The sequence below is a fragment of the Opisthocomus hoazin genome, chromosome Z, assembly GCF_030867145.1.
Source record: "Opisthocomus hoazin isolate bOpiHoa1 chromosome Z, bOpiHoa1.hap1, whole genome shotgun sequence".
Taxonomy (NCBI): Eukaryota; Metazoa; Chordata; class Aves; order Opisthocomiformes; family Opisthocomidae; genus Opisthocomus; species Opisthocomus hoazin.
This window is the reverse complement of record NC_134454.1, coordinates 78,013,191-78,118,365: the sequence shown is the minus strand read 5'-3', so window position 1 is coordinate 78,118,365 and position 105,175 is coordinate 78,013,191. Positions and strand designations below refer to the sequence as shown.

At 41.0% G+C, this 105,175-nt stretch overlaps 3 protein-coding genes and 1 non-coding gene across 6 annotated transcripts in view; 1 reads left to right on the top strand and 3 right to left on the bottom strand.

Annotated features, from left to right (window-relative positions):
- Positions 1-1,332: 1,332 nt before the first annotated feature.
- MTMR12 (myotubularin related protein 12) lies at positions 1,333-35,776 on the bottom strand. The gene is made up of 16 exons (XM_075411222.1): positions 35,632-35,776; positions 27,441-27,495; positions 26,107-26,246; positions 24,072-24,144; positions 22,699-22,829; positions 21,940-22,033; positions 19,245-19,368; positions 18,003-18,078; positions 16,104-16,210; positions 13,795-13,919; positions 10,436-10,514; positions 8,680-8,750; positions 7,450-7,622; positions 6,533-6,700; positions 5,428-5,589; positions 1,333-4,426 (listed from the first exon to the last, which is right to left on the bottom strand). The coding sequence occupies exons 1-16, from the start codon at positions 35,689-35,691 to the stop codon at positions 3,851-3,853; spliced, it is 2,214 nt and encodes a 737-aa protein (XP_075267337.1). The 5' UTR covers positions 35,692-35,776; the 3' UTR covers positions 1,333-3,850.
- A 14,420-nt stretch (positions 35,777-50,196) lies between these two features.
- On the bottom strand, positions 50,197-90,261 carry ZFR (zinc finger RNA binding protein). Of its 3 annotated transcripts, none has more exons than XM_075410585.1 (20): positions 90,172-90,261; positions 89,836-89,920; positions 77,277-77,559; positions 75,475-75,619; positions 74,488-74,706; positions 72,974-73,221; positions 71,780-71,971; positions 69,423-69,723; positions 68,285-68,478; positions 66,332-66,451; positions 65,285-65,430; positions 64,245-64,407; positions 62,398-62,603; positions 62,025-62,175; positions 60,428-60,569; positions 55,401-55,498; positions 54,490-54,585; positions 52,341-52,452; positions 52,130-52,227; positions 50,197-51,384 (listed from the first exon to the last, which is right to left on the bottom strand). In XM_075410585.1, the coding sequence occupies exons 1-20, from the start codon at positions 90,206-90,208 to the stop codon at positions 51,205-51,207; spliced, it is 3,216 nt and encodes a 1,071-aa protein (XP_075266700.1). In that variant the 5' UTR covers positions 90,209-90,261; the 3' UTR covers positions 50,197-51,204. The 3 variants fall into 3 exon arrangements, with proteins under 3 accessions (XP_075266700.1, XP_075266701.1, XP_075266702.1); XM_075410586.1 differs by having other exon boundaries at positions 69,435-69,723; XM_075410587.1 differs by lacking the exons at positions 50,197-51,384; positions 52,130-52,227; positions 52,341-52,452; positions 55,401-55,498 and having other exon boundaries at positions 54,495-54,585.
- On the bottom strand, positions 80,076-80,211 carry LOC142358969 (small nucleolar RNA SNORA66). Its single transcript, XR_012762008.1, has one exon. It is a non-coding gene; the product is annotated as a small nucleolar RNA SNORA66 (small nucleolar RNA).
- Positions 90,262-99,672: 9,411 nt separating the features above from the next.
- Positions 99,673-105,175, top strand: part of SUB1 (SUB1 regulator of transcription) — a 14,936-nt gene continuing 9,433 nt past the window's right edge. Inside the window, exons 1-3 of the mRNA XM_075447026.1 lie at positions 99,673-99,775; positions 101,821-101,893; positions 103,526-103,645. Coding sequence (XP_075303141.1) covers positions 101,822-101,893; positions 103,526-103,645 — 192 coding nt within the window. The 5' untranslated portion in view covers positions 99,673-99,775; position 101,821. The remainder of the gene's footprint in view (positions 99,776-101,820; positions 101,894-103,525; positions 103,646-105,175) is intronic.

The following is a 105,175-nucleotide window of genomic DNA, read 5'->3' as shown; positions in this document are numbered from 1 at the left end:
GAAAGTGCTATGGTACGAGCACGGATGGGAAATGCCAGAAGAAAGGACAAAGCTGAGGGAGCTGTGGCATGGCCAGACAAGACGTCGCCATGGGAAATCAGTCTTCATAGTTCTACTGTTCACAAAATAGATGAACAAATGCACTTCCTAGGTAAATGTTATCTGCCTGCTTTAAGCATCCAGGCATAACATTAAGGGAAGTACATTTTACTGGATTGCGGAAGTAAAAAAAGGGAGAAACCAAGTGCTTGCTGAAAATGGAGTAACATGCTGCAACTGAGCAACAGCATTTACTGTTCCACAGGGTCACCACGAGGACAAGGCTTCACAGCAGCCCAAAGCGTGGCCATACCAATCATCCCCTACCCGTACAAACACTTGCCAAGGTGCTAGCAGTCCTCTGTTAACCTCTTCTCAGCCTCCAGAACAAGTTTTAAGCTGATACTCTTCAAAGTCCAACTTACCTCCTGAGCAAGCCTCTCTGGGACTCTGAACTGTTTGTGGTCTCTATCATGTTCTTCTAACACAGCCTGAACAACCCCCACTTCTACTCCCTTTGTATTCAGCGTGGACGCGCCCTCTGCACAAAATTGTTTCTCCAGATCAAACACCAGCTCTCCTTACCTTCTGTGTCCACTGCTTTCCAAGGCAACTCCGCTATTCCACCAGGTAAGAGTTCTGTCATCCTGCAAACGCTGACAGAAAGCATTTGTCACAAGATGACTTTACTATAAACCAAGATAAAGGCTCTGAGACCTCCTGAAGAAGTTACGTTTCCGTGCTTTGGGCATGAATGGAAGAGGTTGTAACTGAAGGAAGAGATCAGGGGGCTAAGTAGGCTGTAAGTACCTTTATAAAGTACATCTTTACATTGCAATATGGTGTACATCAATGGCTGAACATTTTCACTAGTGAATGCAGCCAAGAGGTCAAAGTACACATGCTGATCGTTAGAAGACGTGGGTGAGGCAGAGGCACACTTCATGCTGCAACGTGACCCAGCGCTTCACAGCTGCTGCGTAAGCCATTACTGTATGGGACTTCCAGAACAAGTCTGTCGCCGTCTCCTAACATTCTCTTCAGGAAATGCACAAAGTGGCATGATTTTTGAATGCGTTATTTGCACTAGCATTGTTTTTGTACAGAAGCTAGTAATTTGTAGTCTCTGGGAAAAAACTGACGCTTTTGTACTTCACGGCTCACTGTGACCATCTCCCAGTCCATGCTCAGTACGCATTTGGTTTGAGAAATACCCTGCTGTAGCAATTTCAAGAAGTTGCTTAGTTTAATGTAAGAACAGTGTTCCCCCAAAGGACGAAACAAACACTGTTTAATAAACCCCCAAATACTGCCATTCAGCAGATACTTTCTAGACCACCTTAGTAACTTTCCACAGTCATGCTACTACACTGGACTGAACATTCCTCTTTCCTGAGCTGACAGCACCTCTCCAATAAGTACAACCAGGTCAAAACTGCACAGCTTCCTTCCCATAACAGCCTGTAAAAACCCAGCATGTAACTAGAAAAGTCTTGTCACTTGTCAAGTTTGCTACAGTTTAAAGCATCAATTGCTAAATATGACCTTAAACATACATTCTCATTTCAGGACAAATAGTTAAAAGTGTATTTTATTGACACTGTCCAAACAGCCTGCTAGAGAGAAATGACAGCATTAAAAAAAAAAAAAAAAAACAGGACTGTAAAGCTTCTAGCTTGCATTCAGTGTAAAAACTTCGAGGTATAAACAGAAGCCTGGAGTAAAAATATGAAGTACATTTCCAATCCCACAGTGCAGAAAATCAGTAACAATGGTATTTATTCTACATTAGAAGTGTTCCCAAGTTCAATTCCACATATATGCTTCTCTTCTATATAAACTTCTGATAACTTATGTACAAATAAGATGTCCAACATCTGTTCTTTTATATAAATATGCAATCTTCCTGACTGAAACATTACAACAGTTTGATCAAAAGTATAGAAAAGTCCATTTAATATTTTTTTCTAATGGCATTGTTTAAAAAAAACACCTTGAACCCAAATGATCTTAGAATGATAGGTATTTCTTAGTCATAAAAATCCATTGCTCATTCAACATGCAAAGTATTATTGCATACATGAGTCACGTGAACTACAATAATAAAGTCTGAACGACGTGTGCTGGACAGCCTATTCTAGCTAGCTGTAAGATCATATGTATCACAGAAGAAAGTGTAAGTATTAGTGTATTTTTAAATAAAATGCTACAAACTCAAGTATTGTCCTCGCACTATTAAGACTTAAGGCAACCAAGAGTTAGGAAGCTTTATTTGGCATAGTTGCATAAAGCTCTCCCCCTTTCTCCATTAATACATATATTTTAACATATTAAAACTTACTCTTAGAGGGCTGCTGATAAATTTTTTCTATACATATTAATACAACTCAGTGTGAAGTGATTAATCAGCAACCCAGTTTAATATCCCCGATTACACTGAGCTGATCTAATTTAAGCAACAGTTTCTCCACCAGCTAAGTTTTCCAGAATGGATTTCTAAATTCGTATGAGAATAGAGAAGATACTCAATGTCTACCCTCTCAGTGTAAATAATCTTATGACTTGCATCCATTCGTGTGGTATTCTAGAATTTAAGCTTTCAAAATAATATTCAGCTTTACAAAGGATGATTATTTGCAGTAAAAATACTTTATATATAAGCATACACACAGTAGATCAAAGTTGACAGGGATTTCTTTATGGCTTTTTTCACTGAGGTACTGTTATGACATCCAGCAACAGGACATAAGTGTTTATATGGTATGAACGCCACATTCATAAGCTGTACCACCAACTCATGACAAGTGGCAACAGACTGCAAATCCAGCTTTGCTGCAGGATTACAGAAAAGAGTCTTCCCTTCTATATGGAGGCTCTCAGTGCAAGCTACAGAAAGCCTCAAAGGCAACTGGCATAAATGGGGAAAGTTAAAATGAAAGTCTCACTCTATTAAAAGGAAAAAAAATACTCATGGCAAATTAGAATCTCACAGTCAGGCCATTTCTTACAATTCACAGCAAACACTTGGGACTTAATATTCCAAGGCAGCAAGGGTGTATAGCACAGCAGCCACACAGTAAGACTTGAAATGTGTAGTTAAGCTCTTGCATCTGATCCTTAAGCTAAGTGCATGCACAGGCTGAGAGCAGCCAAGCTGCTATTATAGTACTGCACAAGGTGAAGTGCTGCAAGCCAAAGATGAAGAGAGTCAGGGAAGATGAGGTTGACAAGCACATGACTTCAGCTGATGCCACAGTAGACAAAACCCCTGGTCACCATAAGTTTATTCCTCAGCTGTAAAAAGCTTACTTGTAAATGCACATTTAGTTGCACCCTTCCCTGTTTATTTTACAGGGAAGGCGGGGGATGGGGAATGCAGATGTATTAAGGTCCTAGTCCCAGTACTTCCAGTCCTGCTATTCTTAGCATAAGGGGAAGAAGTTTTACATTAAGATAGCAATTGTTGCTGTATGTGTTTAAAATTCCACCTTTAAATCAGAAAATAATGGAGTTTTGTTGTTTGTTTTTCTTTTTTAAAAAAATGGCCATATCGCTACTCCAGCTTAGACTCCTGTTTTTACTACACCCATGCTAAAAATGTGTTTCTGCGATAGATACTATTAGAGTGATATGGAAGTTCAAAGTACACTCAGTTAATCATGGCAACTGGTTCTTTCCAAGTTGTTTTTTTTAACCCCACAAACCCATTAAACAGGCTGCAGATGGCTGAATGAGTTCCTGATGAGGATACAACACAACATTTAAAACTCAGAGCTTAGCCACGTACAATTCACACTAACTTATGTACACTTTATGATATATCACCACTTAGATCAACAAATTCATCATCCCTCTTGACCAAGTCATCTTCATCTTCCAAGTCTTTCCAGGTGCTAGTGGGTAAAGCTGGTTTGATAGACTGTCTGTGAAGTAAAGCAAATGGAAACAAGGATGACAAACGGGCAGAATTTCTCAGCAGTGGACCAGAATGTACATCTCCAGAAAAAGCTTGACTGTGTTCTTCATCCATTTTCACCTGCAAGCTTTGCACTTCCTCCATCAAGTCCAAAATCTTGGCAGCTGTGGCTATTGTACCACCACCATGAAGCTGGGCTTCAGGAATCCATCGTAAATACCGTTGTGCCCAGACTTTGATTTCAGGGCCATCGATGCGAGGTAACAGAAGACCATGATAGTCAACAGGTTTACTATGCCAGCTATCATAAAATTCCCTGAAGCTATTAGGAGGTTCATCTGAAGAATTTATGAACTTGCCAATTCTTTTACCCAGAATGTTTTTGATTAAATGATCTGTTTCCTCCCTGAAAAATCCTCTCTTCGTGGAAGATTTTGTTTGTGTCAATGGCAAAGAAAGTTGCCGCTGATGCTTTAAGAGTAAAGAAAAGAAAAATGTACTAAGTATTGACGGGACTTTAGAACATCTTAAGAGGAAGAAAAACATAACTTGTATTCAGAAAATACGTACAAGCAAAGTCATGCTTTTCTAAAAATGTTACTCTTCAATGGCTAATACACCAAATACTTCATACAGCATACTTAGCATTCCCAGATACCCTCCCTGCACTTCATAGCAATGTAGTAACACAGAATAAAGCATTTTTCTTTGAAAAAGGAGAATTCTTTGCATACATCCAAGTATTACAGACTTCCATGGTTAGTTTAAGCTAGCCACACAAATCAAAGAGCACTTCATTTAGAAGTTTTTAATCCAGTGGTTCCTCATTGCATCCCACTGCATAAGAGTTCCCTGATTAATGCTGTAGATCATACTGACAGTCTCACCTGAAAATGCTTTATATAGACCAGAATTAAATCAACAGGGATGTTTCAATAAAAAGAGGCTACCCCAAACAAATTTTTCTTACTGAATTTGTGCTACTGTCCAGTAATGAGGTCACCAGCCCATAATCCTCCATACCCTAGGCAGTTTTTCGTGGTGGTGGTCATTCTTCCCCCCTCTGCAAGTGCATGCACACACTCCAATTACACTCAGACACAATTAGGGAGGCAATTAAAGACCTGCTGTGTATTTCAGTTAGCTACTCTGTGGAACACCAAGATAAACTCACTTCAGACACGTCAGTGCAACTCACCTGGATGTGAAGTCCCACAAGTTATCACTGCACTTGCACAAAAGTATGAAGAAAAAACCCTAAGCTCACAGCTATGCACAGTAACTGTAATACAGTGACTTATAAATGAGGTGGGTGCAAACTGCATTCTTGAGACTCAGGCAAGTCTGAGGTCTACATGTATTTTGTCAATTAAAAACTGCAACCATACTTCCACTGTAAGCACATTTGAAGTACAAGTTGTGCAAAATATTTTTATAATTTAAAAAAAAAAAGTAGTTAGCACATATCTTACCTTGAATCGTGCAGTTTTCCGTTGACTTTTATCTGGTTTTGGCTTCTCTGCATAAAGAGGGTTGTTCAGGAAAGCCTGAGCCTTGCGGTCAAACTGCACAGACCAGTCCCACACAGTAAGAAATCTGAAAGGACCGCTTTGTGTCTTGAGGCTTTCACCACTCTGCCAAAACAAACAGGTCACAATTAATACTGCTAGAAAGGAATTCTGACCAAGTCAAGGTGAAATTAAGAAACTGACTTTTCACAGAAGAGGCCACAGAGTTGCAATAACACTCTCGGTTTCTATGTATTCAATAGCTGAACAACATTATTAGACCCAAGTGAATACAGACACAAAGGCTATCTATACATTATCCTCTAGCTCCAGACAGTATTTCATTTTAACAGTGCAATTAGACAGCAGCAAGAATGCCTTTCCCAGTTGAAAATAAGATTGGATTATCTGAAGAAAACATAAGGTTTTGAAAATTGGGCAGGAGATAGACACTTGAATTCTTTCAACGCAGGGGGCCTATGTTAGGACTGTAGGATAAACCTCTCCAAAGTCCAAAAGTTAACTGCAGTTATGCAGTGCTACTGTTTAAATGTCATGATCAACACTTTACTTTTATGCAAGACAGTGATCTTTACTTTTTTTTTTAGTCTCCGCATAGCCTTCAAGAAGATACTCCCGTTGCTTCCAGCTTCTTAGGCTAGAGAAAAGCATGAATCAAATGTAAATCAACATTCAGGAAATGTTGATTTTGGAATAAAACAGATAACACTATACAAGAGTTTTGTGGGTAACTTATTCTACAGGACAGCAGGATATTTCTCTTGGGTCAAGCGAGCTCCATTTTCATTGAAGAGCAATAAACACAAACCCATAGCCACACATTAGAAGTAGCCTATTCCCGAGTTATTTTCCTTTCGTCTTCACAAACTTCTAAGTCCTGAACTTGACTCCTTTCACCCAAAGCTGCACTCATTCACCCTTCAAGGCACCACCCTTCAAATAAGTATGGAAAAACAAGCTGCTAGGGAATTGCTTTTTTGAGTGTTCCTCTCTTGTTAGTCAAACCTGTTCTCCAACACATTGCATCCACAAAATAACAAACCCTTACCATATTAATGTCTTTTTGATGTTGCGAGTTGAAGAAGAAAGTGCTAAAAATAGGCACATAGAGGCTGTCTGACAAGACAGTTAAGTAAGTTTCTGTGAACTCAAATGCTGGAGGATACTGTTGTACCAACTGCCAAACACAATTTAGCAGGAGCAGAAAAACAGGAGCCTAAGTAAAGAAAATACTGCATCAGTTACAGAAAAAAAAATAGGTTCCATCATGCAGACTAATTTATAGTATTTAGTGTCTCCAAATACAAATCTTAAAAAAAGCAATCTGTCTAATTACAGAACTGCTGTGTATAACTTCAGCTGAACACTGAAGAAGTATCATCTGAGCTACCCTTGGCCAATTGTTGTCAGAAGAGATGAACGCTTTCTAACCTGAATTTGCACACATTAACTTATGAAAGTTGCTGCTACGTAGCCTTTTAAAATTGGCAAAGCAAAAACAGTTTATAGCTATTCTTGACCAGAACTAGTCAGTTCACACTTATGATTTCCATTCTGTATAGCAATCTGATCTATTCCCAAAATATAAACAAAAATGGAGAGGCGAGACTGTAACACTTAGCAAGACAGTATAAAGTTACACTCTAGATGTGACAAGAATAGGCAATTCTCTTGGGTTATTTCTATGGACACTACCACCATTTAACACAGCTTAAAAGGACATGAGACACCTGTCTTTCAAAAGACTCCAAGAGTGAACGGGAAGCTTTACATTTGTTCTCTTTAGTTATAAAAAAATTGCTGAAGTCTAAACAGCAAAAATAGAGACTCTGTACAAAACCAAGCCATAAACAAAACACAAAATTAGAGATCCTCAGAGTAATTAGAACTTCTGGACTGACATCTAAATCCCTCCTTAAGCCAAGTAAACTTTTAAACAGTAAGAAAAGTAACAAAAAATCATACCTCTTCTTTGTCACTTTTATGTAAGTGGTTGCAACGATCCAAAAAGCCATGTCCTCCAATTACCCACTCCTTCTGAATAAGGCTCTGAAACCCCGACTTTGTTCTGCTGTATGAATCCATCATCACTTGAACCAGACTAGAGATTACACAGCACAGATCAGTAGCGCTCTCTTCTACAGGAAAGAACAGAAACCACATTGTCTCCTAAGACATTCCTAAAACTCTGGGTAAGAAAGCAAAGTATTGCTAGCCTCGCATAAACAAAATCGTGTTTCAAGATCAGAGAAGCACACAATTTGTTGTAAGCGTTATAGCATAAGAGAGAAGTGAATCCATGTTTCCAGTACTTCCCTTTGTAAAAACCTAAAGTTTCTTGTACATTTATACTAGGATAATACTTTGACAATAAAACCCGCAAAAACCAAGCTTTTACTACTGTAACTTTGATGCTTATGCCTTTCAGTCTCCCACAATGCAAAGTCCTTCCTGCCCTATGCTACTGGGCCAGCTATCTGCCACTACCCTTCCGACCCTGCATGCATCTTTTTGCAAGGTGTGAAATTGCCTCCTCATGCAACATGCATTCTTCTACCCTTCAGGTGCCTTCTAGAAACATCTCTTCCCTATGCTAGGTTTCTCAAATTGCAGTGTGTGAGAAAAAAATGAACTAAGTTACTAATCCAAAAATAGCTTAATGGTTAACATAGAGTTTGGTTTTCCATGTGGTTACTTTACTCAATCTAGGAAAATAAACTGCTCAAGGTGTGTACAATAAGTGTATTCTTTCCTGTATTTTTACTACAAAGACTACACAGTATTCAGTATGTATCTAGAACATAACATCCTTGTAGAAAGTTTGCATGCGCTGTGTTCTTTGTGTAGGTGTGTCCCCCCACCACCTTAAAGTATAGCAAAAGATCTAGGAGACCTTCAATAAAGTAAGTTACAACACAGAAAGTACGAACATGAGGTAGCATGAATCTCCTGCCAACGTATTAGCAGTTTTCTCATTCACAACATACTTCTCTTAGCCTGGAACTATGTTTACCATGTTTTTTAACTCCACGCAGCATTTCCAGGAGGGTGAGAGACTTAGGTGTCTAGTACTTTAAGCACTCTATGAATTTTACCAACTTCTACCATAATTGTTGCTTAAGCCATAAATTTATATCTAAAGAAATTCAAAAGATATTTTAAAAATTACATAGGATAATCTCACTAGATTCTTACCTATAAGGAGAACATTTGTATGCTGTCTTTCCAGACACTCCGCAACTTCTATTGCTTTCCTCAAGACTCGCCTGTTGTGACACAGGAAAAGATAAGTGAACATTTTCATAGCATTATTACAGTTAAGTTTCTTCGTCTACCCTAAAAGCAGTTAGAATATCATAATACTGAAACCTGGCTAGTCTTTAAAACAACAAAAACCATGCCTAACTTGTGTATATGGAGAACTGTTTAGCCTCAACAGCAAACTTTCAAGAGGTATCTTTATTTGGCCATTGGTCATGCATTTCTGATTGTTATCTTTGTACATCTGTAATACAATACTTTATTCTGGATCATTCTGGATCAACAGCAGCCATCACACGCACACTCTAAAGTATTATAATTGCTAAGAGCCAGATCTTTAGCCTAGAAAGAGTCAATATCACCACACTGTGTTCTAATCTACTACATAAAAACAGATTATGGGAGAAATGCAGTAAGAGGCAGGAGGGAAGGACCAGCAATCACATCTTGTAAACATGGAGACAAAGTTTATTCCAAGATTATCATTACACAATGAAGACTGAGTGGAATTAAAGATCACATAAAACCAGATATAATGCTGTTGGTTTCCAGACCTAACTCTTCATAAAGTTGGATATTTTCAGCAAAAGTCTGCACACAGATTAGGAATCTGGCAACTGCTTAGCTCACTAATAGAAGCTGACAGTTTATTTCGTTAAGTGTGGAGTTGTCAGATTCTTTGTTCTACTATCTAGCATAGCTGAGAAGGCATTCATATTAACTGCAAGAGCCAAGAACAGGGAGATCCAGGAAGCAACTGGATCCAAGTATGGAAATGACCAGTCTGAAAACAATGTAAGGACAGGAACTTGGGCTGGCATTTACTTTAAACTAGTTGTAATCTTGGTTATGTCAATGCATTTTTTGATGTACAATCTTTACTAGAACCTCTCATTCAACATACATTTAAATTCTGGATTAAGGAATTAATAACTATCAATATTTACTGATGTTATTAAGACTAGAAAGAACAAAAGCTGACTGCATAAGACTGCAGAAACACCACATGGTAACAAGCTGATCACAGAATAAATTGGCAGACAATATAGCTAGCACAAAGTAACACTGAAAACAAACAAAAACTCTCAACATTCCACTATAACAAGCCTTAAGTTAGCCAACACCATTCCAACACTTACTCACTGTGGACTGCTGAGAGAAGAAAAAAGAACTTGAGGAACAATCACGAGAGGAAGGGGACAAAACTGAGAACAACTGTCATTTTATAAATCTTTGGTGGGCTAACATCTTGAACACTGCAGTTCATCCCGTCCTAAAGGATATTACAGAAGTAGAGAGTACAGAGAAGAACGGCAAGGCTAGTCAGAGACACGGAATAGGTTTCATGCAAGAAACAAATAGGATTCTTCAGTTTGGAAAGAAGGTGACTAAGTGCAGGAGGGAAATTACTGGATCTATAGTTTCAACAGATTTGCTGGAGGAGTTGTAATTGGAATGATCTGCTGGTTCTCACATCCTTTAATGTGGGAGGCTCAACACTAGCCTGCACTGCAAAAATACAGTCTGAAGTTGTAGAAATAAGATATATAAATGACCCCATAAGTCTGTCCTAATTTTCTTTCCTACTGGAGGTGAAAACGTTGTCATATTTCAAGAAACTAGGTAGAAAGCCTGCTACAAATGCATTTAACAACAATTTGAAACCCAGAAAGTTACAAATATAGCAAACCTGATTATCTCTAGCCAGTTAGTGCTCTCTAGTAACGAAAACCATTTCACATCAGTTGCCCAGAAGTCTGTACTGTTATCTGCAAAAAAACAAAATCAGAAATTGGTTTGTTCATATATACATGTAGTGCTAATTAACGGCCACACATTTTATTACTCTTCAATTACAAACTGTTACAAAACAACAAATACTAAGCAGTCAGTAAGTCCTAGTCAGTGTTAAAGTCAACACCGTAGAACTAAATGAGGAAGCAAAGTAGTCCTACAGTAAAGTTTTATAGCACCACAGGCTTTTACAAGTATGCTAGAGGTTCATAGCAATCAAAGCAAGTAAATAAATCTGATGACAAAATGCAAAAGGAGAAAAAAAACCAAGAAGTTTAATCAGAGGAGATAGTTCTTCCAAGTTCCAGCTGGCTTGAATCTAAAGCATGATTTATATAAAGCTTAACATAAACAGGCTGGATTTTGAAAGTCATTACCATTAGAGTCAGAAACATGAATGGGTCTTAGAATGGAGCTACACTAATTTATGGGACATAAAGCTACCTGAAAAAGGTTTTCAATTGCAGTGAAAACTGTTTAAGAGTCATTAAAACACATAAAAAAGGGAATAGCTAAGATAAACCAGGAGGCTAAGTACAATACCACACAGTCACGACGCCCTTACAAATTTCACGAAGATTTTTGTAGTTGGTTAAATACAACCTAAATCTCTATTGCTCTTAGTTCTATCAGCAACAGTATTCAGAAACTGGAAAGCTCCTGCAAGCTGATACAGTCAATTAAACCCAGAATAGTTTACCTTTCCTGCGTAACACACCAACCTTGAAGCCCAAGGTCTATGACAGTTCTGCTATTGAGAAACAACTGAGATACACCACACATCCCCTATTCCCTAGTCTCCCACCAATAGCTTAATTTCTGCCTATTTCTGTATAATTTCTTTTCACCTCCCAAAGTCTCTCCATACACTTCCAGAGTTTACTTCCAAAACATGCTCACTTCTGTCTTGTTTTCTGCAGCTTGCATCTATGATCCTCAACTGCACATGCATTTGTTCCTGTAGCTGTTCTGCCTCTATGCCTGCTCATGCCCCTCATTCTGTTCATTAGACTTTTTAAAACAAACAAACAAAATCTTTCTTTTCCTTATTCATTTCACTCTGGCCATAGAAACTAGTTCTCCATAAAACAAGCACCAGAATGCCTCTTCAAAGCTCTCTAGTCAGTTCTGTTCAAATTAGATGCAGTTTTCTCAATTTTTTTTTTCCAATTAACATCTTCAAATTCACATCCAGTCTTTAAGTATGACACCCTTTAAAGTATGTAGATTACAGTCCTCGAAGAAAGATAGCCTTTACTTCACAGTTCACCCCATTTTCCATCCAAATTTTAGAATATTCCCTTGCACCCAAATCTCATGTTCCATTTAGCTGGCCATCACTATTTGAAAAACATCTGTCCATTCTCAATCAAGGAAAAAATATACCATAAATTTCCAGTCCTTTAAAACCACCTAAAAACCATGATACCAAGGAAATGGGATTTCTGTGTTTTTTCCTGTAGAAAGAACAAGCTTTCATCCCTAAAGATAACATCCACAGTCCATAGTGAAATTTTCTTTAGGTGTATTATGTCCATAATTTAAGCGAAGAGTTTTACTCCTGAAAGTTGAAGTAGCCACGTTAAGTGCAGCTGGCTGTTTGTTTTGTTCACCCGTACTCAACCACAATTAGACTCACCCACTTGTATATGCAAGCCTCTACAAAGAACTGCTTGGTCTGGCATTCCTTCCCCAGCCAAAGCCATCTCCAAATCAAAACAGGAACTTCTTTTTAATTGGACAACTAAATACTTGAAGTTTGTTTTACCCACTAATCAACGTATTTTGCTTAATAACACCACAATAGAGAGCAAACTTTCCCTCCCACCCTATCTTCTAGGACAATTAAGAAATACTCCACTAAGATTTGAGAACTAAAGTGTTCAAAGTCTCATATAACATGTGTAGGGAAACGGCATACAGTGAGACTTGCGAGCAGTCGAGCAAAACCACCATCTGCCTTTGCAACATTTCAAATAAGAGGAACAATTTAAGAGGATCTAAGCTGTAAGACAAAAACACTTACTGGAATGCTGTTTGAACATAGTCCCTTTTGCTTCAAGTAACGTAAGACAATGATACAATTACACCATTGAAATACGCCACATTTCCCAAGAGACATTAAATGACTTAAATTCGAGCTTTGGTCTTTTTCCTATAGGAGGTTAAGTTACCAGAAACAGCAGGAAAATATAGGTAATTGTTTTTAGTTCCTAAGATTCACTGTGGATTTGACAGCATATTCCAGACAAAATCCTCAATGTGAAACTCTGCCAAATACCTCATGTATCTTAGACTTCTCTTCAGACTGTCACTGAAATCTTTACTACATATTTACCAGAAACCATTCGTACTAAATTGCAATCAGTACCAACTTACCAGATAAATTCCACACGTAAAACCAACATGACTTGTATACTGACTATAGGCTACACTGCAAATACACAGTTCCTCAATGATGATCAGTTCAGTTACATCCAACAACAACAGCAATATGTGAACTGCCCCAGCGTTCAGCAAACCAGACGTGGTTGCAACATTTACCCTCATTATCCTGTAGAAGACAGACTGTCCAAAATGGCCCAATGGCACATTGCACAGTTGCAAGGTGGTGTGGAGCTTTTTCATGCCAAGGAGTGAAGTCAAACTACTGTTTCATAACAGCAAAACAGTTACGGAGTCCCAAAAAAACCAGTCAGAAAGCCTAGATTATACCTTCACATGGCTTCCAAGTTCACTCCTTTCAAGTGGACTTACTGTTCATGGTACTCATGTTTAGCCCTCCATCCAGAGTGGCAGAATTTTAAGCAAGCTCAGGCTTCATATATATTGAGATGTGACTAGTTTGTAACAAGCTAAGGCAAAAATTAATTAGCATTTAGTCTCAACTCTGGACATAGCAAAAATGCTTAAAAGGTTGACATTTAACATTCAGTTTCAATGCACCCCAGAAGACTGAAAAATCTTTCTGATAAATTTCAATCCAACTAACATTTAAACTCCATAGTCATTCTCTTTAAAAGTCATTTTCAGATTTTGTGACTGCTTAGCAAGAGGTAGTAAGTCTAAGAACTATAAATCTCCTTTAACACAGTCATAAGAACAGTCTTCAGCCAGATATTTAAAAGTCTGCTTCTAACCACTGTCAAAAGCAAGACACCCATCAAGACAAGGACTGCATTCATGAGACATAAAAGCATTGTTATGCTTTCTATCTCAGTCACTTTAGAGACAAAAGACTAAAGTTTGACTTACCTATCAAAAACAGCTGTTTGAACCTTGTGTATGCAGTCTGGATATCTTGCAGAGATGGAAGGCTGCTTGACAAGTCATCCATCTTCAGGAGTTCATAGGGAGGTTTGCTAATTGTCTTATAGATTCTAAATCAAATCATCAAGAGATTAAAGACTTCTGCTTCACAAGTCAAATAATGCACCAACTATTATCACTGAAGACAAAGTTAAAAGGCATGGTTTGGGAAACAGCTGTAAGATGAAAAGATACATACCCTAGAAAGCTAATGGCCTCCATGCGTTTTTAAATAGTGGCTGGAAGCTCGCCTACAAGCTCATGACAAGTTTTGCTGCTCTTAACTGTTAAACCAATAAAATTATATTCATGCATATTTGTGCAGTTATTCATATTATAACCATTCTTTGGTTTTTACTACTGCTTCTTTAGCATTATGTTCACTAGACACACCAAAACTACTTTATAGCGGGCTATTTAGAGCTGAACGCAGAAAGCAGAGATGGATATAAACACTCAAACCTCCCAGCTGACACAATTCTTCTTGACTTTTACCAACAAAATTACATTCTTATACCTAGCTGCCAGGTCTGCTAATGAAACACACGAGTAAAAGAGATTAAACAATTTGATCTCAAACAAGACAGTATACCTGCCGCCTTCTGCTTCCCCATGTATCTGCTAATTTTTCCCTAGGAAGAGAGGAAAAAATACCAGGCCAGATGAAGCTTTGGTTTGGACCCAGAACATCCCCTCTCATTCAAGCTCCAGAGCTCAGATGAACATCAGCTTAGTAATTACCTCTGGTGTCATGCTGGCTTTTTATTGTCAAGATTTGCAGAAAGCTGCTCTAGCTTAACCTTCATAAGTGCAGCCTTGCGGGCTCTTGACCAGGCAGGACAGAGCACTTTGTTTCCTGTATGTAGAAGCACAGAAGCCTGCTCTAAGTGAGAACTACACCAGCCCACATCAGAAATGCAGGTTACTAGACCTATCAGCAGACAAATCAGAGAAATGAGGGAAAGCAATAATTTGTCAATAATGAAATACTTCTTTTGAATTGAAGTAAACTATTAGTGTTAGAAGACCTGGCTCTAAACAACTTTTTCCATAAAAGAAGCTGTTAATTGTAAACATCTGCTGTGTGCTTGAGTTCAGACTACTATTACAATGGCAAGTTAACACGCCCTTATGGACAATTTGTAGATATATTTTTTACATGGTAGTGCTTAACCACCAGTATTTCATAGCAAAGAAAATCAGCAATACTGCGCCAAGTCCAGATGGCCACAGACAAGAGATCAAAATATCATTTAATACCTTGTTACAGCTTACTGCTAGTTTTACTTACTTTCACACTGTGAAACAGCATTATAAAGAGCTGTGTCACGTAAACTTCCCCATTTCAGGGGATAAACATTAGAGGATCTAAAGAAAAATCAAAAGCCTTTCCCATGCAAGTATAATTAATTTTAAAAACAAAAGAGTTTTTTAAAGTCTTATCAAACTATTTTCTGTTAGTTCTGTGTGATTAACAGGTTCTCCATCTATGAGGAGAAGGCACCTAGTGGTGAAGCAGTACAAACAGTGCATACTAGCCTGATCTAATAGCCTGCTGTTAAGAGAGAAGTTCTCTACAGGACACTCAGCAGGTTAAAAAAACCCAGAAAAAAAAAAGAGCAACAAGTCACTGCCGTAACTCTCAGCCATGCAGCTGTGCTCTTCCGTTTATGATAACTTTGGCATTTTTCAGACTGCTGAGCTAATTCAGCTCACTAACTCAGCTGAAGCAAAGGGCTGCCTGCCATTGCATATGAAAGTAGCAGTAGTGAACTGCCTGATTGTCTCAGTCACTTTACCTAAAGTTATTTCGGAACACAGATCTAGTTCTGAGAAGACCACAGAGTTCAGAGAGATTTAAAACTCAGCTTGCAAATTCATGTTTAGAGATGGAGTCTGGACTTCACTTACTTGCAAACAAAACTGAGCCCCACAGCTAATGATATGTTAACTGTTCTTAAGACCTACAGGCTTTGGTGCTGCTTTACCTAATAACAAGCCACAGTTTGTACATAGAGTCATCTGATACATCTATATCTATTTCTGCAAATAAGCCTTCTGTGATGTCACAGGCCTGCACAATTGAGCGATGCTGTTAGTCCAAGGGCTTAAAACCCATTCCACTACAGAAAACTACTTCTAGATCTAGAGCTTGTTTCCTGATGCGTGCAAGCTTAAAGATACAGCATATATGGAAAACGAGAAGCAAGGTCCATACCAAGCAAAGTGTTCTGGACAGAATAGCTATTACTGACCCATCCAAGAAGGCTTTTTGCGTTTGTGAAGTGCTGTCATCCTGTTCTTTGGGAAATGCAGACATTTTGAGAAGAGCAGCACCATTATGGCAAGACCAACACCAAATCTGCAGAAAGACATTTACCAGGTGATAAAAATTGGTAAACTGTCCTGTACAAAGTATTGACTTAGGTGACTGATTACAAGAAATCTCTCTATGCTGTGCTTTATTAAATTTTTAGTGTATTCAAACCCGTCAGCAGAAGCAAACTTTACATCTGCACCAAAACTACATGCCTCAGTACACTGTGTTATCACCTGCAAGCTGTAAGTTAAGCTTTATACATGCACAGGGAAATATAAAATCTCAGATTAAATCAGAACACTACTTTCTCAACCGTGTTCATAGGTGAAAAAAAATGATCAAAATATCCATGGCCAGATTATGTTGGAAGATATGCCACAGCAAGATGGTTCTTGTAACTAACTGCTATATTAGCCATCTGTTTCTCCACACCAACATAGTAGTGTGTTTCTTATAGTATTTCAGCCTCAAGATAACTCACAATAGATACACAGCCATGCCTTTCCATGTGAGCTACACATAAAGGGTCATCAAGGCATATGAAGTAAGATATTAAACGAACTCCACAACTGAATCGGATTGCACAGTTGAAGGTATTTCTTGCAGCAAGTCTGTCCTTAAAGCTTCTTACCTTTACATGTAATTTCTTGACTCACACCTACTGCTTGATTCTCTCAGGTTGATCTTTAAACTCTCTTTGAAACTGGGAGTCAGAAACATTTTCATCAGGAATACTACACAAGTCAAATCAGGAAGTTAGAGTTCTGCTACCAATTTACAGTAGCCACAAGGTGCAACCTCAGAAGGACGCAGAAAACCTCACAACCATCAAGAGTGGAAAAAGTGACTATACTGGCCTTTCACTGCTGTCTCAAACTGATTTAATATGCTCAAGCTGTTTTGACAGTAGGTCCCCAAAAAGGACTTGGAAATAATTGGAAGAGTTCTACAAGGTCTCTGAACAATGCAAGATGCAATAAAAAAAAAAAAAAATCACTTCTGTTTTTGTGTAACAGCCACTGTAATTTGTCTGGTTGACTATCACAGAAAAAGTGAACCTAAGTATTTTGAACTTTGCTATCTGAAAGGACAAATAGGATAGGACAGTACAGCATTGTCTTCTCCATGGACTGATTAATTAGAGAGGATGAAGTGAATATTGTTTTCTGTGGCAAACTTGATGAACCTGTGGCAACTAAGGTAAGACCTCATAAGTGAGGTTATTTTGCTCCGTTCTTTCTATCTACTGGTTCTTAAACTCTGATAAGAGTTAGTAAGCCAAATCCAGTTTGCTACAGGGCGCAAACCAGTATATTTAACTTCATTTTCTGTTGAGACTGGTAGAACTAGTTTTTCAGCTAGGCTACCCAGCTTTGTAAAAACGCTGCATCATCATAGCCATAGTACTTACCAGCACCCAAGCTACACAACTGAAGGTATTCAACTATGTCTGCACATTCATGGTGTTCACTTCAACATCCAAATAGGATTTCAAGCCCTACATGCTGCCCCAGCTAGATGCCAGTCAGTACTCAGTCTCATGAAAAACAGGCTGGTGGATAGACAGACTAATAGTGTGGTAAGACTATAGGACATTAGACATCTGATAAATGAGAGGGCTGTGAATCTCCACTTTCCTTTACACTGTTTAAGGAGAATACAGAATATTTTGAACATCTCTCCTTCCAGCATCTATTTCCCCTTCTATAGATGACTAGGTGTCTGAGCTGTAAAAAACAAGTTCTAAAAATAATATGCGTAACATCTGAAATGCTTGTTGAAGTTATGTCTTCTCAGTACGATTTCTTATTCTCAGTCATGCATATATACTTACAGGAATGCCTCTGCCTTCATACTTCAAGATACTCTCTTCAGAAATGCATATGGGAACAACAAAATACAAAGGCAGCCTAAGATGAAATAAAAAAAGAGTTTCTTGCACTTAAACTGAACAAAGAACAAGCCCCTTTTAACAATGGTGAGAGTTGCAGCCCACATGCTAATTATATATTACTCTTACAGCTACAATCATCCTTCCTACTAGATAATTATGTTCTCAACATCCTACACTTAGTTTCAGCTGGATAAGGTATTTTCTTCCAATCTTGAGCTGCTAATTACTTTCACTACAACATCCCCCTGCCTTTCCAAGCCTAAAATTAAGTCCTACATTTTATTATAACATCTAAGACTGTTAAGACTGCCTTGGTTCTCTCATTCTTCATTGTTTCAGAAGAATAGATAACTAGTTCTTTTTCCATGCCTTGTAAGCAGTTTGCATCACAATTTAAGGATGTCATTCAATACATCATGAATTTCCAGTATCAGCCACAACTATGTTCAAGGCCCACAGAAGCAACAAAGATAAGTACTTAACCTCATCTTAGGTCTCTCAAGACAGTTCTAGAGTAGTTAAGACTTCTTTGAAAATTGGTGTTTGTTTTCAAGGTCTGTAAAACCTTTCAAGACTTGATCATTAAACAACAGTAGTACACAAAACCTTCTATACATCCTAATGGGTTCAATGACAGATATTACTTCGCTAAAATGGTAGAAGTATACCATCCACTACACTAGAGGTAATGCAACCTAACTTCCATCAGCACATTTGCAGATGTACTATAAACCAGTTACTCTTTCCCCACCCAGCCCCCCACCTAAAACAACAGAAAATTTGAAGTGCATGTAACTTGAAATTTTACCAGAGTAAGGGTACAGAACTGAGAAAATGTGGTCCCAAAAAGTAAGTATGACAAAAGTGTATGTACCAGACCTACATATTTTCTGTTCCATTTTAAGGTAGTATTCTCTACCCCTGGAGCTAGTCAAAGGTTGATGGACCAAGGTCTTGAGCAGCCTGACCTAATGTTGAAGTTAACCCTGCTTGAGCCGGCATTGGGTAAGATGACCTACTCGAGTGACAAATCAAAGTACCCCATGAATCAAAATGGAAACCAGATCCTTAAAAAAATATCCTGAACAACTGTGTAATGCTCAGCATCAAAGGTAGCACCGACTTTTACAAGTGTTAATAGTGAACTTTGGATATACATCTCATTAACCAGAGCAAGCTTACTTTTCAGAGACTCTGTAACCTTCATTGGTAGTCACTGCTTTGTATTTCACATTCCCTTTGGTCCGCTCCAACTCACCACGCCAGTCCTCAAGAGTATCAAACATCACAGTTTGGTTTCTTCGATCTGTCAGAAATCAATAATTTTAACTTTGAAGACTATCGGTATTTCTAACATGAAAGCATTCCTAAATCAAGTAGTTTTCATTAAGGTAAGCAAGCAAAACCTCTTGTGTACGGAAAGCCTCAAGCCAAAGATAAAATGCCTTTGTGCAACACACTGCTTCTGTCTGATCTTTAACAAATCTTCTGTCAAATACTGCTTTAACTAATAACTTCAGGAATAGTTTTTCCTTCAGAAACTGATCAGTTCTTACGGAACTTCCACACAGTTGAGGCTGTCCTCACATCCAGCCTAAAATGCAGGATGCTGTGTCAAATAACACTGTGTACTAGCGCAGCTGACTGGCACCTAATACAGACTTAATTCTACACTTAACAGCCACATCAAAAGCCTTTCTGCAATTCAGATACTGCATTGAATTTGAAGTTCATTCTTTCTTCACGGATAGCAGTTTTGCACTGAATAAAACATTCCAGGCACTTGATAAGAGCAGAAATTTTATTACAGCAATTCAGATTCAGTCTTAATCATTTCAGCTGAGAACTTTTGCTGTAGTTCTATTTAGCCACCTCAGCAACAGTTACAACAGCAGGTTGATTTAGCCTCAGACCCTGTATAATACCAATATAATTTATGGAGTAACGCCAATTGTTTTAGATACCTGTCACAATTAAGTATCCTGCAACATCAGCTAACACTGGAACAGCAAACAGAGCGAGAATTTCCACAGAAGATACAATGGCAAGCTGAAACTCTCCACTGTAAGATAAGGTAGATGAAGTATTTACAGCTGGAAACAGAACATTATTAGTGAGGTCTAAGGGACCAGTTAAGATTTTAAGACTATCAGACCACAAGAGGCATAAAATCCAATTTCTATGATCTACTTGGTTTGTCCTGTTAACAACGTTGTAAAGAATGAGACCTAGGCATTTATTATTGAAGACTGCTCTTAAAATATGAAGATATTCTGGCACATCACTTCAAAGTTGCTATAAAGACTAGGTTTCTCCCACATTTGCTTAGTCTCTACCTGGAAAAGCTTACTGTTTTTCTGATGTTTTCAGTTCAAACTGAACACCAATTACAGATGAAGCCTGCAGAGACGACCTGAGCCAGCAACATGCCATTGCAGTAAAGACAAACTCTTGGGCTGCATTAGGAGAACCACTGCCTACAGGACGAATGAGGTGATCACTGTTCTCACATCAGCACTGGTAAAGCCATGCCTGTAGCACTGTGTCCAGCACTGGGCTCCCCAGGACACAAGACAGGCATAGGCACGCTGGATGAAGTCCAGTAAAAGCCCATTAAGATCATTAAAGGGCCTGAAGCACCTGCTATGAGGAGAGACTGAGAGCTGAGATCATTCAGCCCGGAGAAGAGAAGGCTCAGCACAGACGCACACAGGGGCAAGCTATCTTTCCAGTGTGTATAAACACCTGACCGGGGGCAGAAGCAGGGAAGCAGAGTAAAGAAGATGGATCTAGACTCAGTGGTATCCAGTGACACGACAACAGGCAGTGCGCACATGCTGACCTACAGCAAACCCCATTCAAATGTAATAATAAACTTTGTCACTATCTGACTGTAGATAATGAAACAGGCTGTCCAGAAATGTTGTGGCGTCTCAGTTCTTGGAAGATATTCAGAACTCACCTGCACATGACCCTGGTAAGCTTGCTGTACTTAACCCTACTCTAAACAGGGGCAGCTGGACAGGAGCATGACTACATGGTCTCCAGAGGTTTCTCCTAACCTCAGTGATTCTGTAACTCCTTGACATCTTTTGTTAAGTGTCCAGTTAATATCTTGGGTACATCAAAGCCTCCCTCTGTGAAAGGAATAGGCACTCCTTGTGCACTAAGACTCAGGTTCCTAATTCAAAACAGCACTATTGCCTCAGCTGAAGTCTGAACCATGAAGCGCAAAAAAGTGTGCTGACAAATTTTTATCTTGAATTCTGCAGCTTACTGCAAAATTAATTCAGCCAAGTTTGATCAAGTGGGAAGATCAGGTAATAAGTTAGCTATAAGAGCAAGTCAGATGTTTACTGGAATCTTGCTATGCAAACCTATGCTTTTTCTGCAGTTGCCCAGGAGAAGCAGACTGTTTGCAAATAAGAGCAAAAATGGAAATACTTTGTCAGATGCCACTGAAAATGTAATAATTTAAGAATTAAGAGTAGGAAGTTTGGTTCACTAAACCAATACAGAAAAAACACATTGATAAAATAAGCAAAATATTTTCTAGATGAGAGCATCTAGTCAGAAGCACATGAAAAGTATTTGCACATATTGACCATAGTAAGTGTTTAATCCAGTAATGCTATTCTTGCTTGGAAAATTTCTGCATTACTACATTGAAGGACACAGAAACCAACAGCTGACAATTAAGAGATTTTTTTAGCAGTAGGTCTAACAATGTATAACAAGAGAAAAACGAATCTGCTGAGGCTACCTGCCAGCAGGGCAGAGTCATAAGCTGAGGACAAACTCGGTTACTAAGCATCCCAGACTGCTTAAGGAACTACCAGTATGCAACAAATAAAATCAAAAATAGAAAAACATTTACCTGTGTTGTTTGGGGCAGCTGATGCATAAGAGAACAGAAACAAGCGTTTAAGCAGCTTAGGAGTCTGGCTATGATGAAGTATACCACTGACAATCTACGAAAGGACCAAAAATTAACACCCAAACACAGACTACCGACCATCAGTGTAAAAAAACATGATTTTTTTTTTACCCCCCTCTCAAAGGTTTTAAACAAAACTGTGCAATGTGTTCTATCCTCACCAGCTGAAAACTGAAAACTTTTTAAAAAGCTTCCTCTGCTGCCTGCAAAACACTTTACCTACTTGGCTTAATGAGAAGTATTCAACTTCCAGAATTATTCTTATTATTTAAATAGATGTAGTAGACTCCTAGTTTGGAGTTCAGATTAACCTGTCAAAAGAACTCAAGTTGTCAGGAAAATAACTGCTTTCATATGAAAAATGCTGAAGTCTAAAATGTATAAAATTATATACCACAAACAGAAGAGCTTTACAAGTTTGCCTGAGCTGAAGCTAATTTCCTGTAGTACTCTAAAGCTCCAGTTTTCTTCAAAGAGCCAGTGCATCTGATCTTTTTAACTGCTACACATAATGATGTTCAATGAGTAACATCAGCTAGAAATCAGTGTCTTTTATCTTCTTTCTGAATTGGGAATCATCAGAAAACACTCCAGGTGTGAGGGATCTCTCAGGATTAATTTCATCCTTCACTCATCTCTACATCTAAACACCCAACACTAAGCTTAAAACAGCAAACCAAATTAAATTACTATACTTACTCTTTTCACTTCCTCTTCTTTTGTGTATCTCAGGCAGAAATGAAATACTCTTAGGTCTTTACAGTAGATAATTAGCTTCTCTGGGTATTTTCTCAGTTGTCCAGTTAGAAGTTTCTTTTTCTCATCATAAACTGCAAAATTAAAAGTCTAAGTAAATACTAAAAATAACTTTGCCATCAGTTGATAAAGCTATTCCTGTTTGACTTTTCAAAATGCTGAAGAAACTAATCCAATCTCAAGTTTTAGCAAGTCAAAACAAGCATCCTACAACAGACTGGTAAGCTCTTGTGCTAATGCACTCAACTTTTTTTTTGAAACCCACTCAAACTACTTCTTGCAAGGCAGAAACCAAGCTTGCAGCAAGCCAGCTGCTCAGTGATTATTTCTGTTCACATTCTCACTGCATAGTAAGTTCAAAGTTCTGAAATGCATAAAGAACATAATTTAGTTGTTTTGCTAGAGGGGAAAGTCCCCAAAAACCTGAGATCATTCTAAGTTCCTAAAAAAATTATTTATTTTTAATGACCTCAAAGTCCCCATGAGAGCCGTCTGTTCACTTCTGTTTGAGGATGTATCATTTCACAACTTCGTGTGCTGCCAGCTAGGCCACTGCATATGAAACTAAACAGCGTCTCACAACTAGCTTCCACTAGTCTCCCCCTAGTCTACTCCTTCAGGAAACCAGATCACCATTCATAAACACTCTGAATACTGTAACACTAGTCCAGAGTCAGGCTTCTCAACAAAGCCTTCCTCCTTACTTACAAATTACCAGCCCCACTCATTTACCTTTTTTAGCGACGCAGGCTTACCTGTAAGCCCTGCTGCACAACACTCTTAGATTTACTTGTAAATTAAACCCTCATTTTCTATCTCCTTTGATATATGGAAGACATCATGAATCTCGTAAAACAAAGCTCCCTTAGACAAATTAAAGATATTGTTTGTGAACTTGCTACCTGTACTGCTCTGCTGTGTGATTGCTCAAATGAAGTGAATACCTCCATATTTGTAGAAATAGTTGATATCCTGGAAGATCCTTGTGAACCAATCTTCATCAGAGATTTTTCACAGTACACTGCTTCGAATCATCGCATTCTAAAGAAATTGTTTTGCCTGTCCCAGCAAGATAATTAAAATGTAGCTTTGACAAGCTTGAGGGATAAGACTGGATTATGCCAGATCTCTTATCTGTCATTTCATCATTAAATGTAATTGCAGCTGTTTTTTCCAGACTACCCAATCCTAGTTTCCAAAGTGACAACTCTGTCGGTTTTCTAAAAAGGATGTGTACATGTACAGACAAAGAGCACCAGCACTGCAAGACACTCAGAAGTGAGGCATGTTAAAAGAAGAGGAGAAAGCTGACCTACCTCCATAGATCTGATCTACGCATTGCAGGGTTATGTCATTTTCTCCTACGATCTTATTCTTAAACTGCTGCTCCTAAAACAGGAAAAAAATTCTCAGATAGCTCACACTACTAAGCAGTAGCACCTTCTCACAAGTAAAGGATGTAATCAGTATTTAATTTAGTATCAGCATTACTTCTTATCCTTATAACCTGTGTAAAGTAGAATACTGAAGAACAGTTATTAAAATACAGACAGATGCAAGTTACATAGGCATAGTTTCTAAACTGCAGATCCAGTTTTATTTAAGTCTCAGCCATGCTTGAAATGTAGATAGAGTTCTTACTTTTCAAACAGCTTTAAATCATGCATTTCTCTATTGAGAGTTACTTTTCAAACTAGAATCATTGCAGTAAACAGGAAATACAGTAACTTCCATGACAAGTTTCCTTGCTACAGGAACCTAGCAGGAAATAAAAGGTCTCTTAAAAGAATAAGTATCCCAAGAATATTCCAACATAACAGCCAGATTTATCACTGGGTAAAATGAAGACACACACAACCCAATTCTCTTATCTACTGTTTTGGCAAACTTCAAGCGATTTGGAGCTCTCTTCACTTTTCTCATTCCATGAGCTCAGAGTTAAAAGCTACATTTGAGTGATGCCACAATTAAACATTGTTACGTTAAATCTTATTACCACAAGGCTGATGTATACTACATCAGCAAATTACATTTTGCATGAAGACAGCTGTGAACAGAGTTAACCCCATTCAAGTTATTTCCGAGTCTGTATTACACAGAATCACAGAATGTTAGGGATTGGAAGGGACCTCTGTGGGTCATCTGGTCCAACCTCCCTGCTGAAGCAGGGTCACCTACAGCAGGCTGCACAGGACCTTGTCCAGGCGGGTCTTCAATATCTGCAGAGAAGGAGACTCCACAGCCTCCCTGGGCAACCTGTTCCAGTGCTCCCTAACACTGAACTTTTGTTAAGAGAAATATAGTTGACTTGGCATGTTATAAACCCAAGACTTCAAGTTAGTGATGGAACAGAAATTAGCACGGTCACTATCAACTCTAGCATAAATCTCACGTGATCTGTGGAAAGGGCTCTGCAGCTTTGTCCCAATTAATTCTAGGAGGTCCAAAAATCCGTATTTGAATGCAGAAGCCTTAGTTTAACATTTAAACTCCCTGAAATTTTACCCCAAGAAACTTACAACTACAGTTAACATGTGCCAAACCATATGCTTCTAATTCTTCTTCACTGTCAAGATCACCTTGCACTCAAGAGCCATATACCACGCTCTCCTCCACTTTCATCACCTAAACAGACCAGACTGTTTCAGATGCTTAAGCACACATTACCATTCCCCTTTGACAGTTCAATTTGAGCAACTAAAACAAAGAAAACAAGATTCAACTAATTTAAGATTTGGGGACTTTTTAGCTTTTTAATGTTTGCCAACTCAGTAGTACCAGGTTTTTAAATCTTGGCAGTCAACACCTGATTCTGAATGGAATAATTCAGAGCTTTATAGAGCCACACAAACAATTATCTAGAGCATTTCCACTGAATATCAACTTACTCAAGTCTTATGCAGCCCTGAAAGGGTTCTGTAGATGTAGCCCAAAGTCAAATCAGACATACGCTATACAACTTGAGAAACATGTTTGACATTCATGCTTTTGCAATTGCTACTAGATAAGCGGTCAGAAATCTGGTTTGAACAAACTGTTAATTTAATTTTCAAAACAATTCTTGTAACTTAAGCTTCACTAAATTACCAACTCACAAAGTATAAAGGTATAAACTATGTCTAATGTAAGGCTTGCACTATGTTTACTCAAATAGTCATTAGAGCCTGAGGAAGGATCTGCACAGATCAAGCACATGCAGACTGGCTAAAACTAGTCTGCAGCTATTAAAACTTTCTATAAATCTGTATTTATTCTGTATCCATACATAAGGGAAAGATACAATTATTTAGTCAGAGACACTATATGTCTTCAGAGCCTGTTTGGTCATAATTAGAAGACTTGTCTTCCTACATTATCATCTGAAGCAGAATCATCATCAAGGAAAGCAATCTTGAAGTTTGTGCATACAAGTTTCCCACAGGTGCCACGATTTGACCCATCTTCTTGTATGTACTTGTATACTGTGCTTGCCTCACAAAGCAGCAGTTCACCTGTATAAAGAAACATTGACTTGCAACAGAACTGACATTTATAATTTAATTATTTCAACTGTTACCTTAAACTCAGCATTAACTTTCAGCTTCTCGTTAACTATACGCCCAAAGGTATTTCATCACTGTTGTACAAAGAGACTAAGATGCAACTCCTGCAATCAGTACATTAAGAGCCTTCCAGATCATTAACATTACTCAAGATGGACTGAACAACTGCACACACCGAGGAGTTCTTTAAGCAGCGGTACCTGTATCACGGCCTACTCTAAGTGGTAGGAGAACAGTGCGTGGAGTTGCAGAGAGCAACCATACAAGTGTGTACTTGGAAAAAAAAAAGCCCACTAAAGAGTAGTTAATATAGTCAATAAACAAGTTGAAAACTGTTCCAATTTTCCTTATTGCTGGACTCTAAGATTGCTGAAACATTTGGTTGATTATTACCAGTTCATCATAGTTAATTATTCACAGCTTTGACTGGAGGTGTTGCTTATTTTACAGGCCCGTGGGCTATTTTAAAGTTCTCAAACACAAGTTTGCATACATAACGGTCAATTAAGTTCCAATATTAAAATTAGCAGAAACTGAACTTCAAGTTTAAGACCGTAAAAACAGGTTATCATAGGTATAACCAGCCAGAAGTCTTGGTGTTTCCTATAAAGTGCAGAAAACCCAACAGAACAATACTAGTTCATTCTAAGCTTTTATTTGTATTTTATCTTGGCAACATAACCTTGCCTGATCTTGGAAAACTTTTTTAAAAAGAATTGTAAATTAAAAAAAAAAAATCTTAGTGAATGAGGCATCAAAAGGTGTAAGTAACTCACAGTAGAAACAAAGCAACTAGAAAGTAAGTTTCCACTAGTTCCTGGTCTTCAGTTGCAAAACAAACAAAACACCCACCCAACTGTCTTTTAAGAAAGTGAGCAAACTGCAGTATAGACAGTTCTCCACATGCAGCTTACCTGAAGATATTGTGCTCTATAAAAACGTCGATTTTTATCATTTTTACAGCAACCCATGCAGATACAGCTATTTAAAACATTTCAATGGGTTGTTACCAAGGCCTCAATTTTACTACTTGGCACACTAACGTCCTATGACTGCTTGCTGCAGACACAGGAATATTTAAATATTGCTTACATTATTATTTTTTTATTATTTATTTCCAAAAATACAATATATAACAGTTACCTGGTAATAGGCGAGGATTTACTTCCTTTTCTATAGGTTCCTTTATGTGCACTTCCTAAAGAAAGAAAGAGTAATTATTACTTTGCAAAGATCATACCTTCAACACATGTTGTAAAGAACAGCACCCTCCCTCTTAAATTCCTCACATTCTAGCAAATAGGCAAATCAAAATTAAGGAAAAAACTTCCTAAATTAAGGAAAATAAGTTTGCAATGTACTCCTTCCACTAAAGGTCTCTCGTCTACTAGCTGAACAATTAAGTCAGTGGCTTGACACCCACGGTGTCAGTTACACGCAGCTGCGAACACAAAAAAGGAAATACTTTGTTTGTACAAGTAACAGACAGAAATGAAGCATTACCAATACTTCCGAAGTTCTCTCAGCATAGGTAAATGGATAGGCATAAACTTAGTATTACAGCACCATCTCCCAGAGTTCATTCATAAGTTTTTCCACATATGACTTCATATTTGTTTCTAATGTACCCTTGACACTTTTTCAAGTTTCATCCTTCACTATGTGTTTCTGATTTTCTTACATGTATTATTGCAATCAAAGTACGAAAGCTATCTGAACAGTCCTATGAAGCCTAGAGGGAAAAGGATTTCAGAATCTCAAAGCCAAGAGGTAAAACCAGTCACAGGATATCCCTTAGTTTGGACCCAAACTGCATAAACCAAACCTATTAAATTCTCAGTATCACTTATTCTAGCTTTGAGGCACTGATGGCTGGGCCGAAAGACTATTAAACTAGAGGACATGCTACATACTTCCTGCTCAGCCAGTTCAGAACTTCCTCCTCTGAGTTCGAATCACTTCACATGCATTGGAGTCTTTCTGGAAAACTACTAGTTAACTGGAAACCCCCCTGGGCACACTGCAGTAAGTAAGCTAATTTTAGTTTGTCATCAGCATCCAGGGTCAGATATTGCACATCAAGGCAAGCAATCAAAAGGAGACATAAGCCATAACAGTTTTGCTGGATTAAATGCAGAGAAACAAAAGCCCCTGAGAGCATAAAAATAATCCCCCTTTGCCATTCATATAAACACTTGCTCTCAACACTCAGAAGACCCAAACAGAAGCTTGAAGGCTGCTCTGAAACATTAAAACCACCAGGAAACTATGTCATGAGAACAGCAGAGACGCTGAATGCAGGCTGAGATGAGGCAAAGGTTATAAAAGGAAAGTGGTGGCGGTGTGAAGAAAGAAATCTGTAACTACAGTTGGCAGCTAATGCAGAAAACAAAACACAGTTTGCTGCCTTCGACTTCTCAGTCTGCACTTTGTACAAGTAAATTTTAATCAAAGTTCAAGCTTGTCAACTAAGTAAGTTACTATGCAAACACAGCTCAAGCTGAACATTGCTACATTCAGAAAAGAAATACACACAGTTTCTCCCAGTGCTGTCTCTTTACCACCAGCAGCTCTAAGCCAAACTTCGGATTTACTAGTGCCTGTATAGCTATGCCTTCTACTATCACCATTTGTGCACAACTAAACACGACACTGTTTGCTCACAAACTATGCGCCAACAGTCATTGCTACAGAACAGTAAAGCAGTATACCAACTAGGTGTTTTCCCCAGTAACTTTTACTTTGGGAGATATCAAAAGGCATGCTTACGTATACACACCGCTTGAATGTTCATATTTATTGCTGTAAGTACCAGTTTATCCTAGTGTTGGCAGATAAGACCCGAGGGGAAAAAAACAATATGACCCCAAAAAAGTTTTTTGAGCTTACATCTATTTGTTAAAATGCAATTAAGCTTTTGTAACAAGAACATAGAGGCAAATAATTCTGAACAAGTGGTTTGGCTTTTGGTGACAAGTTAAACTGGCTACCCACTAAAAGGAACTAGAATTTTAACTAAATAGCATCACAGCAGAACAGAGACTTCAGTCAAACACAGAGATGGGCTTGTAAAGTCCAGTTTCACTCCTTGTTGACAAAACCCCACAGACACTGAAGTGCTTGCTATAGGCAGAATTCCTGTAACATAACAGCTTCCAAGAGCTGAGTCTCCAGAAGAGTTATATTTAAAAGGCATCGTTTATATCCCCATAATAAAATTATGAATTTTAAAGACAGTGTTCATTCATATGCACTAGGGTTAGCTAGAAGGCAAGCCATGAACATTGCTGAAGAATCCAGGCTACCGCGCTCATTTTCCAAATGAGGATATTAAAATATATTAAATTCTGCTAACACCACATTTTGTATTTGGCCTTTTAAGAGAGAAGGCAAAGATCTTTACGAAGAAAAGTTGTTAACTCATCGTGAATCAGTGCAAGTTGTGTAGGAACCCATAAGTTTAGCTAATATCTCTACTGTCTTTCATTTTTCTAATGGATTTCGGTTTTGGGGCCACACAGATCTTAGGACTAACTTAAGGGCCTGCTGACACTAAAATGCATGCTCCTCAACACCCCTTTAATCAGTCATACAGTTCATACTCACCCACCCACTCCTTTTATCCCTGGGTTTGCCTGACTACATGGTGAGGTAATTTGGTTCATAAGATCAGCTGGAAAGTCTGTTCTTGTGCTACATTTGGTTTTGTTGTTACTGCCTATTGTTAGCAGAACTGGCTCATCAACAGGTCAGATGAGCAGAGAAACAAAGGAAAGGGAAGCAGCAGAAGCAAGTCTCTCCCTTTCCACAAGCTATTAAACCTACTCAGACCTCAGGAAACTTCACACTCCGACCATTTGCTGAAGTTAAGCATGCACGCACTTCCCATATATGCCCACTGAAAGCCATGCACACCTCTAGATAGGTACTTCTTCATCTGCAGCTTCCCTGTTCCGAACGGCCCAGGCAGCATCTTGGCACTTCTTACTCAAGGTGCTCAGGAAACCCTACCACCAGCAATAGCTAAAAGCTGATGCCCATAGGACACCACGCAAATGAGGAAAATTAACTTTCGATTGCCTCAGAAATGACAAAGACCTCAACTTTGCTGAAGGTTTTAGAAACTTGTTCTTCAAAGACGCTTCCCACCCGTGTGCTTACCTTGTGCTACATTCCTTTTTCCAGGTTAAACAGTGGTAGGCAATATAGCAACACCCAAAATTTCCAACTGTAACAGTACAGAGCACCAAACCATACCACAACTGCAGGCTGACATGCAACACCACACTAACCCCTAACACGTCATCCTTCTTGTTAGTTCGAACCAGCTTCAGCTGACAGCACTACAAAACCATGAAGTGCCAGGTAAAGAGGACACCGTGCTCCTTGCAGACTCCATGCTTCAACAGGGGGGAGGCCAAACAAGAGGGAAACTGTTTTTCTTAATGAAAGGCTCACCTCTTTTTCCTTCTTGGTTTTTACCCAAGCATAGTGAACAACTGCACAGTTTGCAATACCCAGGGACTACATTCAGCTCTCCCCCCAAAATATATTTAAAGGGGCTAAAATACAGTCCCCAAGTCTGGGGAGACATCTCTTTCCAAGTACCAAAGCATAAAAGAGCCACCAAGGGTGAAGCAACATCGAGTCAAGGCAGTAGATCAAGTAGCAATCATGCTATATTAACAAAGTCATAACAGTCAGGGTGGAAGAGGGATCCCAAGTGATTCCTTGTCTTTGTCCTAGAGCCTCACCACAACTGAGAGCAATTCCTCGCCTCCCACTCCCACAGGGACACAAACAACTGTGGAGAGAAAATGAGCATGCTAGCATCCAGATTACCCTGATCTTTGCTGCTGCACATTACATGCTCTAAGCCCACCTTATCCCACAGTAATGTTTCCATTTATCCAGAGCCGGATATTTGTGCTAAAGGTTTGCTAGTTTCCAAGTCCCCTTTTCCAACAATGAAAACCAAGATTTTTAGTAAACATACTGGGAAAAACATTGTTTATTAGATTTATGTAACGCAGAAACCAGTTATTACTTCCAGTGTTTAAACGGCACTGGCTGAAACATACATTCTTTCACGGCTGACAGCAAATAGTAGTGCTGTGAGAACACAGGATATTCTAATGTTATTATATAGTTCTCCACAAGTAATCTCTCCACAAGAAAGCTCTACATCATGGTGAGACTTGCTGTGAATGTCCATTTTTTCTTGTTTACTTATAAGTCACTAAAAGACTAATGGAGGGCTCGGATAGCTTTCTTAACTATACACTTATCTTTATTGGTTGTAAAAGTCAAACTGTACACTGAAATATTTGCAAGTTAGTTGTAGTGCTTCAAAAAGTGAATACAGCATTCCTAAGTGAAATTAATCCAAACTTGTGTGTAAGAGTTCTGCTGGACTTTAATGCAAAAGAGGAAATAACTGTGCACATGCTTAGCATATCCTTTGTATTCAGAAACGAACCACAGTATATACTTTGTAGTTTCTGAAAGACTATTTCGCAGTCAAACAAGAGTAATCCCTTAATGTATGCCATACAATCCAGAGGAGATACTTACTACAGTTCAGTAACAGTGCTGAAAATAATCTCTAAACACTTGTTTTCCTTCCTTTCACGGCTCCATTACCTAATTGCCCATTAGATCATAGCGCATGTTTTCCATGTCCTTTTCATCTTTTATCCTTTCCTCTTTCCTTACATTGTCCTGTCCATCTCCTCTGACTTCAACGCTCAGCTTCCCCCATGTCACTTCAGAGCCCAGCTGCCTGCTTTGGTAACTGCTATTCCTTATGCCACCCTTCAATTCTGTCCTGTTTTCGGTCCATCACTCCAATTTCAAAGGAGCACCACACTGTTTTACAATTGACCACTACAGAACACACAATATTGTACCAAGATTTACAAGCAACAAGTATTCATACTGGTTATGAGCTAACAGCAGTGCACAACTTGAGAGGCAAAGCACAAGAGGTGTGAAAGCTACCCTCACAACTTGGCAGCCTGAGGTGTGCTTCAGATTTCAGGGACAAGCAGCACAAAGCAGAACGAACTCTTTTAAAGTTTAAGGGCTAATACAAGACGTAATATCCTATAAGAATTAACATGAAGGATTTAACTTTTAAGAATGCAGGCAGAAAAAGTAACATTAAGCCCCAAATCAAGTTTAATAGCTGCATTTTTATTCAAATTAAGATTTTGAAGGAAAACACGATACAGCTTGTGAGCCTTGTAAATGCTTTCAGTTTTGAAATTTTAGAGTTAGAAAATGATGAAGTAATTGACCGGTTCTTGTTTCTGTGTCTCCATAGACAAATACTGCTAGTCTATGATCAGACATGTCAAAACATTGACTTTTATACCCTAGTATTCACCCCACTTCCTGCAGGGTAGCCAAGTCTGTCCGGAGGGGAAGTGTGTCACTAATATCAACATCCTACGGTCTCGCTCTCAACAGACCATTGATTGATCTGTGGTTCCACATAGCACAGCATAACCAGGCTATACTTAGTCAAATGTCAAAAACACTGCTTTTCCAGACATTCTGGGGTTTCATAGCGGAAATCACTTCTGCTTCTTTAATAAACTGCATTTTCTGTTCACCCCTTATTTTTATCTTGCCATATATTAACACAAATAGAGTTCCTGTTTCTTTTGACGTTCAAATGAAAAAAAACTCCATAAACAGTTTAAAGGTAACTTCATTTTATTTTTCTGAGCATTACCTAGTGTGTCCCTCAGGTAGCTGAGGATGGGCTAAACGAGCTGGGGCTAGAACAAAACTCAGCTCTGCCTGTTTCATTTTCTTACTGTAGGGGTTCCGCTAACCTAGAAGGAGCAGCTCAAGGTCTCAAACAACTTTCAAGGCTAACAGGGACAAGCCCAGAGAATCTGGAGGTTGCAAGCAAAGAGGACTACAGCATAACACTACTATATCGCTCTGTATTGCACAGTGGTTGCCAGAAAATCTTGTTGCAAGTCAGAAGTATAAACAGATTTGAGCCAAGGCTCCACAAGTTCACAGACAAGTCCATCATTAACTCAAACGCTACCTAGATGTAACCTCAAGCTCCCGAACTCCCTGAACTGCTGTTTCCCACCTTCTGACAGGGTCTACCAGAGGAGGCATCACACTGAACATACCTGTTGCCTACACTCTTCCCCAGGCACCTGCTACTGAAGGTGACAGGACAGTAGTCTGCCCTAGTTCGGCAGTTACACTGCCTGGATGAATGGGAAGTTCCCAGCTGACGGAACTATTTTCCACGTAAGAGGGACTGAAGTATTACCACCAACCTATCTTTCCAGCCCCAGTTTTAAAACTCAACTACATGGAAGTTAACAGGTACAGGAAATATGTGGTCAGAAAGTAATTCTTCTCACATACATACAGATATAGTTCTTTGAGACATGCTCACTTCTGATTACTTCAGGATATGTAATCAACGTGCTTTTTCCAGATCTCCAAATAGCCTCACAGGTTTCTTCACATATCTAAAGTTATACTTTAAATCCTCACAAAAACCACTAGAGTCTTCAGCTTCCTGTGTAACCATCCCATTAAGACAGTCACAGGCTGTCAAAAAGACAGCAACATCCAACAGAACAAAGAGTTAAATTTGCTTTATTTGCTACTGAGATCAGACCCCATTTTCACTGAGCTTTTGAAGCTGCAAGAGACACCAATTCTCTGGCAGAAACTGGGTCTATATGTCAAAGCTTCTGCTGTAAGAGCCCAGGAAATTCTTAAATTTAAGTGCATCAAGAAGATGGTTACAAGCAGCATGAATAAATAAAGAGTAAATGACTGCAAGCCTTGGTGCATCAGGGTATTTCATTAAGAGCTTCATCTTCCAACAATAAACACCTTCATTATTCTTCCTGTAGCCAGCAGGATCACATTTGAAGAGTTACGTTACTGTAGTTATAATCAAAGTACTCTTCATTATTTGGTATCTTACTGCACTACATGTATTTGACTTGTACCTTTTCCCACTGGGCATTTTTTCCGGCAAGCTTTCATCATCCAGCATGCTTGTTCAAATGGTGAAGCGTCTTTCAGTGAGTCCAATAACTAAAGTTCTTACCCTCACAAAATTCAGTTCCTTGAGTGTACAAGTTTTGTGTGTTTGTACAACATACTTTCCTAAGGCATAAGACTGACTTCACACAGAGAAGACAGCATAGTCTGAGTTGGAAGGGACCTTTAAATGCCATCTAGTCCAACCCCCCTTCAATAAAAAGGGACATCTTCAACTCCACCAGGTTGTTCAGAGCCCAGTCCAACCTCGCCTTGACTGTTTCCCAGGATGGGGCATCCACCACTTCTCTAAGTAATAAAAACACCCATTTTCACTGGGAAATACAAGGAAGACAGAAAGCTTTTAAAGTAAACTGACAAAACTACAAGCCACTTGGGCTAAACAACATATAAAAACAGAGCTGCTACTACAAAATAAGGACTTAAGTTTTAAACACACAGCTGACTAAAGCCATAACAACTCTGCACTGTTACTTCAGAAGTTCAGGTCCTGCCACTGACGAACTCTGTACCAATTAACAAAATAGACAAAAATCTCATTATTAAAAAGCTCTAAAAAGAGCTGAACAATTAAGAAAAACCAGTTTGATACAAAGAACTATGGAGGGGGGGAAGCAACCCCACAAACAGCTAGTTTTCACGAACACTGCTCTTCCTAGAAAACAGCTGTTTACCAGGAATTATAATGAAGGAATACTGAATAACAATACTGATCTAATACCATCTGCTAACAATATGACCTCAGTAAGCGGAGCCTAAAGCCACTTCAACCAGACTGCCAACACGAGCTTTAACAAGTGAGCGAAAGGACAACAGGAAGAGCAGTGCGAGCGGCAGGCACAGCCAAGCGCTCAGCACCGAGCCGTGCAGGAAGCAGAACCCAGGGCTTCGCAGTGGCAGAACCGAAAACAGGGGGTTCACCGCGCCAGAGCACGCCGTGGGCGTGAGGCGATGCCAGCGCCGAGGGGAACCGGCTCGGAACGTCCCCGAGAAGCAGCGAGCGAGACGCTGCCCGCCCCGGCAAGCCCCTCCGAGGCAGCGGGCAGGCCGCCCCCGGCACGGCTCACCTCACCTCACCGCGCTCGCACCGGCCCCACGAGCCCCCCGCCCAGACATCCCCCCCTCGGCCCGGCCGCGGCCCTGAGGAGACCCCCACCGCCGCGCTGCGGGCCGGGGCTGCGGCAGCCGGGCAGCTCCCCCGCCCGCACCTCCCGCCCCAGCCCCCTCAGGGGCCGCCGCCGCCGGCCCCTCTCACAGGGCGGCCGCGCCCGCCCCGCACCTCCGGGCTGATGTAGGACACGAAAGAAGGCTTGGCCGCCTTGGCCCCGCTGCCCAACATGGCTCCGGCCGCCTCCCGTCTGCCCCTGGAGCCCGCGGCGGCACCGGCACCGCTCCCCAGGGCTCCTCCTCGGCGGGGCCACGGCGGCGGCGGCACCGTCGGCGCGGACGGTGGTATCCGGCGCACGTCATTGACCCCGCCCCTAGCCCGGTGCCCGCCCCCTCCCCGGCCAATTCTAGGGCACCGCCTCCCCGCCGCGCCCGTCCTCATCGGGCATAGCCGCTGTCAGTCACAAGCGCGCCCTCCTCCTATTGGCCGCGAGGGGGCGCGGCTGGAGGAGGCGGGGCGGCGGCCACCTCCCGCCCCGCCGGGGTAGCCGCGTCCCCGTGCCGGTGCCGCAGGGCCGGGAGAGGGGACGGGCGGCAGCGGGCGGGTTTCTCCCCGGGTCTCGGCCCCCGGAGCCCGCCCGGTACGGCGCTTCCTCCAGCGGCAGCGCAGCAGGGCTGCCCGGCAGTTCGAACGACGAATGGTGACGCCGGTGGCGATTTGCGTACAGGGTAGACCTCACGGGACTATTTTTTTTACGAAAACCCACCATGCTTCACAAACTTCAGTAGACCGTAGGGTGTGAAAATCGACAGCTCCTTCAGGTACTAATGATGAGCACTTTTCATATCGCTCCCCCTCTTTCTGTTGTAATACATCACTTGATTTACCTTGCTCCAAGCCCCGGCCTAGGAAAGTTAAAGGAGAAAGAAAAAGAGGCACTAGGAGTCATAAAACAGCATTTATAAAAATAAAATGGAGTGACTTTTAATTCAGAAATGAATTAATTTGGCTATATTTAGTCTCAAATTCCAGGAATGAGAAGTCTTTTGGACTTCATCACCTCCTGCCTGAACACCTCCCCCCCCCCCCCCCCCAACTCAGAGATTAGGTTTTGTTAGCGGTTCTGCAACGAAGGCTGTTCTGGCATGGGGTCCCACGCAGAAGAGCTCTCACGTTTCACTCCACAGCTGCTTCCAAATCGTTCCCTTACATCGCATCTGACCTCCGCTGCATAGGTCAAAAGCACAGCCCATGAGAGTACGCTGGCGTAAATCTAGGGTGAGGGGAAAATGGGGACAGCACCTCCATGCTCTCCAGCGTATTAAAATACACAAAGAAAGAGAATAGCGCGATAAAAAAATAAACTTTTAAAGCATCTGAATTTACAGTGGCAACAGCAGGATGACCTCCAAGCATGCCCTGAAGTTTACATGCAGACCAAGGCAAAACGCAGCTATCCACTGGCGTAGCATGTATCAGAGAGGAAGGGATGTTTTGACACCAGGCCAGAGTCTTAACTCCTATGGGAAGCACAAAAGAAGCTTCAATTCCCACACAGCACATGGGAATTCATTCTTCAACATCTCATCAAAAAAAAAGCCCTACATCCAAAAAATGGGAATGTATCTGCTGTTCTGCATCAGCAAAATATCCGTGTGGCCCCATGTCCTGTCCCTGGCGATGAACAGGGAGTGCTCCAGCCCAGCTGCCACATGCGCCGGGCTGAACTCGTTGGGGAAGGGATTTGAAGGCCTTCTGCTGGAATTTGAGGGCCAGATTCAGATCCCCACTTCATCAGCCAGTGTGTCTTATCTTTTCTGGAATGGAAGAAACAAAGCTACCACACACGCAAGTTGACTTACCTCAGAAAAGTACGTCTGCATCTGAAAGGGCCAGCTCCAACCCAGACACTGCGCCCCAACAGACTACAGAGCACCGAGGGCTTTGGTGATCTTCCACTTCCCCAGAAAGACCTCTCTGTGCAGTCTTCTCCCTTTCTCTTCTGAAGTCCTAAGTGCCTGTGAGGAGTGCTCACAAAAGCCAGCTTCAGCCCAGCCACCTGATCTCCATATATTCCCCCTGCGGTGCTGCTGCTGAAGGTAGTGGGGGTACCCAAATAAACTCCTTGTTCAGAAACAGCCTCGAGGGAGAACTCAGTGCCCCGGGCACCTGGGGAAATCAGCTTGGCCAGGCTGAAGGTGGCTTTTCTCAGCGTACCCCTTCCTCACCTCGTCTTTCCACTCACCTGTAGTCACCTACTGCCTCTCATTTATATATTTATACATTAACTTTTCTGTTATTTTCATGTACCCCCCCTTCCTCCAGCATTTTTACCCTGTAGTACTTTTCTGAATCACGCCCTCCCCGTGAGGAAAGAAGATGCTGCAGAGTTGTATCGCTTGGGATTGTTCTCATCACTAGCGAAGACTTTTTAAAAAAACATTTCTGCAACAAATTGAAGATCCTGGGATGGTGTATTAACAGGATCCATCTTCCCACTTTACTTCTATATGGGAAGTTTTGTTCTGTGCTGCCAATGACTTTCTGTCTGTTAAAAAAAAAAGTGAGCCTACAAAATCAAGCAGTTTGATTTTTTCAATTTTAGATGTATGTCGGTGACCGTCACGTAAATGTAGGAGAGTAAAACTTTTTAAAAATCAAGTTCTAGTTTTTCTGTGGTGGTCGAAGAACAAATGGCATTTCACTGCTCCCATTTTATCCTGATATTTGGCATTCTTTCTAAAAATATTATCACAGTATTTGCCTTTAAAGCTGTCTGCAGGAAGAAATCTCACAGACCAGCTCTGCTCCTCCCATGAACAGAGGCTGCTTTGTTTAAGAAACTTACATGCCATTAATTTGATTAATTCTTTGGGCTGAATTCTCAGCTGTGCCCAGGCTTGGTGAGGGAGGCGAGTCACAAAGGAACTGATGGCAGCTTCCCTATCAGTTTTCTTTCAGGAGTCCTCTTAACTACTAGTTGTATGTCATATTTTCCTTTGTGGCAGCCATCCTCGTCAGGATTGCCTTGGCTCTGGGACATGAGTAGCCAGGATAAGGCATTGTCCGAGACAATATCTGGAGTGCAGTTGGCAAAGATCACTGGAGAGAGCTTTGTAGCACATTTCAGCTTTTCTGAGCCTGGGACTTTGTAAACCTTGGTGCCTTGGGGAGTCCCAAGGGTGCTCGGGTGGACAAGGGTGCAGGTCACTATGTGCTGTGGGCGCTTTGATGTAGGTTGGACAAGCGTAACAAACGAAGTATTAAAGGCCATTCCTGAGTGTTAAGCAAACTTGCATGACTACATCTGAATTTCTACTCCCTATTTCCTCATTGAAGACAATAAAGAGAAGATTTGCCCTGCCGTAGACCTGCAAAGGCATGGAGGTGTGCAGAGCTTCCATTCCAGAGCAGTAAATCACTGGCAGGGCTCTGCGGCTGCGCTCCCCCTTTGACCTCGCACCACGGCCAGATGCAGGTCTGGAGACTGCTTTTAGCAATTGCACTTCCAGGGGTGACACAAGCAAATATTTTGAAGTAGCAGCTGGAAAGAGAATCCCATGAAGTTACCATTTGTCAAGGCTTCCCTATCGTCTTTTTCTATCCGGAAAATTACCTGGGTAGAATTTGAAGATTTTTCTTGCTTTACAGTTGCTTGGGCATTACCAGAAAAACTCCCCTTAGGTGCAGAAATCTGGATGTTTCCATAGTATATCCATAATTAGTCTGACACTTCCCAGAGCCTTACAGATAGCCATGCGTGCTCTGGAGGTAGGAGGTGTCCCAAAAGTGTTGGATTTACCCCGAGTATACAGAGATCAGCCATGCATGCTGTGTCTGATACTCCCTGTTGGTATTGCTCAATTAAATAACTCAGTTTAGGGCTTAGTATACTAAACAGTATGAGACCACATTAAAGCAGCTGAAATCAGTATGCAAGAAATGTAGAAGACGTAAGACGAAGCTGGAAGTCAGATTAACAGAAACTGTCACAGAAAAAATTGGAAGTGAGGAATGTACTGTGATACCCTTTGGGGAAAGGTCAGCACATCAGTCTGCCGGCAGCTATCTCTGCTTTACACACGTTAAGATGGTTTCCTACTAAAAGTCATGTATGTTAACTTTATGCAAATTAAGGCAATTTCATAAATGGAAAAATATAGAAGAAGGGCTCTACTCTAAGGTGATGCTTTTAGCACTGGATTCGCATTGACATTTTCATCTGCCAGTGCTCTCAGGTGTCCTTTCGGAGCTAGTTTCCAAATTAGTTCACATTTCATCCATTACAGTCTGGCACCTTCATAGTGAACTCCAAGGTGAATTCCACTTAGAACTATGTAATATAACCATTTGTTTTCATTCTCATTTACTAAGTATATGGTCGGAGATTGTGTATTGCTGTCCTAGATGAATTCTTTATCTTTTATCTTTGTTGCAGTGTTCTTTCTTTACCGACTGTATTGGGTGTTTCATTTTTTTTTAAGCAGAGTTTTCTATTCATTGTTGTGCGAACCTAATTTATTTGGGGAGGTTTTCTGTGAACCTCCCCCCGTGAAGGGAAAGCAGCTCTATACCAGCTTTCCTCAGCTGAAATCTGCAGCTCTGACTCCTGCACCACCCGGTTCCTCAGTCCTGGGGCACGATGTGCCTAGTTCCTCACTGAAGGTGGTTAGGAGATGCATTTTACTTCTCAAGTAAAGCCGTCTGGGAGGTACCATGTGGCAAACAACAGTTCCTTCAGCCACAGCAATACAGACCACTACAGTTTTGTGTCCATTCCCTAATTACTGAATGTTTTTGTCTTACAAGGGCCTTCCAGAGCTAATGAGCAAACTGAAATTTTAAGTCATGGTCAAGTGATAATCTAGATATTAAAAGGTCGTGGAGAAGGACCGGGGGCACCCCACCACTTACCAGGAAGTTTCATCTGCCATTTGGGGCGTATAGTGCCAAAACATGAATGCAGAATAGTACAAAACTAAATTAACAATTACATAATGAAGAGTAGGACAGAGGCATTAACTGCTGAGAACATACCCTGGACCTGAGTGTTTACTTTAGTCATAGAGACGCAGCTGGGAATTACATGTTTTGAACTTGAGGATGGAAAACAAAGTATTGCTATGAGAGCTGTGAAAATTGGGGGAACAAAGCACCTCACATATAATAGCAAAACCACCTCCCTTTCTTAGCTACAACTGGGAGGAAAGGAAGTGAGTAACTAATAATTCTACTCACCCAAGGAAGCAGGGTGTCAGAAACAAGAACACAGGAGCCAGGCAAGTTCCCCACCTTTTTTTAGCTCTCTTGAAAGCAAACACAATTACTTGTTCATAAGCACACACAGACTTCTTTGTTGTGTGGTGAGCCTCTTCCTTTTGTTCTCCAGAAGGCTGTGAATCCAAATTACTTCAGGCTGGAGACTTCTTCTCCTTAACAGTACCCAAAGGGTGAGCCACAGCCCATCCGTACCAGCAGAACGCCTATGCCACGGCTGGATGCGGGGCTGAGCTAAATCGGGGCTCACCTCTCACCCTCAGTTCTCCTCAACCTGCAGTCCAAAGGGAGGTGCTAAGGATCACAAGCTCTTAGAAAACAAGAATGATAAATAGCTATAGGAACCTCCTGATATCAAGAGTTTGAATTGACTCTTCTGTCTTGGAATGAACCCCAGGAAAGAAAAGAGCAACATTCAATTCCCAGTTTGGATGACAGACCCTGAGCTCGGTGGTGGAAAAAGCTGCCAAGGAGTCCTTGCTAGAGTTCCTGAGCGGCCTTGATTCTTTCTGCCTGAGTAACTTCTCCAAACACAATGCAAATCACAGAATCACGGAATCACAGAATGTTCGGGGTTGGAAGGGACCTCTGTGGGTCATTTAGTCCAACCCCCTGCCGAAGCAGGGTCACCTACAGCAGGCTGCACAGGACCTTGTCCAGGCGGGTCTTGAATATCTCCAGAGAAGGAGACTCCACAACCTCCCTGGGCAGCCTGTTCCAGGGCTCCGTCACCCTCAGAGGGAAGAAATTCTTCCTCATGTGCAGATGGAACTTCCTGTGCTTCAGTTTGTAAATGGAAAGCCCTTGGGGAAGACTTCCAGCTGTCCATCACCAGCTGGGAATGTGGTCCATCTAGTTCAATAGCTGTTCCTTGCAGGACTCTTTCCACTGGGCGTGAGGACTCCTGCTCAGGGAAAAGAGAAGCTAGTGAAAACCATCCAGCATTGGAGTCACAGGGCACAAGACAGGCAGGTTCCAGCATATCCGCAGGGAGAAATACTTGGTGTTAGGCCTAGACAACAGCCTCTTTTCTTTGTGAAGTACACACAGAGACGTGAAGCTTTTGCTAGCGGTGTCCTGCCTCTTCTGTTCTTTCCATTAGCAGTGAAAATGGTATCTAGGCATGACTGCAGTAAAAAACGTGCTTGTTCTACTTTGCCTACCAGGCCCTTGACATGCTCTTGGCTTTGATTTCCTGATGAAAAATGCATGTGTGAATCATGGATGCTGGGTATTGAGAGAAGCCATCCAGCTAAATGCTCATGGTGTCATCCCTAGCTCCCATACGGCTGCTGTAACTAAAAAATCCAGCCCAGATAATTTAAGAAACAGGCACAAACCTACCCCTTAAGGAAAGCTACATGCTCTTCAGCAGAAACTAATGGTAAAACACAAATATGAATATAGAGACTGGCCCTAGCTTCCCATTTTTGTTCCTGACTCCAAAAAGGCCTTTGTCTAAGCAAGGTAAACCTTTATTTGGCGAAGACATACAAATCTTTGAAGCAGCAAGCTTTGCAGAAGCAGCGAATCTTGTAAAAGAAATCTCATAAACCCCTATGTTCTCTCCTGTTAGCAACTGTCTTTGATTTGCTAGAACAAGAATATATAAACGAGCAGAGAGTAAGTGGAATTTTCTTGTGTGGACTTTGTTCCAAGCCCTTGGCTTTCAGGTCTGTTTTCTCTCACTCTGCTTCACTGCTCCTTGGGAAACACTTCAGCCCTGGCTACTCCTGTAATAGGAGCTCCGAGCTGGTCACATAGCTTGTAAATTGGCACATCTTATGCGTCTGGATACACTGGAGAACATGCTGGGGACATTAGTTAAAGCATCCAGAATCCTGGTTTAGGATTTACCACTGCCATATGAGGAATGCTAATCCTGAGTCTATTGTCCTGAAATCACCCCTGGCAGCAGCTGCAAGAAGTATCTTAAGAAATGGATGCAAGAAAGCAAAAATGCACACTATTTCCTCACACAAGAATTGCATCTGGAATGTCCCTCTCCTCCTTTTCTCAGTGATTTGCCAGATGTACTCTTCTGACACACATTTTATCCAGTCTTCTTTCACAACCTCTTTCTCGTCGCCTTCCCCAGTGGGAATCCTTACCTTGGAGAACTTTGATAGCTCATTTCTTCTTTGCAGCCTCCCAGTAACCCTGGACAAATTGAATCTCTCTTCTCCCTTCTCCAATGCCTACTCTGAAGCGTTTCATTTCTTCACCCCTGAAAGTATTTACTTCCGATTTATTCATGAGATAGTCCTGACTGAGTTTGTATCCGCTGGTCTCTTCTTATGCACTAGCATAGATTTTATATTGGATTTTGCAGCCACAGCAACTTTGCGGCATCTTTTTAAAAAATTATTTATTTTAAATTTCTTTTAAAACGCATTCTTTGGCAATAGAGAGGAACACTGGAGTAACTGAAACTTCACTGTTTTGGATCAGTGCTTGCCACAGCAAGGTGAAAATTAACTGCCTTTTCAAACGGAAGCTGCTGCTAATGACACAGCGCTCTCTGCTGCCGTGAGCACACAAGACGTTTCAAATATTAGCCCAACTGCGCCTGTTGATTTGCTGCATAAAACTGCACTTTTTTTTTTTTTTTTTTTTTTTGCTGTACAGCATTCGATTTGATTTCCAAGTGTCTGTGCAAGTGTGCTCACACACTCTTCAACACTCTCCCCTTCGCTCACATGTAAGGGAGCAAGGTGTGGACACTAGATGTACAGTTTGCCTGCGAGGTAGGATATATGCGTGAAAGGTCAGTCCCTTCTCTGCATCTTCCTCTTCACCTTTCCTCCCAGCCATTCGCAGTGATATTTCATGTAACTTCTATTAACACCTCAGCTCGCCTGGCCTAAGCCATTTCAGTCTCATCCTCCTCAATCACCTGGCACTTCTTATTTTCTGCTCTGTTTTTGTGGAGCACTGCGGTTGCTGCACAGGTATCAAATCACGTACTGGACAACATTCTCTCTGTATGAAATAGAGCCTTCCTCTTCATTTTCCCACACTATTTTTGTAGTTTGTAGCTGACTCTTTTGCCACTTCATGTAACTTTAATTTAGCTTTGATTTTTAGCTCTCTAATGGCCTTCCTCATTTTATTTCTTCATTTGGATCCATTTAATCAGTTCTGTTCTTTCTGATACCATTTTTCTTGTTTTTTTTCCCTTTCCTCTCACTTCTCAAAGTCATAATTCACTCAAAGAGTACCTCTTTTCACTGGAGAAATGCAGTTATTGAGGTGATTGACCATCAAAGGGAAAAAGGCTGGGAAGAACAGACATTTTCCAGCTAAAATGTGTGTGCCCTTCGTTCTGTAAGACGACCAAAATTATAATGAACATGAAACAGGAAAAATTATTTGAAACAATACATTTTGGAATCCTTGATACTTACGGACATAGAAAGCTGGTTGGTCCGTATGAGAAATTGAATGCATTGTTTTGTCCAATGTATTTATTAACCGTCTGGATGCAGGAGCTTAATGCTCCATTAGCAAGTTTGCTGATGATACCAAACTGGGAGGGGCTGTTGACTCTCTTGAGGGACAAGAGGCCTTGCAGAGGGATCTAGATAGATCAGAGCATTGGGCAACGATTAGTGGGATGAAATTTAACAAGAACAAATGCCGGATTCTGCACCTGGGACGGAGTAACGCCAGACACAAGGACAGACTGGGAGAGGAGTGGCTGGAGAGCGGCCCTGCAGAAAGGATCTGGGGATGCTGGCCGGCAGCAGGCTCAGCAGGAGCCAGCAGCATGCCCGGGCAGCCCGGAGGGCAAACCCCATCCTGAGGCGCATCAGGCACAGCAGCACTGGCCGGGCAAAAGAGGGGATCACCCTGCTGCAGTCAGTGTTGGTGCAGCCTCACCTCGAGGGCTGTGGGCAGTTCTGGGCCCCAACGTTTAAGAAGGATGAGAAGGTCCTTGAGTGTGTCCACGGGAGGGCAACAAGGCTGGTGAGAGGGCTGGAAGGAATGTCCTGTGAGGGGTGGCTGAGGACTCTGGGCTTGGGTAGTTTGGAGAGAAGGGGGCTGAGGGGCGACCTCATTGCTCTCTGCAGCTTCCTGAGGAGGGGACGTGGGGCGGGAGGTGCTGAGCTCTTCTCCCTGGGACCCAGTGACAGGACATGTGGGAATGGTCATGTCTGGCCATTCTAGACATCCTAAGGCATTCTGAGTATCCACACGGGGTGGCACAGGCCTGGACATCAGGGAAACCCATCCCCTTTCGGAGCACCACATACCCCAGGAGCATGCAAAATGACAGCAAACCCCTGTGTTCAGGCTCCTTCATTGCTCACATATTGTTCTGACTTGCAGTGTTAGCAATGTTAGCTCAGCTCATTAACTTGTATAACCAGCAAATTACTGGCAAATTTAAATGTATGCCAGAAGGTACATCTGTGATAAGCCTGTCTTACATATTCTGGACAGAGCTTCCTTATCATATATGCACACAATTAATACAAACACAATGCAGCATGCAGAAAAGGAAAGAAAAAAAAGCTTACATAAGGAGTAGGTGTGTGATTCTCTTGTAGAAACAAGAGGCTTTTTGTCTCCCTTTTAATGTCAAAGTAACCTTTCGCTGTAGAAAAAGTGATTTATTTTCTCTTGGTCAGATATTCTATTCTGCAATCTTAGATTTTTAAATATAGAAAACTTCAAAAATCCATAGAGGTTTCTTGATGCCATTCTACATTTCTATGGATTTAGGATATCAACCTGAAATAGGATTGATGTAGAATATATGTGAAAGTATTTAAGATAAGCTGAACCTCTATAAGCTGATAGGCTTTAAACTACCCTGCAATAAATGATCACCGGCTTCAGAATAAATGTTAATGGCCATGGCTTTGCAGAATAGTTTAAGAAAACAGATGTATTAAAGAAAACTACTCTTAATGATGACCCCTGCTAATAGATATGTTACGGCTGTGTTAAATGGGAAAGTGTGCAACTGTGAAGGATAAAAATCCCCAGCAACAGCTGCCAATCGTGTACCCATGAAAACCAAGGACCTTCACCCTGTTAGGAACTTTACACTTGTCAAGTATTATTAGGGCAGCATTTCTTAAAATGCAAACTGTAAAACATCAGAAAGCAGTTCAATAAACAACAGCAAACTTCTCTCAGTGCTAGGAATATATAAGCACATTTTCATAATCCAAATGAGAAAGTGGAACAAAATGGGAGAATACAAATTAACAGGCATTTACAGAATAAAGCCTGATTTTTATTTGGATGTAAATCGAAACCACTGTGATAACTCTGTAGAGGACACTCCTTGGATTCTTTTCCCTCCCCAAAAGGCTAGATATCGGTTTCATTTTAAAAAGTCTGAATAATACCAAACTGAAAGAAAAAAGAACTCTTGAGAAGATTTATAAAAGAATCTCTCAAGAGAAATTTAATTTTCTAGCCTTTTTGCTAGAAGGCTCTTTGGCTTACATCTTTCAGAGAAAATAAATAAATAAAAACCAACAAACAGAAGGAAAACAGATGCTTTTGTTGAATCTATCACTGCACTTTGTAAACCTGCGATGAAAGTGGAAAAAAACAGCCTGCAAATTGTGCCTACACACTCCCCCTCCATTATTAATGCTATGCTATTAAAATCCATTTGGGGAGTCCAAACAAGTCTTAATTGTTTAATAAAGAACTGAATTCAGCATTGTGTGAATACTTAACAGACTAACGATCAGCAGATACTCAACCAGCAACAAGAATGCAGAGAAGGCAGAGCTACTGAATGCCTTCTTTGCTTCAGTCTTCAGTGCCAAGGCAGGTCCTCAGGAATCCTAGGCCCCAGAGGTAAGAGAGGAAGCCCACAGAGAGGATGACTTTCCCTTGGTCGAGGAGGACTGTGTGAGGGATCGCTTAAGCGATCTGGACATCCACAAATCCATGGGCCCCGATGGAATGCACCCACGAGTGCTGAGGGAGCTGGCGGATGTCACTGCTGAGCCACTCTCCATCATCTTTGAGAGGTCCTGGAGGACAGGAGAGGTGCTCGAGGACTGGAGAAGGCCAGTGTCACTCCAATCTTCAAAAAGGGCAAGAAGGAGCCACTCTCCATCATCTTTGAGAGGTCTTGGAGGACAGGAGAGGTGCCTGAGGACTGGAGAATGGCAAATGTCATTCCAATCTTCAAAAAGGGCAAGAAGAAGAACCCAGGGAACTACAGGCCGGTCAGCCTCACCTCCATCCCAGGAAAAGTGATGGAGTAGCTTTTCCTGGAGATCATCATCAAGCAAGTAGAGGAAAACAAGGTTATCAGGAGTAGTCAGCATGGATTCACCAAGGGGAAATCATGCTTGACCAATCTGACAGCTTTCTACGATGACATGACTGGCTGGGTAGATGAGGGGAGAGCAGTGGATGTGTCTACCTAGACTTCACCAAGGCTTTCAACACTGTCTCCCATAATATCCTCATAAGCAAGCTCAGGAAATGTGGGCTGGATGAGTGGTCAGTGAGGTGGATTAAGAACTGGCGGAATGGCAGAACTCAGAGGGTTGTCACCAGCGGCGCTGAGTCTAGTTGGAGGCCTGTAACTAGTGGTGTCCCTCAGGGGTCAGTACTGGGCCCAGTCTTGTTCAACTTCTTCATGAATGACCTGAATGAAGAGTTAGAGTGTACCCTCAGCAAGTTTGCTGATGACACCAAACTGGGAGGTGTGGTGGATACACCGTAAGGCTGTGCTGCCATTCAGCGTGACCTGGACAGGCTGGAAAGTTGGGCAGAGAGGAACTTGATGAGGTTCAACAAGGGCAAGTGCAACGTCCTGCACCTGGGGAGGAACAACCCCATGCACCAGTACAGGCTTGCGGCGGACCTGCTGGAGAGCAGCTCTGCGGAGAGGGACCTGGGTGTCCTGGTGGACGGCAGGTTGACCATGAGCCAGCAGTGTGCCCTGGTTGCCAAGAAAACTAATGGGATCCTGGGATGCATTAGGAGGAGTGTGGCCAGCAGGTCGAGGGAGGTTCTCCTTCCCCTCTTCACTGCCCTACTGAGGCCCCATCTGGAGTACTCTGTCCAGTTCTGGGCTCCCCAATTCAAGAAAGATGAGGAGCTACTGGAGAGAGTCCAGCGGAGGGCTACAAGGATGATGAGGGGACTGGAGCATCTCTCCTACGAGGAGAGGCTGAGGGAGCTGAGCTTGTTCAGCCTGAAGAAGAGAAGGCTGAGAGGGGACCTAATATATACTTACAAATATCTGAAGGGTGGGTGTCAGGAGGATGGGGCCAGACTCTTTTCAGAGGTGCCCAGTGACAGGACAAGGGGCAACGGGCACAAACTGAAGCAGAGGAAGTTCCAGCTGAACGTGAGGAAGAACTTCTTCACTCTGAGGGTGATGGAGCACTGGAACAGGCTGCCCAGGGAGGTTATGGAGTCTCCTTCTCTGGAGATATTCAAGACCCGCTTGGACAAGGTCCTGTGCAGCCTGCTGTAGGTGACCCTGCTTCGGCACGGGGGTTGGACTAGATGATCCCCAGAGGTCCCTTTCAACCCCGAACATTCTGTGATTCTGTAATGTTAAATATGCATAGAAATTGTTGTAGGAATATTTAAAGTTGATTCTGACTCTCAGAAATTTGAGAGGTACAACAATTTCAAGTACATGAAACTTCTGAGTAGTGAAATAAGTCTAGAAATAGAAGCAGCAAATGAACGCATCACAGTCAATAGCTCTATAAGATTAACAGTTCATCTAGAATTTCATAATAGGGGGACAAGTTGATGGACCATGTCCAACAGACTTTAATTTCTAGCAAGGCCTCTATACAGGAAACCACGTGAGACCACACTGCTAACAGACAGGACACACTTATAAACTAGGCAGACAAGTAAGGTTGAAAAAGCTTCAAAACAGAACAGCTCACGTTTTCATAAACTGCTCCTCAACGCACTGAGGGGAAAATTCTTGCTGTGTACATTTCTCTTTCATGTGTGATGACTATGGTGTCTGGGATTTTAACACACAGCGTTGCTGAATCAAAAGGGCAAACACTGTTTATTAGTAAACCACTAGTATTACCAAAACACAGGATATTAAAATTATTACTTGTTCATAAGTTGATTGCTTGGTCTCTGTTTTGTCTTCTTTTGTGCACAGTGTAATATTTAAAGTCAAAGCTAGCTCTGTGCTTTTCAAAACCTTCTTTTTCCACTCTTCTTAGATTTACAAGAGTCAGAAGTTACCTAAAGTAGCCCATTAAAATGGGCAGAAAAAACAGAAACAAACTGCAAATTCACTCTTCACCACACAGCGCAAAAGTCATGGTCACAGCTTCGTATTTAATGTGGAATCACTTTAAGTATACAATATTTCAAAAGATCCAGAAACTGGTTTAGAGTTAAAAGCCAGCAGAACAAAAATACAGGAAATCCAAGATACACCTTTGACCTTTTTAATTCTAAATTTTAGGGTCACATGCATGAATAGTTGCTTTTTGAGGAAAGAAACTTTGGTATGTAGTTGAACTAGCCACATGAATAGCACCTGTAGCTTTCAAAATAAATAGTAATGGCTAACTAGACACCATGGCAGCAAGATACCCTCTTAAAAAAAGACTACGAACAAGCATGTGCTTGGAGCTACGCATCAAAGCTGCACAACAGAAACTAGTGTAATCCTTTCATAAAGTAACTTTAAAGCATTTCTGCTTTCTGTATTTCTGATGCTCAAATTCGTAAGAAATCTTTCCTACAATGAAGAAAGCTTTCCTTTTATTTGCTAACCCCAATGACTCCCTTAAAAATTGCACTCTGACACCTCAAGAACACCGTATTAAATTTTTTCTTTAAGTCTTTAGACTCCTATTTTTCTAAAACATTGTATTTTTATTCCATAGGCCCACGCTGTTAGCAGTAGGTGTGCAAACAGAAACATCCCCGTACTCCAAGAGTTACTTATTAAAAAGGTCAAAGATAACTCAACCTCAAAATGAAACTAAAGTTTTTTTAATAAATGGTACCAGAAAGTACAAATGATCTTTGTAATGTGTGATACTCTCCTACAGCCATTGATGAAGTAGTTACCGGAATGTTAGTCCACGTTAATCTGTGTTTTATGGGTTTGCAACAAAGCATAATACACATTGAACAAGTGAAACTTCAGTTTCCAGTGTGTAATGAATTTTAGTCATTTAGTAAATTTTAGTTTTTATTTGTGTATTCCACTGTAGTGCTGTGACAACAAATCACACCTGTGTACCAGAGCACACATCAACAGTATGATGTAACTTTACTTACACCACTGCTATATTTAGCTTTTTGAAAGAGACATAAGCATACACTATGGCCACATCAAATAATTTTCTGGGTTTTTAGTTTGATAACCTTCACTTTTTCAGTAATACTTCACTTTTAAAATTTGAATTATTGAAAAAAATCACAGAAAGTTTATACAGGAATAGCTATAAGGAATAACCTCACAGGCACTGATATGACAAACATTTATTTTAAGGGCTCAGAGGCATTAATATCATAATGACAAACTGAAAAGAATGACTAACTTCTTCTAAATGGGAAATGCCTGCTTTTGCTTGTATGTTGAGAAAAGGAATTCAGAAAGTTATTTTTTGGCCTTGCTATGTCACAAAGTAAATCATACAAAGACCTACGCATTTAACCTAAAACGACAGTTTTTAAAGCCCTTCTATTAAAAACAAAAACATCATGCAAAACTTTGATCAATTATGCAGCTGCTTTAAAACTGTTGCAAGACCATACTGTATATATTAGCTTTCATACTGCTAATGCACAACTAACAGCAAACTTCATTAGATTAACACAAATTTGTTTTAATTACACCGTTATATCACACTAAGGAGACAAATGCCACAAGATTGGCAAAAACATTAAATTCTGAGCACTCAAATGGCAGGATAATTATGTTGTAACCCCTTCACATTTAGAAAAAAAACATAATCCTGCAGTCTCACTTTACAAAAAAAAAGTTCTGTGAAATATTAATTGGGAGGGGGACAGTTTACTATCTAACACAATGTAACTTACACAACTAGTGTCAAAGGCGAAAAAACAATTTCTAAATAAAAAGTCAAAATACACATAGCAACAGAACCACAAATGCTGCTTTAAATACAGTCAAGGTAAGACAACAACTCACTTGTTAATCAAAAAGACAAAAAAAAAAGAATAAAAGTTACTGAAGTTAGCAACACGTTTAAAGAAAATGCAATGAGGGAAAACTACTTTTTCCTATGATAGCAGAATTTCCATTTGCAGTCTTTCCATCCATAATTTGTCTGGTACAGTACATCCATTAAAATATTCAGAATCTCACAGAAGAGCTAGGTTGTTCTCTTCCAAATCTAACTCCCGAGTTGGTTTTGGATGTTTTAAACAGACATTATTATGAATGAAGTAAAAGCAAGGCAACAAATGGACTTTTTATCACCTTTGATTTAGCATTGATGACAAACATTTTTAGAAGTTATCATAATCTTTTTTGTCTTTTTTTCCCTCTGCTTCAAATCCATCAACCCCATCACTGTCCCTTCTCCTTTTACGATTATTATGGATGTTGAAGCGTTGATTCATCTGCGGTAACGGATCCATTCCTAAAACTTTGTGTATTTGACGGAATGCAAGGAGTCTCAGTGCAAACTAGAAAAAGGGCAGAAGGAAGATACTTCTGTCAGAAACAAATGTCACTTTTGAGTACTCTGTCAAACAATTAATGAAGAACATTAGTGGTGTATCACATTATCCTTAGCTCTGATTATCCTCTCTACATTCTGCCAACACAGTCAGTACAATAAAATGTGTACATCACATTTGCTGCTTCTGTACAAAGTACATCATCTTAGCTTAAAAACAATGTACATGTGTTTTGGCTGTTGGACTTGCACTGAAGCAGCCAAGGCTTATCAAGTGTCCCATTACGCATTAGTAATCTTTAGCAAAAAGATCAAATGAAGAGGTAGGGGCAGTAACCCCTTAAGCTGCAGGCATGAATGGTGAATACTGTCAGTGGATACAATAAATGTTAAAAATCAGACTTTCATAAAATATTTAATGGCAATGTAATTTTAAATCTAGTAACATAGTGCTGTAGAGTAAGCATCTTTACATATATATATGTATATATAGATGGGAATGCTTCAACTTTTTAGAAAATTTGTTAATTTTAGTGCAAAAATGAATACTATTATACATCCTCTGTTGTGACGTTTTTATTGCCTAGTTTAAGACTGATAATCTGAAAGACCAAGCTATATCTGAAAGAACGAAAATTCATGTCTGCTGTATAGCTCCATTTAAAAAAAAAATACAAAAAATCAAACCAAACCAAAAATCACCCCAAAAAAGAGCCACCAAATTTGGTTACTTCATACATATGCTTCCTTACCTGTGCACTCGAAGTAATATCCTCTCGTTGCTGATCTGTCATTACTGCAAGTGTATCAAAAGGATCTTTTTCACAAGGGTCCAGAAGTCCAGGACCACCTACAATGGTTACGTGAATTAGTAGTAGCACATCTCTACCTTATTTCAACCAAGATTACAGATTTTACATTAGTTAAGCATAAGTATACAGACACTGATCAAATGCAACTTGCCTTTAAGAATGATTCCTGAAGATATACACTCAAAAACTCTTCTCAGTGCATCCCCAGGACTCTGCGGACCAGTAGCGCTGCTAATTGCTTTTTCCACAAGCAACTCCATAGCCTAGACCAACAATAAGAAAATCCAGGCAATTCAGAAGATGGATGAAAACAGAGTAAAGCTGCTACTGTTGTTCTGCTACTGTTCAACACAGAACTTTTGAATGTGGAATTCTGAAGAACACTACACGTCATAGAACACTTTCAGTTAAAATGGAAAAAACCCCCAGTATTCTATGAAGACAACTGAAAAGAAAGCTGGTGCAAGATTGAGTACTGATACTGACATGCTTCTTCTCATCACAAGTTGTTCAAAAGTCTTGTAGAAATTTATAAAGTAGTGGCCTACATATGCAGGTAGACAACTTGTCCAGCCATTTTTTGATAGAGTATGAAATGTGGTGGGGCATCTCAATCTGCCAACCACATGAATGAACAGCACATAGTACATCTAATGAGATAAACAGGATGCTACAGATAAATATTTTTTTTTCTACAAGAGTACACAAACTTGAAGCATCCAAAATTTAATGATATCTTAACGTTTAAATGGTTACTAGTTCCTCAGTTTTGCAAACTGAAGTTCACAGGTGAGACAGAAAAATATATTTCTTCAATCTATGAAATTCCATTTGTGACTAGTAGAAATTACATGTATTTACAATCACCATTTTCATCCTGTCATTGTTTTTATCAGCAGGACTTTGCCAACAGGCCAAAAGAACAGCTGACTGCACAGACTTCAATGCTGACCGAAGTCACTGACAATGCACCAGGTACCAGGAGCGAATCAGGAATCACTTTTGGAGAGAACTGAGACACAGCTAGGCCTGACACACTGCTTCATACCTCTCTTCCCTTCTAGACATGCCTTAGAAGACATTAAGTGAGAAGTAAGAAACACCACTGCCTGTTCTTCATCTATGTGCCTGCTGTGTGTTGGAATAGTTCTAAGGATGCTTTTCTAACAGTATGCCAGGGTTTATTCTTTGCAACTCAGTATCACAGTGATATTAAGAGGGCGCTTACATACTTCTTAGCTTCTTTTAAACTGTATTTGTACAGTGTAGCTTTCATGAAATGTAGCACAGAAACTGGCATTACTTTTTTCTTACTTTAAATATTAAAAAAAACCAGAAATAACTGCTCCACATTTTTTCCAGAAGCAATAAATATTATCAGAAGTAGTTTAATAAAATTGTCTGCAAGCTTAGTACAGTTGTAAAAGATTTCTCAATGAAATAATGCCAGCTGCTCAAACTGCCTTAAGAATGTTAGCACTCTTCCTGCCAAAACTGAAAAGGAAGCAGCACAGTGCAACAGGATTTCATCTGTGAAACAAAACAGAGCAAAATTGACTTCCACGCTACACACGTTTCAGAGATTTTTGTCTCAGACTAACTTCGTCTGGTCCACAGATTGAACATCTGTTAATATTTGGAGCACAAGTTGCACTCCTGGAGAGTATCGTTTAAGATACTCAATGCAAAAAGGAATGCTCTAAGAACACTCGGCTGCAAGAATTGAGAGGGTAACCTGGTAAAATCTAGAGATCCAAGTGACACTGATTAAAATGTTAATGGTGACACATCCACAGACTGTAGTGAACTACTGTGGTACTTTATCTTGTGGAAAGGACTTATTAATGATCACAGGCATTACTGATTTATTCTTTCAAGTAGCCTTTCTGTTATCACAGAGCTATCTGGGCACAGCTGACATGAATCTAAATATATTTCAGTAAAACTCCAAGCAATTCAGAGTAAGTGGTTATAAAAAATCAATTATTTGTATACAGAGTAAAGGAAAAAAAATGTTAAAATCTAGAATAAGAATGCTACCCACAAAGAATACAAAAGAACAAAAAAATTCCTTTTGGAGAAAAAAAACCCCAATTCCAGCTACAAATGACAAAACCTCAGAAAACTTAATTTTTAGAGAAAATCTGGATTACTGGTTGGGAAAAAAAAACCAACACAACAAACCACCTTACCTTACTTCTTGAAAAAGCCTACATTTAGAAACTGCAGAAACACTTCCCTAAGATTTACTTGCAGTACCACGTGTATTGAAAAGACTCATTCAAAAGAACATTACTCACCCAGCTTGGAAAATCAGACCAAGTTGGAACCCGCTGACAGAGGTCACGAAGAATACGTATGATAATCACACAGGACTGCAGACCATTAGCTCTGGCCTTGAGAGCAATACAAAATCAATTAATCCCAGCATCTACAGCAAATAGGACTTGTTGAAAGACTAAAACACCACTGTTCAATGGAAGCTCAGATACAAGATTGAAACAAATCCTTCTACAACTTTATTCCATGAGCTGCCATTTACAGCAGTATTTTATACAGGGTTAGTAATTTAAGGTGGTAGAAGTCAAAGTGCACAGGTTATACAAGAATAACATTTCTTGATCCCCTGTACACTTTGACCTATATTCATTTGTAACAATAAATACAGTATCTTTCTATATTAGAAATAAAAAGGATAAAGTAAAGATCTAAGAAATAGGTATAGAGACTGAAAGGTCAAGGGAATCTGTTTGGTTTCTTTACTGCGCCTTTGCCAGAACGCAAAGTCACTAAACCAAACAGTTGCTTCTCACCTTTCATTCCCTACACTTAATGCACTTAAAGAAATAGGGAAAAAAGTCTTAAACCTAAACACAAAGCTTTAAACACATATTCCATTATTTAAAGCAAAGTTACTCTGCAGCCTTATGGAATATATAACAAATATACAACATATGATCACCCCAAGCGAGTCAAGCTTTCAACATCGCCTTCTCAATGACCAGAAAAAAAAATCATGTCAAATGACCAATAACTGCATAAAGCAGTTCCTTCATACTCAACCTTCTACATTTAAATTTAGGGACCAGAAAAATATTAAATATTATTAGCATGAACAACGCTGAGTGTTTTCACACAATTAAACATTTATATTGCAACTGAACTAATCTCTCATAAGGCTACAAGAAGAAAGTAAAATGATGTTCCGAACCTGGAACCACTTAGCGTGGCGTAGAGCAGCCAGAGCGTCAAGGCATTTTTGCCTGTCCAAGACGTCCGGTGGGTCTTTCACCATACCCGAGGTTACATCTAAAATGGATTGAATTGGCAAAATGCAGTGAGGAATGGGTGTTTGACCAGGTGAGCAAGACACTTCCTTAAAGTAGCTTCAATGTCACACGTGCCATTTAAAGTTTAAACCCTTGAAGAACAAACGTAAGTGTTCAATAAAAGCCATTGAATTAGGACTAGGGCACCAACCCAATATGAAGATCAAGAGCATATTATACTTCAGCTCTGAGGTTATTTTCAAATGCGTTGCGGATTACGCAATGCGCAGTACGTCTTTATTTAAGCTAACACTGGAAAAACACGTATCCCCTAAAATTAAATACTGAAGGAAGGATGGTTGGACACAGTACACCAGCACAGAGAACACAAGACAGAAGGAACACAAAAATCCACTTTAACCAAGTAGAAACACTGAAACTTAGTTTCCTGTAAATTTTAATGGTCACATGTTATTTGGGATCTATTCTTTAAAAGAAAAACTAAGTATAACAGATCTTAACAGCACTAGAGATTTAATAGTGATGCTATTTGTCTCATACCTTACACTTGAAATTATTTTGGGTTAAAAACCTGACTAAAGCAATATGAAATGCTCTTCAATATTGCAGAGTTCCATTGTTTTCTAGTACCCTCTCTCTTACTCTTCTAAATAAAATTCCTCAGCCCATAATGTATGTGCTCCAATATCATTTAGGATTCAAGGAAGGATCTGTAAAGGGACTGCTTTACTCAAGACTCAGGATGAAAAAGAAAAGTGACGAAAAAATAAAGCAGAACATCTGGAAGATAAATAAAATATAGCAGATCTTGTATATTTAAATAATCAGAAAAGGATTTAATTACCAAGCTGACTGCTTTGTTACCAAAAAGCAAGAGATCACAGGCCCTTTTGGAAGTGGTGTCATCAGTGAAACTCAAACCACTGAACAATGTAAAATGGTAGCCTCGTGTTACTTAAAAGTTGTACACATATAATGCACTGGTCAGCTTATAAAGTTCTTTGTTTTACCAATTATGAAAAATGGCTGTTGTGACTAATAACAAAGTATATTGGTAGCATAACTGGTGATACACCAGGTAAAATGAAACAAAAAGCCCTCACTCAATGGCACTCATTTCACAGCAGCTGGCTGTATGGGACAATATAGTTTACTCCAATAAATTTAGGTAAGTCAGAGAATAAAATCTAAAAAAAGAAAAAATTTGAGACTCATGAAACATGCCTGCAAGGAGAAGTTTTTAGGGATGCTGCAGAAAGACAGCTCTGAAACCACCTATTTTACATAAATGTAAAATAAACAGTAGGATACTTTACAGAGAGCTAAAAAGCCATGAATGAACATGGTGGTACAACTTCGTAATACAATAATTAAATTTAACCTGAAGCACTACATTCAGGTTTAAGCATTTTTTATGGGACAGTCCCATTGCTCTGCACAGGGCTAAAAGGGGGAGGATTTCAAAATGAGAACAAAGCTGAGAAGAAAACAGGTACCTTCTCACAGAGATACTCAACCTTATGGACTATATGTTAAAGTGAAAAGATGAAAATCTGCACTAACAAGGCATTTACAGAGCAAATGAAGACATTTAAAGCAGTATGTTCTTAAAAAAACAAACAAACAAAATCCCTCCCAAATCTATACAAGAGAGATACCAGGTAAGGTAACTGATGAAACAAGTACAATCCGGATTTAAGTGACAAGGAGTACATTGAGAGAAAACTCACAGCAGGAAAAAAGTGGCAAAGTAAGACTGAGAAATTAAAAATGAAAACATGGGTTGTTTGGCTTAGTAGTCTAATCAGTCAATTATTTACATTCTTCTAAAAATAATATGCAAATAGGTGACACTGTGCAAACTGTTAGCACAGTAATTCATTACATAATTTGAAACTCCAAATACTTCTAGCTCTGAAAAACTTAAATTTGGAGAATAATTTTACTACAAAGAATTACAGTTTAAGTGCACAGAAGAGAATCTTAGTACTGGAAACATCGATCTAAAATAGGCTACTAATAGATATCATATGAAAACCCCTGAAACTTCAAAAGACTCTGAAAGTCAGAAGTTGCCAAGGCACCTATTGCACTGAGAACACATTGACTGAAAAAATTATTACTCTTGTAATATTTAATCTGTGGATTTTTGCATCTGTTTCACATGTCAGGATTAACCCCTTAAAGACTATTTAACTAAATTCAGATGCCTAACCTGCCACCCTGTTAAGCTAAGACAAAAAAAATGGATTAATTTACAAAACACAAGCACAAATTCTTACCCTATATAACTTCTTACTAGTGTAAATATAAGGGGTTAATCTTCAGTTAGACATGCTGTGTCCACACTACCTCTTCATTAAAAGTTAACAGGTATATCAATTTCGTTAAGTTTTATTATGGGAAATGCATTTTACCCAGTCAACTATTTCAAGACTAGTGTGAACACTGCTTAATTCTAGGAGAGAGACAAAGACGAAAAGAAAAAAAAAAAAAAAACCAAAACACCACAAAGTAACAATAGATGCTAGGACTATGCATCCAAACCCCCTCCTTTGTAAAGCATGGCAGGTGTGACAATGAGCTTTAGAAAACCTTGGTCAAAAATCCTTCCGATGTCTTGGCAGCAACCCCTGACAGGAATCAAGTCCCTCTGCTAGAAGGCTTTGGACCGGGGCTGTTAGCTAAGGATAAAAAAAGACACACGCGCACACGTATATGTGTTTGTAAGTATGTACACTTTGTTTGCTGAAGGAAAGATTCCGCAGCAGGGGTTAGAGCACTTTGAATATATCAGATTCGGTAAACTGTCAAACGCATAGTACTGTAAGAAACAGTAGCGATGCGGTTAACAATTTTATTTCACTGAAATTTTTTTTTTTAGCCTTTTATCATTTAACAGGATTATTAGACACCAAACATGATTCTATTCCATGTGCAAGTCTCAGTCTCATCTTTACTCAAACTGGTTCTTCCGGTAAAGCCTTCCTTATCACCTGAACTAGCTCCCCAAGCGGGCTAAAAAAAAATGAAAACTTTAAACCATTGTAAGACACAGAGCATTAAGAAGCTGCAGTTAGAAAAAAACAAACACGTACTGTTACTCTACAGCAAATAAGCAGCAGTCTTCGTAATGAGGCCTTCTTTGCTGCAATAATTTGCAATTCAGTCTTCTATTTGTTCTAGTTTCAAACGTGAACTTTTCCAGACATCCATTTTATACTGCTCAGTGTCTTGAAGAGAAATCTAACTTGATTTTGCTTGCCTAGAGGCAGTACTGCATTCAGCAGTGAATAAACTCAGAATGATCATTTTAACTCAAGTGTGGGTCAGACAAAAATACAGATTTGTTTCCTTTAGGTGGCATAAATTAAGGGATTGATGGTAGTAATTTGAAATTTATTTTGAGTCCACATCACAGAATTTTAGGCCAGAAACCACTTAACTGAAATTAAGTATTGTGGCAGGAATCAATACTGCACTTTTGCACAGTACATTAAGAAATAAACATGGTGTAATTTAATGATTCATCTAATTTAATAATCAAATATTTGAAGTTAAAGCATTCTTTATGAACCTAGATAATACGTGAAGTCTGATTCAGCACAGACAAACGAAGAGTCATGTTACACTTAGACTGTCAAAAAAAAGTAGAATTGTTCGGGTGTGACAGTACGTGTACAAAGCCTTTATAGCTAGGAATAACATGCACAGCTTAAAAATCATGTACAAAGCACTCCTAAAGACTCTTCAGAAGTCATCCAAACCAGAGAATGCATACTGAAATTTTTCCTTCTGATTATGTAGGACGACTTTGTTAACACAGCTTGCTTACAATGCACTAGTCACAGCTACAGAACATTACTAATGCAGTATAAAAACCTCAAGTATTTCAGAGGACATTTAATGATGAGATGAAATAAAAAAACCTCCGTGCCTTATATAAATACGTATATACACACGCACATGTATAAATACACACATACAATTTTTTTCAACCTGCATACAAGAGATAGCCTCAGATTTCCTATCTGTAGGTTCACTGTCAAACACCAGAACCCTGTTTGCCATGATCTCTTCCAACTATGAAAATACAGGATTACAAGGAAACAAAAGTAAATTTTATCTGACCCATAAACAAAAAGAACCAATGTACTGCAGACATTAATCATGCTTGTTGGCTTAAAAGCTTTTGGAGCTTTGAAAGTGTTACAGAACAGACCCTAAAGCAACACTGCTGGCACCAGAGAAACTGTGGACTTCAGAAACATAAATTGATTTACAAGCTCCACCTTCTGCTTCAGCTCAACGACAAAGCCATTTCTTATTGTATTAGTCTGGGTTTGCCAGTTGGATAGAAGACCGATTGTAATACCTGGAGCCTAAATATACTCAAAAAGCACTCCAGACCAAAAAGCAACCTCAGAGAGCTGGAAAAAATCGCATTGTCTTTTAAAGTTAGAAGCAGTGTTACATCAAAAGTATTATAACAGTGCATTATAAGTGGCGCTGCTATTTGGGATGTGTAAGTGATGGTAATACTGATCCAGTTTAAACCCCAAACCCTGTCACTTGATTTTCTAAAACCATACAATCTTTCTTTTAGGGCAAGACTGTTCTAGAAAGCCAGTTTACAGCCACTTGCTATAAAATACTTAGTTTTCTAGATGATTTTAAAAGACAGGGAAAAAGTAGTCAAGTTTGTACCTTTTCCAGAAAGCTGAGGTTGGACATAAAGTTGAAAATTTTAAAAATTAAACAAATGCATTATATAAGCATTTACTTTAACCAACTGTTCTCTATTGAGACTGGTTGTTGAAAACCAAGGTTTCGATCAAATACATGTGCCAGCATGTTGCCTTCCAGGACCTTAATGCCATCTTAAGCAGAATAGATAAACATAAAAAAACAGGTGAGAAAGAAGTAACATCTTTAACAACTTCCCAACCTCCATCCCTCATGTTCTCCTCCCGAATGACTGGAGATGTCAGTGTGATAGTAACTTGCATTTTGGGCTCCACACATGAATTTAAAATTATTGCTGCCTCTGGGACTGCACACTTGATATCGTATTTCTCAGGACTTATTACCTAAATATTGAGAAACAGAAATTACCATTAGCATGTGGCCAATAAAAGTATGTGGAACAAAATGGATTTCAACATAGCCTTTGTAACAGAAAGAGAGAAACGCAATATAATTATATGAAGCAGATACCTCTGTATTCAAAGAAACCAGAGTATACACAACTAAGATACATACATAGACTTGCATACTGTTTCCAAATCATTAATGAACATACACAGCAGTCACTAAGGACGCAAAAGAAAAAAAGACTATGCAGAAAGAAAATTAATATACAGGGAAGTTACATAACAAGAACCTTGACAGTGTTTGAGATAAAGAAAAGCCTCAGTGCTGCTTAAAATGTCAGCTGGATATGTTTCTCATTGGAACATGGGGGCCTTTAAAAAGCACCAAGATTCAGTGGTTGTTCTTCAGGCTCCCAGTTACAGGATGGGTACTTCTATGTACATTCTATACTTGGCTGTCACAACATGCTAAGCACAAAGGGCATGATAAATACCAGGGGAAAAAAATGTAACAGTAACTAACTAAGTGGTTATTTCTAATTGCTTCTTGCAACTGGATTTAATAATTCTAAATACCCCCAAAAGAAAGCTGTAGGCACCTCTGTCACCTTCTTCCACAAACTAGAGGGACAAGTGACTTCTCCACAAAGCCAGACCAAGATGCGCAGTTTTAAAATTTTCTTCTGTTTTGTTACTTCAAACAAGAGCAAACTCAAGATTATTTTCTAGCTAATCTGATCTTGCTAAAGCTTCTACCATGCCACTGATCCTGCCAGACATTTTGCCAGACACTACTGAAATACCAATGCTGTGACAAGCATTCCATAATAACAGTGGACAGGATTTGTTCAGCAGTGAGCAGAGACTTTGTTCTATACTTTCATTTCTTGTGGACATACAACAAATGGTTTATATGAATTCTGCTGCATGGTCTAAGACTGCGTGTACTTTTTTTTTTTAAAGGGCCAAACTGTGAAAAATACCCCAAACCTAAACCCATGAGACTTAGTTAACTAATTGTGGAACTCCGAAGCACTGACACATACAAATTAGAAACAAGATGTAAATATAAACAGACCAGCACTAATGGAGAACTTTGACCTTCAGGCAGCAAGCTTCCTGTAACACTGCATGAATTACCTCTACCATTGCTGGCAACTGGCAATAGTCTTTCTTTTGTTAATTTCTACCTCCCAGTTAAATGACATCTAATAAATGATGACTGATACTACACTGCTAGCATAAATACCTGGACACCTGTATGGACACAATACACAGAAAGCAAAACGCAGCACAGTCTCTGAATTCAGATGGAAACACTCAGAAAATGGAGAGAAACTGAGCCTGAGCTACAAAACATGGTGCACTGAGCCCAGCAGACACTTGACCTAAGGACATATCTTTACAGTATTTTAACAAAAATTCAGATCCAAAAATGTAAATTCTACTTACTGCAAGTTGTTTGGGAAGACTTTCAGCAATACGACTGAGTAAAGTCTTTGAAGGCTTCTCAGCACATAACAAAACAAGATTGACGTTTCGGTCTCCACGGAGTAGCAAACCTTTAGCCAAAACGCCTACCCGTAAAACTCCTTTCAAAGCTCTGTGAATTACAGTTAAAAGTTGCATTTAAAATAATATAAAAACCTTAAAACTAACCCTGAAGATACAAAAATGAAATAAAAAAAAGAAGAACAATTCCACATACTTTTAAGGCCATAGTGACACACAAAGAGAAAGAATCCCTTGAAGCATTCGTAACAGTGCAGGGAAAAACTTCTGAAACAAATTAGGGACTTCTTAAAGAGCAATAAAAAAAAAATACCTGTCTTTACTGCCATCTTTTTTGTCATCTCCCTCTTTGTTCTTGCTTTTTTCATGATCGGTCATGTTGTCAGAAACAAGTTTCAAAGCACGCTCAGTAATAGAAACAATTTTTTGGACTGCCTGAAGTTCCTCCTCTGTTGGATATATAGCGGCATGTTTGGTCATCACATAGCGGTCATCAGAGGAGTCAGGACGGCGTAGAGGCTAAACAGACGAAAAAGTGTGTTTCTGAAATTTGGGTACACTTCCAAATTCACAAATGATAAGTGACCAAAAACCAAACACAACAACAGAATATTCAACCCTCAAATTGCGGAAATGTGACAAAACATGAACTGAAGTGTCCTTAACTTACAACGGTCACAATCAATAATGTCTGAAAAACCAGAAAATTTAGCAATATTTAACAAATTATGAAAATCTCAGAATCAAAAGTATCCCCCTAACAATTATCTATCATCTTTCTATCAACAGGGAAATACTTGCATATTGCTGCAAAATGAAGTATCCATGATTCTTTTCATAGAATGACAGGAGAATTCAAATAGGAAGGGACCTCAGGAGGTCCTCCAGTCCACCTCCTGTGCAAACCATGGCCAACTATAAGACCACATCATGTTGCTCGGGCTTTATCCAGCTGGTTGTTGAAAACCACCAAAGATGGAGGCTGCACAACATCTATGTGAAAAAAATTATTTCATGTTCATCCTGAACCTCTTTTGACTGAGCTTAAGCCCTTTCACGACTGTAAAGAGCCTGGCTCTATTGTGTTTGTAATGCACAGGTATTAGAAGGCTATTGCTTCCCACTGAAGTGCTCTCTTCTCCAGGCTGAACAAGCCCAGATCCCTCAGTCTTGCCTGACAAGGCAGGCATTCCAGACCCCTGAACATCCTGGTAGTCCCACACTGAACCTGCTAGGGTTTGTAGTATCTTTCTTGTACTGGAAAGACCAAAAGTGAATGTAGTATTGCAGTCTGGATCTAACGAAATCTAATTGCTTCCCTTCATCTACTGACTATGCGCCTGTTAATATAACCCAGGATGCTGTCGGTCTTCATTGCTGCCAGGGCACATCGTTGACTCGTGTTCAGTTTACTATCTGCCAAGATCCCCAGATCCCTTTCAGCAGGGCTGCTACCCAGCCTGTCACTCCCCAGCCTGCATCATGGCAAGGGGTTATTCCTTCCCAAATGCAGCATTAGGCATTTGTCCTTGCAGAATTCCACAAAGTTCCTGTTGGTCCATTTCTCCAGTCTGCCTAGGTCCTCCTGGATGGCAGCTCTGTCCTCAAAGCTATCAATTATTCTCCCCATCCCAAACTGATTCAGTGTCATGCCAGCTGCAAATCTTGTAAATGTGCACTCACTCCATCACCTTTCAGATCATTGATATGGTGCTAATGAGGCAAATCCCAGGATAAATCCCTGTAGTACTGCACTCCTTACTGACCCCTACGTAGAGTATGACCCACCACTAACCATACTCCTCTGGGACTGACGATCCAGGCACTTTTTATCCATACATTTGTCCACAATTAGATAAATAATGTTGTATTATGCAATTAAATAAAATAAGTAGTAGTACACAAATCCAGAGTGACTTGCATTTCAGAAGAAACAGTATTTGTCTTTAAAGCATCCTTCTGTCATTGCAGTGGATTTATTTTGGAAGAAAGGTCCACCTACACAGTTTTATTAGCATATAATTTCTACTTCACTTTTCAAAACCTTTATTAAGAAACACTGGAGACAGCTAAAGTAGCATTGACTAATTTACAGTTCTTAACTGTGCCTTCTGGTAAGTATGACTTCATTGGTTTTTTTTCTCAAGTTGAGAAACTCACAGCTGGTCCTTGAGGCTGAGGAGGCATTCCTGGTCTAACTCCCAGCAGGCCTAGCGGTCCTGGAGGACCATGAGGATATCCTCCATCTGGTATTCTGCGACGGTCATCCCAGTGATGCTGTTCTTCCTCCATTCTCCTCCAGTACATGTCCTCTTCATATCGCCTAAATTACATCAATCAAAGTGTTCTCTTTTTATAGTGGTTAATTCTTGCAACCATTCTAAATAAATTTTTGTATGTCCTCACTAACTCATTTCTAGCACTCATAAGCAAATACCAGTGAACTCCAGACAGTAACTAAAATGAATGGTTATTTTGTAAGTGAGTCTGAATTTACAGCAAAATAATTTGCAGTACTCTGTCCAGTTCCGGGCTCCCCAGTTCAAGAAAGATGAGGAGCTACTGGAGAGAGTCCAGCAGAGGGCTACAAGGTTGGAGAGGGGACTGGAGTATCTCTCCTATGAGGAAAGGCTGAGGGAGCTGGGCTTGTTCAGCCTGAAGAAGAGAAGGCTGAGAGGGGACCTAATATATACTTACAAATATCTGAAGGGTGGGTGTCAGGAGGATGGGGCCAAACTCTTTTCAGTGGTGCCCAGGGACAGGACAAGGGGCAACGGGCACAAACTGAAGCACAGGAAGTTCCGTCTGAACATGAGGAAGAACTTCTTCCCTCTGAGGGTGATGGAGCACTGGAACAGGCTGCCCAGGGAGGCTGTGGAGTCTCCTTCTCTGGAGATATTCAAGACCTGCCTGGACAAGGTCCTGTGCAGCCTACTGCAGGTGACCCTGCTTCGGCAGGAGGGTTGGACTGGATGACCCACAGAGGTCCCTTCCAACCCCGAACATTCTGTGATTCTGTGTAATTCTAGTAAGTCTGCACTCCTCAGAGGGACTGAACATTAACATACAAAACCCCCAGAGGGATAATGACAACTTAATTTAAAACAAGTATTCAAAATAAGTAACTACAGAAGTAGAGTTAATTTTAGATAATCTGACTGCAGCTTTGTCTCATTCATTGATAAAACAGAATGTATTACCTCATTTCCATCCTCCAGCGTTCCTCCTCTTCTCGCCTTCTCCAGTACTCTTCTTTCTGCATCTGTTTCCTCATCTTCTCTTCTTGAATTTTTCTTGCTCGAATACTGGGCTTTACTTCTACTTGCAAGTCTGGGTTTACTTTTTTCTGGTTCAGAAAATCAATGATTGAAATGTGGTTTTTCTTCTTATCTCGAACTTACAGAGCAGTTCTGACATATTTAACACACACTACTTGTTTACAATAAAATCAATCAAATCAGTTGAAGAAAAATCTATGTCCAGTATTGTAAAGGAAAGAAATAGCAACATATTACAAATGGCATGAATTCCCTCTTCACATGTAAGACCAAACAAGATTAAAATACTACATGAAATACCAAGTAATTTGCTGTTCATTCTGTAGCAGGATGAGTACTCAATAGGCCTGAAAAAACACTGCATCTTAACTGCAGTGTGTTTCCTGATGCCCTGTTCTTGAAGCGTCCCTCATACAGGCATAACTATGAATTACTGAATATTCTCGTTTCATCCATTTCGTGATCATGCAGGTCCACTGTATGTCCTGTGACCACAGTAGATTCTTCCAACACAATCTTATAACAGTCAATGCACACCGTATGTTGGTACAGGTGTCTTTCTGTTCACTACTAAAATATCTGCAACACTTGTTTCTCAAATGTCTCCACAAAGGGTTTATGTGGTTTCTCCTGTCAAAAACACTGAGTGCTACTATTTTACATTATTTGAAATTCATAGTAAACAGCATAAAGAACCTACTGCTGCTTGCATACGAGGTCCCATTTTCTACTGTTGCAAAGGTTGCCTGAAAGCAATGTTCAAAATATTTTTAAAAAATCAAACCCAAATACAGTTTCACAGTCTGTATTACTTCTTTAAAGACTATACTCACTAAGAAACACACTTTTTTTAATATATACTCTTTACCTGGAGTACCTATTTTTGTCTAGTCTTTAAATGTAAGGACGTGTAATCAGTCAGCTGACAACTGGTGGAGTATCACATAGAATCATTAGCATTTCACTAACCTTATACTGAAGTCTGTGCCGCCTCCCTTTTAAGTGCATCTCCTTGGCATTAGGGTCATTAAAACTGCATTCACAAAGTTTACAGTGAAAGCGGATCACCTTTCCTTCATCATTTCTTACCTGGAAAATAAAGTTATAACATATTTGGCTTTTTTTTTTTAAAATAACAAAGCTGATGTATAAATTTATCTAATTCATTGACACTGGTAACGTCTACCTGTCTCAAAACATGCTAAAAAGTTCACACAATAACTGAAAGAAGGCAGATTAGAACTTTCTGTTCTGACAAGGCATACCACTGTGCTCGGTAACGAACAAAGTCCTTCCATTCCAAAGAATACACAGCCTTAGACTCAAGCCTGAACATACTGAGTTGAATAACTACAAACCTGCAAATCATGAAAAATTTACATCAGACTTCATCCACATATCTCACACCACCCACATGAAGAATGCCCCACTGAGCATAAAAGAAATATGCGCAATACAAAAATGTAAGCATATGCACAAGCCTCTGTACATTCAATGCCTTGTCATTCTTCTCTTCAGGGAGGACCCAGGTCAGTCAGCCCTACCTCAGTCCCTGGGAAGGTCATAGAACAACTAATCCTGGAAACCATTTCCAGGCACATTAAGGACAAGAAGATCATCAGGACTAGTTACCACGGCTTCATGAAGCGGAAGTCATGCTTGATCAACCTGATAAACTTCTGTGATGAAATGACCGGCCTGGTAGATGAGGGGAGACCAGTTGGTATTGTCTACCTGGACTTCAGTAATGCCTTGTCTCGCCATTAATATCCTCATACACAAGCTGTCGATGTAGGGGCTGGATAAGCATACAGTGAGGTGGACTGCAAACTGGCTGAATGACCATGCCCAGAGGCTGGCGATCAGTAGAATGAAGCCTAGTTCGAGGCTAGCAGGGGTAAATACTGCTTCCAGTTCTGTTTAACACCTTAATAAATGATCTGGATGATAGGGCAGAGTGTACCCTCTGCAAGTGTGCTAATGACACAAAACTGGGAAGAGCAGCTGATATGCCACAAGGCTGCGCAGCCATCCAGAGGGACCACAACAGGCTGGAGAAATGGGCTGACAGGAACCTTGTAAAGTTCGACAAGAGGAAACGCAAAGTTCTGCCCCATGGGAGGAACAACACCTTGCACCAATACACGCTGGGGAACATGCAGCTGGAAAGCAGCTTGGCAGAAAAGGACCTGGGGTGTCCTGGTGGACACCCAAGTTGGACATGAGCCAGCAATATGTCCTCACAGCCAAGAAGGTGAATGGCATCCTGGGCTGCATTAGACAAAGTAGTGACTGCAGGTAGAGGGAGGTGATTCTTCCCCTCTAACTCAGCAGTGGTGAGGCCACACTTGGGAGTCCTGCGTACAGTTCTGGGCTCTCCTGTCTGAGACATTGACATAATGGAGAGAGTCAAACAAAGGTCCACAACAATGATGAAGGGACTGCAGTATCTCTCCTATGAGGAAAGGCTTAGAGAGCTGGGACTGCCTAGCCTAGAGAAGATCAGGCTCAGAGGGAATCTTCCAAATGCATACAAATACCTGAAGGAAGGGTGCAAAGAGGACAGAGCCAGGCTCTTTTCAGTGGTGCCAAATGACAGGACCAGAGGCAATGGGCACAAACTGAAGGAGGCACGGGAGATTCCCTTTGAACATGAGGAAACACGTTTTTACTGTGAGAGTGACTGAGCACTGGCACAGGTTGCCTGGGGAAGCTGTGGAGTCTCCATCCTTGGAGATATTCAAAAGCTGTCTGGACATGGTCCTGGGTGACTTGCTCTAGGTGGCCCTGCTTGAGTGGGACTGGACCCCCAGACGACCTCCAGAGGTCCCTGCCAATCTCAACCACTCTGTGATTCTGCTTCACGTTGAACAAATTTTCACTAAGATAGTTACAAAACAATACACATTTTCATATCAATACCTCCTCCACATAGTCATGGCCCACTGGCTGGACATCACTCTGCAAGGCAGCAAGAGTTGTGGGAGTCACTGGTTCAGCTGCTGTGTCTGTTTTTACTTCCTGTGTTTGTACTGTAGCAGCAGGAGTTGTTTTGACACTTTCAGCTGATTTCATTTCTTCCAATTTACTTCCTGTTGTCTGAAGCTTATTGCCACCTACAAATCAAAAAAATGAAATCTTTTAAGTTTCATAGAATGCGAATATGATTATACATGATGTGCAAACTGATGAGTTTATTTGCAAATATCAATGTTGTGGCCAAAGCATTATCAGTCATCTAAAACAAGTCAAAACTTCCACAAATTTTAAATACAATTAAAGATTTTTTAAAAAATAAGTTTAACAACATTCAAGTTATTTAAACATCTAGTTTGGGGTTTTTTTTCTAGTAAGAAAAACTTTTGCTTTATATAATTGTGATTTTCATTATTCTTTTTCATGCTTCATCAAAAGAGATAGGACTGAATGGGAACAACTCAGCAAATATATTTTCATAGTCCCTTTCTCTGTGATAATTTTTTTTTTGTAAATGGATCCAAAAAAAGTACTTCAAAACCTCGTAATGTTTGTACTAACACAGGTATTATGCTCTCAGTGTTGCAACTGTGTAGGTCTTTCCTTCAAGAGCAGGATAGCTTATTGTGGAACAGCACCTTCCCATCTCTAAATGTCTGTCATGCTCATTTCAGAAGTTTCCACTGTTAGTTTTCCACTGTTACAAGAATGTTGCAGTTGCCCAGTTATCAATGGCCAACCTACTGCAAGTCGCCTTAACAACCCAGGCTATAAACTGAAATTAGGACCAACTGGACTACAAACTGAAATACTCCAGCAGCTACTACATAAGAAACCAAAGGTGGGAGGGTTCTTATGAAGGTGGGAGAAGCCTCCAAGAGAGGTCAGGTGGAGACAACCGGGTAGAAAACACCAAAAATTTTGAAACAAGACTTTTATATGCATTCTTATTTTCACCTATCAGTAATTCTCTTAAACACAACAGAGTTACTCATGCATAAGGTTAACTAAGTACATTTGTATTTGTTGCACTAAGTCTTAAAAAAAGTTATAGAATAGGTTAGGTTTCAAAATAAAGACTGACTTCTGTACTTGCCAACAAAGTTTATTTTCGGTGTAGATATTTTCTTTACAGCTATATTAGCAGCGGTTGAAGAAGTTTTGTTGTTGGACGCAGTGTTAAGTGGTGTGCTTGCCGTGGGAGTAAGAATTTTCACTGCAGAGGATGCAACAGAGGAGTTCACAGTACTGCTGCTAGTTGCTATATTTGAAGCAGAGGCAGTTGGCTTGGAAGCAGATGTGGATGTTGAGGAAGTAGCTTGGGTAACCACATTTGGTTCAGTTGAAGGAATGGGTTTGCCGAGTTTTGTGTGCAACTTTACTACCTGCAAGAATGAAGAGAAATTTGTAATACGCTCTCCGGGGGACAACTATAAAAATGATGCAACGCAAACACCAATGTAAGTAAAAAAAAAAAAAAAAAAAAAATCAATATAATTAAAAAGTTAGTTACTACTTCTCACACTGCTTACTTCCGTTAGAAATTCAGACATTTACTCCAAAAGCTGTGTAGATGAGAACAGAAAGCCAATAACTTCGAACCAAGTACATCAAGGAAATCTTTTGCTCTAACTGTTTCAATGTGACTGATTTGTTCGACTGGTTGTTTTTTACTCTCCCTCCAGAAATGCAGTACATTGAACTATTTCAGTTCCAAAGTAAGTTTTGTAAGAGTTATTTAATTCAGATTCAACAACACTGTCTCTTTTCATCACTACATTTTGAACGTATTCATATTTAAGGAATTTCCAGGTTACCTAAGGCAAAAGTGTGTTTGGTTTTGATTTTGTTTTCTTTTTTTAAAAAAGCTCATCTGCAGAGATAGTTAAGGAGGATGCAAGAGGTGTATTTCACAGCTCTTTAGTATTCCATAAAAAGTAAAGAGGTACACGTTTATTCTTAGAAGTAACAAGCAGAGGCCTTTCCACAACATGCTTGAGAATAATACTTCTTTTTGGTGACAGCTGACCATCACCTGAAAAGCAATGCATCTAGTCCATACGAACAAAACATGCAAAAATAAAAATAAAGACTGGGTTTCGAAAATAGCTGTAAAAAAAATGCTAATCTGTGAGACATGCCTTTAATGCAAACACATGTACACAATCATGACAGGCACACAACTGTATACATACAATTGCTAGGTTTTTGTTCTCATTTTTTTAAAGTATGCTTCCCATCAGAATATAGACATATTAGTATCACACAATACTATAAATTAAGTTCAAGCAAATCTTCAAAATTGCTTTTTGCCAGTAGAATGGACAGGATTCTTCAGTGTACCACAGAAATAAACAGAGCCTTTTGAGATTTCATTTTTACACTGATGACAACCTAAATTAGCAGTGGTTAGTGACTATCTATGAGGAAAAGAAAGCTACATCCAAATATAGCAAGATAATACATACTATACTGCATATAATTATGGAGTTATGGGCACAACGCAAAAATGTAATGGCTCAACTTATTAACAAAAGAAAGAACACTAGTCATGTCTATCTAAATTTCATTTTTTACTCTTGTGGGAAAATTGTTTTAAATCTGCTATGAGATTTATTTATTTTAATATGAATAAAGTTACTGATGCCACTTTGTAGAGTGTTGTGAGATGCAGAGCTATAAAAGCTGAATATTAATACTGTAATTGTTACTGACATTTATATTTCCAGAGTTATAAGAAAAATCTGTAATATCTAAACACACACACTCTACGCTGCCATTGCATTTACCATTGTATGGCCAAATTTAAAACACAGGTCACAGGGGTTCACAGTGCAGCCCAGAGTCATTATTCCAGAATGCCCACCTAACTACACCCAAAGACTAGCGAAAACATGCTTACCAAAAGTCTTCCAAACATACTCATTACAAAGTCTACTGCAGGATATTGTTCCTTGCTCCCATACGCGAATTTTCTTTGTAAGAAAATCCAATAGAGTGACCCGTAATAGCCCTGTCCCTTGGCAATGACTCAGCTTACACTGTTTCAAAGTGCACTGAAAACTTCACAGCACCAGATAAATAAGACTGTGTCAACAAAAGTCTTGAAAAGAGTTAGGGGGCACAAGCATGCTACCGCATGTCCTCACTGAATTCTTCTCCCCATCTTACTCTACGCCTTCTTTCTATGATTTACATACTTTCCCCAATACATCCTCTTCCCATTGATGTCATGGCAGTATTTTTGCCTCTTTCTCCCAACAAAGCCCTTCTAACAGTGAGCTTAAAAGTAAGTTGGAAAAAAAAAAAAGCAAAACTAAACGTCTTTAAACAAAATAATTCAAATTATGTTGTTTCTGCGTATTTTCTCTAAGATGAGAAAAAATGATGGGAAGAACTACATAACTGACTCGTGTAAGAAGAACAATAGAAAGCTCTTACTTTCTGATGCTTGGCTCCACGGATATGGGCAGCATAAGCATCTGCCCCTGTACAAGACACATCACAAAGCTCACAGCGCAACTGATTCTGAGTTCCACGAGCAGAAGTGCTGCTGTTATTGGTGTTCTGGGAAGCTTTTAATGCTGCTTCTTTCTTTTTGTGTTTCTGGCCTTCTAAGTGTTCTTTATAAGTCTGTTTAAATAAATAATACACACACAATAACATGTTTTTGTACTGCTCGTTCACGCGAACACACGTAATATAGAACACAGCATAAAACACATGCTTTGTATAAGACATACTTCCTACACTGAACATTTCTTCCATATGACATGCTCTCAGGCATTAGCAGGCCACTTCTCAGACCAATACATTTCCTTCACCACCACCAGGATTCCACTTTTAGGTAATGCACCATGGACTTTGTTCCTCTAACTTCTCACCTCCTCGATCAAGTACTGGTTAACAGGTATTATCATTGAAAACTCGACATGACTGGAAAACTGCAGTTTCCTGCACTGCATTCAATTATTCTTGATTTTGAATTTTCCTCATACAAGACCACAGTGATCAAGATCGAAAGAACTCAAAAAAAAAATCAATTCAAGAGAAGGTAATGCATAAATAAAGGTGTGCTGAAAATGAAATGCAGAAGTTAGTATTTGTTCCTAGACCAACACTGGCAATCTAAAGAGCAGACAGGGCGGGAACTAACAGCAAGTTTACCTGAAGAGTAAAAACTGTTTAGTCAGACACACACAAACACTCTGCATGAATTGGTATCTACTTTCTATGCACTTGTACCCGCTGTGAAACTAAACTGGGATGCTGGAATACAATAAAGACCAAAGTTTTAGGCTTACCATTCACAAAATGTATGTAATTCCATAGTTCTGAAAAATGTATTTTTTAAGAAGTTTGCTATGCTAAAAAAGCAAATAAAATTCAAAGTTTAGAATATTTCTGAAGTCCAAAGCACAGCTGAGGCTTCTCTGTACAAGCTATGGGGATGTATCTTTTTGTCTTCTGACAGGAATTCTTTCTACAACAGCTCACATTTTCATTTAATTATCCCTTTAGCAAAAATATAGAATCAGGTGTTTAAAAATAAACAAATATTCTTAAAGGGGTCAGTTTTTTATCTGAAGAAGTTATGACTAAACTATATAGCAGAATATTACATAATACAGGTACCTGTGGTCCAGCACAGCTGATCTTACAAACATCACAGTAGTGGATCTGGGGCGGTTTGGGAGGTTGTTTTGGTTTCAGTTGCTTATTTTGGAATGGTGCCTTTTTAGTAAAGGTGGTCCCTGTCCAAGCAGCTGTTGCAGCAGCAGCAGCAGCTGCTGCCGCTGCCTGTTTCTGTTGCTGCTGCTGCTGCTGGTAATAGGACGATGCAGCTGAATACACTGCGGCTTCATAGCCGGAATAAGAGGTACCTCAAAGATCAAAATAAAATAAATGTTACATCACTGTACATCATGTATCAATTACATAACACACAAATTCAAAACATGTTGCATAATAGAGTTGCGGGGGCAGGGCAAGATATAAACTACTTATTGAGATCTTGTTAGGCAGTCTGAATTTCTCTCGATGTTTCACAGTACACAAATACATACCCACCAATTGTATCAGGAATATATTTGATTTTAGACACATCTTTGCAGACACACTGTTATGTTAGATATATCAAAACATCCCTAAAGCATACGAGAAATTTCCTGGTACATCTGGTAAGACCAAGTATGATGTAACAAGAATTTTAATAAAAGATTTATCAAAGGCCACTTGAAGTAAGCAGTCTTCCAGAAACAGATACGCTGTTCAAGTTTCCAAATGGCAAGGAGGATAGACATTATGTAGAGCACAGGGAAAAAAAAAAGTGAAGACAAAAGACAGAATGGCTAGTGCTATTACATTCTATTTCACTCTATTAAGTTGTTTTAGAGAAGCTGCCTGCCCACTAAAACCTGGCTGTGCAGTCCTTGATTTCTAGTACCAAAACCGAACAAATCAAGGAAACTGGGGTTTTGTATCTTTGAGCCAGTTTTCCCATACACTTTCAACCTCTATTGGTTCAACTATTTTAATCCTCTTATCAGGCTCTGTCTCAAGGGAGTCTTGAAATCCCTTTTTAAACAGAAAACAAAAAACCCCCAAAAGTTCAAGGTAGCTATAATGCGTCACTTGATTATCATCTGGCCATAAAGTTAACCTCTTTTCTCTTTAACTACTTTTTGGATTTATAATGTTTGAAGGAAAGTATTTTTTCAGGACCCATTCTCCTCCTGTTTTGGGTCAAGATAGCCCAAACTTGCAAGATTTATATTGGACTGCTCCTCCCTGTCTCTATAACTGCTGCTTGATGGCAGCATGCTCCCTTCCAGTTTCCCTGCGTAGTATCTGTGGGGATGTTTTTCTACCCTCCATCTTTTCTTTCCTTACAGTAAGTCACAAAATACTGTGCGTGTAGCAATGCCAACACTTTGTATACTCTCACATGTAACAAACTAGGCACATACAAACATTAAACCTCTTTTAAAGACACAGCAAAATATTTTGCCATTATAATGATTTAACTGGTTGACACTTCTCAGTAGACTATGATGTAATTCAACATGAACTGCTAAATTTCCCAGTATTTAAAGTCTCTCCTGTGGCAACTGAAAAGATCCCAGCAACATAATATGCAAAGTGCTTACCAGAGTAAGTAACTGCTGTTGTACTGTACGTTGCACTTTGAGTATAGGATGGAACAACAGTAGCTGCAGCTGCTACTGGCTGCACAGTAGAGGATACTGGATATATAGAAAATGTAGTTGTTGCTGGGCTTGGGGTTGCAGGTTTTATAGCTGTCACTTGTCGTGTTTGCTGAGCCTGGGTATACTGTGTTGCCCCTTGGCTATATCCTGCTTTTGGAGCTAATCAGGAGGAAAAAAAGTGTAAAAACATTAATATGTTGTAGTTGAATGAAATGCAAACCATATTAAGTGGTACTTAACAATATGCTGGGGAATAAATACATAACAAGTGGTTTTTGGTTTGGTGATGGTTTTTTTAGTCATGGTTATGCATTGTGTACCGTATATCACACCCAACCATTTAATGATGTCCCAGCTCACACCAATAAGCCTCAGATTTATTTATTTATTGTTAACTGTGCTGCCAAGTTTTTAAACAACCTTCTCATTCAATGGTTTTACTAGAGCACACTAAACCGAAGCACACGTACACTTCCCTATTATTTCCAATTAAAGTGAAAAAAAGTAAATAGGATTTTTGCTTTGTAGCAATCATGATACCAACAATTAAAGGATGACATACATTAAGTAACTAAAGAATTTAAAAAGTGTTTCTGATCAAGTTATGATCTGAACCCACCAATGACTATCTGAACCTACTTCAGCAAGGTTTCTAGACAGATCAGCAAGAAGTTTGCCTAGAATTACGTTTTAAGTGTATTTAATAACAATCCAAACCTCAGAGATAGCTACTTATAGAAATGTCACAATAATGTTCAAGTTCTAGGTGCAGCAGAATTTTCTACACATTGACGAAGATTACATGACAAAACTGAAAAAAGGAAAAAAAATCTGCATAGTGCGAAATTAAAAAAAAAAAAGTTCTTAAGGTATTAAAGTAGTACAGAGACTGTGTATAATGACAGCGGTTTGAATCATGCCACCCACCTGTCTGGTAGTACGATTCGGCTACTGAAGGCTGAGGCTGGGCAGCAGCAGCCACAGCCGCTGCAGTTGCTGTTGGTTGTTGATAGTATTGTTTGCTGTCGTAAGCTACGGCTGGGGCAGTAGATCGAACATAAGAATAGGAATCCTAAAAATTCAAAAAAGAGAAAACAGAAAATTTCTCCTTTAAGTATATATCCAGAGTAATAAAAGTCATTAGCAGAGTTAAAGAAACAATGTATTTTCTTCTAGTCTACTAAAGTAGACTTACAAAAACATTTACAGACACAGTATATATAAATACATGCATTAAAGAAATTTAATTTATGTTTACAGATACTTCAGGCCTGAAAACAACCCTGATCTTTTCCAGATTTAATACAGGATTTAACCTCAGACTATTAAATCATTTTCCCTAACACTTTGTTACTGAAAAGCACCTACTCTCGCTTTCATAATGACTGTATCAGATTACATTTCTGTAAAACATGAAGAACCACCACAGATCTCCACAAAATGTGAATTTCTATAAACCACAATAAATTCACTAGTTTACAAACATGACCCTATATTGGCTTTAAAAATCCCACCTTTAACAATGTTTTTCTTGGTTATATCTTTTAGAGTATGGAAGCGATACTTTTAAAGCCTTCTTTACTTTTTTGGTGTATCAACTAGTCCATTAGGGAACTGTATCTAGTCTATAATGGCAAGGCAAGTAGCCCACTGACACTTCTGGAACTCAGGTGATAGGTAGTAAGCTTAGAAGGGGGCCCTGGAAGCCACTACGTGTATGTACATACATTGTCTCATCCTCACTGTATTTATGGTGAAGTGTACAGAGTTGATCAGAGGGATAGCAAGGTATGGAACTACTATAGCTAAAATGTACTCATGTATAAAAATTCCTTTTATTTCCAAGAAATATAATAGTATCTCTTTTCCATCCAACCTGTGTAAACTGAAATTATTTTTATTTAGTTTAGGGGACTCTTTTTTCTGTCTAAATGCATCTAGTAACTGACCTCGTTATTATGAGCACATTTGCTACTTATAAAAGCTGTACAAAAGAAACCAGAACACGCAGCAACGGTATAGTCTTTTTAAACAAACCAAAATACTAATTAGAATCTAGATAATGCCTTGGTAAGTTCAGAAGTAAAGAGTTAAAAAATTATTACAAGAGACACGGTATTTCAGCATCCAATATGAAAACAAACAGCTCCCTTTTGTAGAAGCCTGTAGCCATACAAGGTTAGGCAGTGATCTCACAAAGGGTACCCAAAAACTACCCAAAGGGTAGTTCCTCTCCTGAGGCAATCTTCTACCCTCGTATGTTCGGTACTAGAACTCCTGTTGCATCCAGGAATCTGACAAAGGAACTATTTCTACCTCCACTGAAAATTTTTATTGAAATAGTTTTTTCAGCTGCATCAGTTCCATGACCCAGTTTACTGTACACCATTTAAGCTAGCTGAGACAAGACATTATTAGTCTTTTCAGCAGTAGTTTCACAAAATCACTTGGAGGTAAACATCAGTTCATTGCTTACTGTGTGAAAGTCTGAATCTTAGCTCCTGCAGTACTAGTGCTGATAATCCTCTATACGGGCCATACGAGACATCAATCACTTCACATTCTATCAGTTTTCACTACTAAGCAATTCAAGTTGTACTCAGACTGCGACTCACAGAAGAAAAAAAAAAAATGTAAATATCATGACATTCTCTTCTCCAAACCGACCTTCTTGTTGTAACGTATCATTTAAAAATCATACAACAGGAGTAATTTTTTTTGGAACCCACCTGGTAATTCTGCGTAGTGACAGGAGGTGGTGGCGGCGGAGCTTCTTGTTGCCTCTGGGTATAACCATAATCTGTAGCTGTGTGCGCTGTCGGATAACCTCCGTATGCAGCAGCTGTTGCAGCAGCTGCAACAGCCACTGGAGCAGGCCGGGCTACCGCAACTGTAGCTGCTGCTGGAGCATAGGCTGCAGTAACGGTGTGCGCAGCAACTGGTGCCTGGTGGACAGTGTAGCTAGCAACTGTAGTTGGATGGGAATAGGCTACACCCGAAGCTGGCTGCTGGCTATATTGGAAAAAGACAGTAAGTAAACAATTAGATTAATCCAACACACTAAGCTAATACCTACACATTTCAAAATCCCAGATGTGATTAATACTTGTCTGTTCTAGAAACAGACCCAGAGCATCTACCTACCTACGCATACACTTTAACAGCTTCTACTACCTCTCTTCCACGCTCCCCTTCCCCCCCCCCCCCCCCGATTAAAACGGATGTATCATTCTGGAAGTTTCTGTGGATGCACACGTATCATGCAGGTGATAACTTTCTTAGCAAGGGGGGGCGTTTGTGTTTGGTTTTTTTTTCAAGCAGTGGAACACTAGTCTTTCATTTACAGTAATACAGAAGTCGTAAAACAATGTCTTTTCAAGACTGACAAGTTTTTAAATGCTTTAGTAGTTCTTCAATAAACTGACATACCAGTCAAATTAAGAAAAACACTACTTTTCTGAGAGACCTCGTTACTGACCTGCACTTGCATGAAGTTTTTCAGTAAACCATATTAATGAGTTTTTAAAGACTTTCACAAAAATTAGCTCAGAACTCTCACATTAAGGCAGAGACACTTTAAATACACACCTCTGATAGGGTACTTCTCCCACAAAAGTTTAGAACTGTAAAATCTGGCCCCACTCGCTCGTACAGAAGTCCACTGCCTCACAACTTGAAGCATCACAAACCAGACAGTGAGATCGAGCAAGACGACTGCTACCAGAGCTCTGGCAATCTTCATGGCATATGCTGAGTGTAATCTGCCTCTCTAAAATTTGCACGTAGGACATTAATATGGGGCTATTTACTAAGAATGGGTAAATATTCACAGTGGAAATAAAAAATAGTGACTTCAAAGGTTTAACTATTTGAACAGAAACTAATATTGTCCTATATTGATGTGTAACTGTGCACTATGATTAGAAGATTCGCATCATTCTTTTGATTTTAAACAAAGTGAACCAGGCAAAATATCACTATCTGGAACAATGATATCAAGTGGGGATTGAGTGATTATTCTGAATTTTTCAGTACACTTCCTGTAACGTTGTTCTATAATATTTAAGAATCTCTATATAGCGTTGCTCATCTCCACAGCACTATTAAAAGATAATTCAAAACCAGCTCCATGCCTAGCAAGGAGGTAGTATCCTCTGTTTTTCAGACTTGAAGCAAACATGCTCAGTGGCCCAACGGAATTCCAGTATGGTTATGCTCAAAACCAAAGGAAACAAGTTATAGTATTTTCTCCTAAAGTCTGCAATACTCTCTCTGACATAATCACCAGAAACAAAGCACATTTTAAGTATACATACTCTTACTTTTGCAAAAGACATTTCCATAACTTCCTTGTGTTTTGTAATTTTTACTTATCTTTATAAAAACTGATTTAAGTCATTTTAATTACATCAGAACCCACTAATTTCTTACAGCAGAAACAGAGAAAATTTTATTACTAGTGGACTTCCATGGCTGAGCTCCACCTTCTTCCCATTGTAGGTCTCTGCTTATAAGACCACTTGCATTCCACCCAAATTTAATTCAGTTGTGAGTTGTACTCACAATTACATTTCACTTCATTTTCAGTTTCTGAGCATAACAGTACAGGGAAAAGACCTAAAAACATGTTGGTGTAGCTCCCACCACCACTTAAAACAATTCTTTCCAAGACGTACATAGGAAGACTCTCTGTTTTGTCAGTTTAATGTGAGAAATTGGACTCCACCACAAAATTCAGGAAGACTATTTTATGATGGTAAAAGTGAATGACAGTCTATAAAATTAGGCTGCATTATCTACATAACTACCAGCACAGAAGTCTAAAATATTCACAAGTTCTGAGGTAATTATCATTATCACATTATCTACTAAAATCACATTAAATTGAGAAAACAGACAGCAGACTGTTTAACTGGCTGCAGCTGAACACATCAATACTCCAACACTGCCAGCAAGGACAGTCTTCACCCTATGCCCACTTTCCTTCATCCCTCCTCTCATACACCAAACCTGGCTACGACATCCTATTCCTTCCCCAGCGCTAGTTCTGCTACTTGCCAAGACACTCAGTGCACTGATTTAACCCATCACTCTAGCAGAAAACAGTAAGATTTCTTTGCTGGGCTGGTTTTCTAACATGGTAGAAATATTAGAAACATTGGAGCTTACAAAACCAGTCTGCTGAGTGCCACAATCCATGTAAGCTATACACAGGAAAACAGGGACAAAAAATGGGAAGAGGAGAAAGAACAGGACCTGTTCAGGAAGCATTAACTTGGCTCTTCCAAGTTTCATGAATCCATGCTTGTTACTCTTATAAAATACAACACAGTGCTCACAACATGCTATGAAGTAACAGTACCAGTCAAAGAAAATGCTTTTGTTCTCTGAATGTATATGATTAAAGCTACCTGACAGTTTTCAGTATTTAATATTATGAAGATATTATGAACATTATCAGCAGGACTATTAACAAGCTTCTGGTACAGACAGTTTCATTTCTTCTGCGCCATTTTTGTATCAAAATTCCTTATCATGGTGTAGAATTAACAGCCAAATCATTTGATTTGTAAGGCTAATACAGTTCTATCACCATGTTTACTTTAGCAAACCTGTTCCCCTTGCTTCTGCAACACTATGCAGAGCTAGTGATCGAGTTTGCAAGACTGCAAGAAACATTCTAGAATAGACTGTTTCTTCCTTTTTAAAAGTTATTTTACATTATGTTACAGAAATTCACGGTGACATCTTTTCTAAATCTATGACACTCCTCTTTGTCCCCATAGTCTTACTGAAAACCTTTTAACATTAAGACAACCAGATATGTTCATATAATTAATTTACATAAAAAGATTTTTGTGCTAACCTCTTCATTCTAGTCACAAGTTTTTGTCCTTGTTTGATCAGCATCACATTTGCTGAGATGAACTTACCTCCTCCTAGATTATTTTGCCAGATTCCCTATTCCACTGATCTTTCTTGCAGTTCATCTGTGCACCCATCCTAGTATTATCTATTCTTCTTTCTTGACTACAGGTGGCAAAATACTCTATGCATCATTTCAGATGAAGTTTCAACTGCGCTACCCACTCTGCTCCAGTGCTTTCTTCCCAAACAGTCTAGCTTCCTCAGAGCAGCTTCTTGTAAAGTCACCTGCATTTTGACAATATTTTCCTTACATCAAATATCACGACATGCCATACTAATACAAACACTATGTAAGACTCAGAACCAGTCCCCAGGGAACTCCACTGCAATTATTCCTATTTGATAATCACTCTTCTAATTCTACTGACCACCTCTACCAGCTCCTTCTCTACAATTCTTTCACTAAGCTCTACCTTCAGTAATAATTGTCCATACTGCAGCATATTAAGTATTTCAGCTTAGTCCCAATAAATAAGACTTCAAAAGATTTAGGCACATGATCAAGTTATTAGAGAAACAATGAAATACAGTATGTCAGCTGAGCTATGGTAACAAACCACATGCATGCTCTTCACCACTACAAAGAAAGTAAGTCAGTTTAGCTTAATCCCCCAACACAGTGGGAAAAAGTTGAACCAAATTACGCCGTATGTTCTATGGCTAAAGACACGCAAAGAGGTACTGCAGCACAGCAGACAGATAAGCTAAGTCATTAACCTGGTAACTTAGCCAGTTCTCTTTCTATGCCAATCCTTCGCTTCCTCAAAATAAATTCTAACATCCTTATTAGCATCTCTGAGTTCAAGGAATTCCATCTCTCTTCATATGAAAAGATACTCAGTCCAACTGGCTTTACTAACTACTTGGAGCTCAAAAAGCACAGAATAATTCAGCTTGAAACAAAGATTGGGAGGTCATCTGTTCTAACCTAGTGCTCAAAACACAGCTAATTTCAAAGTTACATTAGGTTTCTTTGGGCTTTGTCCAGTCAGGTTCTGCACATGTCTACGAATGGAGATCACAAGATTGCTCTAAACAACCTGTTCCAGTATTTGTGCACACTCACTGTCAAAAATTTTTTCCTTAGTTTATAAAAGCTTCACTTTCAAAAGTAAATGAGCTCTGGAACAACATTTACACAAAGCAAAGCCAGTCTGTGACTATTCAATTTAATGTAACTTCATATCACAATTTTTACAGTATATAGTTGTATTGCTCTTATATTACCTCTCTCAACAGCAAATTTCATCCAAAAAGAATATATTTTATTCATACCACGCCTATTTCTTCATCTGATCATAATAGTAACAGTGCTTCCCCGCCAAGCTTGCTTTAAATTCTACTTTCTAGGAACAACACACCTTCACTGATGCTCATCTTCCAGCTCACATTTCTCTTTCACTGTGTTTTCACTATCCCAGCCAGAGCCAGTTTACATGAATGTTTCAGTCAACTACAAAACACTTCCAGCACCTTAGCTAATGTGCTTTGTCTCTCCTTACCTGCCTGAAACTGCTACATGCATATCACAGAATCACAGAATGTGGGGGTTGGAAGGGACCTCTGAGGATCATCTACTCCAAACCCCCTGCCAAAGCAGGTCACCTGAAGCAGGCTGCACAGGACCTTGTCCAGGTGGGTTTTGAGTATCTCCAGAGAAGGAGAATCCACAACATCTCTGGGCAACCTGTTCCAGCACTCCGCCACCCTCAGAGGGAAGAAGTTCTTCCTCATGTTCAGATGGAACTTCCTAAGCTTCGGTTTGTGCCCGTTTGCCCCTTGTCCTGGTGCTGGGCACCACTGAAAAGAGTCTGGCCCCATCCTCTTGACACCCACGCTTAAGATACTTACAGGCATTTATAAGGTCCCCTCTCAGCCTTCTCCTTCAGGCTAAACAAGTCCAGCTCCCCCAGCCTCTCCTCATAGGAGAGACACTCCAGTCCCCTCATCATCCTTGAAGCCCTCCGCTGGACTCTCTCCAGTAGTTCCTCTTTCTTGAAATGGGGAGCCCAGAACTGGCTCTAAATGGGGCCTCACTAGGGCAGAGTAGAGGGGGAGGAGAACCTCCCTCGACCTGCTGGCCACACTCTTAACGCACCACAGCATACCACTGGCCTTTTTGGCAGCCAGGGCACACTGCTGGCTCATGGTTAGCCTGTCATCCACCAGCACTCCCAGGTCCCTCTCCACAGAGCTGCTTTCCAGTGGGTCAGCCCCAAGGCTGTACTCGTGCGTTGCGTTGTTCCGCCCGAGGTACAGGACCCTGCACTTACCCTTGCTGAACTTCACCAGGAAAGTTCTGCCCAACTTTCCAGCCTGTCCAGGTCTCGCTGAATGGCAGCACAGCCTTCCGGTGTATCCACCACTCCTCCCAGTTTTGTGTCATCAGCAAACTTGCTGAGGGTACACTCCATCCCTTCATCCAGGTCATCAATGAATAGGATGAACAAGACTGGGCCCAGTACTGACCCCTGGGGAACCCCACTAGTTACAGGCCTCCAACTAGACTCTATGCTGCTGATGACAACCCTCAGAGCTTTGCCATTCAGCCAGTTCTCAATCCACCTCAATGGCTCTTTCCCCTTGCTCTCTGCTTCCTCCTCCCAAATAAGCTTGCTTCCATTCAAAAGTTTTACACTCTGGTGTATACCTAGCTTGCTCTCGTCTTCCACGTCCTACCTAAGTAACCTCAGAACTGAAAGTACAAATTCTTTATTCACAATTATTGTATTACAGTGCATGAGAAAACACCCTGTCGTAAAACACCTTTGACTCAAATCTTTGAATAACACCTAATATCTACTGGCACTACTTATGGGAAATACTAACCTTTCTGATGCATTAGCAACACAACAACTGCTACATCTTCTGAAATACATTTTAATTTTTTTAGTTTTAGTTCCCCGAAGAGTGCCAATTTGATACACAGTTAAGGTCGGGACTAAAACCAACTTTGTCTCTATCCAAACTACCAGAATCCGCACCATACAGCTCTATTATAGTCAGTGAAGTCTCTTTTGCTAAAAATGAATATGCTTTAAGATGTGATGCAACTCAAGACAGCACGGGCATAAAATTCTCAGAAAGAAAGCATTTGGAATTTTTCCACTATGGCATAGGTACGTTCATCCTCTGATAAAACTATGATTACTTTCATTCCCCATGCATTTTATAATGGGGTGGATATAATACCGTAAGATAAATAAATGCTTTTCTTAACAAACTTAAGTCTAGTAGAACATTTTCAATTCAGATTAGTCTAAGTCCTACCCAGTATTGTCCTTGTCTTCCTGTTGTCCACCAGTTCAAGTCTGAATTATGTTTAGCGATCCTTTAAGGTTGGACTGGCAGGCCTGTGTGAATTACAGCCCTAAGGTCTCTCAAACACTGAATACTTTTGAAACCAGTTTCTAGCTGAAGAAGAGGTAACTGGGGCCAACACTGAGGACAAAAGTAAAGTTAATTAGAAGTACTAGCAAATGTGAAAAAAACACTCTACCCCCAAACATTTCTCAATAACCAACTTCACCATCCACTGCATTTCACCTTCCTTTGCTGTTCTGCACCAGCCTCGAACATCGTGTAACATCGTGCACTGCATCCGAATGCCAAAACAGCCATACTTGCAAGAGGTCGCTTTCATATGGCCGCCTAGCAGACTGCATCTTAAGCTAAACTCAGGCACTGCGGTCTGGACCCGAGCTGCTAAAATTGCCTTTATCTGTGCTCACCACACTTGCTAATATCCACACTACTTGAGGGCAATTCAAAGTTAACAAATCACTCCTAACTACCCAAGAATCTCCCATCTGTGACCTGTCCCATTAGAGCAGGGACACGGTATGAATATCATTAAGATGAAACTCAGATACTTAAAGATTCTTTACCTTAACAGAGCCAAAATCTTAACACACTTCTCTGTCCAAGAACTTCTGAATGTCCCTATCTCTCCACCAGCATCTCCACATATTAATCAGCCAACTTTAGAATAAAAGAATAACTACGCCTCTCTCTAGCACCAATTCAAGAATGCTATTATTTCTTACAAAGGAAAGACAAGCCAATGCTCAAGTTGTTTATCAAACTGAACAGTGCCACAGTGGTTCAGGTGACCTAGAGCACACACACACACAGAAAGAAAAGAGGCCTATTCCACATTTATTTCACACTTCTAAACAGATGGGATTAGTACAGTTACTTAAGTAACAGATGAAGTTTGCATTGCATGCAGTTTATAACCTTAGGCCTTTACTTAATACCACTACTAGCAGAAAGCAGAAATATTCAGAGAAATTTCCTGTATTGGTATTTGCATAATCTAATTCTACTCTCATTAAGTCATGGTATTATTACCAGGTGGTGCACACAAAGAATTTTGAATGAGTGGGCTGCAGGAAATTTTTACGCAGTGACAGCACTGAAGGGAGTAAGAATGCTTCTAATCCATTATATACAGGTTTGAAGGGCACTTAGCTCTTTTGCTGGCTTTGATTAAATATGAAACAAGTTAAGATTTCACATGTGCTTTAGGAAAACTAGTACTTATGAACTAATAAAGACACATATTGTCTTTCTTATCTAGTCAATTCAGGGAACTATACTGCTTATACCGTTACAACAGTAAATATGTTATCAACTCCAGTTATCAACTCCAGCATACACTACTTACAAATTTCCCAAATCCAGGCTCTAAAATCTGAGCAGCTACCAATCTGGCCTCCGTAACTGCATCAAGTATCAGCATTTGATGTTAAGACTGCATTCCTCGGACAAATTTTAATTTATCCTTTGTGTGAAGGATGAGAGAGTATTTAAATGATCTACCATGTCCACATGTAAACTGGAATCACAGCAAGACACAGTGATTTCTGTGCCAATAATCGCTAAACCATCTTTTCAGATGTTGATTTAAAGAAGTTATTTCCTCGAACCCAATAGTTCTAACACTTTGTCCCTTCACTACTATTAATTCAAATTAGAATATTGTCATTTTGAGAAACTGGAATTCCAACAAGATTTATACTCATCTCCAACAAGCCTAGAATACAATACAGGAAACCTTTATTACAAGCACCTTTCAGGTATCACTTAGTACAGATTATTTTCTCCTTTGAGTCCTTTAAGTGGGAAGACCACAACTGCGCAAACACTGACTTTCCATTTGTGGACACCGATATTGTAAGGGACCGGCTGTATCAGCTGAATGTCCACAAGTCCACGGGGCCTGACGGAATTCATCCCAGAGTACTGAGGGAGCTAGCAGATGTTATTGGCAGGACCCCTCTTGGTCACCTACCAAAGGTCTTCGGAGTCTGGGGAGGTCCCCACTGACTGGACGCTAGCTGATGTTATTCCAATTTACAACGGTGTAAGGGAAGACCCAGGAAACTACAGACCTGTTCGTCTAACCCCAGTTCCTGGAAAAATGATGGAGAAGATCCTACTAGGTGCTACTGGAAGGCATTTGAAGAACAATGCAATCATCAGGCACAGTCAACATGGGTTCACAAAGGGAAAGTCCTGTTAAACTAATTTGATATCCTTCTATGGCAAGGTCACCCACATAGTGGATGAACCAAAGGCGATGGATGTAGTTTTGCCGCATTTTAATAAGGATTTTGATACTGTCCCTCACAGCACCCTTAGAGACAAGCTGTCCAACTGTGGGATGAGCAGTTTCATGGTGCGCTGGGTGAAGAACTGGCCAGACAGCCGGGCTCAAAGGGTTGTAATGAACGGGCATACGTCTAGCTGGCAACTGGTCACCAGCGGAGCTCCTGAGGGCTCAATTTTAGGGCCCGTTCAGTATCTTTATCGTCTGGATGCAAGAGTTGAATGCACCATTATGCTGACGATACCAAACTGGGGGGTACAAGAGGTCTAACAGAAGGATCTAGACAGATTGGAGCACTGGGCAATGATTAATGGGATGAAATTTAACAAGAACAAATGCCAGATTCTGCACCTGGGATGGAGTAATGCCAGACAAAAGGACAGACTGGGAGAGGAGTGGCTGGAGAGAGGAGGGATCCTGCAGAAAGGATCTGGGGGTGCTGGCCAGCAGCAGGCTCAGCAGGAGCCAGCAGCATGACCGGGCAGCCTGGAGGGCAAACCCCATCCTGAGGCGCATCAGGCACAGCAGCACTGGCCGGGCAAAAGAGGGGATCACCCTGCTGCAGTCAGTGTTGGTGCGGCCTCACCTCGAGGGCTGTGGGCAGTTCTGGGCCCCAACGTTTAAGAAGGATGAGAAGGTCCTTGAGTGTGTCCAGGGGAGGGCAACAAGGCTGGTGAGAGGGCTGGAAGGAATGTCCTGTGAGGGGTGGCTGAGGACTCTGGGCTTGGGTAGTTTGGAGAGAACAGGGCTGAGGGGCGACGTCATTGCTCTCTGCAGCTTCCTGAGGAGGGGACGTGGGGCGGGAGGTGCTGAGCTCTTCTCCCTGGGACCCAGTGACAGGACATGTGGGAATGGTTCATAGCTGCGCCAGCAGAGGTTCAGACTGGACATTGGGAACCATTTCTTTACCGAGAGAGTGGTCAAACCCTGGAACAGGCTTCCCAAAGAGGTGGTTGATGCCCCAAGCCTGTCAATGTTTCAGAGGCATTTGGACAATGCCCTTAATAACATTCATTAACTTCTGGTCAGACCCAAAGTGGTCAGACAGTTGGACTAGATGATCGCTGCAGGTCCCTTCCAACTGAAATACTCTATTCTGTTATTTGACATTATTTACCAGAAACTATTTAGACTCTCCTCTATCTGAAGCAAAGTTGGTTTTTTTTCAGCATGTCTTCAGCTGAAGATTTAACATTTTCATATGTTGAGATGTTCCAAGAAAGGCATCTATTCTAGAAAGAACTGCACAGATTTTTTGCACTTAGCTGAAGTAAGTGCTGAAATAAATTTGCTCTATATATTACCATTACGGAGCACTGACTGAGATCCCTTCAAAGCTGCAGCCTAAAGTTCTCCCGAACACACCAGAATCTTTACAGCCATTTTGTTAAGAGAGAATCCCCCCAAAACGAGACCAATAATGTGTTTATTATGAAGATTTCTATTATTTGCTATGAAAACTACAGCACTGGGAATTCTAAATGGCATATATCAAAGAACTAAGATCTTAAATTTCAAGTGTCTGTTTAGCCCTCCTACAGCAACTTGCTATTTTGAGCAACTTTTTTAAAATCCATGGATTAGTCTTGCAGCCAGAAGTTGTTTTCTGGTAGATTTATGAGGCTCACCTACGTATTAACCACACAGATAAACATCCATTTGTTGATCTATTATCTCGGTTTCTAAGAATGAAAGAAAATTATCATTCTATAAACTGTCACTCCGAATAATAGTAACAATCTTAAGAAGACTTATTCCAATATTAAATCTTTTATTATGTTTCCCTGCCACCACTATCTCTTTCTCAAATATAGTGGAGTGGAATACACATTTGGTAGCACTCTGTAAACAAGCTACTGAGGACCTGTCAAGTCTGCTTCATGTAGCTAAGCTCCCTTTCAGACATTTTAAGTGACTCCTATGTTTTATTCTCAAAACATTAAATCCATTCTTTTGAAAGGACTGCTTTAACTTTGATTACTATGTCTCTTCACTTTCAGACGTGGTAAATGTAAAATCCATTTATAGGATGTAGAGTATTCTACTGATAGCAAATGAAATAGTATCTTGTACTTGTGATAGCAACAAAAAAAAGCTTTTCGATCAGTTTCTCCATTTTCTCAAGAACACTTTTAGAATGAAGTATGAAAACAAGTTTTAAACTTGAACATTATTCCAATTACATGTTTTTACACTGCAATTGAAAACCAAATTTCAAATGAGTTGTTCAGGTTCATAAGTCTAGAGACCACCTCAGCTCCACAAGAAAAGGAATAGTAATTTTAAAAATTCACCTCCACTTCAAAACTGCAGACATACAGATCTCACTGTACTAGTCACTTAAAGGTAACTTGTTTATGTAAAAAAAAAAGAAAATCCTATTTAGAAACTCCTTCATACTCTATGACAACCCAGTTTCAAACTCCACTACAACTGTCAAGTAAAACATAAACATACTGTAAGCACCTAATCTTACAGAACGAGAAGACAAGCCAAGTTTAATCCTCTTCTTTAACTATTAAACATTAGAGTAGATGAAATTTAATGTACTTTACGTCCATTTCCAGGAAAAAATAGATAGAATAGATTGGGAGTGACTCTAATACCTCCACAAAAGTGTGTATTCCTGAAACTATGTCAGGGATGCAATTTTTATGAGTTAGTTAACAATAACAAACATCTGCATTCATTCATTAATAACCCCTCATATATTTGACTTATTCTTCTGTTTTTGCCATGAACCAAGACTTTGGAGTCAAGGATTTTTTTTTTTTTTTTTTTTTTTTTACACATTTATGAAATGAGTAATGTAGATTCAAATGTGGGCTTTAACTTTAAGGTGCTGCCCCAATAAGAGCCAAAAATTACTGACTGTATTTTTTTTTTGCCAAATTAAGTAATCCAACTTCAGAAAACGTGAGATAATAGACGCTACCAATGACTTTTTAACGCTCTGCTACACAATTTGGATGCACGAAATCTACAAAGATACAAAGGCAGTATGTCTATACAAGATTTACAGTTACAGGACTGAGCTCCACTAGACAGCCTGCTCCTGGTCTTAGATATCAAAGTAGGAAATCTTTTCAAAAGGTGCCTGGCCCTGAAAGTACCTTCTGTACTTTCTTAGAGACATTGATGACAACATCGCTTCAATGGAATGAAGTCCTCTGCATTTTGCAGTGCTTCAGCTCTTCCCTTATCCATCCAGTCTCCCATAAGCTGGGTTGATGTAATTCTAACCTATGCGAAGAAGGATTCCGTCCTCCCCCACCGACATTAAGCGGAGGCAAAGACTTGGAGAGCAAGCCCCACCTTCCCTGAAGCTGAAGGAGGAGAAGGGCCCGGGGGCAGCAGACGGTAACTCGCCGGTGGTGCGAACTGCAAAGTGGCCATTTTAATTTAAGGGCCCTGGGACCCGATGCTGCCGCCGATCCTCCTCCTCCGCGGTGGCCAGCTCCACCTCCCCACCCTCACACCACCGGGGACACGGGGAGGCCCCCACCAGGAGCACAAGCAAACGCACCCGCGGGCGGGGCAGGGCACAGAGGCCAGCAGGGGCCCCGGCACAGCCGTCCCGGAGGAGCGGGGCGCGGCAGAAGGCGGGTGGGAGCGGCCCCGAGCCCTCACCCGGGGGCGGGTGGGGGAGATCCCGGTCGGGGATCGGAGCCGAAGCGGGGAGAGGGGGCTGCGGGACCGGAGAGCGGCAGGGGCGGGGCGGGGCAGGGAGGGGTCGCGGCGCTTACCTATACTGGGCAGCAGCCCCGCTATGGGTGAATCCAAAGTAGTTGCCGGTGGCCATTTTGGCATCTTCTCCCAGCCGGCTGGGCACTGTGGCGACGATAACCGAGAGGCGGCGGCAGCAGCGGCGGCCGGGGCCATGACAGGAGGCCCGGCAGGCGCGGGGAGGGGAGGCGGCGGGAGGAAGGGAAGGGGACAGACAGACAAGGGACGGAAAGAGCGCGCGAGCGCCAGGTCAGACAGGGCGCCTCAGGACCCTCCCCTCCCCCCCCCCCCCCCCGCCCTGCGCGCGGGCCGCATCCCCCCCCGCGCGCACGGACACACCGAGCGCCGTTACTTACCATAGGTGAACGAAACTACCGGGCATATGGGAATCATGAGTCCGAGCTGGCAGCGACAACGGCGGCTGAACTCTCAACTCTCACCCCCCCCTCCCTCCTCCTCCTCACTGCCGCGCTCCCTCGCTCTCTCCCTCCCTTCCCCCCACCCACCCACCTACGGCGACAACGGCGGAGTGCGGCCGAGCCGGCGCCGTGCGCAGGCGCGGGATGTGCAGGGGGGGGGGGGGGCCACTGGGAGTTGTAGTCCGGCCCGCGGCCGCACCCCTCCCGCCCGCAGAACGGCGCGCTGGGTGCCGCGGGAGCCGCCGCCGCCCTTCAGGCGCGGGTCCTCCTGTGCGCACGCGCGGGATGTGAAAGGCTCTCGGGAGCTGTAGTCCCCCTCCGTGAGGCGTAGGCGCCATGGTGGACGGCGCTGAGGGGAGCGCGGGGCCTAGCGCCCGCCTCTCCCCGTCCTCCCTCCGCTATCCCCTGTCCCGCACCCACAGGCACGCCGGACCGCCGCCCGCGGGCTCCTGTCGCGAAGACAGGGTCGGTTTCCCGTCGGCACAACGCGCCACAGCGGGCGGCTCCGGAACCGAAGCCCCGGCGGAGCGGCGTTGGTGTGTCGGTGTTAGCCGCCTTCCCCCCGCGCGAGCCCGCGGACAGCTGAAGCCTGGCGCCTCGGTGGCACCGTGGCGAGGCCGCGGCACCGGGAGGCAGCCGCTGCAGCCAGCGCAGGCGCGCGGGGGTTGCAGCGAGGCCTGGGGCTTGCCTGAATGTGGCACCGGTTCTAGATGCGCCAGGGCCTCTGGCTGCACCACCGCAGCCGTATGCGTTGTTACTGTGAAGGCCTTTGTGTAGTCAGAATAGCAGGCCCTTGTTGCTTATTTAGGATAAGACTTAGGAATGTGTTTGAAACCTTCAGGCTGCCAAGAAGATGAACAAAAGGAGCCTTTAAATCAAGGGAGCAGTCCTCGAAGCAGAAAAGAACACCCTAAGAAGGCTGCTTGTAAGCGCTTGGCTAGTTTCGGCTGGCTGTGGCCAAAAAGTAGTGTCTGAAAGTAACCTATTCCTCATTATAACACATTATAGTACTAAAAATCACACCGCCTGGGGGGAAGACCCTCAGACCCTTCCTCACTGAACATGCGCAGTGTGAAAATGCTGTCCAAGAGTTACGTAAATGATGTGACCAGTCAGCGGCCTGGGGCTGCCCCATGGGCTGGAACTTTACTGAGAAGAGATCGAATAAAGGAATGCCTGCTTTGATACGTGGTAAGCACGCTAGGAGGAAATATCCCCCATGCACCCGGCGCTGTAATAAAGGATGCTTGCTTTCTGAAATTGCCAAATGAGTTTTTGAGAGTCTTTGTTTTTGCCGAGTTACGGTATCAACGTGAAGAGCAATGTCGCTGTCATCCAACTAAAGCCGTGTGCACACCGTCTGACCTGTCCCCAAGGCACCATAGCTGATGCACGCCCATGGATTAATTCTGCAGTTGTTCCCATGTGCTTATTGTACACGTAAAATAAAACCTCACCCATGCAGGGCCCATTCATCTGAGGTTTCTAGGGACCAGCAGTCCATCAGGTTGCTCCTAAAAATGGCTGGGCAGCATATTGCAGCCAGTGCAGGAACCTCCGGCTCAGAGTGGCTGAATTTACATCTGCTCCCCATGGCTCTGTTCCACCTTTAGGCAATCCTTCCCTCTAAGCAGCAGATGCTTCTCAAACCTCTGAACAAAGCAAAATGTAAATCCTTAAATACTTGCATCTCGTTTGTGTACTTTGCGCTATAATGTGCATTTTTCATAAACTAATCAAGACTTATAAAACACTTCCGGATTAATTAAAAATGGATAATTTTAGAAGTATTTATTTTCTGTAAGCGATACCTACTCAAAACACCCCTGTTTGTGATCTCCCACAGTCCTCACAAAAGCAGAGGATTCTCTTATCCCACGGTACCTGCAGCTGACTTAGGCAGCAAGTCTTCAACAAAGATATTATTGTTCATAAAACAAATGAGAAAGCGAAAGTAATTTCTCATCTGAAGCTTACATTGTTGCAGCTGCATATGAAGTACAGCTACTTAAGATGCCAAACATCCTTGCCAATTCACTGAATGTGATTTGTTGGTCGTTATTCCTAGTTCTGCATAGGAACTAAATAGTACAGTACCTCTTGTTCATTCTTACCCTAATTAAGCACAATAGCTAAAGGATCCTGCATGGGAAAAGGGATGAATCTCCAACCTCTGTAGTACTCTTCCACTCAAATTGCTTTCCTGTGAAGAAAGGAGCTATTGGGTGAAGACATTTCATTGCTATTGCACATGAAAACAAAAGCCCTAATCCTTAAATTATGTACAAGAGTACTTCAGGAGAGGGCGCTACACAAATCTTCTCTACAAGAGCTAAACAGTGTGTGACTCTGCCATGAGAACCTTGACGGACTCGGGATACACAAATAAGAGATATCCATACTCTCCCCTCCTTATTAAAAATTGTTCATAATTGGACCACTAGATCACTGTGCTTGGACACGTAGGAAATGGAAGTTTTCTTTGTTCCACTGTTTTTGAAGTTTTTTCAGTTATAAACCTCCCAAGGTACTGATAATTATACAGTATTCAATACATATTTCATTAAAATATAAGCATCTATATAAACATACAGACATTCACACATCTTATAACACTATAGCACTAAATCTGTATTTTGCAAGTGGGTAGGTCTGCAATTGGCTATTCCTTCTTCATTAACAAGGTAAACTTGGAATATTTACGCTCTTTTCAACCTTTAGCTCCACAAGCTGAGGGAAAAAAAAGAAGCTTTCTTATTCCCAATACAGATTTCTGTCTCAGATTTCATATCTTCTTTCATTCAAGCAATTTCTATTGGCTCTAATTCAAATATTCCACCCTATATCTTGTGATTTCAGCTCTGCATATCTCTGAGCATAAGCTCCCGTGTGGCAGCCCGATTCAGCTGCAATTTCAGCAGAAGTTTCAGATTACTTTTCTGGGTGAATTTTGCATGTTGAATCTTCAGCGCATATATCACTCTAAAAAGATTACAACACAATTTATGAGAAGTCACACTTACTAAGTGTGCTCAAAAAACAAACAAAAAAATCAAGACGGTTTCCCATTTTCTTGGGAAAAAAAGCCCAGTGGTATTATACAAGTCTTTCCCTCAGCAGTTTCCTAATAAGAGCCTGATGCTTCCTGGTGACTTTGTGAACCATTGCATAACATCTATTTATGTTACTACTAGCTCGCAGGATCAGATTCATAGTCTATACTTAAAAAACCTCAGTGGGTTATAAAACAAGATTGCATCTCTGTAAGATATGTGTGTCAGATTTGCTTCAAAATGAAACAGTAATAAATTCAGATTAGATCCTTTAGGGCATTTTGAACGTTACTGATTTCTGTATCCTTAACTGGAAGGAAAATAAATAAAGTGCAAATCATGTGGCAGAGGGAGAAAGGCAGAAAAGCTTTAGTGAAATATTAAAAATATTTTTTTGTAAATAGGAAAAAGAAGCTTCTCCATCTCTGTTTCTATTAAGATTACAGAAGAAGAGCCACGAATTTCCAGAATGAAAACACTGGAATCCAAAACTTTAATTTGGGATTAAATAGTACAGCTACTGTATTTGTGCAGAGTTCAATGTATCTAAAAATATCACAGAGAAAAACAGCAAGCTGGCATTCAGAAAAACAAATCTTTGACCTACATTTCAACTATATGAAAGGAGATCTCCAGAAGACGGTAAGAAGAAAGCACCATATAACAGGCGGCGTCATCAATACCTAGTATTGACTTTAATGTCCAAGATGCACGTCTCTGCTGCTACCACAGGACTCCAAAACTGAATAACAATGGGGAAAACTCTAAATCTTTTGTGCCTTCTCTGTAAACCACTAGAAGTGAGCGAACAGACACCTTTTTTTCTCCCTTTTTTTTTTGTTTTTAGTAGCAGGTGGAGGCAAGACTTCTCTGAGGCAGCCTTCCAATTTATTTAAAGCCAGACTTTGGCTGGCCTTTTGGTGGCCACCAGAGGGCAGGGCAGATGCAGCAGAGGAGTAGAGCTTCCCTACACGGTACAGTACAGACCACGTCAACAAAGGCTGCACTTCTATTTCCTGAAAAGGTAATCTAATACTTGGTGGTCTCTTTCTAAAAACCCTGCATAGGAAGAAGTTTGAAATCAGTATCAGGAGTCCAATGCTATCTTCTCACGTGGAAATTATTTCAGATAGCTACACAGAGTCAAAATATACAGCAGCTTACCAACCTTATTTTAAAGAGATATTATATTTTTTTAAGCAGCAAAGAGAAAGATAGGATGCTTTCACCAAGGTTTTAAGTGATTAAAGCAAAAAAGTGCTACCTTTAACAACAGCATTTAGATGTTGAACAGTGAGCATAACACCAGAAGTGTTAATAATTTGTTAAATCACAAATGGAAGTTATCAGTGTTTAGAACACCAAATTGCAAAATAAAAAAACCCACCACCCAAACCCAAGCATAATACAAAATTGTGCAAGTGTTAATGCAAACTCAAACTACACATCATATGCACATGAGAAACAAACCAGTTACAGCACACAAGCCTGACAGTATCCCTTACTCTTTCTTTCCTGACACTGTAATAAAATTAGTGTCCACATCATAGGCTAACCTTCCCTCAGTCGATTTCTTCAGCCACCTTTTAAACTAATAAGTAGTGAATACTAGAACTTTAAGGAGCTGCCCCTCGTTTTGATTGCCCCAAAATGTGTTTCCTAGCAGCTCTACCATCTGTAACCAGAGGAGTTAACAACTGCCGTCAGTGAATAATTGTTATATGATCAGAAGCATGAGCCTGTATTTTTCAGCATTCTCATTCAAATCTGCATACTAAAATTTCTCTTTGAAGAAGGAGCTAATGCTTCTTCTCAGCCAAAGACGTGTGATATGAAATGAGGCAATCAGGCAGTAACTAGAAGAATTTAAGCCCTTTTAAGGCAGCTACAGAAGGAAAGTGTCTGATGAGGGAACAAACCCATTACAAAAATCTATTTTAAGGCTCGGAAAGTGAACTATACCCCTTGGGGGACAGATGACTCATTCAGAAGGTAACAGAAGACATTTACCTCGGAAAAATTAAGGCTCCTTCCCCACTTTTCTAAAGCCAGCATCGTTTCTTAGTACCTTCTTTCTTCTTCTTAAATAGAATAAAAATATAGTAAGGGTAATTTACCAAAAAGCTTGAACAGCCACTATACTGCACAACCAGAATAATTCTCAAAGAAACATGTCATTACTGAAAAACATAACATTAAATCCCCAGTTGCAGCAAACACTCCCTTCCCTTCACTGATCTGTTATTTGGGTTTTCATATCTAAAAATAAACTTGGTACTTGCTTTGGAGGAAATGCTGCAGGTGGGAAAAGTCTCATTAAGGTCCAGCAGAAAAATCTCTTTCTTTTCATCATTTTGCTTTATTTCAAGGCTGAAGGACTTCAATCAAGGTGCACACAGAATTGTTGATTTGAATGGGATGCTCCTAAAACCTTAGCATTCTTTGTGTACCAGGTGTTGACCTGTAAGAAAGCAAAGCTGGTAAGGATTACAGAGACCTGAACTGTGATTGCTATTCTAATATGAAAAGTTAGTAAAGCCTTGAAAAGAATGGCTGTGTTTTTTCAAGTTAATATTCCGCATGTGGAAATTACCTTGTGTGGAATAGGTATTTTCTTCCTTATTTTTTTTTGTTGCAGTTAGGCATTAAGTATTACAAGAACATCTGTTCATCTTCCACAGTTATATGGCTTGACAAGCCTGGTGTTTGCAGAGTGGTGATAATTACTACATTTGCATGCATGTGATTTACTGTGCTTTGATTTGGTGTAACAACCATAGTTTTATTTTCCAAGGGTCAGGCACATGGTAAGAACTGTATATTTTTCTATTTTTCTTTTTATTTTACAAGATATGTAACAATCTTAGGAAACAGCCAAGTTCCAAGAATTAGTTAAAAGAGTGCACTCCTAATTTCTGGTATTAACTTCCTGTTTTCCTGCCACTGAATTGAGAATGGTTCACATTAAGAGCCACTCCAGTTCATAGCGAGGACTGTACAGACCTCATGGATTCCTTCTAAAAACCTCTTCTTCTACCTCCCATAAGTGTTTTTTCAGAATCACTGCTTAGGAATTGCAGCTGCTTATGCTGACTTTGGGGGACTAGTCTCTCTTGAAACACGATGTTAATCCTTCTGGCCCATGTTAGTGAACACAGATTTTTGGAATTTAAAAAAAGCCCAAGACTTTTGATTTTCATCACTTTATTAACAAGTGTTTGTTCTTGAAAAAGCAGAGGCCGATCACCCACTACCCCACTCCACCTGCACCAAGAACAGCTTTATCTGGAAGCTAGGATTGGGACTGGAGTCGGTTTCCTATTTCTGATAGTTTGCTTGCACTTCTTATGAAAATCTTTCATTGTCATGGTAACAAAAACACAGGTCTACAGGTAATAACAACGAGAACAGGACTAAACTAAACTGATTATGGGTGTCTCAAGCACTGGCATGCTGCCATGCTTACAGCACAACTATGTGACCCATCGGTGCAAACAGCGATAAGCAAACAATAACAGGTTGTGTTTTGTGTGAAGTTGTATTCGCTACGGTAATATTTTCATGTTATAATAAATCTGACTATAAACCGAAAGAAGGTACAAGCTCAGATAGGTAACACAGGAAGAGACATTTCTAGCAGGTCAAGGGAGGGGATTCTGCCCCTCTTCTCCGCCCAGGTGAGAGCCCACCTGGAGTCCTGCGTCCAGCTCCGGAGCCCTCAGCACAGGACAGACATGGATCTGTGTGAGCGGGGCCAGAGGAGGCCAGAAAGATGATGCGAGGGCTGGAGCATCTCTGCTGTGAGGAAAGGCTGAGAGAGCTGGAGCTGTTCAGCCTGAAGAAGAGAAGGTTCCAGAAGACTTTATTGCAGCCTTCCAGTACCTGAAGGGAACTTAGAAGAAAGATGGGGACAGGATTTTTAGCAGGGCCTGTAGCGACAGGACAAGGGGTAAAGGTTTTAATGTAAAAGAGGGTAGATTTAGAGTGGGTATAAGGAAGAAATGTATTACAATGAGGGTGGTGAAACACTGGCACAGGTTGCCCAGAGAGGTAGTGGAGGCCCCATCCCTGGAAACATTCAAGGTCAAGCTGGATGGGACTCTGAGGAACCTGATCAAGTTGAAGATGTCCCTGCTCACTGCAAGTGGGTTTGACGAGATGGTCTTAAAAGGTCCTTTCCAACCCAAGGCATTATATGACTCTATGAACATGAAACCACTCACACCCTGACAGCATGCTTGGCCTCTTGCAGTTTGCAAAGGCTGATAGGTCTCCTTCTCTTACAAAGCTGGGGGCAGAGGACCCTTTCCCCACCTCCTCTCCAGAGGAGAGGTTTATTTTGGTTTATCTCCAAGGCTGTTGCATGCTTGTTTAGATGAACTGAGTCTACAGCACCTCTTGAAGTCCTGACACAGGGTCCTGACACAGCATAAGCAGGGCAGTTCAGATGCAGCATGCTCTGCTGTAAACACACTACAGAAATAGGGAAGATCCTCAGATGACATTTTCAAGGTTGGTTTTTTTTGCTTGGAGGGCTTTAAAAAGTCATAGAATCATGAAGGTTGGAAAAGACCTCTAAGATCATCAAGTCCAACCGTCACGCCAACACCACCATGCCTACTAAACCATGTCCTGAAGTGCTACCTCTACATGCTTTTTGAACACCTCCAGGGATGGTGACTCCACCACCTCCCTGGGCAGCCTGTTCCAATGCCTGACCACTCTTTCAGTAAAGAAATTTTTCCTAATATCCAGTCTAAACCTCCCCTGATGCAGCTTGAGGTCATTGCCTCTCCTCCTATCACTAAGTTACCTAGGAGAAGAGACCAACACCTGCCTCACTACAACCTCCTTTCAAGTAGTTGTAGAGAGCGATAAGGTCCCCCCTCAGCCTCCTCTTCTCCAGGCTAAACAGCCCCAGCTCTCTCAGCCACTCCTCATCAGACTTGTTCTCTAGACCCCTCACCAGCCTTGCTGCCATTCTCTGGACACGCTCCAGCATCTCAGTGTCCTTCGTGTAGTGAGGGGCCCAAAACTGAACACAGTACTCGAGGTGCGGCCTCACCAGTGCCGAGTACAGGGGCACGATCACCTCCCTACTCCTGCTGGCCACACTATTGCTGATACAAGCCAGGATGCCGCTGGCCTTCTTGGCCACCTGGGCACACTGCTGGCTCCTGTTCAGCCGGCTGTCAACCAGGACCCCCAGGTCCTTTTCCACCAGGCAGCTTTCCAGCCTCTCCTCCCCAAGACTGTAGCGTTGCATGGGGTTGTTGTGACCCAAGTGTAAGACCCGCCACTTGGCCTTGCTGAACCTCATACAGTTGGCCTCGGCCCATCGATCCAGCCTGTCCAGGGCCCTCTGCAGAGCCTTCCTACCCTCGAGCAGATCGACACTCCTGCCCAGCTTGGTGTCATCTGCAAACTTACTGAGGGAGCACTCAATCCCCTCATCCAGATCACTGACAAAGATGTTAAACAAGACCGGACCCAAAACAGAGCCCTGGGGAGCACCAGTTGCGACCAGCTCCAACTGGATTTAACTCCATTCACCACCACTCTCTGCACTCGGTCTTTCAGCCAGTTCCTTACCCAGTGAAGCGTACACCCATCCAAACCATGGCAGCCAGCTTCTCCAGGAGGATGCTGTGGGAAACAGTGTCAAAGGCCTTATAAAAGTCCAGGCAGACAACATCCATAGCCTTTCCCTCATTCACCAGGAGGGTCACCTGGTCATAGAAGGAGATCAGATTGGCCAAGCAGGTCCTGCCTTTCATGAGCCCATCTTGGCTGGGCCTGATCCCTTGGCTTGTCCTTCGCATGCCTTGAGGGCACTCGGGATGGACCGCTCCACAACCTTCCCCGGCACCGAGGTCAGGCTGACAGGCCCGTGCTTGCCCACATCCTCCCTCCGGCCCTTCTCAGGCGTTCAGCAGCAGAGCCGGCATTGTTTTAACCCTCAGTCCCCAGCGCTTCAGGCCTGCGCTCGACCCGCGCCGCCTGCCGAGGCGGCCGCCGACAGCCCGGCCGCCCGCCCCGCAGGAACCCAGCGCAGCCGCAGCCACCGGGCGGGGGAAAGCGGAACCGCCGCTTTCCTCAACAGCGCCCGGGCCGCCCCGCGGGGCTGCGGTCTGGGTATGCAAACCCCGCCGCCTGTCGCCGCCAGGGAGATCGAGGAACCGCTGCAGCCTGCGAACCCAAACGGCCATTTACGGATTTATTTTACACACACACACACACACCCCGCCACGGCGAGGGTTCCCGTCAGGCACCCAGCGCCCGCCGCCCGGCCCCCGCCCGCAGCCCCTCGGGGGGGGGGGGGGGGGGGGCGGGAACGAGTAACAGAGGGACGCGTCCCCTTTAAACACCTCCCCGTCCCCTACAAACACTTCCCCTCGTCCCCTCCCCACGTGGTGGCGGGCAGGGATCTCGCGCCGCGTCACTTCCTCTTCTCTCCTGGTGCAGCGGAGCCGCGCGCGGAGCAGGACGTGAGTGTTGGGGGGTCCCCCCCGCGCGCCCCGACGGGGCCGCCGCCATTTTCTCCGCTCCTCCGCTCCCGTCGCCGGCTGCCGGGGCCTCGGCACCCTCCCCCCCCCCGGGGCCGGCCGGCGGGGGGGAGGCGCGCCGGGCGGCCGTGCGGCGAGGCTTCCCCTTTTTTCCTCGAGTGCCCGCTGCGCCCTGCGGGAGGGATGCCCCGCTGCGGAGCGGGCCTGGGGCGGGAGGAGGAGCCGCTGTCGAGGAGAAGCTGCCATGTTGGGGGGGCAAAGAGGATTTGAGTGAGGGAGAAAATGGCGGCGGGGAACCGCCCGGCTCCGTTCCCCCCCTCCGTCCCCCCCACGTCGGGACCTGACCCTGCCCGCTGACGACCCCCGACCCTTAATTTTTTTGTGTGTTGCGTTTTCTCTCCGCCGCCGCCGGTGACCTGCTGCCCGCTTGCTGCCACCCTTCCCCGGGAGGGCCTGGGCGTCCTTGCCCGTCCCCCACCCCAATTCGGGCCCTCGCTCCTTTCCCCTGGGGGGCAACAGGAAAAGAGGAATAGGGGAAGAAAATGGCGGCCGGGATCCGCCTACCTGGTGTTCCTAGCACCTCGGCGCTTGTCTTTCTCCTCTTCCTTTCCTTCGTGCTCGCTGGGCCCATCGCATTCCTCCCTCGCTCTCACCCCTGCGCCGGTGTCTTCTCACGCTCTGCCTACCAGCCGCTCCCGAGGGGCACCTGCCACCCCCTGGTCCTTGTTCCTCCTGTTGCCGCCCCCACCTTCCTCCATGTTGTCACTCCCTCGTCCCGGTGTGGACCCGGGGGTTATCCCCTGCCGGTGCCCGTGCCCCTCGTGTCTCTAGTCTGCTCTTGCTCTGTTCCCCAATTTCATGTCACCGCTGTGCTTGCTTTTGTGTTGTCCAGTTCCAGCTCTCCTCTGCTTCCATTCTGCAGAATGGCTTATGTGTGTTTCCCCATAACCTGTTTTATTTTCAGTGCTCCGGCTTCCATCAGTGTGTTCCAAGGTGTTACGACAGAACTTAGCCTACCTTAGAACCGCATTGATCCAGCAGTGTTGTTCAGACTCTGTTTTTTTATTTGCATATGGCTTATTTCACTGACATTTTAAAAAAACCACTATTCCTTTTTCTTTCCTGAGATATGCTTGTTTAATGTTTTCTTAGTATTTGCTAGCTGTAGTTTTATTTTTTACAGTTTCTCTCTGGGATGCTAATTTTTATTCTGAAAGAAGAAATGAGCTATTTGTCTCTTACAAGGAGTTTCTAGTAGCAGCTAAGATGTGCAACTGCTGTGTCTAACCACACGTTTGCATACTAGAGAGATGTAGAAGCACACCTGGCAGCACGCATGCAAGGATGAGGTCCTGTGCAGCCTGCTCTAGGTGACCCTACTTTGGCAGGGCGATTGAACTAGATGATCCCCAAAGGTCCCTTCCAACCCCTAACATTCTGTGGAAGTTGAATGTCCACTTGTGTGGCAAATGAATAGACTCTGGTGACTGAGTTCAAGCTGCAGTGGAAATACTAATTACAATATTGTAGTTCACTAACTGAGGTGTTTTTCAGACTTTTGTATTATTGGTGGGAACTTTAGCTTCATCCATGACGATTATGCAGCGTGTTACTTGCAAATGCAACTGGGCAACATGCCCATATGAAAGTATAGATAATGCTAAGGCTTAGTAGTTTATATTTGTGAAAGTAATATAAAGAATTCAACTGGAGGACAGTATTGTATTCTATTTTTTACATTATGGTTTCTGCCATATCTTCGGGTATATAAAACTGGTGAAAAATTGTAAACAGTTCAGAAACTAAAACATTGTGTTTAATGCAGTTGTAGCAAAAAGGGGAAGAGATATGAGGGAAGAATGAGATTGCATCTACAACATGTATTAAAGCTTATATGAAAAGGCAAGAAAGTTTTTAGGAGGGTTTTGAATAAGATGAGCCTTTACAAACAGGTTTGAAGATGGCTTTCCAGCTGTAATGGGATGCATTCCTTGTATAGTGTTCTGACCTTATTTTTCTCTTCCTAGAATGCCCAAGTCAAAGGAACTTGTGTCTTCAAGCTCATCTGCCAGTGATTCAGACAGTGAAGTTGACAAAAAGGTGAAAGTTATATGTGGTTTATTACTACTGTGTTAACTCTTATATTTCAGGCTGGAGTTAAGGAATTAGGTGAGCATTATGTCACAACATGCGTATCATTCCATATGATTTATCAGACACATAACTCAACCCCCCCCCTGCCCCCATCTACAACAACAAAACCCACTTCCCAAGATTAGGGTTTGGGCAGATAGGATGCTTTTCGCTTTGCCATAAACTTGTTTTCTGAAATGGCATTTTGCTCTCTTCAGGGTTTTCCAGATGATATACCTAACCACAAGCTCCTTGGAACTCTTTGTTGCTTTGTGGCAAGTGGTAGAGGCTTCTGTATAAGCTGCCCCTGGTGGCAAGAATTTGGACTGATTTTGAGGACAAACAGGCCCTCACTTGTTTTGTTATCCGGATTACTTGTCCAAAGCAAAAACCTCCATTTGCGCTGTCCTCCATGTGCCCCTTGCTTATTTTGTTTGCGTGTTCTTTTTCTGTTTCTTACAGATTCTTAGGTATACTGTAATACCATCTGCTAGTTTCTCACTTAAAAGCTCAGACAACCTGAATGTCTTGGAGTTGATTAATTTTAACATGTTGAGTGTTTTAAATGTATACCTTGAGTGTTTCCATTTATTTTTAATAGTTACTTATACTTTTGTATAGGTGTACCAATCATGACAAACAAAAACTGAAAAAATCCCGCTGAATGTGTCTTGTTAAGAAATGCTAGGTGGTAACACAGACATCACATTTTTTAGTGTAGCAAGTGAAGAGACTTGGTCTGCTTTACTGAGTTGGTTCAAATGTGACTTTGTTGCACTTTGCAAATTAGGCATTCATGGTTTTGGTAGGGAAATGTATTCCTGAAAAGACGTGGTTTAACAGTCTGCTTGGGCAGTAAGCTGCTTCCTACCCCCCCCCCCCCCCCCCGTTATAACCTTGCATATTTGTTGGAACTGTTTGTCTTTAAGAGCTTATCCACAATATAGTTCTAGCAGGTGAGGCTAATTTTGGTATCTTTGTATTACTAGGGTTTTGAGGTGGGCAAGGTTACTATGTAACCATTAGAAATAGGAACTTTGTAGCATCTGCAGGTGTTCGGATTTACAGGTGATATCTGAATTTTTTAAAAACATATTTATCATGTTATGGACAGAGATCTGATGCCGATTTAAAATAAAATCTACTGTGATGAAGGTAATTTTCAGATCCTTTCTTCATTATCTCATCTATTATTTTCTTCTTTTTTAGAAGAGTTATAAGCTGTCCTGCATTTTGTTGCATGCGGTAGAAAGAAAAGTGAAATTTCCATCCGACTTTAAATTTTTTATTAAAACTACTGAACTGGCAGCATTACTGTGCAGAAAGAGTAGGCTTTTTGAAACGTGTTTTGATCTAATGAAATTGTCTTTAAGGCCAAAGTATCGTGGTAAACTTCACTGGAAACAGATTTAGGCTCACTTGAAGATTTTTTTATTTTAAAATCCAGTCTAAATGTACAGTATTGGACTCCTGCCTTTACAGAAGGAAGGTGATAGTGTGCATTGTGTAGTAGTAGTTTGTGACTTCTTGTGTAAATTTTTTTGTAACTTCTAGAATGAGTTGTGGTTCATGTTTTTCTTTTTTCATTCTTGCTCCAAGGCAAAGCGGAAAAAGCAAGCAGCTCCAGAAAAGCCTGTAAAGAAACAAAAGACTGGTGAAAGTTCAAAAGGTGCAGCTTCTTCTAAGCAGAGCAGTAACAGAGACGAGAATATGTTTCAGGTAAAATTGATGACTCTTACAGCCTGATTAAGGTAACATGTTATGTCATATGCCGTATAAATTTTATGAGGTGATCTGAGTATCTTGACAGCACAGCGCTTGGTCTCCTGAAGCCTTGGCCAAAGGGGATTATCATACTAGCATACAGATGAGATACTCAGAAAAAACATTGTCAGGTTTCAGTAGAGTAAAAGAATCCAAGTTGTAGCAATTGATCCATGTCTTTCCCCATGGTAACTCTTTGTGTAGTTATTTTGTCCATAAATACATCACTTGCCATGAGTATACTGTAAATATTAAGTCAGGACTGTCTCTACATGTAAATGTTTTTTAATCACGGCTCTTGAAGAAAGGTTCTTGGAAACCGAAGTGCGGACTCTTCATTCCTATTTAACTAGGTCAAGGGCAGCTTGGCTCCTGTGTTGTAAGACAGTGTCTTGGAATAAGTTTTACTTGTTCTTTTGATTTGTGATAGAAGTTTTTCTCACCAAACATCCAAAAAGATAGTAATTTTTGACATTGTCCTTGTTTTTAAGGCGAGATGAATGTATATTTTTCAGTAGTGGGATGCATACGTGAATTCAGGGTGTTGCAGTTCTTGGGGTTAGCTGACACAGTAGTAGTGTATGCTGAGAGCTGTGCAAGAATATATGTAGCTCAGAATTCCTGTTTTAGGGGGGTAGATCAAGACTGACTAAATGTCTCTGACTAGCTGTCTGGAAAGGAATTCTTAGAGACTTTGATTCTGAAGTTTATGAAAGGGTGTGAGAGAGCTGCTCAATAAGATGGCTGCAACACCGAGCAAGGCAAAGGAAATAGTTTTGGACTGCAGCTGTGCAAAGTGATATGGTAAAAAAAAAAAAAAAAAATCTTTTCTGGAGAGAAGACCTGATTAACTGATACTGTAATACAGGGGAGTTACTTTTAATGTATCAGTTCTCACTTACCACTTTGCATCTAGTTGGGAGGGAGAGCTTCAATTGAAGGCAATGCCTGGACTTCCTCATCAAAGGAAGAATATAGTATTCTTAGTTCTGCACGGGGCAGAACTTGGAACCATGTAGGAAAAATGAAATAGCGTCTTCTACATCTAATAAGGTGAACTGCAGATAGAGCTCAAAAAAATACTAGGTATAGGCTTTATGCTGTGTTTGTAATACATTCAGAAATTCCAGCCTTGGGGAGAGTGGTTACAATTTTTAATGCTCCCCTGATGCAAAAAAACTCCAGACCTTTTCAAATAAAAGCAAAAGTATTTGCGTGCTCTGATTTCTTTCAACCTTTTTGATCTAACATAATAAAAAGTTACTAAAAACAGACAGTAGAGTACTCCTATTAGTCTGATAAGAACAGGATTCTTCCAGTATTGAGTACAATACAGAAAAAATATTTGAATATCACCTTGACCTAAAACGTCAGTGTTACTTAGTCCCTGCCTGCCTTTCAGTTAATCAACAACAGTTTTTTTTAGATTGCTTATTGTGTTATGTGAAGCATTGTGAGTTTTTTTTCACGCTACATGAGGTTATA

What these genes read in the sequence shown, in the direction of transcription:
- MTMR12 (XM_075411222.1), bottom strand. Translation starts at nt 35,691, where the DNA reads ATGTTGGGCAGCGGGGCCAAGGCGGCCAAGCCTTCTTTCGTGTCCTAC. An exon ending in ATTCTGCTTCAGATGATAAT is followed by an intron (nt 24,145 to 26,106) that starts GTAGGAAGACAA and finishes TTCCTGTTTTAG; the next exon opens with GAGCAGCAGTTTAAGAATAA. An exon ending in AACTGGCTAGAGATAATCAG is followed by an intron (nt 8,751 to 10,435) that starts GTTTGCTATATT and finishes GTGTCACAACAG; the next exon opens with GCGAGTCTTGAGGAAAGCAA.
- ZFR (XM_075410585.1), bottom strand. Translation starts at nt 90,208, where the DNA reads ATGATTCCCATATGCCCGGTAGTTTCGTTCACCTATG. An exon ending in CTTTGTTGGCAAGTACAGAA is followed by an intron (nt 68,479 to 69,422) that starts GTCAGTCTTTAT and finishes TTTGATTTGTAG; the next exon opens with GTGGCAATAAGCTTCAGACA. An exon ending in AAAGATGGCAGTAAAGACAG is followed by an intron (nt 62,176 to 62,397) that starts GTATTTTTTTTT and finishes TGTAATTCACAG; the next exon opens with AGCTTTGAAAGGAGTTTTAC.